Consider the following 143,604-nt stretch of genomic DNA (forward strand, 5'->3'; position numbering starts at 1 on the left):
CCAGGGAATGCATGATTAGCAAGCCATTGTGAGGTGCTGTGAGAATACATACTTTGTGAAATGCATACCTCAACATAGTTGCCAAAAAGCCCCAGATGATCATTTTTAAAGTGTTTTCAAATATTTATGGGTCTTTGGGGGACTTATAAAGACCATTCACTTTCCAGAAAACAGCCCAATGTAATCTGAAGAAAAAATTATTTTTCTGGCCACCCAGCTGCACCAACAAACTAGATGAGATATATTGATATTACTTGCATGGAGATAAGTCAAAGAATGGTTTTCTTGGTATGTGAGTCTTGCAGTTTTGTAGTGGAATATATCAAAATCCAAATTCGGTACTGGAAAGTTACATTTGTTTTGCAGTCCTGTGGTCACTGAGGTGACACAAACTGTTTCACAGCCTTCCTTGAAGCAGAGATAAATGACTTCAGTTTCTAAGTCTCTTGAGCCCCCTTAGCTTTCTCCAAATGAAGAAGTCAAACATCTATATATCTCAAATACAAGCAAAGCCTACTATGAATCAACAGTGTCTATTTCACAGAGAATACTTGCATTTGAAAATAGTAAATTACAATGTATACATAATGCTCTTCAGAATTGTTAGCGTGGGAATACACTTTCGTACTGGTTATGAAAATAACTACAATGACCCATTTTCTTTGGTTTCAACAGCTGCAAGTAAACACTACATTTCTGAGGCAGTCTGAAAGGAGAATAACAGTTATTTTATTGTTTGAAATGAAATTTAAAGAAGTTTTAAAGTGCTCAGAGCTGCAAATCTGGTAAACAGCTTTCTTGTCCATCACATGCAATAAAAAGTATATGCACTTGTAGATATGGCTGGAAAAACCCAACCAACATCAAAGTACTTAATTGGCCATCTGCCAGTTTTTTGAATGATATCACTGCAGTTTACTGTCCCATACTGATTTTCTCCATAGACCACCAAACATATTAAATTCCCATTTCCAGGATTTTGGTTTTGTCCTTCTTTGCAATAAGTTGTTGCAGTAATTTATACACAGATTTAACTCTTCAGTGGCATAGTATCAACTGAATTGGATTTAGTTTTGTAAACAAAGTAAAAAATAATTTCTTCTTGTCTCCTAGGAAAATAAGGGAGGGAGGTACTGTTCTGTTACCCAGTTCCAGTGGACCACATCAAGGTAAACTTTCCTGTGTCCAGATTATGTCCATGTAGTAGTCTGTCTTTATAGACTCAGTCATGCACTTCATAGTACTGAACTTAAGCACTAGGCACGTTTCACTATGACTATTTTGAAGGTTTTGGCTCTTTTTTTCACACACTTTATTCAGGTAAAAAACATTTTTGTCAGTAAATTTGAAATTATTGGTGCCCATCATTCTTTCTACAGTGCTTTATAACTGTATGGTGACTTAGTCTTGCTTCACAAATGGGGAACTGAGACAAAGAGAAACAAGACCAGGGAACGTGAGACAGAATTGTGCAAGCTAGTGCTGACCCAAGCGGGTTGGTCCTCCTCCTTCAGTGCTAGGTGGCACAAAACTGTCTGGCCCTGAACCAAGCCCATGGCACTACAGCTGTGTTGTCATGTGCTGGCGAGCTGTCGGGTCCCAGGGCTGGCACCAGCGCTGCTATCGCACACCACTCGGCCACCCTCCAGGGCGCGGTGTTGACAAGTACTGTGCAATTTGCTGTAAGTCCTGCAGGAAGTCTGTAGGAAAGTCAGTGACTGAGTCCAGCCCTCCTGAGTTCCTCTGACTGTGCACTAACAGCAGGATCATCCTTTCCTTCTGTCGTGGTTTAACCCCAGCCAGCAACTAAGCATCACGCAGCCGCTCACTCACTCCCCCCCCACCCAGTGGGATGGGGGAGAAAATCGGGAAAAGAAGTAAAACTTGTGGGTTGAGACAAGAACGGTTTAATAGAACAGAAAAGAAGAAACTAATATTGATAACGATAACACTAATAAAATGACAACAGCAATAATAAAAGGATTGGAATATACAAATGATGTGCAGTGCAATTGCTCATCACCCGCCGATTGACGCCCAGTTAGTCCCTGAGTGGCGATCCCCCCACCCTCCCTCCCCCCAGTTTATATACTAGACATGACGTCACATGGTATGGAATAACCCGCTGGCCAGTCTGGGTCAGGTGCCCTGGCTGTGTCCCCTCCCAACTTCTTGTGCCCCTCCAGCTTTCTTGCTGGCTGGGCATGAGAAGCTGAAAAATCCTTGACTTTAGACTAAACACTACTTAGCAACAACTGAAAACATCAGTGTTATCAACATTCTTCTCATACTGAACCCAAAACATAGCACTGTACCAGCTACTAGGAAGACAATTAACTCTATCCCAGCTGAAACCAGGACACCTTCCTTTTACACTGGGCTTAAACATCTCTTTGTCTTTAGTAATTTTTATTTCTATACTGAGATAAATACATTCTATCTGAATGATAGAAAATACATGTCATCGATTTTGCTGTCTGATCTGATTTCTGTTGACCTCTTTACATCAAAGGTCTATCCATGTTCATTTCTCTGAAAGCTCTTTTTGTTGCTTTAGCAAATTTATTACTTTTTCCACCTATGCTTTTAGAAAAATTGGAGCACCATGAGTGCATGTATGAAAAGTATTCCTTTGCTGAACTAAAGAATAAGCATTAAAATGAGCCCTGGTACGTAAGAAACTCATTCTGCATTTAGGGCAATATTACAGATAAAGTAACAGAGTCAAAGAAAAATTTCTAACACATAGGAGGCAATGCATGACCTGTCTCATTTTCAGCCTGATGTCAGATTCATAGTAAGCAATTCACTGATCAGTAAATATGGCATCTATGTTTACATTTGCTAAGGTTTGAATTGCACTCCCAACACTTCCCCATCACAAACACTGACAGGTCTAAAAGTAAACACTTGGGACGAGTACTTCAGTAGGACTTGTTTTGAGCTGTTCCTTGCTATACTGATAGTCTAGAGCTTCTTCATCGAAGTAAAAGGTTTTACTGAATTAGACTTGTTTATCACTAGTAAATAATCTCCTTGCTTTCAAGAGAATAAAAAAACAATACGTAGAAATTAAATGAAGGGATTAAGGTGCTTGCCTTGAAATGTGTGAAAAGTACAAAACCAGCTGTGATTTGAAAGCAGGGGGTGGAGGGGAAGCACGAGCAGCACTGGCCATGGTCACCCTGCATACAGGATGTATTTCTTCATTTTTACTCAATCACCTGTCTGTCTGTTTATTTCCAGCAAGATAAAGTAGCTATATGAAAAAAACACAAATGCAGAAATATAGCTGCTTTCTGTGGAAGGCAACTTTTCTAATCACTATGTCAGCAGAAATTATCAAATTATAGACTTTTACATAATTATATAGGTTTGGGGGGGGAGCATTTGGACAAAACTTACATCATCAGAAAATGTGAGATAACTGATTAAAATAAACATGATAGAGGTGTAGTCTGAACATTTTCAAACAAAATGATATTATATTTTGCAATATTTTTACTCAGACACTGCTATCCATTTTCCTCTTAGGAAAAAAAAAAAAAACCAAACCACAGAAAAAAGAGAAAAATGGGGTTTACATCTCAATTCAAGAAAAAGGAGAATCCATTGTTGTCTACATGCCGTCAGTTTATGTGGATCTTTTCTATCATTTTCATGCTGATAAGATATCATTTTAACCAGTTTTATTTAGGTTATATTCTGGATAATTTGACATAGAATTTGCACTGTAAAGAAAGGACATACCTTTTTTAAAAAGAGGCAAATGCATTAAAAGAATACAACAATTATGTCCTGCAGGTTTTTTCAGCCTAAAAGTTTTACATAAAGTTTCGAGTCTGCTTATTTTGGAGAGGTGGGGAAGGAGGAGCTGAAGTCCATCGGCTCCTAGGAGTTGCCTCAGTGTCAGTCTCCCAAAAGAAAGCAACAACATGGGGCTAATTTCTTTCATTACCCTACTAGTGCTTGCCTTGCACCAGTGCCAGATTTTAAGCAAGTGAGCAGGTCTTTGCAGGGACACAAAGGTGAATATCACAAAGCTTCCTCTGGACTTTTCTGCACAAATCCACACACAGTTACTCCTCTTGTTGTCTCCCTGAAAATCCCTTGTACGTGTGTTGTGCTTTCCTCCAGAGAATGCAGTAAGACGAATCTGTGCATAACCCATGTGCAGAAGCAAACTGCATCTCACACATGTGGTGCAGCTCACAGAAGTGCAGACCTTGCAGCTCTCAGTCCCCAGCATAACAGCAGTTTCCCTTTTTATTTGCGATCCAGACAGTAAGCACCTGAAGAAGGTGCTAACCCCAAACATGTTCCAGAACAAAGATCCCAGTCTCCGATAACGTGTGAAAAGCCTGTGTGTGCACAGAGTTGGGTGACGTTTAGCAGCAACACTAAGTTATTCACAGAAGTAGGTGCACGGTGAGGAAAAGAAATTTGCCATTGGGGAGGATGGGTACCAAGGGGATTGTATCACGTGGTTGCCAGTAATAGCAGGGGACAGAAGTCGATGACCAAGGAGGTCTCTTTCAACCTTGTATTCTCATGTAAGTGTCAAATGCAAATAGATTTTTAGCAAGTATTAGAGACTATTATATTTGATCTTACCTTGCCTGTCATGTCAGCGCTGTCAGGAAGTAAGTTGCTACTATTCTATGTATTGCATGGTGCTTCATAGGTCACATATCACAACTGACTGCCCAGCCTAAGGATTTATATAGGCACTCCAAAAATGAAAACTAGATTTTACTCTACTTCTCTTCAGAATCTCACACTAGGCTTGATCATAGTCAACAACTGGAAACTGTGCTGCAAAAAAAGAAATAACTCACTAACAGCAAACAGAAATAAATATTAACTGTACTTAAAATTCCAGGAACACATTGTAGCTGCATTCAAGACTGATTAAAAAGAGAAGGAACTTTGAAATTTTGCCAGATATTTTCCAGCATGAATGACTCCCTTTCTGTCTCACACACAGCACACCCTGAGAAGCTGTGTTGCATGCTGCAGCAATCTCCTATTTCAGCACGAAGAAACTGTCAGAGATAAGGGAAGAGATATGTAATATTATAACCATTATTTATTCTAGATTAATGAAAGGGAAAAATAGCCCTTTTAGTTGCAGCTTGCATGCAGAAAAACATTCATCTTGCAGAGCTCAGACTGTCTATTGTATTCACAATATATTAGCAGTTAGCTGATCTATCAGCTGAGATGAATTATTACATTGGCTTACAGTGATATCAGTTTTCATTATAGGGCAGTCATGCAAGTCCTTTCCTATTCTGTTTGCACATCCTTATTTCTTTGCTTTACCCTTCAGATCCTCTCTGGCCAGGAGATTGGTAGGCTGAATATGGTTTAACATCTGAAATGCATGAAGTAGAATAAGCAACTAATTAAGCAAAAGGTTTTCTGGGGGATTTGGTAATTTTGTACCACATCTTGTTGCTACAAGCATGTCTTCTTTTCATAGACTAAACTTCCTTCTCGTTAGACTAAAGAATGTTACAGCTGGGCAGAAAGGAGGGTTGTAGGGAGGGGTGTTAGTATTTGGTTGGTTGGTTGTTCTTTGTTTGTTGTTATTGTTGTTTTGGGGGGAGTTGTTTTGTTGTTGGGTTTTTTTTGTTGTTTGGTTGGGGTTTTTTATTACCTGTTACACAGCAGTGAGTCTACTGGCTAAATAAAGGAAGAAGTTCCAGAGAGAAATTTGCAACCCTGGGTTGATACAGTGCAGGATTTCAGGACAAAAGAGAATAGAGGTGGAGGAAGGAGGGAATGGCAGGCTATACTTTTACTGTCTAGTACAGATGGCTCAGAAAATGCCCTCAAGGACAGATTTGCTAGCCTTTGGCATTGCAAGCCTGCAAGTCTGTCTTTGGGCACAGTCTGAGCAAACCCACTGGATCCCACAGGACCCTCATGCCCAAGTTTACTCCAACATCTTAGCTGTCCTCCAGGATGTCCCTGGGGCTTATCTTTCTGCCTCCTAAGCTTCAGGCTTTGTGACAGGAAAGCATAGTAGGGAAGAGGGGTTCACCTATTTATGTAACAATATTTTCATGTTAAATTGGCAATACCATTTGACTGACAGCAGTAGCAGTCCCTCCCTGTTGTAGTATGGTCTCAACACATGGGCAACATCCGTATTCATGTTCGGTAATGCTGCCCTCTTAATAGATCTGGGCATCCCCCCAGCAGATTCCCTCAACTACCCAGGAGTTTCACGTGGCTACCAAGTACAACCCTAGAGTGCTCAGTATGATCAGGATGCTCTTCAGTGTGACAGAGAGAGCCCGAGTCTTTAAAAAGTAATTATGCATATATTTATACATATGAATACACATACATGTATGTGCACGTGTATTTTGCAAGAGGACCTTTAGCAGGTTTTTTCCTTATTTAAGGGATTTGTTCCCCCTCTCCACCCTCCCCCCACTGCCCTTAGAAATCACTGTCAGTCACCGATAGCTTGTATGCTTCAAGCTGTATTGTATGATTTTTGGGGCACGGTTTATTGTACCTTGCCTATGTTTGAAGAGGAAGCAGCAGGCACCACTTCAAGTCTAAATAATGACAATAATCATTTCCAGCAGACAATCTCTTCCTGGCTGGCTATAGTCTGACTCTTCAGCCAATGTAACTGGCAGCCCTGATATTTCCTCTGAGCTTGGCACAGAGTTAGGATGCTTGGTGGTGTTCTAGATGCCAATTTATCAATTTATTCCTTAAAGCAGTCTGATTTTGTTGCATGTGAAAATATATACTTATCTATTAAAGGAAATACAACCAGAATAAAACAGGAAATATTAAAACACAGCATGATGCAGTGAGATATGGTGTTTCTTAAACAGTAGCAGTAATCTTAATAAAATGCAGATGCAATCATGTTGAGGGAGCAGTGTGGTAATAAAAAGTGAAGAAAGGAGCAAGGTGCATAAAAAGAAGGGGGAGCCCTTGGGTGGAAGAATGTCTTTGAATTTAGCAAAGACATAATGTGGTGCCTGTTACAATTGTACAGCTTTGCTTTCAAAATGTAAAGTCAGTGGGTGGGCTGCTTTCATGCCTGGTATAACTCCACTGAAGTCAGTGGAATTATACCCATTCTAAATGTAACTCTGCACAATGAATATAACAAACTGTAGATGTCAATAAAGTTGGAGGGACATTATATTAAAAAAAAAAAAAAAAAGCACTCATGAGCATTTCCTTAAATGTATTTGAAATTCATGGCCCTTTTTGTTCATTTTCCAAGAACATTCACAGTGATCATATTTTGGTCATCGCAAACAAGTATCTAACAAATGCTTATTTTTTCAAGTTTTGTAGCTCTCCTGGAAATCTATTTGGTTTCTGTCTTATGGCCTAGAAAAATGTCAGTCTTCCTACTGGGCAGCTGAAACAATATTATGTGATACAAGAAATCAGTTCCTACACAACGCCAGCCTTTTATTCTCTCTTTGTACAGTATCTAGCACAATGAGAAATCTGCTACATGACATAGGAGTTGTGTCTGTTACAGATAATAATAATGAGAGCAAAATAGGAAGACGTATTCTTTAAATGCAAGCCATTTAAAGAATAATGCAATCATCAAGCACAGTCAACGTGGGTTCACAAAGGGAAAGTCCTGTTTAACTGATTTCATATCCTTCTATGATAAGGTCACCCACCTAGTGGATGAAGGGAAGGCAGTGGATGTAGTTTTTCTGGATTTTAGTAAGGCTTTTGATACTGACCCTCATAGCACCCTTCTGGACAAGCTGTTCAACTGTGGGATGAGCAGGTTCACGGTGCACTGGGTGAAGAACTGGCTGAACGGCAGGGCTCAAAGGGTTGTAGTGAATGGGGCTACATCTGGCTGGTGACCAATCACCGGTGGTGTTCCTCAGGTTTTAATTCTAGGGCTAGTTCTGTTCAATATATTTATCGATGATCTGGATGCATGAGTTGAATACACCATTAGCAAGTTTGCTGATGATACCAAACCGGGAAGTGCTGTTGACTCTCAAGGGACAAGAGGCCTTGTAGAGGGATCTACATAGATTGGAGCACTCAGCAATGATTAATGGGATGACATTTAACAAGTCAAACTGCCAGATTCTACACCTAGGATGGAGTAATGCCGGGCACAAGTATAAACTGGGAGAGGAGTGGAGGAAGAACAGCCCTGCAGAAAGGGATCTGGGGGTGCTGGTCGACAGCAGGCTCAACAGGAGTCAGCAGTGTGCCCTGGCAGCCAAGAGGGCAAACAGCATCCTGGGGTGCATCAAACCCAGTATAACCAGCTGATCAAAAGAGGTGATTATCCCACTGGATTCAGCATTGGTGCACCCTCACCTTGAGTACTATGTGCAGTTCTGGGCCCCACAATTTAAGAAGGATGTTAAGGTCCTTTCCTGCCATATGAGGAAAGGCTGAAAGAACTGGGTTTGTTCAGCCTTGAGAAAAGAAGGCTTAGGAGAGACCTTATCACCATGTTCCCATATTTAAAGGGTGGCTATAAAGAAGATGGACACTCCCTTTTTACAAGGAGTCACATGGTAAAGATGAGGGGTAATGGGTAGAAGTTACTCCTGGGGAGATTCCAATTGGACACAAGAGGAAAATTTTTCACGATGAGAACAATCATTGGAATAATCTCCCCAGGGAGGTGGTGGATGCTCCAACTTCGGACACTTTTAAGATTGGGCTGGACAGGGTGCTGGACCATCTTGTCTAGACAGTGCCTTTGCCAAGAAAGGTTGATCCTTGAGGTCCCCTCCAACCTGCCATTCTATGATTCTACAGTTCTGTGAATGCATCCAGAGGAGGCCAACAAAGCTGGTAAAAGGGCTGGAAGGAACGTCCTATGAGGAGGAGCTGAGGACTTTGGGTTTGACTAGTTTAGAGAAAAGGAGGCTGAGGGGTGACCTCTTTGCTCTCTACAGCTTCCTGAGGAGGGGGAGTGGAGAGGGAGGTGCTGAGCTCTTCACCCGGGTATCCAGTGATAGGATATGTGGGAATGGTTCAAAGCTGCATCAGGGGAGGTTTAGACTGGACATTAGGAAGCATTTCTTCACTGAGAGGGTCAAACACTGGACCAGGCTTCCTAGAGAAGTGGTTGACACCCCAAGCCTGTCAGTGTTTAAGAGGCATTTGGACAATGCCTCAATAACATGCTTTAACTTTTGGTCAGCCCTGAATTGGTCAGGCAGTTGGACTAGGTGATAATTGTAGGTCCCTTGCATCTGAAACAGTCTATACACGAGCACTATAAACATTTCCTAACTGTATTCAAAAACAGTGCTTATCAATAACTGAAATGAGTGTGCAATGTAGAATAATCCCTCAAAATTGTAAGAATCATTTGATAGCAGTGAGAAATGGAGGGAAAATATTTTGTATAGCATTTTACAGGTGAAAGCATGTCATTATTGCAACGAAAAAGAAAGAGATGTATTTCTTTATGTGTATCCTGTAGCATTAATTACTACTAAAAGAAAAAATGGGGGTACCACTCTTGAAGCTTGATCTCATAATCAGTTAAGACATTCTTCAAACATATATGTGCTTTTCATTTTCTTAAGTTGATTTTCGGCTCTGACTTTATGTATATTTTCATGGTCCTCTGTTTTTTAAATACTTTTCTGGTCTAATGGAGTTTTAGTAGCCCATTCACTATCTAGACTTAATATAGTTAGGCTTCAGGGTTGTCCAAAATTAGATCTTGGTTGTTCTGCTCAGGTCGTTGGCAATCCATTTTTGGCATCCAAACACTTCTAAAGGTCAGTATTGCTGGAATCTTATTACTTAGCTGTGCACCTTCTTCACCTGTTAGTGGAGATAATGATCAGGGATTTGTGAGGTAGTTATGGTACTACAGGAATGCATAAAAAATACATAAATAGATAAATACCAGTTTCCATCCCAAGATGCCCTGTGTCACCTGGGAGTTTGTCAAGGAGGACCTCCTGAAGTTCGCCAAGAAGAACAAAGTTCTGCACCAGGGAAGAAATAAACCCACCCATCAGCAAAGACTATGAAACACTTGGGTGAGTGACAAGTGACAGAAAGGAGCTGGGGTCATGCCTGATGCCAGCTAAACACAAGCCAACAGAGTGCTCTGACTGTGGGCAAGGCAAACAGTGACCTGGGCAACACCAGGAGGGGCAGGGCCAGCAGATCACGGGAGGGAAGCACCTGCCTTTGCTCAACGCTCGCGTGGCTGCACCTGGAATAATATCCAGTGTTAGATGCCCAAGTTCAAAAGTGACACTGAGAAACTGGACAGTGTCTAGCAAAGAGGTCTCAAAATGGTCAGGGGATAGCACACCTGACATATAAGTGGAGGCTGGCAGAGCCACGCTTCTTTAGTGTGGCAAAAAGAAGGCTTAAGGGGTGGTTGATAGCAGTCTGTGGCTTCTTTAAAGGCAGTTACAAAGATGACAGAGCCAAACTCTTTTTGATAGTGGCAGAAAATATAGCAAGAAGCAAAAAATACAAATTCTGGCTTGGGAGGCTCCAAACAGACATTAGGAAAATCCTCTTCACTGAGAGGGTGGTGTCACCATGGAACAGCTTACCCCGGGACCCTGTGAAATCTCCATCCTTGGAGATTTACAAGACTCGGCCAGACAAAGCCATGGATGACCTGATCTAGTACTGGCAATAGTCCTGCCTGGAGCAGGGTTTGGGACTAAATGACCTCCAGAGGTCCCTTCCAGCCAACACTATGATTCTATCATTTTAGTATCTTTTCAATTTGGTTTGGGGTTTTCTGTTTGTTTTTTCTTCTCTGGGCTCCTTTGGCTGACTTCAGGCCCTAATGAGTCCTCTTCCACACCCTGCTCTTAAAATTCTATGGCTTCACATTTTTGCAGTACTTTTGAACTCTCTGGAAAACTGACCACAGAATGAAACAAAATGTTTCCCTGGTCATTGACTCATCCTGTGTCTGTAAGAATTTCTCACAAATAACTACTGGACACAAATACAAACCAGAAGACCTAAATGACGAGCCTGAGTAGACACTATCTTCAGCTGTGCAGGGTTTTACATGTTCTATGTAAGCAACCAAAAATCTCAAGTAATGTTTTTTATTTTATTCTGGAAGAGGGACAGAAATGAGAGAGAAAGGGTGATAATGCAAACCAAACTCTCAAATGTCTTCCAAAGCTATTAAATTTAACACCCAATATATAATAAGGAAACAGTCAGATGGTTTACATACATATGGACATAAGAGATCTGAATCAGATTCTGGATGGGGCGTATGGGTTTGACTTTCTAGGGTCACAAGAAATAGGTATTTTGGTGGAATCCTGTAGTTGGCCCTTTTTTACATATGCAGGTCATGATGTATTATAGTTTTAGAAGAAACACAAGCACATGTACTTGTCTTTATTTAGCTTGTGTAAATGATATAAAATTAAGTCTTCCTCAAACACATCCATATGTGCAATTCATGTTTTACAGGATGTGTATTACTGTTATTCTCTTGAAATATTCCTAGGAGGAAATTTAGCACTCTGAATAACACTGCTGTTTTCATTTATTATGAAGCAAGAAGCTTTTCTTGAAAAGAAACTTCCTTTTAAATATAGATCCCTAATTGTCTGCGATGCTCCCAATGGAACTCACTTTTAATTACACTCCAGCCCCCTTAGCTTTAAGGACAGCACTGCTATAACCTAGCTCAATTTTATGAAAAGGTGAACAACCCAAGAGATGAGGATTCTCTTCAGGAAAACAAGAGCCTCTGTGGTCTCTCTTAATGTTCCTCCTTTTCCAACCATATCTTGTTTTACTGAGGATCTGTTGAATCTTCTTTGTTGCTCTTCTGATATTAACTGTCTTTGTTTTGGTTTTGCTTCCTCTTTAAATGAATAATGTGTTCAGGTATGTTTTTCATGCGCTCATCATTCTTTTTTTCACTGGGAATGGTTCAGCTTTTGTGCCTTTCTCTGTCCAATGAGCAGCCTTTTGGAACTGCTTAATCCAATGTAGGTCAGCCAGGCTTCGGCTTCTCTCATGTTTTTCAGACTGGATGTTACTGTCACATTTCTACAGACTAGAAGATTTAAAAATAGGCTCCCTATGCCTTCACGCTTCAGTCCCATAAAGGTGATGTCTTTTCCTCCGCTCCTACCAAAACCAAGGTGGTATAATGGAATTCAGTATCATGCAGTATCAGACATCTATATAAATAGTCAAATAATTTAAAAATACCAGTAACACTCAGATTTAAGATGAAGATAAGGTTCTATAATTAGGGGAAAGGATGCTTCTTATATTCAATACTTTCAATACGTTCATTTTAGCTTCCAATCCCAAACTCTCTGCTTCATTCAGCACAAGGTGCAACACAGAACAGGCTATCAAGGTCATATTTTAATGCTCTGATTTCCTCTGGGGCCTCAGATGAGTGGTTATATTCACCTATGCCATCTAGTAGTCTAGCCATTCTTCTGATTCATAAATTCTCACCAGTCAGACCTTTGCTCATGTAAAAGCTAGGAAAATCAACAGTGACAATTAGCATTAGGGGTAGCCATGACTCCTTCCTTGCTCTGGGCATGAGTTCATCACTGCTGGAAATTAAAAACTTTCTTTTTTCCATTTGCATATTTGCTTTTACTTGGTTTTCTCATAACAATGGCATTTCCAATTGTTCTCACATCTAAGTTTTAATACTGTAGTATATTGTCTTAAAATATAGTCACTAGGTCCAGGAAAATCTGGTCTGTGACTACTTAGCCTGCTGAGATTATTAGTGATGTAAAGGAATGATATCAAAACCCCTTGGCTTTTTGTATGCTACTGAGCATAACCATAGGAACTGACATTGGTCTATGAAATAAGAATTTGGATAATGCAAAAAAATAAGAATTTGGGTGATGTAAAAGATTTGCACTGATTGGGATCTGGCCTGGCAACAGAAAATCAGATTTACATGTCAACATGAAGAACATATACCTATATCTCTAGAAATCACTTCTCCATCTGATTTTCTTTGGCAATGGCAGGGAAACAAACTGTCTGCCTTGTTTGTTGTTGGAGGCGGCAGGAGTTTAAAGAACAGGGAGGGAAAGCAGAAAATGAAAAGGAATTGATACTTCGTTAACCCTTTGTCTATAATTCCTCTGAAAACAGGCAAAAATTTTTTATGCACTCACACCCTGAAATGGATAAAGTGCACAATTTTGTTATCTCAAAAAAAAAAAAAGGAAGGTCTGAAAATAGTCAACAGTGACAGAGATGCAATAAAATGCATTCAGAATGTGGCAAATGTTATTATCACTGTGTTATCAATCACTCACAAAAATATAATAAAAAACCCACACACCCGAAAATCAAACATTGACCTTACAATTACACATGGATCTGAATCAAAATAATCAATTTGAATGCTCCAGATCTTTGGGAAAGTTCAATGTGGATTTAAAGTTTGTGGTTTCCTGCTGTCTCTATAAAGAGACTCAGCCAAAGTTTTGGTTCCAGGCACTTTTGAACACTGTTTTAAATAAGTCTTTTAGGCATTTGTTGTATGGAATAAAGAAACAAACAATAAGAAAGCCATATTGTAGATTTAATTTAATTTTTAACTCCACTGGCTGTTCTGAAAGACTCCAAGCAGATATAGGTAGACTTAGTGACTCTTTTACATGTGTACAAGTGATATTTTGGTGCTTAGATTTGTTTGATAATTGGGAATCCTTTTAGCGGTGCCAAACTATCCAAAGAGGACTGAAAATTGAGTTGAATATTTAGTTACTCGAGGTGTCTGACTTTGAGACACCAGGTGAATGGCCAGACATAAAATGCCCCTCTTATAATATCAGCACTTTTTCCCCCCTTTTAAAAATATTTCTGTTCCTACCCTGTCTCCCTTCACCCCATGGCTCTAAAGGAAAGTTAGTAAGATTCTCTGACTGCTTTCACAGAGGATAAACGTGACTCCCTCAGAGTACAGTAAAAGCTGATAAAAGTTTTGTTGCCCCAGCTATGAGGAGCTCATGGCAGGCTGGATTAGGGTTGCTTTTACCAAAGGAAAAAGAGTGAAGAAAAAGCATGGTGATGAAACAGTATGCTGAGGCGAGCCCTGGCGAGCCAGTTTTGCTGCCCATTTAGCACTTAGTGAGACGAGAGGGTTAGTGAAATCACTACTGTTCATAGGAGGGACTACTGCCATCCCACACCATGGCTACTGCTACTTATGCTTAGCAGCATGTCTCTGGCAATAAAGGCTGGCCATTCTGCCACTCCCTGAAGCTTGTTGCCCTAGAAATTGCTTACTTTACTCTGCCTAAAGCCTGACCTTCCTGGTATGCCAAAAGCCTGCCAATACTGGATTTGCTGAAAGAGTGCTCTAAAGGCACAGGGAAATGTGTGCTCATATGACCAGTGGTGTTCCCAACACATGCATTTCTCCACTTGTCTGGGTGGAGCTGGGTAAGTCTGGCAACCTGATGATTTCCATCACCAGTAGCTTTGCTTTACTGGTAGCAAAAGCGCTTTGAACAAATCATTATGCTTCTATGTTGAAAGGCATTGACCCAACCTCCTGGCTCTTTAGAACTGTAGCTGGCAAAGGTTGTGCATGATTTCCTGCAAGACCCCTGTTGTGCTGAAACACTGACTAGCTGCATAATAATCTATGCAAATTATGAACTCAGCAGTGACCATTTTCCTTCTAAAGCTACTGCAAGAGCCTATAATTTCTCCTCTTTAGGCTTTTCTCATATTTACTGTAACATTATAATTTCATCTAATAACTGTGTAACCCTTTGGCAAACCTCACTCTTCTGCTTAATCTCTGGATTGATGTGCCCCTGTTTGACTCACTGTCCATCTCTCAAATGCATGTTTTGGAGTCTTTACCACGTTTTAGTTGAAGACGGGGCTGCTTAAAAGACAGATTCAAGATCCAAGTCCTCTTATGTCTCTTATGCTGCAATAGGAGATCTATCATTTTCAAAGTCTCTCAAAGAGCAGCTACAGTGTGCTACTTCAGTTTCTAGCTTTGAGGCTAGAAAGCTGGAGGTTCTTGCTGAACAGATCTCGGTAAAATCACCAGCAGACCTCAGTTAAAAAAAAAATTATTTACAAGCTCTGTTGTAGAGTCATCAAAATGCAATGCAAATGCAAAAGTGCCTGAATCTGCTTATTTTGGCATCTCAACCTGCAAATCAAATTGTCATATGAAAGTGATCTTTTTGGATCTCCTGTCTTCCAGATGACATCTTTGCCACGGACTCACAACATGCTCTAGCTCTGTGATACCTGAGCAGTACTCCGAATGCAGTTCCCTAAACTAGCAAAATTAATTGGAAACTTATTTCCTGCTAGAGGAATGTCCTGGCTGTGTCTAAGATTATATCCTAAGGGGCTGCCGATTTGTCATTTGGTGAGGAAGGTGGCAACATGGGGTTTTTTTTTTCAGTTGTCCCCAGACGGCTGTGCTGCTTATAGATTTTTGGGCTACCAGTGTTGATACAATCTGAAGAACTTCTCAACAGAAGCTCCAGATTGCAGCACCCCACCGTCATGGGCAGCCCACCAAGCTCATGACTGATTAATTGAAAGGGTACTTTGACCATGCTGCCTTTTCCCTCAGCAGAGCTCTTACACTGCAATACAGTACAGGAATGGAAAAGCATAAATTAGCAGAACCTTTCCTAGGCTTCTTGAGGGACAACTCTGGCCAACTAAGCCTGTTTCATAGCTGCTTTTCCACTTAATGGAAGGGAAAGATCTATCTGTCATCCTTTGCATTTGGGTTTTTTTTGAGTTTAGGGAAATATGGACACTCTGAAAGGCACTCGTCTCATAAAATGCAAGATGTCTATGTGTGAGCTAATCCCCTAGGCTTCCTTTGCTAGTCAACAGAGAGGAAGACATTTCCTCTCATCTTAAGGCAAATATCTATGGTGGATTATCTGAAGTGTACTTATTTCATTCCATTCAGTACATAGGGAACTTCAGATATCTACACTGCAGGTGTATATTAGGTGAGGTGAATCCTTCCTGCATGTCTAAGTAATGCTTTGAGATAGTACAGTGTTATTTTTCAAGACAACCTTCATGTCAATTACTATAGGATTCAATTGCTTCCAACCACATTCTTAAATCCTTTCTACTCCCTTTTTTATATTTCATACTGAAGCCACTTTTAAAGATCTGCCAGTCTCTTGGGGGAACACGTAACTTGTTGATGATGGACCAATAAATGTATATTCCATATTGGCAACACTAGAAGTCCATGAGCTTTGTGCTAAGAAGGAAAGCTATCACAGCATTCACCTTGTGGCAATTTAAAATGATTACCTGTAGGCTGACAATTATTGTGTCATTATTCCCTTGAAATAGAATGAACTCTTCCTAAAATCACAGGTAATCTGTTTTTAAGGATCTGCAAGTAACAAAAAGCTGACAAAGTGAAACTCCCTCCCCCATTCCCCAGATTCACCTTTGTTAAACCTTTGGATCTCTGTTACTCTCCTGATTATCTGGCTTATTTAAAAATGCCCTACTGTGTTATCTGTTTTTTCAGATATCAATAGGTGTGCTTGAGCATGCTTGGGGTTTAAATAGGTCTGAATAACAGAGAAATCAGTCTGACGTAAAAGCAAAAGGAGCTTACAGTTATGGTGGAAGCAATAACGATGGTACAACATCACACAATGGCTCCTGGAAGCAGACAAATGTCAAAACAGCATGAAAAAACTCTTCTTGTACACTATTAAGACTGCCCAGAATTTTTCCAGAATAACATACACAATCATTTTGATGAATTCAAAGCTAATATCCATGTCCCTCCCTTCACAAAGACAGCTAGTTTCAGACAGGAACTAATTGCGCTGTCTTGCTTAAAAATAGAGAAATCATCTTTTGTTTTAGCAGATATCCTCTACGGTATTTTGCTGTTCTAGCCTGAAAACATGCTGTGTATAAAATGGTTGCGTGAAAGGGTTAGCAATCCGAGACACAGTAGTGGACATTGTTGAGGATATAACAGCACATTTAGTTGCCTAAGAAAAGGATGTAGATGATGATACTTGGAGAGCTAGCACACCTCAGTGGAAACTGTGTGTACTACAATGAACAACATATTTTAACTAAATAAATTTGTTCCCAGTGTTGCCTTAACATAGCCTTGCATTTTACCTAGCATCTAAGATTTCGAGGTATTTGTTCCACTTTGGTTTTATTGTTGCTGTTTTTAAGCTCCCATGGTTTCCATAATTCTCCATTTTCATGATAAGTGGAATTTGGAAACAGATTTCTTTTTAATTGAATAGGAAGAGTCTTTTTAGGAGAATATCTAAAGCAAGAGCACTGGTCTTTCTGCACAAACTGCATCGTACTCAGCAATTTTTCAGAAGCAAACACTTTCCCTGGAATAGTGATAGTAGTTATTGATTTAATTTGTCAGAGCTGCCCAACCCCTAACACTCCAGATGAATTTGGCTGGAGCTGTGGAAGGCTACCACTTCTGTGACTCAGGCCTTGAGTTTATTGGAAACAGAAGTGAGCCCTGACAGTCTGCTTATACTGCTACTACAGACAGTGTGCTTTGCAGGGCTGCAAGCTCCATATTCTCCACTGCTGGTTCCAGGAATGATTTTTTTAATGAAATGGAGTGGAAAGGCACACACCAAATAACAACGTGAACCAGGAGAAAATCCCTTTCCTGACCAAAACCACTGTTGCTAGAAAAGTACATTGAACAGAGTATTGGCTTTAGGTGCTACCACCTTACACTGGGTTATAAAAAAAATGGGGGGGGGGAGAAGCACATCTGTACTGTGTTATGGATAGATGCTGTAAAAATAATAATGATGATAATAATAATAATGGTCTTCAGTATAAATGGACAGTTATCACTCTCTTCCAGTTTTCACAATGACTAGGGCAAAGAACCAACATGTAAAAAGAGAATATATATTTTTTTCCTCAGAGGTTCATGCATACAATAATTATATGGGTAGGGGCTTTGCTAGCAAATGTTTATCCCTTTATTTTTTTCATCTGACCACTTTCCTCTGCTGTGTGTCTGGTTTTCAGTTCAATTTCAGCCTTGGTTAAGAATGCTGTGCTATTACCTTCTCACAGTAATACGTTCTATGACGTCCTGAAGGACTGTGGCTTTGATTCACTTCCCAGTGAAATCCCACAGAAGTCTCCAGACTCCCCTTCCCAAAAATCCTAACATATGACTTAACCCAGTGTATACAGAGACTTAATGGGTCTAATGAATGAATTTTTAAATTGTCTCACCTTTAAAATTGTAATCTGCAGTTAAGGTATAAAAATTGATTGGCAGGGCATCTGAGTAAATCTTGGACTGCTGCTCCTGGACCTGTTCTGGAGAGAAACATGAGGCTGTGTGGCAGTGATGTTGGAGTACACATCTCATGGAGGTTCGGAAAAACCTTGATTCCTAAGTTACCTAAGTACTTTTGAAACTTCAAACTGTAGTTAGTCAATAGGGCACAATCACTGGTGTGAGGTTTTTTTATTGTTGCTTTTTTTCTGTGTTTTAAAGAAACTGTTTCATTATATAAGTCCTTTTCCTGACACACCCCACACCCCCAAGGACAATGAGACCTGGGACAGTAGGGAATCCAGACAGACAATGAGACTGGTAACAATATGGAATGATGTCTGAAACACAAATCATCTGCAGCACAATATGTAGAATCAAGACAAACGTCTTTGCTTCCTCTAAAGTTTCAAAACCTATTATTGAAAAACAGAACCAGTATCTTTCTCCCCTGTTTTCGATAGTACAAATCCCTGATATTTTTCCTTCCAATTTAATCACCTTTAAGACAATTCCAACTTTGAAACCATTAATATATTGCAACAGATAAGGTACACTGACTCATAAAAATGGCCACAGCAAGGCCAAATAGGTCTGCAGTTTCTTGTGCTGCTATAAATGAGGCCCAGAAATGCAGATACCTTTGACTGACACCTCTTCCTTGTTTTTTGAGACATCCATAAATGCCCACTTAGAGAAAAACTGAAGAATGTGAAAAGCATGAGTTTACTAAACATACTATATAAAATACATGTAGATTTCATTACTGATTCCCAAAACTCGGAATAAAACATGGCCAATTTCTTCCTGTCACCCAATTGTTCTCTTCTGCACAATGACTACTTGACTGTTTCATGTAGTAATAATTATTGACAAAGGGACAAAGCATGGAGCAGTCAGATTTTGCCCCACTGTTAGTTCCCATAATTTGGAGCTGTGCTGTCTTTGAAATAGTAAAAGATATCCATAATAGATGTGATTTCTAAGATCTTCTGTAGGAGTTCTTTTCAAAAGCTGTATTGTTTCCATGGATGCCGCCGTATAATCTAATTATTCCTGATGGGTTGCCTATTGTACCACAGGATTCTTCAAAGGAAAGGAAAACAGCAAGGTAGATCATTTGAGCAAAAATCTTTTATTTGTTTAGGACAATGTTTCACAAAAGCTCTATCTGGGAAGGAAAAGAAATCTCTTCTGAGCCTCCTTTCTTTCAGAACGCAAGTTGCTATAATCATATAAAGCGGCTCTGTGTACTGTATGTTTTATCCTTTCCTTTCATTGGATGATAGAAGACATTTCAGCCCCATGTTGGGGTGGGTTTTTTTCCCACTGAAAAATTAAATCATTTATATTGTAAGATCTACTGTAGACAACCAGGGTAAAGCAACCCCAAGCAGTCAGAGAATACATGCCAGGCACAACACCTGCAGCTTGTCAAAGGAATTATTCCACTCAACTCAGTTGGAATCTTTTTGTGGTAAGATATACAGTGGTGCAAAGGAGTTGATATTTACATCCACCTCATTAAAGTGAATCAGTTTCCTATTATCTCAAGTCCCAAGTTCCTAGACCATATGATGAATCTCACTTAGTCTGTGGTGTGTGCAACTGCACTGTTTTTGACCTTGGCCATTGTGCTAACCAGTCCCATTGCATGTGCTGTTTCTCAGGACACCTTTGCACCTGCATAACTAGGCTCCAGCCAGCTTTTCTCAGTGAAGGGCCTGAAACTGTACTTTATCATGTCAAATAACAATATCCTGAGCACACGTGCATGCTCTCATCTTGCTGTGAATACATTAATAAATGAATGTTTCTCTTACATGCACCATCTACCATGCTACCATATTGTAAGAAGGTGGTTGTATGGGAGACTAATGACTGGATAGAAAATTCCTCAGGCATATCAAGCAGGAAAAGGATGGAAGCTCAGAACTGTTTCTCACCATCATCCACTTCCCAGAGCTATTGCCATGGTACGAATATTTTGCACAGCTAGCTTCTGTGTTTTGAAGCTTTGCCATACTTTTATGTATTTGTGAAAAGATTTTCCACTATTTAAGCAGAGTCTTCAGTTTGTGTAGTCTACAAATCAGCCAAAGCTATATGGATTTTCCTTTACATTGCCTCTCAACAGCAATTACTATTTAGAAAAAATGACCTGTATTGCTCATGTATTATCATTATTCCTATATGAGTCAATGGTTCTGCCAAAGCACTACTCAACTTTGTTTCCTTATGTGACATCTATCCTTAACAGTTGATGATAGTTTGCATTGATAAAAGGTATTCATTCAGCCAGTAAACTTCCGCTTTTAGGTAGAGGCATCTCAGCTCTGTTTCCTCCAATGGTTGCCAACAGAGAAATCAGAGCTCTAGTTCTTAAAGCTGTTCAAGATCCAGAAGCAGCTGCAGCAGAGACAAACTAGCAGCCTGTGGCAGTCCCTAGGGAAGGACACTCTAAGCGACACAGAGCTGAACTCCTGGAGGAGGGAGGGAAACAACTGAAGAGTGGAACCAAAGCTGCATACCTCTTGGAAGAACTAATGGAAAACTTTGAAGTATGTGATCAGTGGAGCTGAAGGGAAAGGCAAGTTTTTTGTTCTACCCAGCCCCAAGAGAAGATGAAATTCTGTACCCTTTTCCCTCTTTCTTGATTTTCTACTATTTGTTCATATGAGATACAAGGTAACAGCATTATACTGCTTACATGTCTACTTTTAGTCTGGTTCCTCCCAAACAAACCACGTTCTTCATCCAAATTAGAGCTAAATTTTTTGGTGTAAGTTAAGTGGTTGGATTTTACTTTGGCTAGGGTTTTACTAATTGCAGAGGTGGAAACGTACTGATGTAGTGTAAAATGAGATTTGCATTTAGCCCTGACAGCAGTACAACCTGTGGGGCTGAGTGCCAGACTCCATCTCCTTTGACTGTTGTCTCTCCCTTGTTCATCATTCTTTCCTGTAGTTCAGCCAGTCTCACCTCATGTGAAGCCACATGAAAAGGAAGAGATGATGCCCCTCCAGTTAGTAGTTGTTAATCATGGAGGGATTTGATTCAGACGGTGGAGAACCAGGACAATAGAACAATGTACCCAAGGTGAATTTGTTTCCAGGCAAACGGGCTACCTTTTACAGCTAAGTCTTCTTCCAGCATAGGGATGTCTTATGTACATATTGAAGCAATGGAGACTGAAGGTAGCAAGTATCTCGACCAACATAGCCATAGATCTGAATCCAGTACAATAAGCATTGTACCTAAACATTATTTATCTGTATTGGAGCATCATTTTAGGTTAGTAAAGCTGAGGAGGTTACAAAGTAGTAATATGAAAAATATTGCAATATTAAATATTGTTTTCTGAGTACCAGGAAGTTTTATACACCTTTCAAGGAGGGACAAAATTATTACTTAATATCAAAGTCCAGAGTAGCTGAAATCTGAAAAGCCTCATTTTAGTAGAAGTACTTAAAAGGAACTGCAGACATCCTCTCAAGGCATGGCTTGCCCTGATAATCCAAGGTAGCAGGAAATGCGTTAAAAAAAAGATATGTTCTTGGGCTGATGCCATTGGAGAAGGCATGAGGTACTCAGAAAGCATGGAATACTTTCACAGCAAATACATATATTTTGGGGTGATACTGGATTTCGAATTTTCCAAATGGACAGTTTTCCTACAGCAGTATTTTTAGTTAAAACTTTAGTTTTTAAGTTTATGGGGTTTTTTTTTTCAGACAAGCACACTCATACATGGCTGTGCTGAAGAAGCACAGTATGATTGGGGAAAGACGCTTGGAAATGCTTTGTAAAGGTTGCTTAAAAATTTTGGAATGGCTTCACCATAGCATGTACAGTAAACAGAGAATAATCATGCTGTTGTGCGGTATAAGCATTTTAAAAAGACAGTAGTGGAGTATCCTGTAGACGATACTTGTGGCTATTTGGGCTGAGAGCAATACGACATTCTAAAATTTTTAATTTTATTAGGAACCTAAATATATTAGGTTTTGGTGATTTTTGTTTGTTTGTCTCCATGTAAAAAGAAATGTGTTCATTTGATGAATTTGCTTTTACTCAAATAACCTTGACTTCCCATTACTATTAAAGCTGTAAAGAATAAGATGATGGTCACTATTTCCCTACTGTCAATTGACACAGAAAACAGGACGCCTTGGATAAGGGCGATTTTTATCACACACCATTTGTGTGGCCTCTGACATAGCTTATGTCTTAATGGCATAGAATCATGGAGTTATTTAGGTTGGAAGGAACCTCTGCAGGACTTGAGGTCCAACCCCCTGTTCAAAGCAAGGTTAATGTCAAAGTTAAACCAGGTTGTTCTGAGCTTTCTTTGTCCAGCTGGGTTTTATATATCTCCACAGTTGGCAATTCCACAGCCTCCCTGAGTACCTGTACCAGTGTCTGACCCGCTGTCATTGTAAATAATTTTTTTCATTATACCTAACCTCAGTTTCCCATGCTTCAGGCAGTATCTGTTGTCCTTTTCTGGGCACCTCTGAGAACACTTTACTTATTAGGTATCTAGAGTGAGCAATTAGATCTCCCGCTTGGCCTTCTCTGAGTTGAACAAATACAGTTCTCTCAGCCTTTCCTCATACATCATTGCCGTGGTTTAACCCCAGCCAGCAACTAAGCACCACGCAGCCACTTGCTCCCTCCTCCCTCCTCCCAGTGGGAGGGGGGAGAATCGGAAAAAAAAGTAAAACTTGTGGGTTGAGATAAGAACAGTTTAATAACTAAAATAAAATATAATAATAACAATAATAATAATAAAATATAATAATAATAATAATAATAATAATAATAATAATAATAATTGTAATGCAAAGGAATATAACAAAAAGAGATAAATTAGACCCAAGAAAAACAAGCGATGCACAATGCAATTGCTCACCACCCACTGACCGATGCCCAAGCAGTGATCCACCCCTCCCACCCAACTCCCCCCAGTTTCTATACTGATCATGACGTTCTATGGTATGGAATATCCCTTTGGCTAGTTTGGGTCAGCTGTCCTAGCCATGCTCCCTTCCAGCTTCTTGTACACCTGCTTGCTGGCAGAGCATGGGAAACTGAACAATCCTTAACTTAGGATAAACACTACTTAGCAACAACTAAAACGTCAGTGTGTTATCAACATTATTCTCACACTAAAACCAAAACACACTGTACCTGCTACTAGGAAGAAAATTAACTCTATCCCAGCCCAAATCAGGACAATCATGTACAACCAAATATTTTTACGGAAATAGAGGAAAAAAATCATGACCGTTTGAAAAGTAAAGGAGGAGGAAAGAGAGGGAGCAGGAGGAAGATTTAGAGGAAAAAAGGTGACAGAAAGACTGATGATGTTGGTAGAAGATGAGAAAAGGTGCTGAGAGAATCCTGAAGCAGCAAAAAAAATGAGAGGAAAAGGAGGACATGAAACTGAAAATGTAATATGCAGAAGAGGTCTTAGAACTTGAAGAGTTGTAGAGGTGAGAAATGGGTAGGAAACAGAGTGGCAGCTCCTCTACTATTGTAGAAGAGGGCAAGGGTGTGTGCCTTCTGAAAAAGATGCTTCTGTATGTGAACTTAGAGCTGCACTTTTACCAAGAAAATCATTCCTGCCTTGGGAAGAGGGGGATGAAGAAAGGCTTTTGGGGGAGAGGTCTCTTAAGAGCTAAGCTGACATGACTGGTGCAAAACATGAATGAGCTCTGGAGCCTGCAAACCAGACAACTCCCTCATATTTCCTGTTTCACTTGGAAAGTGTACAGAAGGCTTTCTCTCTTCCTACAACTTTGTCTCTTTGCCATACTCTAGAAACTCTAGAAACCACCATGGCTACAGGACAACCAGCATTAAGTATCAGACTTGGCACCTTTGTTCCAAAGTGAGCACAAGAAAGCTTTAAAGAACCATAGTTTTCCCATCAACCTGAGCTGGGGCTTATTAAATTTGTAGGTAATACCAAACCAGGAGGGGCTGCAAATGTACTGGAAGACAGGGTTAGAATTCAAAGTGCTCTTGACATAATGGATAGGGTCAGAAAAAAGCAGGCTCCTAACTTTTCTAACCTTAAGACTGTTTTTCCATTCTCCACCCCTTCACAAATTTTATGATAGTTTGACTCTATTGACTAATGTAATTGTTCTTGGTATATACTAAAGTGGAAGTACAATCAGCACTACAATTTCTGAATTTTACAGCCTCTGTTTTTCATTCTTTATCCAGCTGAAAATTTATGTTTCTTATGAAAAAAATAGAATTTCAAGCTGAAGAATACAGAAGTTGAACTACAAAAGGTATTTTTGTGATCAAGTAATATAATATAGATTCTTCTGTATCTTTTTTAGAGGCACCGTTCTTCACATACCTTTGAGAGGAAAGGAAATACAGCTATTGTCAGAATTTGACCTTGAACAGTGATTCAAGCCCATTAGTTCTTAAGTTACGTTGCTCCATGCTGCTACTTCTATTCCTCAACAATACATGTAGGAATATTAAATACACTCTGCTGTTAGACAAATGCCATGGAAAAAGTTGGACTATTTTTTCAGCAGCAAATCTGACTCACCACTGAAAGAACTCCCCACCTTTCCATTTGGCTACTCTAGAGTTGCTATGTGGAACAATTTACTAACTATATTAACCTGTTATTTTAACTTTGACTATTAACTCTGAATGTTTTAATGAGGCAAAAGTGCTTATAGTCATGTAAGAAAATCAGTGTAGTTTTATAAAAGAGTATTCTTATGTCTCACTTTGCCTATCCATTATTTTTCTCCATTTTTTTTCACCCCTTCTCTATCTCCTTCATTCTTACAACAAGTCATTCACCATAGAACCGTTATCGCTGGGATTTCCAAGGAGTCATTTGATGTGTAAATGGTTGTCCCCACTGGTGTGGATGAACAGCAGTACCAACCATGAATATATTCATGGTTGCCATAATGTGGCCAAAATAATGATTAGCTAAGTTCTTAATTGTTTCCATTAGTTCAGTATGTTCAGCACTGTCTTAACCAGGAGAGCAAAGAAATGTTTGAGGGGAACCACTGAAAAGAAAATTGTATTACTCTTTGTGTAACTATTTGATCAAAAGATTGTTATGGCCGTCTCTGAAATTACTGCTGGATGAGTACTGAGAATGGTTTTTTTATGTTGGATACTGTCCAAACCTTTACCAGTGTTGACATAGTTTGTAAATTCTTGCTAATGATACAGTTACTTTGATAGTGTGCATCAAAGATTAACACAATCCTTTAGGCTCAACCAAGTATATAAAAATCATTAACAAATAATATATTGTTCTATGCCAAACCACTGATCACATGGTTCATGATGCAAATATATTTTCTTTGCTCATTCTTGTTCTTCCTTTAGTAGAGCCAATATTTGAAGCAGTCTTCCTTCATACAGATGGCTGGGATAAACCAACCCAATCCACTGATGTGCAGCGCTCAGTCAGCTGGATGGACGAGGAATACATGCTTCCTTTCTATGGTGGTTTGGGTTTTTTTATTTCCCATTTGGATTTCCTTCCATTCTGGGTTTTGTACCGATGTACAGTGTGGTGGGCTGGTCCCGGCCAGCAGCCAAACTCCCACTCTTCCCAAACTCTCCTTAGTGGGACAGAGGAGAAGATAGGAAGAACAGGAGCAAGAAAGCTGGTGGGTCAAGATGAAGACAGGAGGATTGCTCACCAGTTATTATCATGGGCCAGACAGACTCATCCTGGGGAATTCCCAATTAAATGCCAATTAATTGACAATTAAATATTTAATTGCCGATTCTGGTAGTGGGAAACAAAGACAATGAAAAGACCCATTTACACGCTGAGGGGAAAGGCCTTTTCTCCCCCTTCCCAGGCTGAACTCCACCCCCAGGCACCTCTCCTCCCTGCCTGTCACGGGCTGGGTTACACTCCGTCCTCCTGCAGGCAGTGACTGCGGCCAGTCTCCTCCCTCCTTACTCGGGGGCCTGGAGCACCTCCCCCTCTCCTCCCCCTCTCCCCTCTGTGCCCGCAGGGCCGTTTCTCACACTTTTCCCCTCACAGCCGGGCAGCGTTTTGCCCTTTCTCACGCAGGCTTTCCCCGCGGCTCCGCCGTGGTGGCTGCGGGGCTGAGCCGTGCCCGGCGGTGGGTCGGTCGGAGCCGGCTGGAACCGGCTGTGTCCGGCTCGGGGCAGCCCCGGCCTCTCCTCACAGAGGGCGCCCTGCAGCCCCCCCTGCCAGAGCATGGGCACCTGCACCCTGTACACACAGCAAGAATAAATCTGAACAAATTGAGTTTTCTGTGTCCACAAAAAACGAGCCTCGTCCACAGTGGTGAGAGAATCAACGGGTGAGAGCCGGCAAAAGGCGGCTTTTAAAGCAGAGCACCCTTGGCTACCAACCATGATACTCAGCTGTAAAATGGCTGACTGGGGCCTCTGTCATGAGCAATAGCAATGCTAACACCCACAGCATACATCCTCCACATGCTCGGACATCAAGGTACGCTCTTACTCCAGCTCTGGAGGTCAGAGACCTCCTGTTTTCTGGGCAATCACAAGGGAGATAAAGGAGAAGCCCAGGCCGAGAAGGCTAACAGTCCTCAATACCGAAGTTCAGGATCCCATAATCAGGCTTTCAGATACTTACTTGGATTTTAGGATTAATTTTAACAAAATGCAGGAGGAAAGAAAAAAATCACATGTTTAAAGATGGGAAGAGCAGGTTAAAGAATATTTTGATGAATTAAACATATTAAAGTTAGCAGAACCTAATGAAATTTACTCAAGTACTTTGGAAACTAGCCAAAACCATTTCTGAATCACCTTTAGAGATTTCCTAGAGGACCGGAGAAGCATAACCATGGCATATGAATTGAAATGCATGAAATGGTGGGACCTGGGGAATTACTGAGCATGCATCCTCTTTAGGATAGTTAGGGGAAAAAAAATGTGGTTATCTCTCAAACAGAGAGGATCTGTCAGAGGATGGCCCCTGTTCAATTTTGCATCAAGTCTTGGATGACAAAAGGGAAAGAACGCATAAAATCAGCAGGGCAGGAACTGCTATTTTAGAGAAAGTGAGAATTCAAAAGTTATCTCAAATCAAGATGAAATTCACTCAGAAGGACTGGGATGGAGACACCAAATACATACATACAAATGGAAAATAAGCATGTAGTGGAAGAGCACAAAGATTTGGAGATCACAGCTTCAGTGTGAGCTGGCCACACAATCCATTCCCTGAACACCTCATCCTAAGATATCCCTGTCAGTAGATCCTATGTCGAGTAAGAAGGTGGTGATGATCAGCATCTGTTTGTTACGACTAAGTATGAAGCACTGTTCTCAGTATAGCACATTAGATCCAATGTGGGCAAACTAGAGAAGATACCACAGCACAGCGAGAATGATGAATTATTTCATCATCACAATCCATGGGGAACAGTAGAAAATTGCGCTATGTATTCCTAGAAAAAGAACACAGGCGGAGGCTGTGCAAGTGACAGCGTGCAGGTGTGACCATAGTGTGTGACCATAACTTTCCATTACACAAAATTTTGGTGTAAACAATACTTCTTTCCAATGGGGAATAAATAGCGATCTTGCCTCCAATTAACAAGACTTTATTTAAACAGAATGAAAAAAATCCAAACTATCAAAACAGTTACAGAGATAAAAGCTCTAGAAACTTCCTTGTTACACAATTTTTATTTTTATTGTTTTTAAACCAGACTGTAAGAGATGGTCAGTGGCATTATAGTGGAGAATGACTCAGTTGGCCACGCTGCAGAAAATCCTGGTAAACTGTACACCACTACAGAGAACACAAGAGGCCAGACAAGGGATTCAGTCAAGCTGATGAAGCAAGTTTGGAGTAGATGCCTGTGTGTCAGATGAGATGCAGGACTCCTGCCACCTCAGCTTGCAATTACTGTGCCCAGGGGTTTGTGTCTTTTAGCTTCCAGAATTGCACAACCTAGAATTGAGATCACAGCTCCAGAAACAGTCATTCACAGCTTCTCCTTCAATTGGTTTATTAAACTGTATATATTTAAAAGGTTGCTGATTAGACAGTTCAATAGCATGTGGGAGTAATTCCAGAGAGCAAAAATATTGCTATTGTCTTCCTAAACAAAAAGGGCTGTTAATTCAATGACAATTAATAAATAGTTAGACTGTGGCATATTAACTACAAGAATTGCATGAATATGACAAAAAAAAACAGCACAGAAAAAAAAAAAAAATTGTCAGAGACAATTTTCACTTTTATTTTCTTTAATTATTAATTTAGTATTTTATTTTATTTTTAATTACCACAGTGTTTGAATTGTCACTTTATTTGCATAAATTATCAAATCTCAATAGATCACCAAAAATAACTCCGTTCAAACAACCCAGCATTGCTTTGCTCCAGAATCACAAGCGGACCCACAGCCAGGCAAAGCCTTACTCCCCAGCCAGCCAACTAGATCATCTTCCCTGGCTCGCCAGCCAGAGCCTGGTTCTCCAGCCAGCCAGAGCCCCTCAGCCCCAGCCGGCCAGCCAGAGACTCTTTCCCTGGCCAGCCAACCAGATCATCTTACCTGGTCAGCCAGCCAGAGCCTTTTTTGCCCAGCCGGCCATTCAGAGCCCCTTTCTCCAGCTAGCCAGCCAGAGACTCAGCCTTGGCCAGCCAGCCAGAGCAGCTCGCCCCAGCCAGCCAGCCAGAGCCTTTTTCTCCAGCCAGCCAGCACCTCTTTCCCCAGCCAGCCCGCCAGCCAGCCAGAGCCTGCTTCCCCAGCAGGCCGGCCAGAGCCCCCTTCCCTGGCCAGCCAACCAGATCATCTCACCTGGTCAGCCAGCCACAGCCACTCAGCCTCGGCCGGCCAGCCAGGTCATCTCACCTGGTCAGCCAGCCAGAGCAGCTCACCCTGGCCAGCCAGCTGGAACATCTACGCTGTCCAGCCAGCCAGAGCCTCTTTCTCCAGCCAGCCGGCCAGAGCAGTGTTTTGCATAGCACAGAATTATTGTGGGAAACCAGGTCACAAGCCCCACTAAAGTCTGTGTAGACAGCATCATTTGCTCTCACCTTCTCCAACAATTCATCTTATTTAGCACTGAAGCCAATCAGACTGGTCAAGCATCATTTAACCTTAATGAATTCATATTGACTATTCTTGCTGATCTCGTTCTCACTCATTTGCCCAGAAATAGCTTCCAAGATTTGTTTCATCATTTTCCCAGCAACTGAAGTGAGGCTGACATGTCTGTAGGCCCTCAAATCGTCCTTCTTTCATATTTATCTGTAGGTGTAATATGTATCATTCTTCTGGAATGCTGGTATGAGGAGGAAGTCCGCTCTCCTGAGCCCCAGGGTCTGTACTCTGCTGTTGCCTTCCCCATGCCCCTCAGGATCTTGAGCTCCCACTATGTCATGGTCTATACAGCCATGGTTTCCATTAAGATCCCTGACCAGTTCTTTGAGAAATTTTATCACCCCTTATCACCCCATCACAAGCCTCTAGTACTTGTGCTGCACAGGTACTTGGGTACCTTAGAGCTGCAAATAGCAAGCACTTCGCATTGCTATAACCTTTCTCTGAAGTTGCTGAGGCAGTATTTGCCAAAGCCTCTGCCATATTTCCCCTTCAGTTTTCTCATGCCATTGTTGTTGTTCTCATGGTGTTGCGCCTCTAAACCCCAACAGTGCTGTTATGGGAAGTTTTCATGGGAAGGAACAAATGTTTGTGGGGTGGGGGGACAGGACATGACAGCAGGGACAAAATCTCTCCTTCATTACCTTGTTTTGTACATCTCAGTTTATGCTGGCAAAAAGCAGCCACATTGTACAATACAGTAGGTAAGTTATTTGATGATTATTTAATCATTATTTATTTTTTCATTATTTTATCACTATTTAATTACTTGTTTTATCACTATTTAATTCCTTATTTAATTCATTATAAATCGTTAAGTGAATTACAATTTGTTTAAACAGAAATTTTTGTAAGTAAAAACTGCGTGCATGGGTCTTTCCCTAGCGAACGAAGAGGTTATTAAATGCCTAGCTAATGGACAATGCTGTACCTGGTAAAGTTTTTCCTGTTCTAAAAGAGACCAAGCTTGGCTCACAGAAGCACAGACATGGTTATGTGGTGCTTCTAAATGGGTTGATCATGTCCACCTCCCAGCAGGACTAGCTAACAAGGGTGCCATGCCATGTAGACAGCCGCATTCTTTCTGGAGCCAATTTGGCTTGATGCTAGCTCAGGGGTCTCAATTTCTGCTGTGCAGTATGGCTGCGCCATTGTCTGCCTCTATCCAACTACCCCTTCTGAAAGATATAGCCACTTCCAACATGATCCACCTCATGGGCTTCTCTTGCCTTACGCCTGAGAGAGCCTTTCCCCACTCCGTTTGGTTTCCTCCTGTGACTGCTGACTGAGGACTTTACTCTCTTACAAAATGGAGATCTGTTTAAAACACATACTCATGCGACCTTCTTGACTTCTGCTTAGATAAGCTAATGTCACATAGTGGTTTATTTTCTTTTATGTTCTTGGTGAGGGATAAAACTCTTAGTATCAACTGGTGCTACTCAAAGCAAATAACTCAAGTGGTGACAGTTTACACCAGCTGGTGATCCAAACCAGTTTTCTTACTGCCGTTCAGTAACTAGACCCTGTTAACTGCAATTGCCTATAATCCCTTGTTCACTGTTAAATTCACTCTTTGATCTTCTGTATTTCACATCTTTCTTGGATAATCACTTCTTCAGTCTGTTCACTCAGTTTTAATTCCCATGCAGATGAAACTCTTAGTCTGTGGTCTCCCTGATTTCTGTGTCATTTCTCTGCTCTTTGAACTACCCTGCCATATGCATATTACAGTCTAGATCGGTAAACAGGATCCTTGTTGCCAAATAGAGGTAAATCATTCTAGTAACTAATGCCTATTTTTTTTCAAGGTCATTAACCATTTAGGGTATCTCAATTTTCCAATACCCTACTTGAAGCTTCATTAGGTATTCCTATTTGTACCTCCCCTTGGCAAATCAGGCTACTTCATTTTTCTTTAACTGTCCACAAGAACTAGAAATGTCATTTTTGCAACATCCTCACCCTGCAATAACCAAAGTTTGCAGCTGGCCAGTTGACGACCATCAGAACTTGAAAAGAGCAACCAGCAAAGGTATATTTTTGAGATTTTGATCTGCTTCTCAGCTGGCTGAAGCAGCCCAGTGAGCTGCTCTGCCTTGCTGAGAGTGGCCTCTTCTGTCTTACAGATCTGTGCTGCTCAGTTGCCAGCCTCCAATCTCCAGCCCTAATCCTGATCCTGCCTCCTCCTTACTCAGCCCCAGACACCTGTTCCTCCAGTTCTGCTGCCATCCTCGGGCTCCTCATCCCTAGCTCCTGCTTCCTACAGTCCCACGCACAGCTCCTGCTCCCAGCCAGCCAGCCTCCGAGGGGTAAAAGTAGTGTCTTGCCCTTCAATTGCCTGGTTTCCTCAGGATCCTTTTGTGGCAGATCTTTGGCTCTGTACAACTGTCCTCTGATGTATGATCTTGGCTCACCTTCATTTCAGCATCTGACTCCTCCCTCCCCAGCCAGTTTTAACTGTTGGACTCAGCAGTGTGTGTGTCTCCCAGCAACAGCACACCTTGCAAGACTGGCCCCAAATCCTTTTTCAGTTTTGAACATCTGAGTTCGTACCTCTTCCTTATTTAGAATTGCTGTGTACTAACTTAGTAATTCAGAGATGACATTATTTTATCAACCCTATCTATGACCTAATTCGCAAAGGCAAGTTCTAGTATGTTGGGTTATTATATTTTTCTCAATCAATTTATTGAATTTTTTTAACAGATGGCTGTGGCAACATCAAACAGGAAAGCAACACAACCTTTCTATTTAGGATATTGCTACACATCCTTAAAAGACAAGACATGTATGTCTCATTATCCAAGAGCTTTCTTTGCAATTGTTCTAAATAATGGTCTGTCTTTCACAAAGGGCATTAGAGCTGCTTAATACCTCTGTACCTAGAGAAGCAAAACTGCAAGGCCCTAACAAAAGATAAAGGTGTGATAGATAAGCAGGAGACAGCAATCTAGGGTGCAGTCTGAAAGTAGACTATTGCAAGCTGCTGAGCGTATTTGTACATCTGACACCTACTGAAGATGCCCTTGGAAATGGCAAAGAATCACTGGTGAAGTTCAACCTATACGAATCACTACTATGGGTGCCTCATGTTGCCCACTGTGCTGCCAAGAACTTTGTCATGTCTCTAAAATCTCATCCAACATAGATATTTTATGCCATATTGTTGTTACAAGGCCTCCTGTATATACCATTACACACACACATACACAGACATACATTCAGGTGGGTCAGATGAGGCCATGAGGTGAATGAAGTAGCTAGAAATCTACGTGGCCACGTCTTACCCCCATTCCTCAAGTTACATGCTTGTGTCCTTGTTCCTTTATCAGATGGTGGAATGGCGTTGCAGTCTCTGTGTTAAATCACAGACAGGACATGCCACAACTGTTAAGGTATATTGGTGAAGATGTGGCCACAGCACATGGTTGCAGCCATTGAGAAAAATACATAGTCTTCAGTTACAACATGCTGTCACAGCTTTTCTCTGGTTTTGGGACCCATGGATCAGGGTGTAAGAAGAAAACCTTCCTGGTGTGCTGGCAACGTGCCAGTTGTTCTGTACTTAACAATACTGTCCTGTTGTACTGTCTGGTTGCAGGGAGAGTGGGAGGGGAAATAATAGAGTCCCTGGAAATTTTGTAAATCTGCATCCAGTGGGATTGACCTTCAGTGTGGAGTGTAAGGGAGGCAACTTATTATAAGGCTTATTAGACTTGTTTCAAATAGGGAAATGTCCATGTCCTTCAGGGGAGCAACCCACTGGGAAATAATATATTTCTTATGGCCTCTCAGGCACTGTGTAGCAGACCTCTGTCATCCCCCCTTGAAGCCACTGCTAAACTTTAATGTGTGTGGTCAGAAGCTGTCTTGTCATTGCTTTGGGGGATAATTGATTTGATTCTTCACTGCATCCTTTCCTCTGTGCAAAATGGGTGTAAAGTACTACTGGATGGAAGAGGGAGCAGTGAACAGCTATTTGAGTACACTTACATGCCCTGTGCCTGAGAGTGTCTTAAGCATGGAGAACAAAGGCCAATGAGCCAGATCTTGTCCATGTGTTAACACACTCAGCACTCCCACAGGAGTTCAATAATCCAGCTATCATGAAAACAGAATGAGTTGGGGATAGAAGAAAAATATACTAGATGAAGGTGTTACAGAACTCAGAGTAATTGGTGGTTGAAGGGAAACTGTTACCAGTTTTACTGGGAGAAATGTTATTTGATCAATGCTACCATCTTGGAGGGAGAGATGTGATAAGGGGATCAGAAACATAGTTTGGAAAAATATGCCTGCTTTCCTCCTGTTTCCAATAAGCACTGCCTGGTCTGTTTTTTATATCAATATCACACCTGCTATACTGAAGGGTCATAAATTTCTTCACATATGTTGTTCCAGCATTGAAATATATCCACCTTGAAAACACTTTGTCCAGGCTTCAGAATGTGACCAGGGAAAACATTTGGAGATACAACCTAACATGCAGAACACAGATCAGAGCTAGTTTATTCAAAGACAGATGGAAGTAATTCCTAAAAAAATAACAGAGTTCAGGAAGTGTTCAGTGTGAAGACTATAGTTGCCCTGAAAAAGCAGAGAGCATGCTGGATTAGACAGCAATAAAATGATTATTCTTTTACATTCTTCTAGCAGACAGAAGGTGGCAATTTCTTAGATATTTTTTGTGTTAGTTTGCTGAGATTTTCAAAAAAACTTTCCTGATATGCTTTTGGTAAAATTTTCATTTAAGAACATAAGGAGTTACCATATTGGATGAGATTTGTGATCCATCTGGTCTGGTAGCCTGTCTACAGTAGTAAATAGTACCATGTACATGTCAGAAGAATGTGCAAAAACCACACAGTTGACAGAGGTCATTTCATGTCTTCCCTAACAGTCAGGACACAGTAAATAGATTTTTAAACCTTTACAATACTTTGTCTGCATTAACTGTTGTAATTCTGGACATCTTTATTATTGCTGCAAATGGTCGGTCCTTTCACGTACTGCTAAATCCTTGGCCAGAATGGCTTCCAGCGTTGCTATGTTTCACAGCCCAACAATACTGGAAAAATTACTTTCTTTCTTAATTTTACATTCGTGGCCTATTTTCACTAACTGATGCTTATACCAGTGTCACATCCCAATTTCTCAGGACGATGACTCAGGTTTGCTGATTCCCAGGTCAGGATTAAGGTGAAACGACACCAGGGATCCTTTAACTCACAAAACTCAACTAAGGTTTGCTCACAACAAGAATTGGCATGAAACCATGTCACTAAACTGTTTAACGTGTGCTAACCACACATCACCAAACATATACTACCGGCCTTGCTTATTTGGGAATCAGTTCAGGGCAGACAATAAGGCAAGCCCTCCCATTGGGTCAGGAGGTTCAGAGCGCACCCCCTTGCTTTCTAGACTCCTTCTCAGAGACGAACCCAGGGGCAGCTGGATCCACTACTAGTCCCAGACTTGGTCAACAGTTTTATGTTTTAAAGGGGTGAGGTGTAGGGATTATGAAAAAGGAAAAGGGAGAGAGGAGGGAGTGGGGGAAGGGAAGGGAGAGATTTCACCGGTCCTGGGTCCAGCATTGGTTCAGTCGGCCGAGGAGTCCGGTTCCGGTGGGCTTGCGCACATGGGGCTTCATTTTTGCGTCCTTTTATCATCCTTGCCCCTCCTTCTGGTGGGCACTCGAACTCATTAGGCTAATTAGGTAGTCTTTGGGCCGTGGGCTTGGGAGTCGTTTGGGGAGTAACTTCCCCCTCCCTGCAGACGTGATCTTTGGCCATGCACGGTGAACTGCCCTGCTCAGCACATGAGAACAGGGAGCTGTGCACCCTTCGGCATAGCCTCCCCCTCCTGGCGCTGATGGGCTTCTCTTCACCTGGGGTTCCTAGCTAGGCAGGGTTCCTTGTTATGCAGAGTTAGTCGTTAAGCAGAACTTGCCCCACCGCAATGTTTCAGACATTAACTCCTTCAGTGTCTCACAACCAGTCAATGTCTCACTGCACCATTTCATGTCTTAGAACACAGGGACTCTCTATCTTCCTTTTCTACCCCAGGCATTGCTTCATGTTCATTTCTTGTGCTCATCCTCTTTTTACCTTTCTAGAGTAGAAGAGTCCAGTCCTTTCTGTCCCTTTTGGTATGAGACTTTACTCTGCCTCTGATAGTTATCATCCTCCTTTGAATTGACTCTAGCAGATTGCAGCAGGAGGTCCACTTGACACAAAATGCAGCATGGGGAAAAGACAGAAAAGACAGGAGCAGAGGGGTCACCTGAGAGTATGAGGCTTTGGTTTCCAGAAGGAGGTTGGGGAAGAGGAACAGGACATGAGGTCAACTCTGTCCTGCAGAAAGTGGAAGAAAGAAGTCATAGGTGAGCTGGACAACAGTCTCCAAGAGGGGCTACACAGGGTATCCTAACCCTGTCACCTGCCTTGGCTGGAAACACAGTGGTACCAACCCAAATGATTTCAGGAATGCATAACTTTTCCAGCAGTACTGACCAGTGACTGGAAGGAAAATATGAATATCACCCCAATAATGAGAGAGCCTGAAAACCAAGAGTGTGTATTTAAGGCCATTCAAAATGAGCAAGTTCTGAATCTTACTCTTGACTGTGCTTACTGCTATGTTTCTTGAGCTACCTTCTGACCAGAAGGGATTCATTCTTGGCTTCAGAACTCTTAAATAAATCCCATCGAGAGCAAAAAACCAAATCTTGAGATTTTACCAACTTCATTGCATTTCCACCAGCAGAGACAAACTCTTACAATAATCACTTTCAAACTGTTGTTATTACCACTGCTCAGCACTCAAGTACTGAAAGTAACTTAACAATGTCAGAGGGCTGTGCACAAAAGGTGCCATTGTGAAATCTGTTCTGAAGGCAAATTTGCATATCTCTCTCCATTTCTTAAACTGAAGAATGAGACTAAATTTTTAAAGAAAGACTCAATGTTTCCCTATGGGACTGTTTTTTTGGCGGGGAGATGCAAGAAACGTTTGTCACTTTTGTTTTCATAAAGAGTTTTCGCAAGTGTAACCAAAGGACTGTGTTAACATCAACTGAGCAAATCAATTACAAAGCACAGAAGAGAAATAATTCCATTTTTATGTGTATTTACTCATTCACAAGTAAAACAACACAAGTAAATGAAAATCCACAAAACATTCATTCAGAGGAAGGACTGTACAATGAGTAAAGGATACTGGAGACCAGAAAGACTGAGGAGGGTTATCTGTTGAACCCCTTCTTTTGACAGTGCAATCCTAAATTGTCATTATTTTTAATTACTGGTTTTAATGTATGCTAACTAATTCCAATACAACATAGGGAATGATACAGAAGATCTACTTCAGTTAGTTAGTGCATATTAACAGTACAGCTGATACGTCTACATTCAGGTTTTAGCATTAAACTGTGTTAAAAAATCCAGCTTAAATCCACCTTAGTTGTTGAGAGGCTACTGAGATGTAGAGTTTAGCAGGATCCAGGAAGGTTATTTACACGGATACAGATAAAATCCGTCATGAGGATTTATAGCATGGCTAGACAGTTGGGTTATAAAAGGTGTCAAACCTAAGGATTTCAAAACTTTTTGAAAAAGACATGTTTGCTTCTGAAACAAAATTAGAAGTTGAATAAAAATTTAGTTTACTTTTACTGTTGCAAAAATGTTTCAATTTAATAACTGAAAATCTTGTCTTCATTGATTCCTTATTTTCCTTCTATTTACTTCTCTACTATAGATTTTAGATGCAAGTTGAAATATTTTTTAAAGTGTAATAAATGGTGTGTTTGTAGTTGATCATTTACTTACGTAAAATTATAACTGAAGCTCAGTTTTATTATTGTTTTAATAACTGATAAAACCTGTTTTGCCATTACTCACTGATTGGTGTAATCAGTTATCTGCAATTTAGTTAGCACTTTAATGTAAGGCTCCTTTAAACAAAAGTGTGGAGAAACAATACTGAAATAATATCAAATGTAATGTGCTGGAGGACTATCACCAATGCTAGGTGTCTATGTCTTTAGTATTAGAAAGTAAGAAGAGTGGGAGCCTGTGTGTGTGAGAGAGAATGATGCCTAAAACACTGCACACACAATACATATTTACATGTGACATAGGAGACTTCATTTGAAAAATCATCTACAAGATTGTGAAGACAGGTTAGGAAACATCAGAATCAGAGCTACTACTGAAACCTTAATTTGGCACTTCAATACTAGGAAAGTTGCTTGCTATTCATTTGTGCAGTCACTGGGGGTTTTTTTGCTTGTTTTAGTACTTGGCCTTGTTCAGTTCACAGACTAGCTGGGACTGGCCAAATTCACTACTGTTTGAGATTTTGCTTCTTTATTACAGACTCTTTTCAAACTCTCTCCTAAAATAAAAAGAAATATTAATTTATGTCTGTTTTTTTTTCAATGACTAGTCCTTCCATCTGTTAGTGTTTGCAGTAATTTTGAATCTATTTTTACAATACCTCTCTGAGCTGACAGGCAGAGGGGGCTTATGTCCATTTTGCAGGTGGTGAGCTGAGTCACCAAGAGCTGAAAGTTTCCACTAATTTTGGGTGCCCCTAAGACTTTATTTTGTGGAGTATTTAACATTATGTAGCACATGTATCTGGAGTTCAGCTTTCACTGACTTTATCTGTACTGCTATGTGCTCTTTGTTTCTGCCAGTTAGATGTCGAGGTGTCAAACAGACAGACAAGAAAAACACAACTAGTGTGAAAACCTGAAAATACTAGACAAAAATAAATTTTCTGGTTTAAAATAGTTTTCTGTTCTGGCTCTGAAATTCCCTGTATGAAAATATTTCCACTCAAATGCCTGGGAACAAACTCACATAACAGGACATGCTGGGCAACTTGAATAATACGGAGAGTTTTCTGCCCTCGCCATAACATACATTCATTAATATCAGCATTCATGACAGGTTGCTGCAGTCAGGGGATGTTGCTGCAGTGTCAGGGATTTTGTTAGGTGGAAGGTACTGAATACAAAAGGTTAATTTTACTAATTAGTAGATGATAGATTAGGACCATGAATAGCTGCAGAGAACATCAATATGAACATTGAAGAATGTCCCTAGGGCCATTTAATCTAATTCAGGAGTCAGAGTAATAGCTGAAGTAAAGGAAAGCCTGGCACCAAAATGAAGCAAAAGTCAATGAAGTAGAGACAGTGGAGCTAAGGTCTGAGGGGTTGTTGTGGTCCAGAGATTTAGAGTGATTGAACCATAGACAGCAATAGATAATGGACTAAGGGATTTTAAAACATTAAACCAAAATATACCACAGGACAAATCTATGAGGAAATGCCACTAGATTTTGATGAAAAGCCCTTGCATAACTAGGTTATGTAGCATGTTGTATAGATTGTCTCTGGAGCACCATCCTGTCTGCCTTCAATCTGTGTTTTGTTCTACACTGATGGAGTCTAGTTGGATTTTGTTTTCATCAATCCAATTGGTATTGTGCCTTAATTTTGGCTTTCCTGCCATTGATCTTATTGCCTTTGCATCACACAGAACATCTTTTTTCAGGTTAAAGCCCAATGGCATAACAGTGAATGTGCCACTGCAGGGACTTTTAAGACTGGTAGAACCTCAGATTTGTCACTTCAGACAAAGGATCAAGAATACCTTCAACTGAGTTATTGTTTGGGGGGAGGTGGCTCTACTTAAATGAATTCATATTAATTTAAATGTTTTAAAATATTGATTCAAATAACCTAGTGTAAGGAGAGGGAAATTAAACTTTTTATTTTACCAAATTATTTAACTGGGGTTTATGTAAATGACATTTTTGTTCAAGAAAATGTTACTTTTCTGCCTATTTCAAGAAATAAATATTTTTTCAATATTGGCTATTTTTATAGGTTCCAGATGTAAGGCTATGATTTTTAATAAGCATTTTTTCTGTCCCCTTATTCCTCTCTTCTAGTTTAATGACCTTTCTTTCCCCCCATTAATTCTCCGCTTTTTCTATTTTCTCTGTACTTGGGGTTTTTTGAGCACAGAAGTTATGTAAAAATTCTGATAAGATAAATTAGGGGCCAATATTTTCTGTTCTTTAAGCATACTGTATTAGAATTTACTGCCATAGAAACTAATGACGAAAATCTCTAACATTGGTGAGGGCAATGTGTGAACTGGGGGAAAAAAACAACAACAAGAGTTCTAAAGAAATGGTCTATATGACCTTCAGAACTAAAACAGTCTTCCAGGTGCTCATAAAGTCTTGTCTATCTGCCAGTCAGTAATTCCTCATCTTTCCGTATCTTCTATAATTCCTCCTCTGTCCCATAATGAATCCATATGGAGCACAGAAGTTTTATCAAACCTATGCCTATGGAAAGACATAAGTGTTCTGATACAGCTTTTGATGACCAATAATGGACTTCTGTATTGCCATTTTCAATTGGAAGTACCTACCAGAGTGGTATTAAACATTGTTCACAACTTGAAGAAATAAAACTTCTGAGGAATAAATGTTCCAGTTGTTATGCGCATCTGATGAAAAAAAAAAAAATTCCCTTTTTTCAGTATTTTTTTTAACTAATGAATTAAATCGAATGCTACCTTCCTAGATAACCCAAGTATAGGTATACGTATACATGCATACGTATACATATACGATTTAGATACATAAATGCAGAGGGAAGAGTAATTACAGAGTTAAAGGTCTGAGAGTACAACTGACAATGCTCGGCAATACAACTCTGTACCTTTTAGGATGGACTTCTACCTTTATTACCGTTTCACTTGGGTTTGGAGAAACCCCTTCTCCATTTCTGGAGGGCTGTGCTATTTACTGGGGGTTTTTCTGTCAAACAACTGAATTCATATGAAAGTCAGTAAATGACGGGCTTTTGCTGCAAAAAGCCTAGCATTAGCTGTTCTGCTGAATGCCAGAGCAGTTCTGCCTTCAGTAAGACGGGAGCTGTTGGGAACTATGAGCACTGGCGCAACTCTCCCAAAAATGAAGTCAGCCTTCCACGTTTGCATCAAGGCTTGGCTGTTAACTAAGTTATGCAGAGCTGGCATTTATCGGCACGGTTGTCTTTTTTCTCGCCTATTAGTCAGTTGTAACTGAAGAAATATTCTTTAAAAGATGTCGATGAGTACGATTTCGTGTACGTTTTGCCCCTGTCGGACGAGCATCAATCAAGCTAACCCACGCCGGAGTGGGGACGCGCTAGCAGTCGCACCGCTCATGCTCTGACCCTGCTGGACCCAAAACGTTGAACCGGACCTCGGGGGCATCCCCCGGCGCACCTTCTCCTTGAGCAGCAGGTAGTTTTCCGGCGCTGCAACAAACGCCGAGTTGCAGAAGGGGCCCGAGGGGGCTGACGCTCGTTACCGCCTACTCCGTTTGAGAACACGTCCCGGCACTCCGCGCCGGCTCCCCCGCTGAGCAGCTGCCGCGGGGCGCGGCCGACGCCCGGAACGAACCCGCGGTGCGCGCCGGCCGCGCCCCGGCACGCCGCCGGGCAGCCTGCGTGCCGCCGCCCGACCCGCCGCTCCACCCGCCGCCGCCGCCGCCGCCGCCGGGCCGCCCGGCCGGCCGCCGCTCCGCCGCGCGGGGGGCGTTCTCGCCCCGGCCCGCCCTGGCGCCGCCCCTCGAGCCCCGCGCCCCGGGGGACTTTCCGTGCCGGCCCCGCCGCGGGGGCGGGTGCTGCCGGTGCGCTGGGCCGCGGCCCCGGGCGTGCTGCGGGAAAAGAGGGCAGCTCGCGGCAGTTCTCGTGGCTGCGGGCCTGCCTGCTGCTTACGTCAGGAAACCGCTCGCCCAGTCACGCTGTGCTTTACAGGTATTGCATTTCCCGCTGGCTGCTCCGGTGCGTGTCTAATTACACTCGGAACAGTTGAGCTAACTTGTATTTAGCTCTGAGGCTTGCGGCTTTTATTTCAAAGCTGGAAAGGCATTTGCGTGCTGAAAGCTTTCACTTTTCTTGAGGCCATTAACTGCTGCAATAACACCTCTACCTACAGACTTGCTTCTGCTTTTCCTGGAGAGTCCGACTTTAGCCCAGCCTGTTACCGGGGTGACGAGCGTACGCTGTAAAGGCAGGTTTTGGCTACGAGGTTGTAACTGCGCTGCCTGTGAGAAGGAGCGGGTTGCCCGCCTGTCTTGGGAACAGCAGGCGTCGTGTCCTCGGGCAGTTTCTCAGACTTTGTATCTCCATAAAGCTGCCTCAGTTTAAATTAAAAGTGACTCCAACTTCAGAGGGTAATTTCAGCTTGGGATCTGCAGTGTTCAAACTAGGTTGTTGAGCCAGACGTGTAAACTCCTCACGTAGGCATGATCACAAAAAATGTCTATGCAGTTGACCCTGATAATCACAGACAAATGATTTGTGGTATGCCTGCCTTTGGTGTAACTCTACCCTTACAGGTTTTGGCCTGACCATCTAAGCAAATTAGGGTTAAGTGATAGGGCTGTGTGCTTGTGTGTGTCTACATAGAAACACCTGTCTGTCTCTCCCACCCACTGTCCAATTCTGACCAAGTCAGGTAATAAGTCAGAGATGATGAAGTTTATCGGTGTAGGCATGTTTTGTGGAGATAGGTAGTCTAAGATAGAAGGAGGCTGTACTAGTTTACAGCTCAGGAAAAGCGTGCAGCTGCTGTCTCAGTACTCTCTTATTACACAACAGAGAACCCACACCTTGCAACATTAATGCATAGAAGACCAGGCTGCATTGGTCCTGCTGTGCTCATAAATATTCATTTTTCCTACCTTGCTACTCTGAGAGAACTCAAAGGCTTAAGAGCAGGAGAATCTCCTCAGAAGCAAGACCGCTGCATCTCTTCTGGTTACCTCCAGATTAGGAGCCAGTATCTGACTCCAGACACAACCTGAACTAAGCAAGGCAGGAGAGAGGTTAGCTCAAACAAAGGAGAAAGTAAACAAGATATTTCATATCTTGCCAATTTTCAAAGACTGCTATGTCTGAGCTTGGAAAAATGATAGAGCTCAGAGAGCTGGTCATTGGAAAAGGCTGGGACTCCCCTCACTCAGATGGATTGTATATTAAAAATGCTTAGTTCTCTCTATGGCTGTAAAGTGAATCTAGATTAGCTCTGATTATACATTTCAGCAATCTCCCTTCTCCTGTCCTAAGTGACATCTTGAAAGATTTAGAAAATTAAAGATTTAAGATTAAAGAAATTAAAGATTAAAGAAATTAACATTAAAGAAAATTAAATGTAAATAATATATTAAAATATGAAAAAAATAGAAGCTCTCAAAACACCAAATTGTTTTTCATCACTTGCTGTGTTTAGGCAAGACAGAGCTAGGCACGATGATAATTGTTTCAAGAGCTCTTAACTGATTGAAATTTCTTTTTCGAACACAATTTTGGTCCTTCTGAGCCCAGGTTTAAGCAAAAGTCATCAACACTTATCCTTTGAAAATTCAGGCCCCCAAGTCATGTGGCTTCCAGACCTTTCCAGAGTGAGGAATCAGCTCTGCCCTGCTGCAGGGCAGAGGGAAGATCCCTTTCTCCAGGTCCCAGGGAGAAGGCAGATCCCCATTCTCCAGGTCAGGGAATGATCTGTCATGTGTGGGTTCACTCTTTGCTCTTAAGGGGCACGCCAAGGTCTCTGAGGTGCTTTGGGCATTGTGGACTAATTCGTAGTGGACTAATTCCTAGTGAGTTTTTGTTATAGCAATTTTCACTCTGTGATTAGTAGGGTTTACAAGGTGTAACTTCCCAGTAGCCTTGTAATTTAAGACTTTGCTGTAGTAGAATATCCATACCTAGAGAGCAGCAGCTGCCAGCAGCAATGACAACTACAGAGCCTACCTTATACTAGCTTCAATTTGATGGCACCATTATCACTGCTGTCTGGTGCTGCAGAATGGCTTTTGTTTTTTAGTCAGATTTCATACAGAGATAAGGCTTGTGCAGCCACACTGTCATCACTGCCTTTTTAAACCCTTTAAGCCATAACATAGAAATGTCACAGATAGCATTGCATCTTAAAAATCTTGTGTCCCACAGGTTTCTTGGAGACTGGTGAGCAGATAGTGCTTTATTGCTCAGTGAAGTTCAGCTGTTACTCTTTCTGGTATACCTGTCAGACAGTTGAATGAGTAGCATGCCTAGACTTTGAGTCAGCCATAGCATATAATGTATCTTGCACAACCATCATGTAAAACAATTGGAATAGGAGTATTACAAGAGAGCTACAGAAGGCATGAGAGCTGAGATGAGTGTAGCAGGAGGCTTTAGGCAACACAGTGGGGAGGTAAGTGTCTTAGTTGACTTAGGAGAGCACAGGAGAAAATGGAGTACAGAGATGGTTTGGGGGGAAAAAGAGAACCTGGGAGTATTGCAGCATTGGCTGTATGGGACAAGAAGAGGAAATCAATATGCTACCATAGAAGATCCAGAAAACATAGGACAAAAAAATGGAAGAGGGCAGGCTCTCTATGTCTTGCTACTCACAGAACTACTATCTCATGCAGATCCCCCATAACAGAGTATCAGTGGGGCACTTATGAATACTGTGGAGATACCTGATCAAGTGCCAAAGAACAGACTATTAACTCCTGTAAAGAAAATCAGCCGAGTACATCTCGGATGAATGGGAGTGTCCTTGGATGCTAGGCATAGACAGTGCTCACTTGCATAAATGAAGTCTTAGTAGATATTTGGATGCTATGGATTTTATGCAAGTGATCTACTTCCTTTTTCATGTTATTTTTGCTTAGGCTGCCAGCTTTACTGTGACAGTCACTGCAGAAAGAATTGCTGTTCTGCTTGAGGAACATCAGAGTGCAAGGGCAGAGAACAAGGGTATCGGTGTCCTACAGACACCTTCTGGTAAGAACTGGTTTTTGGCTTCCACCTCATCAAGTGGCTCAGTGCCTGTGCGCTCTGACCACTAAATGCAGGCATAGGGGTGCCTTTGAAATGGAGCACAGGAGGAGAACGTGGGTCCTCATAGGGACTCCTGAAGAAGCACCTCTTCCCTGGGCTTTTGCAAGTGCTGGAGCATAAATACCAGAGTGGTATCTGATGGAGAAACAGGGCTAACTAGTCCATGCTGCTTCTGAGACCTGAAGTAATACAGTGACGTGACACCGCCCTGCGTCATGTAGACATACCAGCCTGTACGGGATTAAACTGGAGCTCTCTAACACATTGCCATATTCCACTGTGTGGACTTTGTTCTAAGAGATATACAGGAATTGTCCTTTAGCCTAATAAATTGTGTGGCAGCATGACCACTGCCTCTAACGTAGGGAATGCTCCAAAATTATTTGTAAACAGACTTTTAATTGGGAGGCACTGATACAGCCTTGATACTCCATGTATATAGCTTCTGGTCAAAGCAAGCTCAGGGTCTTACAGCTACAGGCAAAGAGGCCTGGGCTGGGATGCTCCTGCCAGGGGAGAGGGAGGCTGTGGCAGAGATGGGTGCTCCAGAGTTATGGTTCTGGCTGCTGGTGGAGGGAGGGGGGGATGCAGGGGATGGCGACTGCTGCTGCAGAGAGGGCCCTTTACCTCTGCTGCGGTCACACGCCTCTTCTTCCCCTGCAGTGGCAAGAGCAACCACGCTTTGATAATGTAGCCATTGGGCCATAATTCATGCGCTACGCCCATCTATCTGTTCCTTAGCAGCTCTCTACTTTGCTTCTGCCAAGAGCCGGCTCTGTTTCTCATAGATAGAATGACGTTGTTTACAAAGATTGTATTTAGCAAGGTTCCCGGCTTTAGGAAAGATTACAGAAAAAGAGAAGAAAAGCTGAGAGAAAGCAGGTAAAATCAGCAAGAGACACTGCCTGTCAATATATAATGCCTGTATCTCTGTTCAGCCTCAGTTATCCAGTCTGCCACATGTAGACAATTTCCGCTACTCCAGCTGTTCCTTTGCTTCCATGGGAGGATATCAAGGCCACAGGGCTTTGCACTCCTGTAGCCATGGCACAGCAGGATCAGGTAGGGGCAAATCCAGAAGTCTGTTGAACACTGTGGTTCTCCATTTAAGACTCTCTCTTTGAAATCCGTCGTTGTTGCAGGTTTTTTTTCTCTCTCCCAGATTAGCCTCATAAGTTCCCTTCCTTTCAGTCCAGCTGTTCCCTTACATGAAATGGAAAGGCAAAGTAAGACATTTAGTGGCAAAAGAGGCAAATCACAAACTGTGCTTGACAGCAGTTCTCAGGCATGGGTCAGTCTAGCCTGTCGATACCCATCTTCACCCGCTGGTCATCACCGTACCGCTCAAGCAGTATTGCTTGGCTTGTTCTGTTGATAATGTGCCAGTAAATCCCACATAGTTCATGAGTTCATAGGTGAGTAACAGAGGAGTAAGTTGGCACCTGAGGGCTTCCCATTTCATGCTAGTCACAGTCTTGGCAGGGGCCGGTCCTTTTAAGCTTCTGCTATGTGAGTGGTAGTAGTACAAGCACGGGTACCTACTGTTACTTTTTTGCCCATCTTGAACGCTGGTGCTGTTAATGGGGCACACATGAGCAGGTTTGTGGGGAAGGCAGAAGAGGACTTCATTTGCACAGTGGTTTTATATGCTCACAAAGTGCTATGAAATCCTCGGAGATAAAGCATTGCACTCCTCAGCCTGAACCGCCATAGTGCAGAAAGTTGTATTTCTTATGGTTTTCTGCCTAATGAATAAGACATAAGATGTGGCCATGTATTTTTTACTATTAATAACATGATTAAAGGCAAAGCAGGAGGTTTTGGGTCAGGGCTTGTAATAGTTTGTGATTTATTTTTTTTCCAAAGGTACTGTGACAAGCCTGGGACCGCCTAAGGACATGGCAGAGTTACTGCTCTGTTGTACACCAGGATATCCTAGGATTTCAAGTCAAACTTTGGGAGAGAATTAGGAATCCCAGCCGTATTGAAATGGTTGATGTAACTGTAGGCGGGAGTGTGGAAATCTAGCTTGTAATTGGGAAAGCCACCAGCGGAGGTCAGTGTCTCCCAGAGACAGACTCTCCGCTTCCCCACTGCAAAGCCGGCGCCTAGAGCAGGCGGGAGCTGCCCTGGTTAAGAGGTGCATGGGGCTCCCGTCTATCTGTTTCTCCCCATTTAATTGCACACCCGAGTGACCTGAGCAGCTGTGCTAACATACAGGCCTCTCCTGGCTGAGGTTCTGCCTCGGTTTACAACACGGTATTTCTTCCAACACTGTTTCCCAGCTTGAAGAACACCTGAAACTGGTACATAATTGATCTTCACAAATGAAGAGCGATTCTGTATCACAGTCACCAGACTGCATGTGCGTGTGCAGGTACTGAGCTCGAGGCCTCTTGTCCTGCAGGATGGGCCCCGTGTCATTTGGGAACACTTAGTAGATGCAGCCCTCAGAGAACCCGGGAGGAAGTGCTTTTCAGGTGGCAAAACATGGACGTCTGTGTAGAGTGAGTAATCTAAATGTTTTTGTTGTCTGAGGAGAGAAATAGACTCCTCCAAGGGATGGTTCATCTCACTGTGAGCACTGAGTGCCCGTGTTACTCTGTTAACCATAACGGGTACGCAGGGCGAACTGTTACTGAGATGCAGACCTCCCAAGTTTTTATGTGAAAGAAATCTCACCCATAGTTTCAGGAACTTGAGCATGAGCTGTTCAGCCTTGATATTCAGCCTTGTCACAACCAAAGTGCTTCTGGATCTGACCGGGAACCTGGTGTGACTTTAGGATCAAATGCAGATTTCAGGTGTCTCCAGAGTCAGGCAGCACATGCGTGTGGATGTTTCAGGTTAACTATCTGCCCCTCATCCTGTGTGAGTGCAATAAAGATAGACCCCTTTGCATGGTATTCTTTAAGCAAAGACAGTGTCTTTTAAGACTCTAACATAAGCCAGACCAATTTCAAAAAAGACGTAAGCAAGTCAGTGTTGTAACACTGAAACCAAGCCAGAAACCGAAATCTTTGGTTAGGAGGGAAAATCACATGTGGTTAAAACCTAACTATTTTTTTATCCAGTTTGCTAAATGCCTGCCAATAATTGTTCCATTTCTCGTGTATGTGTTTGTGTCTGGCATATCAGAAGTGCCAGGGACGGCTCCTGGGGGAGCTGGACTTTCGGTTTCACATGGACTTTTGAGCGAAAGGGAGAAAAGTTCACAGGAGAAACCTCTGCTTTTGTACGCACTAGAAGTGCAAGCTGACCCTTCAGAGATACACAGCAGCATACTAAGATCTGTAAAGGTATATATATAACTGTCAGGGCCCTGAGCCCATTCCCTGCCAGCCCCAGTGGGGTCTGGCTGTGCAGCTGAGGGTCAGCTTTGCCAGCGCAGCTGCGTTAGACACATGCAAACTCTCACAAGGACTTGCAGAGCCCAGAGAAGGTAGTGGATGACAGCAGCTGTATGAAACATCGCCAATAAGAGAAAGGCTGAAAGGATTGGGTTGTTTAGTCTGGAGAGGAGACGCGTGAGGAGAGCCACTGCCACAAAGGAGGAAATGAGTCTTTCCTTCTTCGTGGACTCAGTAATAGGCTTGAACAACAAGTGAAACTTGGGTACTAGAAAAAAGTTTCTCGTGGCAAGCAAGGACATGTGTTGGGATGCACTGCAGGGCTGTAAAAAGTCCAGTGCTCAAGCTTGAAAAACCAGGTTAGACAAATGTCTGATGGGAATGGTTGTGGCATACTAGATCCTCCCCTGGCCAGCAGGATGGCAAACAGACCCTCCCGCTCAAAGTCCTTCCCAGCCTGTTTCTATCATCCATTGATAAGTCATAAATCCTATGAGGTTCATACCTCAGATTCTATCAACAGGAAGAAACAGTGTTAATCAATCAAGTCTTGTCTTTTTTTGTCACCTTTTTTTTTTTTTTTTTTTGCTTAGGTGGGGTGTCTTCTAAGTTTTAAACTTTTTAAAGTATTTAGGTAGTTTATCTCCTACCCAAATTAGTGGAAATTCATCATCTGTCTGGGGATTAGTGGGAATTCATCATTACACGCAGCCAAGGTGTGTATTTCCACACTTGTTTCTAAAGGTTGTCTTTACCATAGTGTGCGCTAAGAACAAAACCACAATCTGCCTTTGTATCCTCACGACATACACACACATAGACCCCAAAGGAGACAAAGAGATTGGGAAATAATATGATGAAATAAAGTCTGTGTCATTCCTTTTTCTTCTGTAAAGGATGCCCACTTCTCTGTTCAATTTTCCTTGGCTACCTGTTGAGCAGACTTGCATGGTAGGAAAGTCGTAGAGCACAGACATAGTACATGCAACTGAAATGACATCCAGCACAGCTGCAGCATATGAGGATTGGGGTCATGGTTGCTCATTTTCTGACCACTTTTCTTGTTCTGTTCTGTAGAGAAGTTGGTTAGGCAGAGATTAGGTAGAATAATCCTTCTTATCCATATGCTTTAAAATCTTGGCCATCACAGACACAAGATCCTGGCACTGCTGTAATGAAAAGACTCTTCCAGCTCTCCCTCTCTATTCCTGCAATTGCTTACAGATCAGAAATAACATAGCTCCCTCTAGGTGGTCAAGATTTGATGCCTCCTTTCCATTACAAAATTCTTACCCTTACTTTATTACTCTAGAAATATGAGACTCACAGAGTGTTCTCTGTATCCTATTCGCAGACAGGGGACGACCATTAACAACGGGGAAAAAAACCCAAACACATTAATGTTGGGAAAAAGTGAGACTGGATGTTTAGTTGAAATCTACCAGGCAAACTGACATTCATCCTGGCACAGATACAGTAAAATGCCAGGCGCAGGGATGGGAAAGAGATTAGGGGGACCCTAGGTGGGAATGAGAGGATGAATCGCTTCCCTTGCAGGAAAAAGTCCAGAGTCATCTTCAATTGCCTTGAAACTGGTGATATGAGAATTCCTTCATCCCTCCCTCTCTAATCAAAAGAATGTTTAATAAGTCATTTTTGTATTAATTGGATTAATTGTCCTGGCCTCCTTGCAAAGTACTGTGAGCACCATCACTGCAAAATCGTAGGTAAGAAATAGCTATTCCTCATTTTTTTTTTAGGAAAAAAAATGGCTGTTCACTTAGTATCACACAAGGCAAAAAGCCAAACAGGCAGAAAGGTTCCTCATTTGTGGCTGGGCTTTTGGTTAGAGGTTACTAAGCAACACTAGCCTGATCTTAGCCCTACATTCCTCCTTGGAAAGCAGTGTCTGTTAACACTCAGGTCAAAACTGGGCTTATGTATACATTCAGCTGACATCAAAGGCATGCACGGCTGCAAAGAAAATCATGCTTTGGCTTCCTGGCTTACAAGACTTTAAACAATTACATTGCCCATATTTTGTTTGTGCTCATATTTGTGGCCTCTGATCACATGTACAGGAACAAGTAGATGGTGGAAAAAGGTAGGCAATTCCATGATTTTCAGGGAGAGGTTAACCCAAATACATACATGACTGAGCATTGTTTGGTTGGTGCAGCTATCACCCTGCCCAATATTGGCATGCATTTTGTTTCTGATTCAGAAAAGCAACAACTGTATTTCCCTCCATTTGTTGTTCTTCATTACCTGCTTCCTCCCATCCCATGCCCCGCAGCCTCCGCTCTTCTGTTACAGATGCCAGCCTTGCCTGTTCGTTCCTTAGGTTTATCTGTACATGAGCTTGGTCTTCCCAGTGACAGGGCCTCCTAGGATATGTCCTCATAGAAATACTAATGCAAGAACTACTTAGGTGAATTACACTGAAATAAAGTGAGACTTACTAGCTGTTCTTCCTAAACACTTTTTTTACAAGCAGTATTCCCTGTCACCTGAATGATGCTGCTCTCAGCCACAGTTGCTAACCTGCCCTGGGGCCTAGGCAAAAAACCTTAATAAGCCTTGTAATATACCTCTTCAGGATTTGGAAGAGCACTAAACAACTTCAGTGCAGACAGTCTTCTAGAGGCGTTCAGAAGGAAACACTTTCCCACAGTTCATTGGGATCACAGGGTAATTCATCTTAATGGAGTGAAAGAGCCACGGGATATATCCCCAGAAATCCCAGCAAGTGCTGACACAGTAACTCATGTAGCGCTTTGTGGAGTGGCTGCCCTCACCAATTACCTAAATTAACCCAGCAAAGACTGCTCACACAGAGAAAATCCTCCCTGACCTGATTTGTAAGGCCATTTAAATCATTCCTTAGGACCCACCTTTGCTAATATACATCTATAAAATGAATTGCTGAGACTAGGAGAAGGTATACTTTACCTATTTGTGATATCTTACAAATGTCGATGTGTTCATTATGACAGAAGTGGCTGGTAGTGACTTCTCTTTCATGTGTCAAGTGTGGGCTGTTAGTGACTTACATACTTTCAACTCAAAAAAATTTATAACCATTTTACAAAATTCTGTTGCCTTTGGTGTAACAGCCTTTTGCAATTTAACAAAGAGAAACCCCGTAGGCTAGAAAAGTGCCCCCTCACTGCTGATAAACTTGGATTAAATGCATAAGATTTAATCAACTCACTTAATTTCATAAAGTTCCATTCTGGTTTCGCTTCTGCGGCTTGTGTGCCAGAGAAGCACACTGTCAGTCTCCCAAATAATAAATGAATACAGAATATTCCAAGGTTGAACTCCTGCCACCACTGAAGCAGGAATGGCCAAATCTGCAGTAGAAATGTCTGCAAACTGCTGGAGGAGAAAAGCAGTGCCAGGGCAAACCCCTTTAAACAAACTCCCAGACTCACAGGACCCATTGCAGAGCAGCCTAGCTCTCTGGGTCAAGAGGTGGGAGAGAGGAAGAGAGTATTCAGCTGTCTGGGCAAAGAAATAGCAGGACTTTTCAACAAATCTGTTCTCTTCTTACATGGGAAATAAAGTTTATTTTCTTCTAATATCGTTCTCAGAGCAGCTATATTTGTCAACATCTTTTTGTTAATTTGCTTGTAATTCAACCTGAAGTATATATCCAACATGGAAAAATTGGGATTGGAAAAATCAGAGCTTGGATAGTGTATATTTGGTAAAGTTAGAAACAACCAAAACCAGGAATTTAGAGGGTAATTGTGAATAACCTTAACTAATGTTACCATGACTGCTTCTACCCATAATAGCATTCTTCTCTGGTAGTTTTTAGTACGCCTGGTTTTCATTTGCAAGTTTTAGACACTGAAATAATTAGTGAGGAAAAACTTTTAGAATGAATGTAGCTACACTTGCAGGTGAAAGTACACAAGGTTTTCTTTAGTCTTCTCTCTGCAAATAGCTATACTGGTATAAAACTTCTTTATACTAATTGTGAATTCAGATTGGAAATACGTGCTGTTTTAATTATGCTATAATTAAGTGTGCTAAATAGATATCGTACTAAATATACTGTAACTAGGAAGATTGCACTATTTTAATTACATTAACAGACTTAAAGATTTACATTTTTCTAGCACAAAAAAAGGATCAGCTTCATATATACATTCCATGATGTCAGCTGAGTAACTGTGGTCTCATTGCTGCAAATGCAAGGTACTGTCTTGCATTGAAAGCTACGCCAAGTCGTATCACTTCAGCTTTACCATGGACTAAAAGCATTCATGTGGATTGTTATCATGGCTCACTTGGTCCACAGTAACTTGTTAAGCCATGATAATTCAGTTATGAATTTGAGCTTAAGGGGAAATGTTTCGGAGTACTACAATAAAGGTGCTATAGCTGCGATAGTATAAGGATATGTTTTGCATTAACACAAGACCTAACAAAATAACACCCTCATCTAGACTAGGCCTGCAAGACCATATTAAACAGTGAGTACTAAATAACGGTCAAATAAATGAGGACTCTAAAGAGAATCATTACTGCTTAAGGATGCAGATGATGATCAGCCTGGAATTCTGGAATGCGGCAGTGTTCCTTGATGCCCATGTGAGTACCCCACTTTAATCCAGAGAAAGATGATTTTCTGTTGAGGAAAGTGCCCTCATTCAGGAATGCACTTCAGCACATACTTGAATTTCACTAAAAGCACTAGGATTCAAGTTTGAGATTAAAACTAAACATATGCCTACGTGTTTTCCTGCATGGGGACATTGATTTAGAGACTGAAAACCATGCAAGTTAACCTATTTTGAAAGCTATCAAGGTAGTGTTGAAGAAGAAAATAAAATTAAAACCTCAAAAACTAAGGAAGTATTTGGGTCATTATATTTCAAGCTGAAAGTGATAGCACAAAGACTCAATGACAATGAAATTATATAAATTAAACCAAAGATTTTTTTTTAAAGTGATGATACAGGTTTTTTTACTGTTTGTGGTGTTTATTGTGCTTTAACAGAACTGGATAAATCTGATAAGCTGTTTAATTTTGGATTGGAGGAGCTGATGGAAGTGGAGTTCTTCCAGTGCTCTGAAAAGCTTACTTTTCCTATTGAACCTCACATTTAAATTACCCTGACTACTCTAGATTGCGTAAGTAAATAGACATGTGAAAAGCAGCATCAGCTCCAAGAGTCTGCTTAGCGTTCTTGTTAGAGCTATGACGTACTAGGATGCGTTCACATGTAGGATGAACCCTTATAGTCAATTACACTCAATTTATTAGATTAGGTATGCCGAGGAATGGGATGATAACAGAGTCAGATGGTAGTGGGGGTTTACCATCTGTTATCTGCCTTTAGCAATGGACCAGTTCTCACTGTGGACAACAAAAAGGAGTAGTGAAAAAATAAATGGGACATATGCTTTTAAATTCCCAGCTGGGAATTTAATTCAGAATTCTCAATTTACAATTGCACCATGTTGTAAGCAAACTGAATATTTTCCAATATTTTACAGCTGAAAAGATTTGCTAGCAGGCTTTTATTAATTGCATTTAATAATATTCTGTAAGAAGCCTATGCAGAATGTGTCAAAAGCTATTCAGCCCACAATTTAAAGGTATAGATCCAGGTAATGCAATTGACAGCAGCAGAACCACGCGGAGTTCATTTTGGCTTTGCAACTATTCATGTGTATACACTGAGATTTTTGTATTAAAAAAATTTATCTGTGCATAAATACTAGCCCCCTGAAACAGAGCTGAGGAGAAGACATATGTGACATAAGATTCTCAAGCAGCAGAAGTTAGGCATCTAAATCTGAAACTAGGGTACTAAAACCCTCTATTCAGAAATCTCATTCAACTATTAGTTGACCAGGGAGACTGCTGCCACCGTGGGTTAGGTGTGGCTCCTCAAGAACCAAAATGCTTCTCTGCAACCACAGCACCTCATTCTTCAAAAAAGGTACAAGTTAGCCTGATGTCAAACCCAGCACAAAGCCTCATCTGCTTTCAGGAACCAGTGGAGAAATATCTCCACATAGTTCCCCAGTGGCCATCTGCCATTATGCTCTAATTCCACATTATGCAACTAGTAGCCTAGGATTTTCCGCAAAATTCAGTAAGAGCAACAGCTTTCTTGTAAAACTTGTTTTGCACTTCTGTAAGACAAATCTTAGCCTGAGGGTTATCAGCTATTTTGGTATGGCTTCTCTTTTGCTGAGCTGTTGCAAAGGAACAGGAGCTACCTGAAACAGAAGGGGAGGGGAAAAAACGACCCTGAGGTAGGTATTAGGGTATACTTTTGGAAGGCTGGAGACAGACTGAGATCCATGTCTTCATCAACAGTAGGACCAAAACCTGTGGTGCTTTCTCCTCAACCCTGCTTGCTGAGTGCCAGGCTGCAAAGTCACACCCCTGTCTTGAACACCTCCTCCTGCCTAGAGGCACAGGTTGGGCAGGAGGGAGGGCTGACTCACCGGCAGTCAGAGCCAACCACTCATAGAGAATGTGGCTGGGAATGAACTTAAGAAGGGGAAGGTATATAGACCACCAACACCATGGACTGTATCTTCTCTAAATTGCTTTCCAAGAGAAAAGAAAAAGTTACAAGTCTTTAACGAATGGGAGCAATAACGAAAGCTATTTTCCTTTTTTCATCAATCATATGTATGTGTGCATATGATGAAAATATGAATTCTTTTTGTGTTTTGTTGTTTGTTCTTTTTTTTAAATTAAATTTGGCTTCTCAAATCTCAGGTCTTTCTGCCTCTGTACTGCAACCAGCAAAGTTTGATTTATTTACAGAAACAATCAGTTCTGAGTAATTTCGTCAGAGCCTGTGAGACCTGTGACATAAGAAAATAAATACAGCATTGCTACCGCAGTGACTTACACTGCATCTGCTTTGGGAGACTGACTTCATAGGGTCAGTTGATTCCCTTATTCCTGCCTGTATATCATTTTGCTGGGGATAGGTATGGGGCAGGGGGAAGATGTTTGCAAAACAAACCTTGACCTTTTCAGCAGCAAACAAATGCTGCTGAAGTAAGCAAACAAATGGATTTATGGGAATTTTACAAGAGGAATTTTGGATTGGGAATGCATTTTCCATCTGATTTTCTACTGTCAGTGTTCCAAAAGCTTATAAACTAGATTCTCGAGCTCAGTCTACCTACTGATACCTCGTGTTTCCCAATTCCTGTTCCTGACCTCCATTTAAAAACCAGACATTTAAAAGTACACACTCTACAATTTTAATATTAACAGCTGAAGTAACACCATCTTTACCCTTCAAAACTATTCTTGCCAAAAAGAAAAATAAGAAACACTGTTTTAATCAACAAAAGAGATGGGTTCATCCAGAAAAAATGGATTTGAGTGGAAGTGTTTTGTAAATCTTTTTGATAAACTGAATGATACTAAAAGATTTTGCATTTCCCACGCTCTTGATAATCTCAAGCCCATCTGTAAGCAAAGATAAATTAATTCCTCAAAACTAGTCACAAGAGAATGAAATTCCTAGTAATATGTCCATCTTCAGGTGTGTGTGCATAAAGTATAAAATTAATATTATTTCACATCCATTTGTGCTTATTTTCTTCTTTTTTTTTGTGGTTTTGATCAAGTTATTCTAGTGTAATTTCAGAATAAAGATTTATTTGCTGTTATATCAGTGCCATGGGAAGTTCTCAAATTTCCAAAACCATCATTTCCTGCACTTGACATCACCAACATGTACACTGTGGCAGTTCTGTGAATTTGGTGTCTTTTTACCATAAAAAAGGACATAAGTTCAGGGACTTACTGAATGAAGTTTCCCATTTTTAGCTGTTTTTCTACAGAAACAATCCTTTTGTGATCATACTTCCAGTTTCTGTGTATCTCTACCTGTGGCTGCTCCCTGTTCCTTAGTAGCTCAGGACATGGTGGCCAGTTTAACTTCAGAGATACATATAGAGGTCTCAAAAATAATTCATGTGCTTTAAGTGTAACTATAACATATAAAGACTCCAGCAATTACCTTCTGAAACTGCTCTCTGAGCTCATACCTTACAATACACTTGAGTTTACCTGGGAAAGCTGAGAAGAAGCAGAGAGACAAAGAGCAGGACCCTCCTGCAGCAGGAAAAGCACCCCAGTCAGTCTTGCATATGACAAATACGCAGGAAATCAAGTTTCCCTGGTTCTGGTTCTCCCCTGGTTGAGTGGCCTGTAGGTGTACATGCTGCTTTTTTTATTTGCAGTAACACTGTCTAGAAACCAGTGCCTATCAAACAGGATTAAATACTGGACTATCTGGTCTGCCTTTGTTTGGCTGCCGTTTGGTGGCTACGGCCAGTGGTCACATTTCTAGGGCATAACTCAGTTATGGCACTTCATTTATATGTGATGCTGTCCTGAACTTCTCCAAGTGATACTTCGCTCTTGCACAAAGCTGAGTAGAAAAGCATTCATGAGCGGATCTAGTGTAAATACACTGGAGTAACCTAGCTGATAGTACATGGGGTTTACATCCTTGAACTTGCTCTGATTGTGGACTGAGAACAACAGAAAGTATTATATTGTGTGTGTTTATAGGCTGTTAAATCAATATGCTGCTGGAGGGGAATCTTCCATGTCATTTATAAATAATGGTGAGAGATGTGCTCTCGGCAGCAGTGGTGCACATGCAAAGGGCCTCCATTGACTTCTGCAGTGTTATACATTTTGCTGCACGATTAATTTAACTCACTCCCCTTTGTGAACCGTACACGCTGAGAATTACTGCTTTAACCAGAGACAGCTGTTGCTGCAATCCCAAATCAGTCCTTCTAAAGAATCAGTGGACTAAAATACATCTAAATGTTAATTGGGAAACAAAAGAAACGATGAAAATCAGGAGGACGTCATACTAACATCATGCAGCTTCTGAACCATAGGCATCTACAGCAGACTGTCCAGGAAGGTACGCTCTCTGCTGATACAAAATGTTTATTTGCACTCCTGGTGTTTCACAATACATCAGGTTTCAAATCTGTCACAGGCCTCCTTCCCTAGCTTTGTACTTTGGTGTTCAGCACTGAAAATGTCAAGTCCTGTGCTCCACACACATCTAACTTTCTGACCCTGAACTTTATTATTATAGCAAATTATGGCCTACAGCTGAACTCTCCTGAAAAGTCATCGTGGAGCTGATGCAAGAAATGAACCATGTCGAAAGCATGGGTGTGGGAACATACACGGCAATATTACTTCAGTAGTGAACAAAAGGAGGAAATATGGGAAATATGAGTGATCACAAATAGCCAAAAAATCCTAGTCAGAATAATGAGCAAATTAATGAAAAAAAAAAATCAAGACTTCTCAAATCCAAAAAAGTCTGGAACAATATATTCATGAATTACCCAGATGTTGTGGTGAATGGAGTAAAAGTATATTTCAACAGATGAACGATAGAGGTATTTAGCTGAAAGCTATCAGAGTAGTTAAGTCTTATGGAGCGGTTTTCCCAAGTAAGAGGTTTTCTAGGTGTGTCCATTTTTTTTCCCAATCGCATCAGTACCAGCTGCAATTGCCCAGATTTGCTTATCTCCTGATTCTACTTGAAAATACTCAGCCATCACCTGAATTACTAAATTGTTTTGTCTAATAAAGATTTCTAAGTAATTGGAAACTGATTGACAAAACTGTTAAAAAACATAGAGTTCCGCAAAGTGTCTTATTAAATCTTTCTGTGTCGATGAGTATATTGAATAAACTAAACTGAAAGTTAGACAACTTCAAGTTGTACTGTCAACTCAGTGAGATGCATTCCTTTCCTTTGCACCTGAAGTTCAGTTGTATGTTATTCCCAGTTTTCTGACATGGTACAGCAGCTACACTGGGCATGTCTAAATGTCAGTCAGTAAGTTCGTACATTTTCCTAAGAGAAGCCAAATTGTTAGCCTTCTGATGAGTGGGAATTATCCAGATCCTGGAACTCCTATACATGAGCTTTTGAACAAAGATGGTTTTAATTGCTGTGCAGCCAACCGGCTGTTTCAGCAATCTCTGCCCAAACACTAGCACTCATTTCCTCATAGCAAGACCTTTTGTAATTGAACCTATTTTGGCAGAATAGAGAGCAAGGTTCCTTGTTGATCTAGTGACCAAATAAACCACAACAAATGATGAGCTGTGAAACACCACCAGCAGCAATCTCTCCTCTGGCATTTTCTTCCAACATTAAAAGACTCTTTTGCAGCGTGAAGAAAACAAGCCTGTAAGATTATGTGTCATCTCATCACCTAGTCCCTTTGTAGTACTGCTTCAACGTGCAGAACCCGTAGACTGCAAGGTCTCCACGTGTTAAACAGCCATGCGTGTCTGGACAGGCAGAATCAAAAGGCCGCTCTGCCCAGGCGATGGCTGGAGACTTCAGGAGTCTCCGGCTGCAGCGGAAGGAGCCTACCTCCCAAACCTCTACGTGCAAAACATGTAGGAGCCCAGCCCAGGTGCCCACAGGTCAGAGACCCCACGTAGGAGGCCAGGCAGCATAGGCAATTGCAGGCAGGCAGCTTTTGCTCCCCGAACGCCAGCATTCGGTGTGGTCTGTAGCACCTACAGCCCAGAGAGGACGTACACAGCAGTCCAGAGGAGCAGCCAGCCTGCAGGACTGACAGCAGAAAGGCAGTGCTACCTCTCATGCTGCAACTTTTAAGCTGTGTTCCTGCTGTGCTCCTTCAACAGGTGCTGTGCTGGCCTCCCACCAGCAGCTGAGCATAAAGTTTTCTTCTCCTCCCCACCTCCGTTCCCATTCTTACCCATTAGCTATTAGACGCCCCACATTTTCCTCTAATCTGAAGACTGGCTTTCCAGTATTTACAAATATGCCCCACAAAGAGGTTAAATATTCCTTGCTTAATAAAATGTATTTAAGCAGAACTACTTGATCACTCAAGAGTACTCTCTATTAATAGACAACCCCAAGGATATTGACACTAACCAATAAAGGTCCCCATTCCTCCTGATCTGCTTTATGTTTTCTAATTTCTTCGTCACAGTTAGTGTCTTTGGCTGGCAGGACTATCGCCAGCAGCTCAGCAGAACTGCACTTGGCTGTTTTTCATCCCTGGTTCTGACTCATAAAGGTTGTCTGGGAAAGTTTGTAAACATGAGAAATCACCATTAAAAGTAAGGATCATACTATCAGCCTTACAAATCAAGGAAGTTCTTGCTGGGCTAGGATGAATAACAAAGGGCATAGAGGTATATTTAGAAAGTAAATGTGTACGTATGATGAGTTACATACATTTCACAAGCAGCAGAACTGAGAAGTTTGTGAAAGAACCAGTTCTCATAGGACTCCACCCAAAGAGCAAATAAGCAGCAACATATGATGAACCAGTTAAATGAAATGAAGGTATACACACCCAGCCTGGGTTACTTTCAGCATTTATATGGTAATACATAACCTAAATTGTTAAATGGGTTTATAGCACTGTGAAATACGAATCTAGCTAACAAGAGCATTTCAGGGTTTTTTTGAGACAGGAGTATTTTCTAACGCAGCAGTTTACCAGACACTGGGAGACATGGGTGCATGTATGCAATATATTTAAGCTTTATAGAGAAACACCCCATACAGTAGGAATGAAGTGTGAATTTATTTTTGTATTTTAATTCCTTAAGGCACCTCCTCCTCTGCCTCTTTCCTCATTTGTTTTCTTCCTGTACATTTTGATCGCCGATCTCTCTTTCCTTTTCCACGTTTTGCTTCTTTTTGCTCTTTCTTTCTGGTCTTCTGGGCAGTACCGCTAGAAAGAAAGAAAAAAAAAGGGGGGGGTGGGGGGGTGGAGAAAGAGCCAACCAGACCCTGGCCCCGTTCCTGTTATCTGGTGCTAATGATGCTGTAAAGCGCAAATGCCTCGAGTTCCTGTTGTTGCAAACAGCCCTGCTGCTGCCAGACAGCTGCGTGGAAGAGGCTGATAGGAGCAGCCCCTCTGATGCTTATTATAGCTGGCTCGCAAGAAAGGGTACCTGAGTGGTAAAGCCAATAAAACTGCTACCGACGACAGCGAGAGGCCAAAAAAGCGCTAGTAGAGACAAACCTTGAGTGACAGTCTGTAAACATGGTTATCATAGTTAATACGTGGTAAATAATGCATGGCAGGTACTCGCGTGTTTCCCTTAACAGCAGATGCAGGCTGCATTTGTTAACCCTCAAGTCACACCACTGCCCTCCTTCTTCTTAAGTATCTGAAGGAGGAACAGATAGCTGGATGTATGCTAATTGGATGCTGGGTTACCACTAATGGCGTTATTCTGGTCCGTTTTACTGTGGCACGTGTTGGGGTAGTTACTCAATGCGTTTTTAGCAGATTATTTTTATTTTTAGTCCATGTAGATTTATAAAAGCACATACAGCAGAGACAATTATTTCCTTTAAAATAAGCTAGTTCGTTAATTAATTGCTGAGGCAGGAATATCTTTGTTTTCCCTGATCGGAAATAAAAGTTCCCAGAAAGCCTCGTATCTCATTATCAGCACCAAAGGCAAATAGCAGCATTGTTATTCTATGGATTGCACCTTTTCAATGGCTGAATTGCCAGCCCGAGGCTGTGTCTGGATGTGCAGGGGCAGGGAGTGTGGGGGGGAAGGATTTGCTTGAAGTTCTTTGGTTTCAGGCTGTGCCGTTTGTTTTCCTAGAAGATGATAGCGCTTTGGCAGGCTGTTGCAGTTTTTGTCTGGTCAGCTTTATCTCTGTATATAGAGCCCCGTATAGCCACTGCACGTTGGGCTCTCAACGAGCTGGTTTTGTTTATGTGCAAAAAGGTCTGAGAAAAATCTGAGAAATTGCTTAATAACTTCACATGGTCAACATGCTGTTCCAGTGATATTTCTTGAATATTTTATTTTCATTCTGTTCTTCTCCACCAAGCTGTTAGTTAGGAGCCTTTTCGGTCTAATGTTTTTTGTTGTGGTTTCCCCCCCTTTTTTTTTATTTTTGTCTGAACCGTGCACAATGAAATGTGATAATGTGATTCAGAGTTCGTTTTGCTAATCATTCCTCCTTTGACCAAGAAGTGCTTTACGGAGGCCACGTCCAGCCTGGTGGTATCAGATTTCGGTGTTGAACCTGGTGGTATCAGATTTCGGTGTTGAAGTGCTACATTCCTGACTGCCCTGCATTCTGTTTGTGTTTGATTTTGCCTGGTAAAATAAATGGAATACTTAGAAAGACTAATCCCATTCAGAAAAAGAGAAACAAAGACCAGGGAAAAGAAATATATATATATATATATATATATATATAAAATCAGCTACTTCCCCCCCGCCATGCTTAATTCCATGTTTCCATCCATTGTATTAATTTTCATTCTTTTTTTGTTGCTGCCCTACAATCATTTTTTTCTACCTTTGATTTACTTCGGGTTTGATTCTACTTCTTGACTTCTGGTTTTAGCTGAAGAAAGCACTTCTCCAGATCTCTCAAATTCACAAAAAACATTTTTTTCGTATTAACAAAAAGTTACTTTGGAAGACAGCTGTAACTTTCACCTTTTGCTTCTTGCTGTAGTTCATGACAGAACTAGCTCATGCTAGCAACGCTGCTTGAGTCATTTCAGAATCTTAAAAGCACTCTGGATTTTTATATATAATTATTTATTTTTGTTTCTTTTATAATGTATAGCTAAGGCCTGCATTTTTAGATGTATCTTTTATTTTAAATGTTTCTTTTTCCCTGCCTTTGGTCTTGTCTGTCTTGTCTGGAAGGTAATTTTTGAATGTAGGCACTTGGGGGGAGGAAGAGCATTTGCATCACTGTTGCTTTTAGTCTGAATGCAGTTACACTGGCACTAAATAGTGTAATTAGAGTGCCACTATAAAGTGACAAAAATGCTGACTAATTCTTAGAAGAAAACAAAAAAATATTTGCTGTGAACTCCTAACATATATTGGAAAATCTGAAGGGCCTTTTTTGTAGACAGTGAATTCCTAATGTAAAGAAATGGGCACATTTTTTACAAAAAATCCTTTCTGCCCATGTAAATGATGATAGTAAGAACAAAAAAAAAAATCATTAGAGCATCCCTTTGTTTTGAAAGTTACATTTACAACTTAAGCAGCACCACAGTTTGATTCTTGTATCAGAGAATTGCTTTGTTTTGTTTTGCATGCAATGGAATGTTTGTGTGAGCTGGGTATTTCTTCTTGGACGGTTGGGCTTCTTTTATATTTTTAAAGGCTGTCTTTTTATTACCTTCTTGAACAATATCTTTTTCTCTGCTTCTGTATCTTATTTTTTCCTTAAATAGCCTCGGTCACTTTAGAGACACAATTAAGAACCTGAAGACCTTCAGAAAAGGAGCTCTGTAAATGAATTATTCTGAATATTATCATGTTTTTTTAAAAAAGGTTTGCATTTCTACGAATCCCTCCTGGTCTTTAAAAACTGAAGCTGGCATCTGTGTTGGCTTGAATTTAAATGGTCCCTGCAGGCTCTTTAACTCAAAGAGTTATTTTATTCATTTGGTTGTTTCTTATTTCTTCCCGTAGGGTAACTACAAACCTAGCTCTTACATTTGTTTACTTGCCTCACTTTGTTAAAAGATTATGTCTTCACCAGCGCTTACGGATTTATTAGTGCCTAAAATGCACTTAAATTGTTGAACTCGGTCCAGTTTGCCTTTATCACCCTATTTTACCTGAAGCATTTTTTGCTGTGATTGTTCCCCCATGTATCCCTAACCATAAGCTCTCTGAATGTAGAAACGTACCGAGTTAGCTGAGCAGAGGATGTAGGGAAGTGTCAAACATTATTTGTCTAGCTTTATTTGCTCCTATTAATATATCCTTCATTTGTATCGCCTGCAGTCAAGATTTTCAAATACAAGAGATTATAACTGGGTACCTTACCTCCACATCTATTAAAAAATGTCGCTGACACTTTCTTTAACAGGGACAAACCCGTCTCTCAGGCTCCGTCTCCTCTTCTCCTCTGTCGAGTCTCTCCCGTGCTCAGGTCAGTGTACTCTTCCTTTGCTGCACCTGACGGGTACGCTATGTTCCCCAGCCCAGCCCTTTTGAGAAGCTCCTCATTCCTCTACCCTCTTCCCTCTTGCTGTTTGCTTCTCCTGGCGGTCCTGCGGCTGCCTGTCCCCACAGTGGTGCTGAGGCAGATTTTTGAGTTGTTTTGTAACAGAATTGCCTGACAAGACGTGAGCTAAAGAAGAGCTAAGTCTTACGTGGTGCGGTGTAAGACCAGAGGGGCCGGGAGTGTTTGTTCAGCGTTACTGAGCTGCACCTTCCTCTGTCAAACGTCAATAGCCTAACCTCCAGAGAGTGAAGTCTGTCTCTGTTCTAAAGCATCTTCTTGAATCCTACGTCTGTAGTTGTAGTGGCCAGAGAGGGAGAATGGGTGGGATAACCATCACGGAACGTTGGAAATCCCGGGATGAGCCCTTGCCCAGAGTCAGCAGCGTTCCTCAGCCTGCCCTCTCCTGGGGGGTCCTTGGCTGGTGGCACAACTGCTACCTGGGCAGCTCTTTCCATCTGGGAAAGTGTCACAGGGTCATAGTGTGTTTCCAACGCATTTAAAACAAGTGTCAAAATCTCCTAATCCCTGTTTCCAACCTGATCAGCCTTTGATGTTTATAACATGGCTGTGTTCTGCTCAGCTCTAAGGTACTTGATCATTTTGTAACCATTAACAAATATAGGAGATAACAAATATAAGCAGTGGAAACATAAAGATCAGCATCTGGCTCAACCTTTTCCCTCTCTGGCAAGAAAGAATAGCATTTGAGGGGTTTTGTTTCGTTTGGTTTTTTAGTAAATATATATCTCATCTGCGCTGCTGAAGAAAAAAAATGAAAAAAAAAGAAGTTTAAATTTGTGCCAACATGGGCAGGTTTGAAGTATTTCTGGTGGAATGATTCTTGGACTAGGTCCTGAGAAAAATCTTTCTTCTGCATAAAGGTAGCAGTCCTTGTGCCAGCAACAGGTTGTTACTGGTGGCAGCGGAGATCCTGAAGGTTGGTGAGAGTAATTCTGTGCACTGGGAAATTCACACATATTGCTATATTCATAATAGGCCACCCAGTTCCCATTTATACATTAGCAAGGAGAGAGCAGAACATGACAGGGGCAAAGATACCTGCATACAAATTGGTGAGGGGAAGACTGTGCAGTCTTCACTTTAAATCCATGAAGCAAAATGTAAGCCCGTCAAAACACCAGGATTGTTTTGACTGTCTGAAGAGATACTAGCCACTTCTCAAGTGCTGTAAAAGATATACACCTACAGAGAAAGGCAATAGATTTTATCAGAAGAAAGTATAAGGCATCTGGAAAGGATCTCATGAGGCAGAGGTGGCACAAAGCCTTATCCTGTTTCTGAGGGCACCACGGGAGTCTTCATAGCCCAAGACACACTTGAGGCTCAGTTTATTCTCTGTCTTCAACTAGTGGCAAATTGTATCAGCATTTTAAGTAATTGTTGCAGAACTTCATGGTAAGGTTTTTAAATTACAAAGTGTTTGCTTTTTATGTTATGGCAAAGTCATGTAGATAAGCTGCTGCCATTGCTTTTCCACCAGTTTAGCAGATGCAATCTTGTTTTTTAAATTCTAGTATAAACACATCTTTCTTCCAGCCTCATCACTTTGACCATACCATGTCTACTTTTGTGTCTCTCCATTATTTCCTTTTTCCCACCATGTCAAAAATACTACTTGTTTGGGTCTTGTGTTGGTCGAGATCTACTCTACCTGTATTTTCTCACATCCCTGCAATCTGTTCACCTTCTTGGCCTCTGCTTTGTCAGGTGGCATCATCTTTTATTGCACATAATACCTTTCTGCTTTCTCTTTTGATCGTCAGTGGCATCAAAAGATACCCCCCCCCCAAAAAAAAAAAGTCCACTAAGTTAATTTATTCCACATCCTTGTTTAAAGCCTCTCTCTCCTAGGAAACATAAATAGTTTGCTAGTAGGTAGGCAGTTACGTGTTATTACTTGTATCATAACCATCTCCTTCTGTCTGTTTCATACTTACCTTAGAGGCACTTAGTATTTTTCCTCACTAGATGTCTTTTAACTTTTTGCATACACTGACTAAATTACAAGTCAAAAAAAAGGTCAGTTAATTTATGGTATTAAGTCTATTTGTAGGGAGAAGTGTACTCTCCATAGTTCTGGTCAAGACTATAAATACTTGGGTTTTGTTCTGATTTGTCTGCACTGCTAAAGGATAGTATGTATAAAAAACTTAGCTTCAGGCCAGCTAAAGCAAATTATAAACATTTGCTTAAAGAAAAAGGATAGTTTATGGAGTATCCTGCCCCACTTCCTCCACTAAGATATGCCCCGCCCCCCCCAGCCTCCAGCCACTGAAAGTTATTGCATGCAGCAAAAACAGGAACAAAAAGAAGGGCTGTTCTACTTCCTTCCCTTTCTCTGGTCACTTCATCCTGAAGCTGATGAGCTGAAAGCTCTTTGATTTGATGGATTTCCAAACAGTAAACTGGAGAAGCTGATGTGTGGATACACTTGCTGTTTTGCTGCTTCTGCTATTGGAGTAGTAATCTCCAACAGAGGGAAAAGAAAAACATTAGGAATTGTACCATCTTAAATGACTGAAAAAAAAAAAAATGCTAGGAGGCTACGGCTATAAGAAGAAGGGCCTATTATGAAATAAAGTCACGCTGTAAATCAATCATGTTTGACCTGGGATGAGGTTACAATACCAGGTCAATTATCATCTGAGTCATATTACTTTGTGGTAAAATTAAAGTGCTGTATTTCCACTGAGAATGTTATCTTGAAATAGCTGGGTTCATTATGACAGTTTAATTGCATGCCTGTAGGAGTGCTAAAAAGAAACACTAGCTTCAGAGAACAGAGTAGACACACTACTTAGGACACAGATCAACATTTTGTTATGCATACTTAGCATACTTAGTGAAACAGAGTCACTACTCGTAACTGGAGCTGTTAGCCACCACTGTAGCACAAACAGACAATAGTATACATAGTTTTGACAGTCTTTTAATAGCAGATTTAACTAAAATGACAATCAGTTTAGCTGATGTAGTAATCCCATGGTCATCCACATGGTCATCCTTGCCTTTTTGCAAAAACGATCGTCCTGCAACGATGCTATCAGGAGTGCATATGTTGATCCTCATATACATACTCATAACCAATCCTCATATGCATACTCATAACCAGTAGTGAGTGATTCAGGAACTGATTCAGCAAGGGGGTAAAGACTGATGCTGCCAACAGCAGGGCTGTGTTGGCAGCTGCCTACGCCGTCCCAAGCCGCTGCTTGAGGGCTGATAGGAAGCCACACCTTGTAAGGGGAAGCTCTGACCTCTCTGAGCTCGGTGGGAGCTGGGCCCTTCATTCCAGTGGTGCCAGGACTTCTCTTGCAGCCTGTACTTACGTGAAGTATCAATAGCTTTCATTGATACGTGCTATCTGAAGATAAGGTTTCACGAAACAGCTGAGCTGATCTAAAAGTTTGCTGCTGCTGAAAGAGGCAGGCCACAACCCTCATCTGTCCTGGGTTGATGCTTCTTTCCCTCCTCCTAAGTTGTGGGATTTGCCTGATCCCATCTCCCCAGCGGCTGCAAGGCAACGAACACTGCCCAAGCACAAAGGAGTAGCACAGAGCAGTGAGAGCATGGGGGAAGGGAAGGGCCAGGACTGCTGCTTTTGATGTCACTGCAGACCCAGCTTCAGCCTTTGCCACCCTGTACTGCAAACAGATCTCTGAACTTTCAGTGTGAGGTCATAAAATGTATTAAATTGTCCTATGAAATGGACATTATAGCACCTATAACATTTCTTGCACTTCAGTATTTCCTGTATGAAGGAGTAGGACAAAGGGTTTTGCCAAGTATAAGTTACCGATTTTAGTTTTTCATACTGTCCCTTTCAGACAAGCAAATATTTAATTACACAATTATTCAGATGAAACAACTGGGGAAGAGGCAGATGAAGCAAATTGCCCAGAGATTTCAACAAACAGCAAAACTAAGACTCTGGCTGTCCTGCCTCCCCACTCTCCTCTCCGTGTCATGCCATTTGACTTTGAACTCCTGAATACATTTTGCTCATCCTCCTGGAGTATCTCACTAATTGATGAAAGATTAAAATATAATTCAGGATGACATTCACCACTGAAATCTGCCTTAACAAGAGGCTGTAAGCTAAAACCATGGAGGAAAGGGAAATGCTTTCAGAAAAAACGAATTGCAGAATTTGAAAAATAGTTCAATTTCTTTGTAGAGGACTACCTTCAGAATGTCCCCAAATACACCACAATTCTGCAATAAGCACCACTTGCAATAAGCAGTGTCATTATTATAGTTTGCCATTAGGTTAACAGTGCTAGACTTCCAGTTAGCTACTGGAAGGGGCTACTTCTACTGGGCAAATACTTTTCACTGGCTCTCTGGGAGGCCATTTAAAACAGGTTTCATTGTAAATAATTACGCAAGACATTACAAAGGTTGTTATCAGTAAAAATATGTATTCCTTACGCTGTCAGCATTTTTTCCTGAGCTAATGTAATTACAAAGCACTATTGAAACCAACCCAACCTGTTTATACAGTAGGAAGGAAAATTACATAACCCTACCTAAACACTCCCCCCCCCCCCCCCCCAAAAAAACCCTTTACCAAGTGAAATTTTTACAGTGGTGTGATGTTAAATGATCCAGCAACTAGAAATGCATCCAAGTCAACCTGGAACACTAACTGGAACTCTCCCTTAAAACAGGACGCTGTTTAAATGCATTGGGCAGGGAAGACAAATCTCAACGAAGGACACCTGCATGTTTGAGTGGGCTTCTCTTCTGGTCAGCGAGCAACGTCCACTGCTATCTAGAGCAGCTATGTCATGTGCTCCCTTCCAGAAACTGGTAAAGTTATGCACTGAAAGTTGTTAGACCTTTATTTTTGCCTCCATGGGGGCAGGCTTCTCCAGAACTTCCAACTTGGACAATCAGAAACTTTAGTCTGGAAAAAAAATGTGGATTCCCTGGGCCAAAGTCCCTGCCATACCCAGTGGGTGCGGCTGCGATGAGGGAAGCAATGGAGGGCAAAGTGTGGTTTATGTTGCACTTGCCAATGTATCAGTCAGCTGGACCTACTCTGAGGGTGTGTGATCAGTATCCAAGGTTAGGGAAATGGAGGATGACATAATGGCAGTGGAAGAACCATGGGGCCAACAGTATGGCTATTTTACTCACAGTTTGCTATTTGGCAGTCACATCCATTCTTCTGCTTGTGCAGAACCCCCTTGATACACAGCATAATTTAGAGCAGGGACATCTATAAGTGACTCACAAGAGCAGTTTCAGCATTCTCAAGATCCTAGCCACTGCTAGACAAAATTTCAGGATTTTAGGGATTACCATAGTTAAATGTATCCTGGATACATGTCCACCAGAGAAAAAATGAAATTTAAGGAAGGGAGCCTGAAGAGGCAAAGTGGAGGGTTAAGCAGAAGAGGCAGGAGTGTATGGAAATGAGGAAAAGGAGGAGGAGGAGGAGGCAGCCATCTCAGAAGGAGCTAGGAAACCCTACTATGTAGTACTGCCAACCAAAGACTTATGAGTAAGTCCCTTCTCCACACACTCCCAAATACTGAGGCTGCATTAAAAAAAAAAAAAAAATCTTCTTGCAAAAAATAAAGTTAAGAGTATTTTTATTTGGGTTTTGTTTGTGATTTCCACAGTTGTTCCTCCCAGTCTATCAGCTGCAAACAAATTCTGATATTTGTTCATTTTTAATGGAAGTTCTGTTTTTCATGACACTAGAAGCTGATGCTTAAAAAACTAAGCAACACAAGGCTTCAAACAAATTGGATAAAATTGCCATTCTTCAGTGATCTCATGTATGGCGACGATAGGTATTCGATGGAAGTACTGTCAGAATCTTTCTAACTGTGGGCTCCAACATACAGATCCTCAGTGTTATTTAACTACTCTGTTGGAAACAACAGCAGTTAACACTGACATGCTTTTGAGGAGCTTGGCTTTAAGAACTGTTGCAGTTACCCTGAAACACCTGAACTCCTGCGACAAGCAGATTTTACAGCCCTGAGCTAACGAACTGGGCTTCCCTGGAGAAGAGGAATATCAAACACCTACGCAAGAAATATATCAGAAAGCAGCCAGCTGAGCACAGGGTGTCTCACACTGGTAAAGAGTGAAAGGTGGAGTGTGGGACAAGGAGTAAAGTGTAGGCATCTAAGCTACTGACTCTGTATAACTAGCTGACAGACTTGAAATGGCACCTACCTGCCTGTTCTTGAGATCTACAAACACCTCCCTGACATCAGCATCACAGATTGGTTTGCCAGTACCAGATGTAACACTTTGGTTTCCCATCCTGTACTTGCACTCCCTATCTCTTATTTTTGCCCTGTTGTTTTATTCTTCCCACTGTCTTCTGTGCTGACGCTCTGTTCTTCCATCCACTGTCAGCTTGTACCCAGACCTTCAGGCACGTGAGCTGGCAGGCCACAGACATTGGGAGTGATCTGGGCATGCCTGTGGGATCTGGTCTCACTGGCAGAATAAGCAAATGAATGTCAGATGAAATGACTATTACATGCAGTTGGCTCCTGTCTTAATGCACCTTCTTGGTTCTTCCACTGGCTAATGGTTGCATGACAACACAGTTGTTAAGGCAGTCACTAGAAGTACTGCATAGCAGGCTTATGCACTCCAGGTCACAGGCTGTCCCTTATACCACTTAACAGGTATGCCTCAAGCTTGGTATGAAAGGGTAATTTCCCCTGATTATGGAGGATCTTGCCTCAGGGGTTCCGGGATTTAATCTCAGGAAAGGGCTTTGAGCAGTTTGCTAGTGACTGGGCAACGTCAGCAGTGACAACCAGGAGAAACTTGGCTGCCTAGTAGGAAAGTGGCAGCTGAGTTCAGAAAATGTCACTGGCATCTTAAGTGATAGATGCAGGCACCAAAGAGGCTGGTAAGTGCTAAAGCACCATTTATAAATGCCTTGCACAAACAAAATAATCCAAAAGTTCATCATGCAGTCCAAGCCACCATCAGTTACTAGTTCTGCACTGCTAAAACTGACTTGAGTTAATTTGGGGATTAAGTATGAAATGCCATTGCCTCCGGCATATCTGTGATTATCTTCCCATTCAACTGTACTACCTGAAGGGTTGGAGAACCCCTTCCCGCTACTCTTAGCTCATGAATGCTCTTGGTTTTCAGATGCAGTTTCTCCTCTCTCTCCTTTGCAAGTGTGGATCCTGTTCCTAGTCTTGCCTGTTCGATTCTCACAAGACCATCCCTTTTTTTCTGGGCACTAGAAAAACAAATTACAAACATCCTCCTTCTATCCACAGATGTCAGCTTTTACACCTTTCCGCTTATTTATGGGTGGTTTCCATATTTTTCTTTGCCTTTCAGTTCTCTAATGATCACTTCCAGCCTGGCCATGCAAGAATCCAACCCCCCAGTGTTGAGCAACTCCAGTTGGAGAGTACAACCCAAAGGAAGCATAACCCATGCTCACCCTGTGAGGAAGCACATAACTGCTGTCTTTCTCTGGCTGTAGTTTTAAAGATCCATGTTAGGGGTACAACCCCTGGATGGATGCTGGACGTCGATGCCGAGTTCCTTCCACAAGGAGCCAGCTGTAGGAGTGGGAATGCAGCACTTCTTCACAAGTGTAGTTGTGCTTCAACACAACTGCCCTGTAATACAGCTAATTTCACTCTAAAAGCCAAAATTCGTGAGGCAGCTGAGAAGATCTAGTTATCGCTACAACCAACAAGCACGGGCCTGTTCTTCCAATCCTTTTCACAAGTTCACCTCCTCCTAGCTTGTGCTTGTGCTGCTTTGGTGGCACTAGCAATGGTCAGTAATCTATTCTGCAGGTAAACCAAGCTGATATAAAAGTGGAGGGGAGTAATTATTTGCTAGTCTGGTGAGCTGAATTAGCTCACTAAGTTGTGAGATGATTATCAAAGCTCTATGAAAGCTGGCACAAGGGAAAGTCTGGTGACTGCAAAGCTGAAAGTGAGGAGAGGAGACTAGGATTGTGCTTTCTATGAAATGCTGTTGCTGGGTCATACAGGCATCAGCAAATGTCACAGCTGAAATTCAATGCAAAGAGAGACAGAGAGAAAAGAGAGAGGAATGTGAATGTCACCTCTTTGGGAGACAGGAAATCTTCAGATCAGCTGCTAAAGCTGTAAATCACATCTATTTTTCCTCTTAAGGGAAGTTTTCTTCAATCAAGGCGTCACTGTGGTGAATATTAGCTCAGAAAAATAGTTTGCTACAGGGCAGATCTGTATTGTCAATTGTATTAATGTTCCAGCCAACAGACACTGCACTTTTATTGCCACGTGCATATACAATAAAAGTTTGAATACAAATAAACCTCCAATATATAACTAATAAAAGATGTGTAGCATTAATATTTTTATAAAGATGAATCACACAATGCACTCCTCTTCTGGACTTTAAACAAACCAAATTTATCTTACATTACATGGATTTTGCTTCCCTTTCACAGCATAAATATGTAGCTTTAAGTTTGTGTCAACTCTAACTGCCATCGGTAGGAGACTCGTGTTCCTTCTTTCTGCTGTTTCTGCATGTAAACAATGCAAACATTCAAGTAACCTCTGCGAGAAAATTATTCAAGGCAAATCACATTTCTAAACTTTAATATCACAGGGACACAACGGTGTAAATTGCTGCCCTCTTAAAACATCTTTGCCAAAAATTGTCTCTGCAAAAAGAGGAGCATAGCAAGGTGTGAATCTTATCCTGATAGCAACTGTTACTTGATTGAGGTGCTAAATGTGAAAGCCGTTATTTTAACTCTGAACAAGACAGTCTGTGAAAAAACATTAACCCGAATTAAAGATAATTAAACCTCAGCTATTGTTGGATAATTTCTTCCTTTACTTCTTATTTTCCCCACTAATGGATTGCATTTAGTTATCATTATAAAAAGGTAGCAAGCACTTGAAAGCTTGATTGGAAAGAGCCCAAGGTTGTTAAAGAAAAAGGCAGAACCTGGTCATCCGGTCACCCGACGGGTGCAGATCAGTGACTCCTCCAAGGCATCACTGGGGTGCTCACCCTGTGGGAGCTGAGCTGAGGAAGGGGGTGGTGATACTTTGCTGGACCTGTTGCAGTGGGGCAGCTGGAGGCCTGCACTCCCTGGCCTCAGGAATGGGACGCTGCTCTGGGCTCTGCCAGTTGGGAGGTAACGTGAGAGCCCCTGCTCAAAGCTTTATTATGAAATACTTAGCACTCTGTAACTTTGCCTTCTAAAATCCTTCGCTGTAATCTCCCCATGTTGATGAGACCTTAATGTAGACTATCTCTTGACTCTGGCAGCTATTTTCAGCATATCAGCCTGATTTGCCCTGGGCTAGTTTAACTAATGCTGATAGAAGGGCAGCTAGCGCCAAAAAAAGCTTAGCAGTATGAAAGTGCCTGCTCCTCACATGGGGGCATGGACACCAGTATAAGCAATGCTGAAAATTATTTTGGAAAAAATGGTTGCACAAGCTAAACCTTCCCCTTCTCACAGCTCTAGATGTGCTGCCACAGCAGCTTAAACTGATCTCAGTTGATTCACAGTCCTGCTCTTTCCCTGCCTGCCACCCAGCCCCCCCCTTTTTTTACACCAGCTGGCACTCAGGCAAATAAGCAGGAGAGCAGTTCAGGGAGTTCAGCTGGCTAAAAACAAAAGGTATTAATCTTTAGCCAGCCTGGGTTCCCAAACTATCTTATCAGCTAGTGTCCTGAGCTCCAGTGCCAGCACAAGTACACATGTAGGAATATTGGGTTTGGGTGGTGAGCAGGACTGTGGCACCTCCAATTTAAATGACCAACCTCCAGGTGGATTCGCACCTAACACTAGCAGCCTGCAACTGCTGAACAGAAATGGTCCCATCCTCCTACCCCATCTCCCCTCTCCCGGCAAAATACCCCTGTGTCCTCCCTTGTGCTGGCTCTGACCTGAATTATAGAGTAAACCGATGGAGTCTGCTGATCCAGAAGAAAATGTGTCCCAGAAAAAAATGCAATGACTCCCTCCTACAAGTAGAAATCCAGACCCAAAGTCCCAAGGGTACTACTTGCTCCTTCTCTTTATCTTTCTTCCCTATTTTTTTCTCTTGCCCTTCTTGAGACACGTTATTATCCATGTTAGGAACTGTACAGCCCTATGGGGAGTTTTCCCTCAAGAGCGGCAGTGGCTGACCATAGTACCTCCTCCAGTACAGGATAGAAACTGAAACACAAAATAACCCCGTTTTCCTTGTGTGGCATGGTCATGTCCTGCATGACCTGTGTATTGCAAGTATGGATGATTTTCATTTCTTCTGTAGGTCAAGCCTGCAAGTAACTGCACTTGATACTCTTCTGCCCTTCCCCTCAAAAAAAAAAAAAAACCAAAAACCAAACCAAAACCAAACAATAATGATTTCACTTTGTGGAAGGTCAGGCAGATAAGCAAGCATTTCCAAAGCAGGGAACACAAATTATTTACAACCTGAGTCTGAAATTCGTGGATAGTTTCCCTTCAAAAAGTAGAGGGAAGTTGTAGAATTATGCAAACCATTTTATTCGGGTTCTGAAAAGTTTCATTTTGGATACACCAGACAGTCCCACCACACCATTTTGTAAACTTATTGTAAAATTACTTCTGAATTTGTGCTTTTTGTGTAAAAAAATTTAAGATGATTGTGTTGATTTTGTTTGATTTCAAGCTATCCATAAATTTAAGCTGACACTGATGTAGGGGTTCTTATACTGAATTTTTTCTTAACTTTAAACACATGAAATGAATTTTTTATATTTAACATAAATCTTAAGATTCCTGAGCATGAGACAGCATTTTCCATAAAAGAAATGCTAAACAACTATCCATTTACAAAATGTGGGTCCCGACTGCCGGCCTCTGCTCCAGTGGATATCTCTTGTTGACTGGATTCTGCCTTCACCTTGGAGCCTTTTTTGGGCTTGATCCAAAATGTTGGCACTAGTAGAAATCTGTTCAAAAACTTTTGAACCCGACCTTTTCCTCTGTGAGTGGTCATTTTCAGAGTTATCTTTTTCCCTCATTGTGTTTAGTGTTCCAGGAAGTATAGGCCACTCAAAATCTACAGAATGTCACATCCTCTAATAAATCTGGTAGCTTTATGCCTTATTAACCTGACCAACATTTGCAGTGGGGAAGCATTGTTTTTTTTTTTTCTTTTTAAAAATAATTATTATTTAAACATTGTACTCTGATGTACTCTTAATTTTCAGGAGTGTGAACATGACTGTACCAGTGTTGCTTTTGATTTAAATGAGACCAGGAATAGGTCTGTCTCAGCTAGACAAAGTGTGGACCTCCTGTTTTCTAAATGCAGTACAGTATTTATTTTAATTACTAGCTAGGATTTATTTCACAGAAGGGTAACCATCTCCATTCTAATGACAAATCATTTTCTCTTTCTGTAATGACTGTGATTGCCTCATTATACTTCCCATGGTATATAATTTCTGTGTTGACGCAAGTGGATGTACAGCAAAAAACCTCACTCATCCAGTCAGGCTAGGATACTCGAGTCAGATTACCCTTTAAAGCACAAGTCTGCAGCACATATAAAACAACAGAAGAAACTAAAATCTTAATATCCCTACTTTGAGATTCTGGTTCCTTTAGCTTCATATTACATGAATGATATTTTCTTTCTTCATAGAAGGGAACGACAATTCTGTTCTGTCATTAAATAAAATGCTTGTAATCTCCTGATTTAAAATTCCATGCTTTACGTATAGTATCCAGCATCTTATTGGGTAGATTTGTTTTTAAAACGAATCTAACAGACACTGTGAATTGTCATGTCCTTACAAGATGTAAGCAGTACTTATCTGAACCTTTATGGAAAATGACAATGCATTTACCCTCCTTATCAAAAAACTAATTCAGAGCTAGCAAGTAAAACCTGCTGCTTTACTTAGAGTAACCAACCATTTTGAAAGATGTCAGTGCACGTTCATATATTTATAATTCCAGCAGAAATGGAGACGCTGCCGATTTCATCACTAGGAATCCTTCACTTAATGAAAGGCGTAACACCTCCTTTTTAGCTAACTGTTTGGGAAAATATCCTTATGAGTAGTCACCCATTTATCTAATGTCTTCAACAAGGGCAGAAAGAACTTTGCTTTTTAAACTCTCATCTCATACATACAGAGCATAATCATATACAAATCTATTTGAACTTTATTTATTATGGACATCAAGGAAAAATAACGAACAGTAATACGATCCCTTTCAAAACTTGTCTGGACTGCAAAATCTGGACTACATAGCTTTTGCATTTGTGTAAATATTTGGTTACGGAGGTGCTTTCTTAATACAGACAGAGCTGTGGACGTAACAAAGGAGATGGTGCCAATACAACTTCCCCCTTTACAAGAATAAACCACAGGGACCGAAACACATTTACGTCAGTTAACAGCTTTGCTACTGCAGTCTATAGCAAAACACGCATAGCAATAAATTCATAGAACGCACTCAACTATGGAGAATAAGCCTCGTCACGTCTGCTTTATCTTCGGATAAATGTAACTGATGGTTTTGCTGTACGTGGAGCACAACCCGTGTTTTTCTGGAACCGGCTGGGGCTGCCATTTTGGGTGTCGTGCAGCTGTGTCGCGCTATAGAAGAAAGTCTGATTGTACCCTTTCGCAGACGGTCTGATCTTCCTTTTGTCTTGCTCGTTTTCTTCAATTCCAGATCTTTCAGTCAGAAGACCTATGCTCTGTGTAAAGAAAGCACAAGACCTTACAACGGCGTTGCCATGGGGACTGACCAAGACCCGTCTTTTTGGTGCTCGCAGCAATGGCGAGGGCCAAAACTACCGACGGGAGCGGTGCCCGGCGTTCACGGCGGGGCCCGCCATCGCCCGCCCCGCGCTCTCAGCGCCCCGGCCGTCACTTCAGCCACCGCGGGCGGGCTTCTGGGCGCTTGGGCCAACGCGCCGCCCCGCGTCTCCTGCCGGGCGGCCCGCGCGGCGGGGCGGGCCCCGGCGCCGGTGAGCCCGGTCTGCGGGCGAGGCGCGGAGAGCCCCGGCCGGCCGGCCGGCGGGGGCTGCCCCTCGCCGAGGGGCGCGGGCACGTGTTGCCGCGCCGGGGGCGGCCGCCGGCCCCGAGGGGCTCCGCGCCGGCCCCGGGCGGCGGCAGGTGCCGCTGCCGGGGGCGGGCGCCGCCGAGCGGCCGGTGGGGGGGCGGGGGGCAGGCAGCGGGGCGGGTAGCGGCCGGAAGTGACGGGACGCACTGATTCACCTGCTGGGCGGTGCGCGCGGGGCGGGCGAGGTGCCCGCCGGGAGTCGCGGGGACGGAGCCGCCGGTGCCGGGTGTGCCCCGCTCGCGCCGCGCCATGGAGCCGCCGCTGCCGCTGCTGGCGGTGTCCCTCGTGCTGCTCTGCTCCGCAGGTGGGCGCCGGGCGCAGGTGGAGGGGAGGGGGCCGGGCCGGACCGGACCGGACCGGACCGGGGGGGGGGAGGTGGTGGCGGCGGCGGCGGCTCTGTCGGGTTGGGAGAAAGGGCGGCGGGGCGCTGCTGCCCTCCCGGCTTCTCCCCGGGTGACCGGGGGGCGCCTGCCCCGCCGCGCCTCCGCCTCGGCGTGCGTGTGTGTGAGGCGGGGAGGCGGCTGGGCGCGGAGCTTCGTCTCCGCCAGCCCCTCTCCCGGGCGGGCGTCGCCGCCCGGCCCCTGCCCGCCTGCGGCCGGGTGGCGAGCGGCGCCTGAGGCGCGGTGCCCGGGCGGGCGCTGGCGGCTGGGGCGCGCCGCGGGGCCGACCTGGGCTTTGTTCGCCGCCCGCCGGCGGGGCGGCCAGCGCCGCTGCCGCGGTTTGTCCGCTTTCCGCCCCCGCCCGCCTCCCTCCCGGGCAGCGCTCGGCGTGGCGGGGGGCGACCCGCCCCGCTGCGGGCTCCGGTGGCGTGCCTCTTTTCTCAGGCGGCGGCGGCGGCGGCGATGGCGGCGTCTGTGCGTGCCGGGCTTTCCGCGCGGCCCCCGGCGGCGGGATGGTGCCCGCCCGGTGCCGCTCCCGGCGTCTCGCCCCTGGATGCGCCCCGGCCCGGCGGGGCGGGCGGCCCGCGGCGGGGCAGGGACGACGGCCGGAGCGGCTTCCGCAGCGGGCGTGCGGCTGAGTAAGCGCCACGCGTGAAAACCGAAGTGGAAAGAGCGAAAAAATCAGATGCAAAACCCAAACCCCGACCCCGCACGAGGAATGCCTCTTTAGTATCTGGATCTAACTTGAAGACTGGTCTTGTTGTGACAGGGTGGAAAGGGGCGGGTGGCTTCGAGAGCCCTGGCAACCCAGTTGTCCCAGCCTCGATGGCCGTAATTGAACTCTGTGGAGAAGACATGAGAGAATTTGAGGGTGGGGGAAAGGAGCGGAATTAGATGGATCTAAACTCCTTTGTTTTTCTTGCCGAGAGAAAACGAAGGAGTAGATGTTCTCGAACAACAACAAACCCCCCATCCCCCCCAAACAAACAAACAAATCAGAAACAAACCAAACATGCCTGGGCTATGAAAAAGTAGGCAAATGTTTTTCATCTCAAACGTTATTAGGTGTTACTAGGTTCCTGTAATGAACTCACTTGGAGTGCCATGTAAACATTTCCTAAACTTATCTTTAAAAAAAAGTAAGTTTCCACTAGAGTTGACCCAAACTTATTTGAAACTACAAAAGATGACAACCTATGGAGGTTCAGGTTCACAGTAAAATGTGTATCAGTGGTGTCAGGAGGCCAGTTTTTGCTTCCTGTTGAAATGTTAATGCCTTTGTTGATGTCACTGCTGTTTTGGGAAATTACTCATGGGATCAAAACTCTCTCTCTAATGGAACGATGAGCTCTGATCTCCTGCATGAAAGGCTATCGTAGTTCTGCTTTAACTCTGTTTCTTTAAGCAGAGTTAGAAACAAGATAGATGCTGTGTAAGAACTATGGATTACTAGTATTTAGTTGGCAGGCTTAGTGATTAAGATTTATATTGAAACGCTTCATGTAACTAAAGTTTGTTGTGAGTAGAATTATTATGTGTACCGCAAATGAGCTGGGATACAAAAGGCTGTGATACTATAAAGCTAGGAATAATTAATGTATGAGAAAATGTAAAACCAGAACAAAATTTTACACTTTAGCTCTACTGAAGTATACCGGTGTCTTCAGACTTCACTGTGAAATTGGATGACTTCATAAAGAAAGTAATATATTTGTGTTTTGATTAGGAATAGCTTTTGGACGGTTATTTGGGTGACTGTACCCTGACACAGTCCTCTGAAGGAAATAATTTAATAATCTATGTATCATAGGAGTTGATACATCCTCTGAGCTTGCTTGTGGTTTTTCCGCATCAGATTGAGTTAGTATTTCTGGGTCTGTGTTCCAGATAGACATTACTTCCTTCACTGAGGGAATGGATGTAAGTTGCTGTTCTCCATGTGGACCAAACTTACAGGAAGCTAATTTTTGTGCAGTTGAGTGAAAGCTGTTGGCAGTGGAGAATTGTCTAGGTGCTGAAGTATTTACTTGGGTTTGTGGTGCTGGAATAATTTGTTGTGTTGTTTTAAGACTTGCACTATGTGCTATTTTCACAGCTCCACCCCCCCCACACACACCCCCCCCCCCCCGGAAGCCTCATTTTCCTTGTTTCGCTATCACTAAAAGTAGAGGATTCAAAATAACTGATTTTGTGTAAATAAGAAGGCTTATCTTGACTGTACAAAATACACCCTCAGCAGGCAATGGGGCTATAACATTGTGTTGAAATAGGAAAGTGTTTGGATTTAAGCTGTCCCTGAACCCTGCTCAGGGGTTTAATCCCTCTGTTAAGGTCAATTTCACAGTCATAAATAAATCGGGAACTTCTCTTTCCCATTCAGGAAGGGAAGACTTAGTCCTTGAGCATTTCAGGGTACTAGGGGAGAATGTTTCTTTTCTGTTTTATCTTTGTAATTACTAATGAATTAATTCTAGTGGCTGCCTTGGTATTACATGGCTGTGCAACTGATAAATAACTTGTGGCAGTTTCTCCTTGCATTGGTACTTTTGGAAGATGGCCACAAAACAAGTTGGTGTAGTGAAATTAAATCTGCTGTCTGCAGATTTGTGGTATGAATTTACATTTGCATGGCTATTTCTGCACTCGTAACAGCTCTTCTAATTGTACTAATTCTTCTCTGTCTAAAAAGGCACTCCAAGTCTGTGGTGAGGGAGAACTTGATGGCCATTTGAAGGGTACTGTTGGGATGTATTGTAGTTGCGCATGACCAGTCATTTTAAGTAGTTGGGGATTCCCAAAATGTGTAAATTCTGTTTAACTTAGCTGGCATCAACAAATCCTGGACTAGGGTAATAGAAATTATGTACCTCTTCAGATCTTGAAATATTTTATTCAGATAACTGATATTAAACTGTTTTCCAAAGGGCAATACAGAATTCTTGTTTGAAGAGGACAGCTCAGTCATGATGTTAAGTGCTGGCTGTTCATTTTGTTAGGTCTTACAGATGTGTAAACTGGTGTATGTGGGTTTTTTGATTAATTCTAAGCTTTCCAGAATGTGTGGTCATCTCAAGAGCTAATATAAAGAAAGTCTATTATTTCTCATTGTCCATGGCACCGAGCACATGTTTGCCTGTGCTGTGACTTCAGGGGGACTGTGTACGTACTGGTAACCTTCTCCTGGCTATACAGTGTTGGGGAAATCATCTCATTCCATTTGGAGCAAATTCAAGTTTGTGTAGGGTTTTAGGAGACTGAGGATAAATATAGGTGCCTAACTTGTGATCCTCATTTAACAAATAAGATAGTGACCTCTGGCTGTTAAACTTCTAAAAATGTGTAATGGCAGAACACAAATTTTCAATAAGTATGAAATGTTAACATAGCCAGGTTAGTATCTATCTTTGTATGGGTATAAAAAAGTGATTACATATGTGGTGATCCATTTACCCTTTAAAAGGTATGTTATACAAAATAGTAATGCTGTGCACCGAATGCTCAAATTGAGGATAAGGGTTTGAGTAGAGTTTTAAGGCAAACAACTAGGCAGGAATTTCTTTAGTCTGTAATGATATCTCTTATTGTTGCTCTTATGGCAGTGTTTTTTTTGTTGTTGTGTGGTTTTTTGTTTTTTTTTTTTTTTTCAATAGTAGTAGGAGGTACTTTTGTACTATACTGAAATTCTGCAATGTGTGATGCTTTATTAATAGAATATTGAGCTTTTAAATAAAAATAAAGTTCAGGTAAGCTTTGAGAAAAGTCTGTGGTTATTGCCCTTTCATTAAACTTGCAAAAGTATTTCCAATAATATGCATGCAGGGGCAGAACCTAATGCATATGTGGTAAGTCAGCATTTGGTGGCTAGTACACTTTGTCAAATATGTATAATAAGGAACTTAAGCCTGTTCATGTTTTCATGCATGCAACAGGATCTTAAATTAGGATAAATTTGACTACCACAGGAGTTAAATGATCATTCCTATCCCAGTCTCTTAATTGCTAATCCTGGTATGCTTCATCCATTGTGGAGTAATTGTAACAAGTTGCAGGGTTCAAGTTCTTAAGTGCCTGTTGATATGAAAAGTTACCTGAAGTTCAGGACTCCTTTCCTAGGTTTCCTGGATCTTAGTGTTTTGAGAAGTATGAAAAACTTTAACCAGAGATGACTTAGTCAACTAGTTACTGCTGTGACATCGACATTGAGATTTGAATTAGTAATTTTGTCTTAACTGATCTGTGTTTATTAGAAGGTATTTTATGCATTCAGAATGCCACTGCAGAGATTATTATAGCTGTCACTTTGGTCTCCTCTGACTGCACCCTGCCATACTGGCTTCCCCTGTGTTGCCTCAAAGTTCAGCTGCCTGCCTTTCTTCACTTCCAGTGCTTGTCACAGCCTCTTGCAAAGTCAAGTCCACTTAATATAGAGATGAAACTACCACTTCTAAATGGCTGGTTTAGCTTCTATTGCTGCTTTATAAAAAATACATTTTCATATGAGCACTTGTATGCTTTGCTACTGATTCCATTCATGCTTCAAGAAATTCCTTGTAAATGTCTTTGAATCTGCCTCAGTATTGGAGCGTTTTAAAACTCATTTGCCACAGTGCCCACAGAGATTTGTACAGACTAGGTAACTTGGTTTTGGGGCCGGTATTGTTTCATCATACTTCCTAACTAATTTAATCATTTGTTGATTGCATGCATTCATAAGCTCTTAATGTCAGGGATTCTCTTTTTGCTCTTGTTGCAACTTCTGGTTCATTTCGTGGAGCTTTTAGGTGCTGTGTGAAACATTATAAATATGGAGAAATTTCAACAAATTTTGTGGCTCACCAGCCTGTAAGAATGCCCCCACCACCTCCCATTACATCAATTTAGTTGCCCTTTTTTTTTTTCTTTCTTCCTTTTTAGGGAATTCCTCTTTTTACTAGTTTGCATCTTTCAGGGGATGGTTATAAGAAGAGCCACTTCAGCCTGTTGCCATGGAAGTAAGTGGCAGTGAAGCTATAGTTCTGTGGAAACCTGTTTCAGTAGCAGCTTGAACATCAGCAGCCCCTGCACCCTTGCTGGTCATTTCCTTTACTGCACAACTGCCTTGATTGTGTCAGTGGGTGGTGAATGGGTCTGAGCTGAGGCTGCTTAAAACTTTTGTTATTTTTTTTAACTGGTTAGATTGCATGATTTGAAACAAGAAAGAGTTTTGCTGACAACTTGTCCTGGTACAGGGCAGGAATGAGTGACAAGAAGGGTGGCAGAAGAGCATTAGAAGGAAAACCCGTTCTGCTTGATCAGTATTCTCTCATAGGAGAGAAATGGCTGTATAACCTTGGTTTGGGGGGAGCTTAGTTGGGGAGTCTGACTACATCACTACATCAGGCAATCGGTTGAATGGCTAGATGTTACCTCCAAGATTGTTTTTGCATCCCATTTCACGTTGTACTTGGCATTCATCTGGCTCCATGGCAAGACAGTTCAGGGAGTTTCAAAGTCAGAAAAATACTAAATTTTTGTAAGGTCAGTTTTCTGCCTTCCTTTTCCTGATCCAACTCAATGAGATCAAGTCTGAGTTATAACAAAAGGGAGTCAGCTGGAACCTCAAACCCACGTGAGTGGAGTATATTACTATTGATTCTTTTTTTTTTTTTTAATGTCACTTACTTTTTGGATCATATGTTCAAAACTTGTAATGTGATACAGAGGCAAGATTTGGAGCTTTGTTGGCTGTAGGCTGGAGCCATTCACCAGTTCTGTGATGTCCTTTAGCTACTGTTAAGAAGCATCTGAGGTACTTGATGGTCACAAGTTTTGCAGTTCCACTTGCTGCTACCTTTTTTTAATAGGTGATGTTTTTCATGCCCTATAGCTAAAACCTACGCTTAATATGTTGAAAGATGATTAATCAACAAGAAATATTTGGTGTGCATAGAAGGAAGAATGAGAATTTCATAAATTGACAACTCTTCTAACTTGGGCAGAGTAAGTTTGTATAGGGAATTAAAATTTCATACATTCACTGAGCCTGCTTTTTCAGTTCTTCCTTTTAGATGTAATAACAGCATAAGCTACAAGGAATGTTTCATCTCAGTTGTTTTAAGGCATGTAAAAATAATGTGTGTGCATATATATTTTAAAGCCTCCGTACATTTTTAAATGGCTAGTAAACTTTGTGGCTATTTAGGGTGGGTATCCTAATTCTTTGAGCTTATTCCTTTCTGGCTGTTTCTTACATGGTGGGGGGCAGAGAAGGAAGCAGAAGTGGGCAGACAGCCACTTGTTTCTGTCATTATGATGCTTCACCTTTTTATTTAAAAAAAACCACCAACAACCACCAGCAACACCAAAAGAGCCCAAGACCAAAAAACCCAACCCTGCACTACTGAATGAAATATTTTTCAATCTTAATGCAAAACTTGCATGTGCTAGGAAAAAGCATTGCTTGTTCAGTAGCTTGGAAGAGCCAAAACCCCTTTACTCAAGTGAAAATAATATGGCTGCTCAGTAACTCCCTGATGCATTGACTGACAGATGTGGCTAATGCATTCACACTGCAAAAGAGCTGCTTCATTCAGTTTCCTTTTAAATGCCATCAAAGTGGCAGGAAAAAAAAAATCGAATCGTGTCTTGATTGCTTAGTGACTGTATAAACCTTCAGTATCAGTTTATAACTGAAAAATAAGTGGTTTGCAGGGCTAAAAGCAAAAACAACCTGTGCAGTTGATGTAGACATGGTAGAGGAGAGGCAGGCTTTTGTGTAAGTTGTCAGGATTTGGGTTCTGGGTTTTTTTTGTCGTTTTTTTTTTTGTTGTTGTTTTTTTTGCTGTGGCTGAAAAAAGTCTTTGTAATGGTTGGCCCTCATTTCATTTTACGCTTCTTAACACTGTTCTAGATGGTTCCTTAATGGCTCTTAAGTGCAGTCTGAAGGTACAGTTTCACATTACACCTAGCTGCATTACAGATGTGATGCGGTTACCTCTGGTGTAACTTCATGTGTCCGTCAAGGTTGTTCCTACTTCCAGCGATGGTGTCAGGTTCCTTCTTCCCTCCTCATGTCAGAGCAGTGTCGCGCAGCTGCTGCGCGAGTCCCTTCAGCTGATACAAAAGAAAACTTGTTTTTTTGGAGTAGGTTGTTTTCCTATTGGGCAAGTTCACCAGTTCAAACCACTTCGTGGCTGTGCAGCGCTGCTCGCTCTGGGAGCTGGCAGCAGCGTGGCTGGTGTAGGTGTGAGGTGAAATTGCTGTCTGTGGGTGGGACTCCCTGGCAATGCAAGCATGCCCTTACCGAGGCTAGGGCAGCCTCACAACTTTTCTTGTTTCTGGCCTCCTGCTCCCACCACGTAGCTTGTGCTTGGGGGACCCACGTTTGGAGAACCCCACCAGGACAGAAAAAGCAAAACTTCTTGTGCAGTGACAGTTTTTAGCGGAGTCAACTCTTCATTCTGGCTTTCTGCCTTTTTGTATGAAGTGTTATACTGGCATGAAGGGAGGTGATGGGATCAAACTTGAGGACGAGAAGGCAGGACCTCCGCAAGTCCAAACTGTTCTAGTTGTCATTCCCTTAATACTGCAGGTTGAATTAGGTCATGCCGGATCATTTAAATGTGACCAAGTGTTAAAACTCAGAACTCTTGGTGATCTTCTGTAGATGTTGGGCTAAACATCGACAGTAGTCTGGTGCTTAAAATTAATCTTAATCCTAGTTTGCGTTACAATATCCCCTCCCCCTTTATGCTGCCCTCCTCCAAAAGCATATCCTTTCCTTCAGTAATGAGATACAAATGTTCCCTCTCTCAACTTGATAAGCGGGTCCCTCTCAAGTAAGGTCATCAACTGCTGCAGTTGCTAGGATACTCGGCTGGTGACTTGGGTTTAGCAACAAAAAAGCTTCAAGAATGTGCTGAACAAGTAAGGAGCACAAGGACAGTTGTAAAAGGAAAGGGATGTTGGATAGAATCTGAAAGCAAAGGGGATGTCAGGGAAAAAGTGAAAGTTATGGGGGGGGGGGGAATAAAAGATCAGTAACGCTTTAGCCAGTGATTTGTAGGTTTTCTTAGATGCATAACTATTCCAGCTGATCTCAGTGAATCACGACTGGGAATGAAATTAAGTTCATGCTATGTATTTTCAGGGTTGGGGTTATTTGTACTTCTGTTTATATGAGTCTTAGGAATTTTTTTATTAGATTCTAACTTAATTGTGCAGTACGTTTTGAACTGGGGCATGGGTATGCAACCCTACATGAATTAGAGGTAGTTATTCGTTTAATGCTGTCTGAGGACATCCAGACTGAAAGAGCATTTATTTTTTCTGTCTTTGAAGAAGTATGCTTAGCAGGTTTCCTGTTGTTTTAGATTTTTTGGTGGTTTTTTTTTTTTCCCCTGTGATTTGAGAGGATTTGTGGATTCAAGTGAACTCTGGTAGGTACTCATAACTTAACAGTTATTGTTGAATTGATGTATTTTGTCAGATTTTTCAGGGTAGACCAATGTAGGATTGCTTCAGCTTTGGCTTCTGTTCAAAGCAGAGCACCTTAAGGTGGTGTTTGTGGTATTCCTAAGGGGAATAGGTCTTTTTAAGCTGTTCTGCAGAAATTGTGAGCTTAGAGTGGCAAAACTTCCATTTTTGGAACTGGTCAGATTTCAGTGGTTGCTGAAGACCATGTTTCTTTTGTGAGTCTGGGGATCTGACAGTAGAAAGGAATATAAGACTTAGTAGTGGAGTCCTCTTTAATTGTGGAAGCAGATGAAAAAAGAAAAGTCAGAAATAGGCAGGGAGAAAGTAAATCCATGGTTTGAAGAAGTAATGTCTCACTGGTTACTTTAAGGGTAAGTACAACTGGGAGACTTTGCCCAGTAAATGTGCCTCAGAAGAGTGGTGCTTCCCCCCAGCCCTGTTGCTCAGAGGAAGTGAAGTTTGGAAATAAAAGCGCACTGTTTTGAGATCCAGCAGCAGCAGAGTTGACTGTCCAGGTGGTAGAACTTTGCCAGGCTTATTCTGACATGCAGGTTTTTTTCTGTATTTTGCTTTAAGTGCTCCTGCTGTTTCATCAGTCTTCTCTTTGTAGCTTATGGCAGAACCTTTCTCCATGCACATAAGTCTTTTAGTTGCATCACCTGTGGAAAAAGTGTCCTGGAAACTTAACCAGACCAGAGCTCTGGGAGTTTTGTCACTGAGCTTCATCATGCTATTGGTAAGGCAGCTGAGATGAAATGTGAAAGAGAGGGGTTTAAAATCCAGCCTCTACTAACACTAAGTTTCCATATAAAACTCAGGCTTCAGAATTTCTTCAGAAATTGCTTTGTGGATTTAGTTTCCTGAACTATTTTTATATTTAGTCTGGGACTAAATGGACTAGGAAGGAAGAGACAGTGCTTGGAGCAAGGACTAGGAGCCAAATGTCTTTTTTTCTAGGTGACTGCTTTTATTCCTGGGTTGTCTTTTACTTTCTCTGGCTCCATAAACTGCATCTTTTCTGCACAGTAGAAGGGCTTCACTAAGATCTGTGACTCTGATTAGCTTAGAGAGCACTATCCTGGCAGGTATGAAATGCAGGTGTGAACATCTTTTGTCTGAATGTTCAATCTCTCTCTTCAGGGATTAATCCGTGTTCTGCCTAGTGGATTTAGGCTAGTACAGAGGCAAGTTTTTATCCTCTCTCTAACCTTTTTGGATTGCGCCTTTTTGAGGTTTAAGTAGAGGGATATGTAGTATGTTAATGTGAATAGCTTTGGAAATGTTAGGTTTAGAAGTGCTTGATGCTTTTGCTAAGATGGTGTGTGGATATTTTACTACTTACTGTGAACTGTGCTTTTCTACGAAATTTGTATTGTAGCATTGTATGATTACCACAGAGTGTCAAGCATAGGAAAAATGTGGTCTGTGGAGCATGTTAAACATTAATTCTTTAATGCTTTTTGGTACTAGCAGGACAGTACTTTGTCAGAAAAAGCTTTGCAATTTGCCTTTATCAGTAGTGGATTATCCTAAAAATCTGAATTCTCTGCAGAGTTTTACAATTATTACATACTAAAACTGAACCTGCTCTTTGCATGCATATCCACTATAGATTCAGGTGCAGTAACGCTGTGCTGTTTTTTCTTTTCTTGTTTTATTCACTGCTGCATGATTATCTGGCTTTTGGTAGTTCATTGCCTGTTGCTTGCCTGTTCCTTTCCCTCATCTCTTGTTTATTCTTACCTCAGGTGAGGTTGCTGTGAAGGTTAAGTGTTCTTCGGTACCTAGGTGCCTGACTAAAGTAATAGGATGTGTATTTGAGCTAATAGGTATTTTCGATTCTGTCCTGAAACATTTGATGAGAGTATCTGTGTACTTTGGCTGTAAAAGACAATTTTAGAGTTTCATTCTCACCTCAAGAGTCCACAGATATGTTGAATATGCTTTCTAAAGGGAAGACAACTAATTTTTTTATACTATTAAACTTCTGCTTTTCTTCTGTATTGCCATTGTTCCTTCAATGTTTACTAAGTTAAAGAAGACTCTTTAGCGACCTTTCCATGTGTTGTTCCATGTCACGGGTCCCATGGAAAAACAGTGAACTTGAGAAAGTAAGTATGACGAGCTGGTTGAAAAACTGGAATTGACTCTCTTCCCTTCGCTCTCTGTCCCCCCAAGTTGCTCAGCCTGAATTCCTGATAGAACTTCTACAGAAACTGAAGTGGGGTTAACTCTGCCTTAATCTGTGTTAGACCTCATCAGGACCAGGGACACCATGTTTTCAGGATCTTTTGCGGTATGGTGATGCTTGCCAGAAGTTGTAGGGCTTATGACATGTGGAAAGTTAGATGCATCAGAGCTTCATAGCATTTGGGGTCCAAGTTCCTGAAAGCTATGAGTGTAATGGGGCCTTGCTCTTGCTGTGGGAGATGAGATACTGGAAACTGTGAGAACCCAAATCTGAAGCTAGGCTTTCTTGGCTTTTGGGGGGTCTTGCTGGTAAGGCTAGGATTCAGTTTGTGGTGCAGTCAGTCACAATAAACTGTGGCAAAAGAGCATAAGGAAACTCTGCAGCTTGTGGCCATCTTGGCTGTGCTGATGTGACTGAGCTCCTGGATGCTGTAAAAATCACCAAAATGAGTAATGCCTAATATTCTCTTCCCTTTATCTTTGCGAAGGCAACTTTTAATCTGGTTACTTCATTAGCAGCATCCTGCCTTGCAGAGGCTTGTTTTGGCATCACTTGAGGGATACTGAAGTTTTGTGTAGTGAGGAAGCAGGAGAAGATTGTGAGATAGTGGCTTCTTGTGGTGATTTCAGCCATGAAGGAGACTTATGTTTGTCTTGGATTGTGCCAGTAAACACTGGGAAGTCTCCCTTGGCTAGGCACTCCTCAGTGTGTACCTACCTTGGTGTGTATTCCTTACTTGCCAAGGGTGTAAATTTAAGTTGAGTCCGTCAGTTCTGCAGGGCCTTATTTCAGAAATGTGGTTTTGAAATAAGACGTAGAAATTCTGTCTGAGTGGAGGTGGGAAAGGGGAGAGTTGGGGAACTTTGCTTTATAATATCATTAGAGCTAGCTGAAAAAAGCAGGAGATGAACTGTGGATGAGAGGCATATTCAGAAGTAAAATGGGGATGGTGGGGAGGTGGTTCTTGAGACTGAAGTCTGTCAAGTGAAAAGATTTGATCACAGGTACGTCTATTACCTGTATTTGAAAGGAGTTTAAGCTGAATTTTCTCAAGTGAATTTTACAGCTCATATCTCAAAGCACTAACGTGCATTTCTGGCTGTCATTGTTACTTCTTAAGGCCTCATTTTGTGAAGAAAAGCATTTATGTACTTACAGCCATTCCTTGTTTACAAGGAGGTATTGGCAAACAGGATGGTTTTTGGAGAGCCTGCTAATAAAGTTGAGGTACTGTGCAAATGCAGATTGAGGATAGATCACGTATGGCTTTAAGTACAGCAACATCTCTGAACTCAACTCTTACCCCATATAGAAGCAGTCTGTGCTTCTTTGCAGTTGTGCTCCTTAGTGATTGCCGTTTCAGACTTCAGTTTGAACCTGGCAGCAGTCCTGCCTTCGTGGTACATCTCCCCTACTCCTGCCCCTCAGTGTACATTAGCTGCCATACTTCGCTGTTCTAGCTGTTTGTATTCCTCCCCTGTGTTACCCATTTAGGGAAGGACTGTGTCTATTGGGTTACCTAACACTTCTGTAATGTAGCGCTATCTGATGCCAGAAACATTCATGCCAAGTTTACATTTACACTTAAATTTGTGTAAGCCAGTAGTTCAGAATTTCAGTGTATCCTGAACTTTTTTCATTTAAAATAGGAAAATACTAAGTGCACAAGTAATTCATCTAATGAAAATTTTGCTTTCTGTTACTTGTTAGTGTATATCACAGCTCTGCTTGTATCTGTGTTGAAATGGAGAAAGGTTTGCTCCATTTTAATTTTTTGTCTGCTTTCTGTGTAGAAGATTCTTTTTATACTAGAAAACAGTTTCCATCAAATTCTATCAAACATTTCATTTCCCCTAGATTATTCTTAAAAATATTAATGTAGTTTGCTAAGCTGTGTTCCACTTGAGTGGTATTTGAAGGTATGTCCAGATATTCAAAAGGAAATACAGTTTCTCAAAAGATGGTATACTGGTTCGCACCCCTTCAGAAATCATGCAAAAAAACTTGTTCAGTCATGCCGATATAGTTTGCAATGCTCTTTAGGGTCAGTTTCCCAGAGAAAGAGTATTTTATTCCACATTAAGAAACTTAAATCTGAATGCTTAGAAACCAAAATGTGTGTTGAGCTCTTACCTTCTTCAGATATAAACTTTTATAAGGGATAATACTGATTATTCTGTATCAAAGTATGGTACTTGTCTCTTCTCACCCAGTCACAAAGGTTCATTCTTTTCTTTGGCCCAACTGAATATGACATGTGTTGTCCTTGCAAAATATTTGGAGAACAATATACATGCATTTGGACCAATTGCACTTCTACGTTGATTGTTTTCAGTAGTTTTTTGAGAATCTGTTGCATGCTTCTGAGTCTAAGCTTTGCAGTGATTTGTTTGCTGCAACTAAGAATTAGATACTTTAATGCTTCCCTAGCAGGGGCACCGCATGCCTGGGCAGTATTTCTGTATTCCCCCCGTGGTAGACTGTTCTCACTTCCTCCTTCATAGGCCAAGCTGCTGATTGATCTGCTTGTTTTCCCAAGTGTTGGGGTGTACTTTTTGTGTGGTTAGAAGCACTTGTCCTTAAATACCCGCCAACTTTCTTGAGCTCTTTTGCCTTTCACTGGCAACTGGGTCCCACAGAATTCTACCTACTGAATAAGTCAGCCTTCCCTTCTGAAGTGTAGGGTCTGTACTGGATGTGCCTTCCTCACTCCTCTCAGGATTTTAAACTCTGCTATTTCATTGTCACTACAGTCAAGGCTGCTGCTGATCCTATCCCCAGCATGTTCTTCCTTTTTTTGTTAAAAGCAATTCCAAGAAAGTGTCAAATGGGTTGACCCATTTAGCATCTCTTTTTCCTTGAAATATTCCAGAAGCCTCCTAGATTGTTTGTGTCCTGCTGTGTTGCCCTTCCAGTAGATGTCAGGGAGGCTAAAGCATCCCACAATAACCAGTCTCTGTGATTTTAGAGAATTTCTGGAATTGCTGCAACAGACTTCATCTGCTTTCTTACCCCGATGAGGTGATTTGTAACAAACTTGACTGGCCCGTACAGACCTCTCCTTTAATCCTGGCGCACAAGCTCTTAACCAGCCCTGTTGTCTGTCCTCTAGAACAGCTTCTTGTGTTCCAGCTGCTCCTTCAGGTAGAGGGCAATTCACCTGCTGTGCTTTCCTTCCTGGCTTTCTTAAAAAGCTTGTATGCATCCATGACAAAGCTCCAGTCGTGTGAGCTATCCCACATGTCTCGGTTACTCTGATGTCATAGTTCTGTGTACAGGTACTTGAGGTAGTTCCTCTTCCAACATGTTTTTATCCTTGCCAAGGCCTCTCTTCCTCCCACCAACCCGACCCATGTACTTAACATGTCTGAATCTCTACTCCCTCCCTTAACTGCAAATTTCCATCACTATTCCTTGATAGACCTCTCATTTAAAGTGCTTGTTACCAGTTTTGATAAGGATGTTCCTAACCCACTTTGTCAAGTGGATCCCATCTCTAACTTAGCAACCCTCATTTCTCAGGGCTATTTGTGGCCATCAAAATTAAAACACTGCCTGCAGTGCCAGTCCTGCGGTGACTTGTTAACTTGCAGGATGTGTCTTCACAAGCCTTTTCCCCTGTATACAAAAGAGCAAGGAGAACAAATGTCACCTGGGGTCCCATGTCCTTCTTTGCCCCTGGAGTTTTTTAGTCACTCTTGATTTGCTCCAGGTCTCCTTTGTTAATAGCCTGGGTGCCCGTGTGAGTAGGTAATATTAATAGTTGGGGGGGGGGGGGGGGGGGAGGCAATAGTGGTAATAATAATAAGGGGTAGTAGTTTAATAGTTAATAGTCCAAGGGTCGGAGGACTCTTGGCAATCTCTCTAACATGCTGACTCTGGCCAAACCTCCTTCACCAGCATATCTGGCAGCAGTTGTGTGTGTCTCCTCTGCAGAAGGGAATCTCCAACTAGTATTACCTGCCACTCCCTCATATTACTAATGCTTAGGTCAAACCCAGCAGCTCTGACACCTGTCTTAATTGAGATGCTTGCTGCTTCTGCCTGTCATTCTGATGTTGACAAAAAAAAAAAAGAGAATGTGGAAAATAGCTTTATATGCTTGTGTTCTTAGCATAAGAAAGAGACTGTGGAGCACTAGTATAATAAAAATGAGGTGTTGGGAGATGTGCAGTAAGAAAGGAATTGAGACTTATGAAAAACCTCTGAGACTTAGAAGGCTCAGATCAATGTTTGGCTCCCATATTAGCTAATGTGTGCTGCAAGCTTCACATGCAGTAATGATTGTTGAGAGCTGTCCTGAGGTTCATGTGCTTCATTTTCCATTGACATGTTTACGTGCAGTCAATGTGCATGAAAGTAGTACTCGCACTTCAATTTTTGTAACAATCTTCTGTGTGGGATAAATTTCCAGCAAGTCACTTTAGGCTGTTGGGTTCTGCTTTTATTTGGTTTATGGCTACTATGTTGTTTCATATGTTTTGGATCAGAGAAATGAGTGTAGGAGTAGAAGCTGAGACTGAACTATTTGCTATTTGTGGCTTTTAAAGCACTTTAAGCAAGCTGCCATGTCATAGGCAGGACTATTGGAGTCTAGTTTCTTAGGAGTGTGTCTCTGAAATGTAGTACTTCCAGCTTTTAACATAATTTTTCTTCCCTATTCCCAGTGTTCCTTTCTCAGTGTTCTGCCATTTGAATGAGAAACAGTTTGTATAATGTCCACTTTGAAATTATACTCACATGGAATTGTCTGGCAATGAAGAGGCAAGGGATAGTTGAAGAATCTAATGCTTCTTAGCTATGTCAGAACAAATGAATAACTTCAGGGACTTCTGGTTGCACTGGACTGTTATTTCTGCTTTTGTATTTGTTTGAAATTGTCAAAGAGATGAATAAGTAATGGTAGAAGAGGGAGAGAAATAAACCATTGATTGTACAAGTCCTGTTTGTTTAGAAAATTAGTCAAAAAAAATCAACACATGAATACTCATCTGTCCAGTTTGTTTTGGCCATGTTGTGTGTAAATCAGAGGTTTTATACTTTTTAGTAGTACAGGTGTGTCATAGCATCCCCAAAGTATGAATTCTGTTACCCACTACCCACTGTGAAGAGGCAGATGTCATTGTGTTCCTCTTACCCGAATTACTGAACACTTTGTGAAATTCTCAGCAGGTCCCCTCGTGGAGAGGGGAAAGCAAATGTGTGTTCTGTTGTCATCTGTTGTGGAACTTCAGATGGCAAAGTAGCTGTTACTGGAGATGCTGTCACAGAGCAGAAGTACTGTTTCAGTGATTAACTCTTACTTCAGAATGAAAGCTTTTAATTTCCTGGGTTATAGATTTGAGGCTTTTAAGGAAGTAACATCATAATGTATTTCATTATCATCCCATATTGACATCCCATCTCATTTCTTTAATATAGTAAAATGAAAATGCAGAAATGCAATTTGGAGATGAACTTGAGAATATTGTATTACAGTTCCCTAATGAGGCGGTGGGGGAGAGGGGAACAGAAGTGTATGGTAGTCACTAAAAAACAGATTAGGAATTTGTGTTCTTTGCTACTGTGCTGTATGGAAACATGAATGTACTCTGATACCACCCATTTCTAGAGATGATGGCTAGTAGTAATATTGCCTTTGTTTATGCAAAGCTGACCAAACTTAAGGATTACATTGTAATATATTTCACTAGTCAGATGACCTTCTTAAGAGGTTTAGAATGGCTAGTTTTACACTTGGAAGCCTGAAAGGATCCTTTAGAAGGGGATAGCATCTGTGGCAAGTCAACCAGTATTCATGGAGATCAGTATCATTTAGGAAATAGTATCAATTCAACCTAGTAGCAGAGAATTAATTGCTCAGCTATGTTTACTGTGGTCAAAAAAGAGGTGATACAACCTGTTAGAATTATCTTTAAAAAGATGTACATGGGTTGGTAAGAAACATTGCACCTAAATCTCTTTTGTACTTCAAATTGATGTTTCTTGGGTGTTTTTGTTTTTTTTTTTTTTTTTTTCTGGAATGAAGGTAATACCATGCAAAGTAATACCATGAAAGGTAGGAAGAGAAATAATCCTACCTAGTTTGTTACTGTATGTTTGTAATTAACAATTGTGAAGCTCTTTTCTTGCAGGCTATTGTCTGGAATTTAGTATGTCAGGTGCTTTCTCTTTCTGAATGATTTTATGTTTTTTTTAAATAGCTGTTAAAGATCTCTTTGTTTTGACATCAGGAAGAGAATCCAAAGACTTGATGCAGAGCAGAATTTTAGTAAGGTAGAAGGATAGCTGTTGCAGTCTGATCTACTGCAGAAATGCACTACAGCTTCTCTACTGTATGGAGAACTAGTTAGATAATAACTTGAGGTAGCACAGAAGTGCAAGTTAAGGCACAAATGCACCGTTTATAATAATTTTTCATTTTATTTCATCTGAGGCTATGATTCTACAGAAGCACCAAAACAATCTATCTTCTTCACACTGGCCACTCTTCTTGTGCCCTTGCATCTGTTGTGGCTGTGGTAACATCGGTGTGACTGTCTAGCTATGATGGGCAGCAACCTACGCACATTAAATGACTGTGAAAATCTGAGCATGGTACCCAGCAAGGTGGACAAAACAGTGGATGTACAAATGCCAAACCTGTTTCCATAACGAGCAAAGGGAGCTTTCCCCTTCCTGACTGTGATGCATGGGTCTATATGCTTGACGAGGGAAGCCTATGTTTGTTGTAAAATAGGGGGAATCTTGCTTCAGGCCTTTTGAGTAAGTCTGTTTGTGTCACTGCATAGAGCCTTTTTCAGGGCTGAATTGAGGAAAATTTGTGGTTTGGAAACGTGTTTTGCTTAGAGGCATGCAGATAAGGATTACATAGCCTTTTTTGAGGAGTAAGACAAGCAGAAAGGGCGAACGAATCTAAAAAATTCATTGAGATTTTTGGAAAGGATTCATTTGTCTACTCCTTGTAGATAGAAGAGCCCTTATACGTCAAGGCAGAATAACTTAACTTGATCTAACCCAGGACTTCACAACAATTCTGTCCATCTTAGCAGACTTCATCGCTGTTCCATGCTTTTGTTTTACAGTGAGGGAGTAGTGGTAAGGTGATTATCTAATACCTTGAAAAACCTGCTGCTGAAAATTTTTGGTTTAGCTTTGTATGGGACTTGAATTGTACAAAAAAATTGTATGGTTTGAAAGATGTAATGGCATGTTGGATATGATTCCAAATGAGCAGTACATGAATTTGCATTGTGTTCAGTGATGTACTTGTCACTGCTTAAGAGATCCTGTGCAAGTCTGACTAATGGCATGATTTCTGTACAGGAAAAGTATGTGATGGACTTAAATATATACTAATATATAATAGAACGCTTATGATGACAAATGCATGTGAAGTGTTTTTAAAACATGAATATATATTTTTATAGGTCTAACAAGAAGCCTAAGTATAACTTCAGTTGGGCATTCAACATTTGAAAAAGCACAAGGAGAGAAAGTTACGTTGCCATGTACTTTTGTACTCTCAGAAGAAGATGAAGGCCCACTAGATATTGAGTGGGTATTGATACCAGCAGATAATCAAAAGAAGGAACAAATAGTAAGTAGAGACTTTTTTTGGACAGTGTTAATTCAGTTGTTTGAGTAGGTCAATGTATGAACTCTGTTACTGACTTTTTAAACTTCCACCTTTTCAAGTTGGGATGCTTGTGATCTCAAATTACTTTGAAGCACCAGTCGTCTGAAATATCATGGAAGTTTTGGAATAGCAGATTAAGTATGAAATGTCAAGAAATTTCTCACTATAAACTTGTCTTTTAAAGAAGAACTCTCAAATTAAATACGTTTCAGTTCCAGAAAATGAACTATGCTTCTGTACCTGCATTATTTTCCTGATTGAAAACTGATTTATGAGGATTTAATTTTAAATATATTAATTCTTTTAGTTATTAACTCTTCCTTTTCTTTCAAAGCCTTGTCAATGAGATTACTCCTTTTAGTAGACAGGTTTTACAGGATGAAATTAGAGCAATTTTAAACATTTTTCTTTCAGTTAGAGGTCAGTGCTGACACATTGCTACTTGGGCAGGCGTTTGGTTGGAGTATTCGGTAGAGTACTGTGTGTGGTGGTATTTTGAAGATTGAGATATTTGGCTATGTCATACTTCTGGGATTATTTAAAACAGTAGAAAGAAACTGTCAAGAATCTGAAGATACCAAATTATTTTGAATGTTTACATGTGAAGTGGATTTCTGAATCATATTTCTTTTTTTAATAGATAATTATGTATGCTGTAGACAGGATTTATAATCATTATTATGCTGCTATGACTGGGCGGATGCAGTTTACTAATCCTGATCCCAGATCTGGTGATGGTTCGTTGGATATCCTGAATTTAAAGTCAGCAGACACTGGCACGTACCAGTGCAAAGTGAAGAAGGCTCCTGGAGTTCAAAGCCAAAAAATACAGTTGACTGTACTTGGTAAGATGATGCTTTTCTTGAATTTTCAGTGACATTTTTAATGTGTTTATCCTATCTTTGATGTCTAAAATTAAAACTTCTGTTGGGCAAAGTCATACTGAATCTATGATGATGCATCCATTATTGAGGCTTTGGGAGGGGTCGACATCATTCTGTTCTGGGGGATGAAGGGAATAATATTCAGAATAATGAGCAATTTTAAAAAGTTCTATGCCTGGCTTGTATTTCGTAGAAAATCTTTCCATGCATAGAAATGGTTTGTTACGCAAGCTTTGTCTTTAGCAAAATGGGCTGACCTACTAGAACACAACTAGTAAGCATTTTGATTGTGACTGTTATTAATTCAATGATACTTTGTTTATTAGTAAAGCCAGCAAGAACTAAATGTTCCATTGAAGGATCACAAGAGATTGGAAAAGACGTTATCTTGAAATGTGCATCACAAGAAGGATCCCCACTTTTGTCTTATGACTGGAGGAGAGTATCTGGCACACAGGAACTTCCTGCCACTTCCATGCTGAGTACTGTCAAACTTTTATTTATTACTCTGAAATATTTAAGGAAGATTGCATTGGTATTTTTGGCTTATCTTGACTTGTGAGCATCTCCTGCTTAATATAAGTATAGAGTAGTCAAGATACGTGTCACTTCTGCCCTCTCACTGAGTAACAGTGAGTAACTGACTTTGAAACAAGTTGGTTTTTATTTTTTTTTTTTATTCATATGGGAAATGTTTCAAGCTTTAAGTTGCGATTCTAACCATTAGGCTGCAGAATTATGCTTGCTCGTGCCTGAGTGTTGTGAGTTCTCTTGTTTGCTGGTGTTGGCTGCTTTTGTGCTCAAATGGACAGTAGGGAAGAGTCAGGACAGCGTCTAGACTAGTGGTTAGAGCTGTCTTCAGGGTAGTGGAGATAAAAGCTTGAATTTTATTAGAGATTGAACTGAGGTCTTTGGTTCCTGATCAAGTGACAGAACTTCTTGCTTAAAAAAGGGTACATGTCTTTAGAAGAAAAGTTGTCGAGTAACAGAGAAGGCTTACCCTCTTCTTACAAGAGCTGACATACAGGAAAGAGTTATGTATTCTGAATTTTGACGGATGGATTCCAAATTATTATAGTGGTGGTATTGGATTTTTATTGTGAGAACTTCATTGTAGAAGGTTAATTTATGAGTTTTGGCTTTGTAAAAGTTATTCTGAAATATGTTTTGGAAGAGTACTGCTCAGTACAGGTTCTTTTTGATCTTCTTTGTAGTTACGAAAACCTTAAACCGTGAGATGGTGGGTTTCCTTGCAGTTGAAGCAGTTTAAGAATCTGCTTACAAATAGACGTATTTTAAGTTGGGTTGTGTAGGACATACAGGACAAAGTGGTATCATGTGTCTAAGAGTAGCCAAAGTGGATGTCTAGGGTAGGGAGAATAAGTTGTGTGGTTGTTCCTCATAAGCGTCTCCTATCCTGTAATTTATGCCTCAGGAAATTCAGATGTGGCTTCAGTTTAATTGATTTAAAACAAACAAAAAATGACATCTGTGAACTTCTCCAGTTTCCTTTAAACTTTTCTAGTCTATTAGAATCTGTAGTATCTTTGAACACAGATCCCTCAAAATCAGCTACATATGAAGAACCTCATACTGTTCTTCATTTTGAACTTGCTTCCTGCTAGTGCTGTTTGATATCTTATTTCTTGTTTTGACAGTGAACAGTTGATCACTGATGTCCTTCTCTGTACCACTCAAGACCTTAAGCTTCTGTTGTTAGCCCCCTTCTTTCTCCACATCCCAAATTTTGTTTCATGGTAACAAAAAAATCAATTGACAATATCAGTGCTGGACAAGAATTAGTGAGGAAGTATGCAAAAGTGGCGTGTAACTTCATAAAACAAAGTTTGTTTTGGACTTGTGAATGGAGGTCTGGGGACACTGAACATGTTCTCAAGAATCTAGACACTACCTAACTTCTTCAGGAGGAAGAGCTAAGTATTTGTGTGGTGCTTTGTTCCTGTGATGTAGTCTCTTGGCAGTGCTGATGGCAAATCTATTGGCAATTAAAGCATGCAAGCCAATTGAAGGTCATATGGTAGAATCTCACAAAGGTAGCTGTCAATGGCATTGAAAGCCCTGGGGAAATACTCTTTGTTTTCATGGATTGTCTCCTACACTGTCAGCATAGCTAGATTTAATTGGTCACCCATTGGAGTGCAGTGTTCAGGTTAGATCCACCTCATGTTGAGCATGGGTTCTGCAGGCACCTGAGCTGGTTGTGCAGAATCGGTTTAGACAGAAAGAAGAGAAGGAGGTACTTCCGGGATGCAGTTAATCTTTTGTATTTTAGAGTTCTATGTTAGGGTGAGAGAATTGGCCATTCTAAGCATCTTTTCCTATCCATTGACAGAGCAATTAGACTGTAGGCTTAATATTAAAGTCAAATGCTGTGCAATAAAATTTAAGGTAACAAGGTAAAAGACTTTTACAAATAATAGTATTTTGCAGCATGATACACTTTTGTTTTTATTTGGATATTTTTAATATGGCATTTTTTAGTTAAGATTTCATCTATGTGCTGGATTAATAATTCTATAATACTGAATATGGAATTAAATTTTGGAAAATGGTAAACCTCTACCTTTTGTTGTTTGTAGATAAAAATACAGGGGAACTTCTCTTGAAAAATGCCTCTCAAGACTATTCTGGTACATACAATTGTGTTGCCTCAAACAGAGTTGGCACGGATGAATGTTCTGTTGAGCTGAATGTCACCCCTCGTAAGTGTTTGCTGTGTAATGGTCACATAGCACTTTGTGTATTAAAAGTGAAAAATCTTGTTTCTCTAAATTCCTAAAAGGTTAAAAAAAGCAACCCTGTTGTGTAACTGATGGTTGCCACTTCAAGTCTTTACTTCCCAAAATGTTACTTTTTATGCAGAAAGCTGTAACTCTTACTATTGTTTTAAATGCACGATTGAAGCATACCCTCTGTGATTCAGTGATATGCTATTAACCTGGATCATGTGGAAACATACTGTTTTTAATGTTCAGTTAAGAGAAAAAAGTTGGTCATAGAAACTTGACACTTAACAAACAGTATTGTTATTTATCTATTCTAGCTATAAATACAGCTGGTATAATTGCTGGAGCTATTATAGGAACTCTTCTGGGTCTTTGTGTACTGGGTTTTCTCATCTTCTGTTGCTGTAAGAAACATAGAGAGAAGAAATATGAGAAAGAAGTACATCATGATATCAGGTAATGACATATGTCTTGTTTCTGAGTGGTATTATTTGAAGATTAACTTTTAAATGTGTATTTCTGCAAGTAAGATACTTAACAGTTGAGATTTCTGTCTTAATCTGGAAAGCTTATTAACATACTAACAGCTTGTCAGAGAACTTTTTGTTTTGAATACGGTGTAGGTAGTCATGTCTAATTTCAGTAAAGATCTTAAAAGCAATGAATACTTGATTTTTTTTTTTTTTTTTAAACTTAATGTGTGAGCCTCTTCTGGCTACTGTGTCAGAATAGAAAGAAACAAACTGGAAGCTTGTTTTGTAAGCTCCCACATGGTAATGGTGACTGAACTCTTGTTCTGGAACTGTTTTTCTGTTTATTTCAGAGAAGATGTTCCGCCTCCAAAAAGTCGCAGTTCAACAGCCCGCAGCTACATAGGCAGCAATCGTTCTTCTCTGGGTTCAATGTCTCCCTCAAATATGGAAGGATATACCAAAACTCCATATAGCCAAGTCCCAAGTGAAGACTTTGAACGCACTCCTGGTCAAAACCCAACCTTTGCACCTTCAAAGGTAGCTGCACCTAATTTAAGTAGAATGGGAGCTGTTCCTGTGATGATTCCAGCACAAAGCAAAGATGGGTCCATAGTATAAAATATTATTAATTTAAATGCTGCTTTTTTTAAGTGTTCATTGTAAGTATTAGAGAAAACTACCATGTTTCATCCCTCATTTAAAAAATGGCATGCAATTTTCCTTGAAGAAGATGAACAAGTTTGAAAAGCCACCAATTCTTATTTTTAATTTTAAACTTTTTAGCATATGACAGTTGAACTATTTGCTGAAAGCATTGAAGTTCCTAAATAAATGTCGGACACTGAAGGTATTTGGACCTCTGGTAGGTTGTTGAAGAGACACTGTCAGCTAATGTGCAGTTCTGAATATGTAACAGTGAGACACAAGTGAGAAGTAACAAAAGCATTTCATATGTAGACCATGAAGTTTATCAGAGTTCCTGAAACTTTATCCTCAATTTTGGAATAACAGAAGTATTTGAACTTGGCCACTGTCTGATGTAGTTGCAGGGGGCTGAAATACTGAGGATGACTTTGAATTCTGTTCAAACTGAGTATTTATGCAGTTCTTTAACCTGGTAATGTTTGTCTGGAGCACCTCTTGAGCTCTTATTTCAGGGGCTACCAGTTATTTGATTGGTTCAATTAATTTATTGAATCTATTCTGAATTTAAAACTTCAGTGAGTGGAAATGTGACAGGAGATCTTGCAAACTCTTAGAAAGATGAATTTTTCTGTGATAACTAGTTCTAGTCATGTCAGATAACTTAATATGTTATCTGATGCAAGAGGTCCTATCACGTTGTTGGTAGTGGTATCTAAGCTTTAAAATCTATAGATCAAATGTTACTGTCACAGTAAGAATGAATACGTGTCTTTATACAGGTCTTAAGTTAATTGTACCTTGCATTTTCCAAAGCCTGTTTAGATTCTAAGGCAGTGCTCTTACTTTTTTTCCAAACTGATTACCTAAAAGCTCCATGGTGTTTTAATGAAAGCTGTTAAGTAACTGGTATTTGATATCTGTCTCTTGCTCTAACATCACTGTGGAAACATCTTTTCCCATACACATGGAAGCAGTAGTTAGCCTTTACTTAAGATGCTAATATCTTTATGTATGAATTTGCAAGGAGTTTAAAGCTAATTTCTCCTTGCCTCTTCAACAGCCCTAAATATTATGAACAGACATTTAGACTTTAAAGAGCAAGAGTTTCATGCAGCCAGAATCCGAGAGGAAATAGTTATCCAGAATTGTTGATACAAATCTTGTGTTTCAAGATTAAAAACTCTTCTTCCCAGTTTTGCAAACTTAAAGCATTACAGGAGGAACAGAACAATTCCTTATCTTACCTTCACATATACGTAAGGACTTCTGCTAGCTTCTGATGACTGATACTATATACCAGTGGAAGCTGGATTTAAATCTTAGTGCAGTTTGAATCTTTGTGGATTTTTTTTCTTCCTTCCTATTTTCTGCTTTCTTCTTCATCCTGTGCTGGGGGGTGGGAGCGGGGGAGTCCCTTCAGCTTATTCTAGCTATAGATGTTAAACTGCAAGGTATTTTGGAAAACTCTAAAGGCATATAGTATGTGGCACTGATGTTGATGAAGTAAATACCTGAACAGCCTGTTGAAAGATGTTAGGATTATTTGTATGTAGCAACAGTGTGAGAGAAAACATTTCCCCAAACTACTAGGTTTAGTGTCTGCTTTTTTGTAGCTGCTTATAGATCTGTGATAAATTCTTTGGCTTACTACTAAATGTTTGTCCTGTAGTTAGGTGCACAATTTTTGGCTGGCACTATTAACATAAGGAACATACCCTTCATACTGAATTTAGAAACTTGAATGGCTATTAGTATTCTAGACTTAGTTTTACACATTTGGGACTTTTTTAGATTGTAAACTGATACTGTTATAGATCAGGTTTTTTTATCTTTCATGTGTGCCTTGTCAATAAACTTTGCCTGATTGTAACTTCAGTTTTTATGAAATTTCTGGTGCCTAAACTTACTGTTTGAACAGGTGCTTAGATGATGGTACAGTTCTTAAAACATGACACTGTGATCTGATTTCTTGATTCTTATGTACTATTTATACCTCTTCATGCCTATTTTTGGATGTGACTTCAGTGTCTCTCTCTGTATTGTTCTGTATTTCAAAATGTCAGTTACTCCTTCAATTGCTAATTATGATCTAAATGTTTATGTTCCTGAAAACTGTTCAGTTGTTGTACCAATGAGATGGATGATTGACTTTTACTTGTGTGGTAAATAATAGGTTTAGTAACTGTGCCAAACATACGCTTATGAAGAGCAACAGATGAGGAGACATCTTCTTGCATCCACTTATTGTGATAGAAGAGACTTCTGAGATTTTAATCATACACTGATTGTTTACCTTGAAACTAAGGCCTTCCTTAATGAAAAGGGTATAGTTATTATAAATACAAGTTGAGTACAAAACTAAACTGAATCACAGACTGAGAGATAGCTATAAACCTAAGCAACCAGGCAACAAACCTACTGAATTTGGTTCTTGGCCATATGTGGACATATGTGAGATGAGATGTGGTTTTTGGTTTTTTGTTTGTTTGCTTTTGGTTTTGGGTTTTTTTTGGTTTGACCTGAGACCCTGTACTTACAGTCAGGTAAGCCCTAGGACACTCAAGAACAGAAACCTATCTCACTAAAGCATACAGAGCAGAGTTTACACATGCTTAATGCTCTGTCGGCTTGTACAAAATAATAAATGGACAGAACAGAAGGACAGTGTGATGTGCCCTCAGAGCCTAGCTGTTAGGCTTAGCAGCCTTGACAGTGTCTGTCTATTTATGTAATTGCATGGAAAATAAAAGAAATAGAATCTGACATAGTCCTTATCTGAAATAAAGAACCTCTGACTTGGGGTAAACTTTGCCTCAAGTTGCTATCATCATGCCTTTTTGAATGGATACAACACTACTATGAAAACATAATACTGCTATTATAAATTATTTCTTTTGTCAATAGATTGTTCACTTACACTGGATTATGATTCTCAAAAGCAGCTAGTATAGTTTAGCAATGATTTCTAGCTGTGTAGGTCGTGAACTGGTTAAACACGTGAGGTGTCCGATCTTACAGATAACTGCGAACAGAACTCTTTTAGGAAGTAATGGCAGCTGAAATATCAGTTAGAAGGTGGCATTTTTAATGTCTCATTTTATTAAGAAAAAAGGGGTGGGGTGGGGTGGTACCATTATGTAAATACTCTAAGTGAACTCAAGAAACCTAGTTAATGTCATGACTGTAAACTTGCCTGTTGAGGACTACTATATATAGGAGAAAACCCTCAATTTAGTATGGTGTGAATAAAGTGTTAGACTTGTAATACTGTAGAGGTTACGTAACACTTGTCCATACATTACAAACATTTTCATAAACTTTCTGAAATGCATATTTAAAGATACTTGTTTGAAACTTTCTTACCTAAAAATGAATACTTCTTCCAAAACTCTGTAGTGCACAGAAATGCCTTGTTGGAGGGATAAAACATGACTTTTGAAAGAAATGTACATGCATACATCTTTATCAACTGATAGTCGCATTCATGTTAGATGTATGCTTCCTGCTTAATAGTACAAGTAAGACTTCTTAATTGCAAGTTTTTCTGTAATGCTGAATATTGTATATTACTGGTTTCCATGATAAACTTTTGGTTTTGTTCTTAACAGTGTACTATTCTGGATCACTTTAGATCTTTGTTCCAGTCTAAAGACATAATACTATTTGTGTCACTTAAACCTTGTTTTATACACTTGATAGGTGCTTTATGGGACCCTTTGATTATTGGTCCTCTAGCATTGAGGCACAGCTCAACTGAAATTGGAGCAATAATATTTCCTGGGATCCAAAATGTTATGATGTTACATCACACTTCTCATGCACAAAGCATGGACTTGAATATTGATATGAATTTCAGTATGAGGTTTTATATTCACACTTTTGGGGGAGTGGTATTTTAAAATAGAAGTATTGTGAGTGAATTTGTAAAAACAAAATCCAAAATTTTAAAATGCTGTAGTTCCATGACAGACTTGTGTACTTTTTGAAATAAAACTGTTGGAGAAAACAGTAGTCTGTCTTTATTTTAAAGCAGCACTTGTGTATGGCTTCAGCTTTCTCTTTATGTAATTGGAAGTGAACTAATAAATATGGCTGTGTATACCACACTAGCATTAATCATTTTATTTCTTGCTCTTTCCCCCGATTAATTTATAAGGGAAGTAAAACTTCAGATATTTTAAAACATGCACTTATTTGTGGTTTCTAATGGTAGATACACAGATGTAGTGATCAACTTTAAAAACACACTGGAGCGATCTCAACAGTTACTCTGAAACATGAGACTGGAAAAGAACATTAGCTTAAATTTCCTCCCTCTTTATTTTAGGTAGAACCAAAAATTTCTGAAACTGATAAATTCTTGTCTTTTAAAATTCAAACAAGCAGGTTTACAGCACGCAAAGCATGTTTTATATTGTCAGTTAACATGCATCTTTGATTCAAAGGAAGTTGACTTGGGATATTCCCCACCTCTTGGCCTTGTAAACCAACTGGTTACTGTCCTTGTAATTTTACCTAAGATGAATGCAATTTCTCCAGTGTCGTCTTGGGCACATATTTAGTTTTAGGAAACGAAAAGTCTGGCATGGGCTCTGTTTGCATTAATGGCATGTATTATGTTTATATCATTGGAGGCCTATTAGCTTACATTTGTTCATAATGTATGCATATCTTCATAGGTAAATGTGTACCTGTGCCATACCAGATGTTTCAGTCACTTCTTTGTGCATATATAAAAACCCTGATACATGTGTGCACAAGCGTATGAAGTTAAATGGAGTACTGGTGGAAAAACCTTTAGGAACTTTTTCTATTTCAAATTAAGATTTGTGCTTAAATACAAAAGGAAACCTAATAAAAATGAAGGTTCAGATTTGTCTCTCTTTGAAGAGCTCTAAGAAACCTTTCTACACGCTTTTAACCTTAACCTCAATACTTAAGTTCAAGACTTCAGTCCTTTCCTAAGGTGACAGTTTTGTCACAGATGGCACTTGCATGCCTCAGCTGCCCCAGGTCTTTTATTTGGAGGTGAGGTGATTGTGAATCAGAGAAGCTGAGTACCTCCAGCTTGTCTGTGGGAATTCCAGCAAAGCAGCTAGTCCTTTCCCCAGTGTGTCCTGAAGGAATAGAGGGCACTTGTCATGTGGTAGTTGTACAAAACCTTTGTGGTCCTTATATATGTATTAGACAATGCCTTGGATGAAGTTTCTTGAAAGGTCTCTCTTGCTGTTGTTTTTGGTTTGGTGTTTGGTTTTGTTTTTTTTTTTTTTTCCTCTGAACATCTTTGACTGTGTACTTTGAGCTTACTATTTCAAATTTACTTCGTAGATGGAGAAGCTTGGGTTCTTTCAGGTTCTAGGATAATGCTGATAGGCAATTAATTGTTAGACTGTTTCAGAAAACAGTTAATGACAGTGACTTAGCCTTGCTTTCTTGTGTGTAAAATCCATAAAACGAGCTTGTGAAGAAAACAGCTGATCAAGGAGCAAAAGTGAGAGTAGAGTGAAAGAATGCTATGAATGTTGCGTACCTTTCCAAGTCTCAGCTTATTCTGAAATTATGTTTCACTTGTGGGGTGACTGTAGGTGATTGCTCACAATATGAAGACTTGCATCTTAACAGAAAAATGTGTGTACTTGAGCTACGATGATTCTGTTGCTTTTTTGACTTGCTGTAGGCTTTTTGCAGAATGGTACAGGCTCAGCTATCAGGAGAAGAATATGAACCTTTAATTTTATAAAATAACTGCCCTGGCAGAAAACTGGCCTGGAGGATTGCACTCTCCCTGCTTCTGACTTCCATTCAAAGTCAAGTTTCTGAAAACTGGGATCCTTTAAGGATCCTTTGATATCCCCCGCCATATATTTGTAGGTCAGTGTTAGTTTTGCCCTCATAAGCTGGAGTTTTGAAGACTTCAGCTTTCAGCTGTGGACTACTGGTGAAGTTGCTTTGAATACGCAAAGTCTATAGCATTTAGTGGCAGCAGCTGCTAGCTGGGTCCTCACTTTTAGTGCATTAGCACAGTCATTAAAATTTCCTTTGGTCAATGCTATCTGAAAAAACATACGAAGGACAATTCTACCATATTATTCAGGAAACATTAAGAAAGTTGTGCAACTCATACAGGAGCCTTGTATGATGCCAGGATTGCTAGATGGCAGGCGGGGAGTAGCTTTATAAAGAAGTTGAGAGTGTTGGTTACACAACTTGATTATGTAACAATTTTAAAACATGGCAATATTAGAAGAGACATTAACATCTGAAAGCACATCATTTTACCTTCAGTAATCTAATTTTTTCTTCGGGGAAAAACCTCGGGAGGCAGTATGTCTGCTGGGAAGCGGAGAAGGCTGTGTGATGCAATGACAGTTGTCCCACTTCTCAGGGCTGGATGCTGTGGTTCTGTGAGCTGCAGACAGGCAGGATGAAAGTTGAGTGCTGTACCTGAAGGGTGTTGTACTCTTTTCCCAGTGTATTTTTCCTAATTGCAAAATGGAGAGAGGAAAGCAGCGAGTCTGATCACTGTGGGGGAAGTTCTGTAGGAGGGATCCGAATTCTGGAAGCACAAATGAACTGCCCAACTTCTTGAAGCCTTTCCCTGCTCTGGTTTCCAACAGCATCTGATTTAGGTGTTTTCAGACAGTCTGCAAAACCTTCTTGCATTTTGAGTTGCTTATATAGCCAGCATATCTTCATTACTTAAATTGCAGAGTCCTGTACTCTTCCTTCCATGCATAATTTCTGCATATGATGTTTTTGGTTATATTATTACTAGTAATACTGTATAAAGAAACAGTCAGAAGAAACTGTAGACTAGAGTCTCCTGAACACCCCAGACAGGGCAAATGGTGACAGCACGGCTTCTTGGTGCTCTGGGCACAAACATCTCCAGGGGTGTGTGCTGTGGTCACTCAGGTTAGGTAGCAACTCATTCATAATGTGGTATCACGGAATACTAAAGCAGATGATAAAGAGCTATAAAAGTAATTTAGTACCTTTAGTATAATAGCTTCCAATTATGTCAGTTTTGCAAATTATGTTCTATGTGAATAGGAAACTTGGATTTGGATTGGCTAGTCAGTGCTGTACAAGTGAAGTAACGCCTTTTCATAGCTTATGATTTGGCCTGCTCCATGATTTGTAAGTGAAACTATTATCCCATACAGGAATCTGAATCTCCCGATTTCATATCACTTGACATGTTTTACTTGTGAAAGCGTGCAGCAGAGCATCCATTCTCGGTGTTTAAGGTCTCTAATTGCAACCAGGAGCAGCATCAGCTCACAGCATCTTGCTAGTCATCTGAACGGGTGATGTTTCTAAGACAATACTTGGTGAAATCAAAACATTTGTGCTGTGCCTTACTTAATTGTAGGAGATCAAGATAAAATTGTTACTTAAGATTTCCATTTACTAGTAGAATAGCTCATGCGGGAGGGATACTGATGCCCTTAGACCAGAAATAGAGACAACTGGTGGTAACACATAAAGCTGCTGAATTGCTTGTGACTGCTAAAGAAGATGACAACTCTGGGGCACAGCTGGTGGTTTGTGGAACATGTCAAAAAGCTTATGTTGTGGCTGCTAGCACCGAACTTCTTATCTGGATAAATAAAATGCCCTTCCATGTCACTTCTAATCCTGTAACTGTCAAGACCAGAAACAGTTCATCTCAGCTGTAAGAGCTGTAAAATACAAAATAAAGCTTGAATGACTTTATTTTAATATATTCTTCCCTGTTTCTTCTTAGTACACAAGAAAAATTACGACTTACGAAAAGGGCACAGCTTCAAATGAACTGTTTGGTCTTGCACTGGTTTCATCCTTGTATTCTGTAATTCAGTGTGAAATGGCTTAGGAATTGCAGTATCTTTTTCTCTTGCTTCAGACTTGAGTTATGGTTTGGGTGACCTCTTTAAGTAACCTATTTAATTTAATGACCTTGTATCCCTATTTAAGATGGGAAAACCCACTGTGTTTAAAACACAGAACTGAAAAAAAAAAAGAAAAAAAAAAAAGCCATGGTCTCCCATAACATCTTCAGCCCACTTGGAGAAAAAAAAAAAAAAACAACAAAAAAACCCAAAACATTTTATGGCTAAATATGAGTGCTTTGTATTGAAACAAAGTGATAAATTGTGTGTTTGGGAATACTGAATGTCCCCTTGCAGCTGATGCTCGGGCAGCCTGCATCCCTCCCTCTCCACAGCTAAATGGGACTGTACAGCTCTGCCGTCGTTTGTGGTGACTTGCTGAGAAATGTTACATTTTCCAACAGAAAGCAAAATAACCTTCTTAGGTGCAGGAAAGTTATTTTCTTACTGCTTATTCAGGAAAATAATTTAGGTAAGAAAACAGTTATTGTAATCCGCATCAGTTAAGGCATTTTGTTTTTCTGTGTAAGCTCTGACAAAAAGCTGTAACTGTACAGAGATCATTAAAAGGAAATGTACAGCTGAGGTATGAATGTAGTTTATGATAGGTTTTAACAGTTGCGGTGAGAAACGCTGTATTTATGTTACCTTTACACACACTATTGCTAGGCTGGAAGTACATACCTCTACATCCCTTTTATTTACCAAAAAAAAAAGCATAACTGAAGCCTGACTGACCAGTATGGACCAGAGCTGAGAGCTAATCATTAAAATGTCTGTTTTCCTCAGACTGAAGTTAAGGTCACCAATGATGTTTCTTCATTTGCAGCTCATTCAGGAAAAAAAAAATCCTTTGACACACCGTAATTGTATCTGTCAGTTTTCTTTTAGGAGCAAGACAATGAAAATTGTTGGTTTTGTACAGATAACGTACAGTTCTGATCATGCTAGATTTGCAAACTTGAAAAGGCATTGAAGTTCTAAACATCAATTACATGTTTTTAGAATCAAGCTTATGTTGCTACTTGAAGTATTTTTGGTGTATTATTTAAATGATATATGCATATCAATGTGATTTTTTTAATAGTGCATGAACTGGGTGGGCAGGCAGGAATCTCAGAAAACCCGCTAAAATCCTTTATTCCTGGATGAAGGAGCTGGAAGGAGCCTTGGAGTCTTTATGGTCAACAGCCTTTTTGTTGCCTGAATTAGCATAATTTCCCTGCCCCTGGTGTTACCTGGGCAAGCTAGGATTTTAATCAGCACTCTGAGTGGGGTATCCAGCTGACAGTGAAAATTGGGTCATTGTATTACACATGTGAATTTTATTCTGACAACATCCTGTGTTCTGCCAACCTTATTAACTAGTTAACTTGCTGCTGGCTGTATGGTTTGTATGTGGGGGGGAAATTGCTGAATGTGCAAGGAAGCTTAGGACATGCTTAATGCTTGACATGGCTAATAGAAGCTCACTCACCTGCAGTAATAACAATAATAAAAGAATCCCAAGGCAAGGGAGTCTGATTAACGAACTGGAGGGTTAGGGTTGATGTCCTCTGTCATGACTTAACCATATGTTGTTTGTTTTTTGTTGTTTTTTTTTTTTTTTTTTTTTTTAAGCGTTGACATCTCCTTATTCCTCAGCTTCCACATCTGTTAGAATGGAGATAGTTCTGTGGACTTTTAGGGACTTTTGGAACTCAAGTTTGCTATCGCACTGTCATTTTTTAAAAGTTATTCTTGACAAATCTTTTCAGTCTTCAGCAGCTGCCCATCTAGTGCTTATTTTAACTTCTTTCCTAATCACAGAAAATTTTCAAATATATGTATTTAAAGATGGTTCCATTGGTCAGAACATCTGTGGTTGTCTCTGTCTCCTGCTGTTCGCTGTTTTTTAATTCTGTCCTGACAACAGTCAGTCTTCCAGTACTTCTAGCGCTACCTGGCTACTTCAAGTTATAGTAAAAATGATAGTAGGGCAGATCTCATTAGGCAGCTTCTTGAGGGTCAAAGATCCCCCAAACCCCATTGCCAATGCAAGGGGAAACATGTTTCCTCTGGAGGCTTTGTCAGAGATCCCAGCTTGGATGCCTGCTCGGTATTGCCTCCAAAGGAGGCAGCTTCTCTCTCCTTCCACTCAACAGCGTGTAGGAGAATATTCACTTGGGCTGGGGTCTCTCATCACTCAGCTGGGTCACTTGGCACTCCCTCACCACCCTTTTCCCTGCTGCTCGCTTACTAGTGTGATGGAAAGTATTCTCAGGGTAAAGTAGTTCATCCCATTTATTTTGCAAATACAGAATCAAGGTGTCTTGAGTGCTCCTCTTCATCATTACTGATACTGGAAGTATCTAGCCATGTATACTTAAACTGCCAGGCTGAGATACGTAGAGACGTAAAGCTCCTTCTTGTCGTCACTGCATTGGCCCTGCCAGCAACAGATTACTCTTTGTGTTTGGCTCTTTATACAACTTTCCTCTGCCTACAGCTCCCCACTTACATTGGTGGCTGACCTTCCTCTTTCCATTACATGCCAGCTATTTATTTCTGATTGCTGGATGTATTTCACCACTGAAGCAGGATGGATTTTTAGACAGTTTTTCCCTTTTCTGAGTGTAGTATGTTGCTATTGAATATGCTTTTGTGGAAGGTCATTCCTTTTACTGATCTCTTTTGTCGTAGTTTTTGTTCCTAACCAGTTTCACTCATTTGTCTCTGGTTTAGGCATTAGACACTTTAAATACAACATGCATTGTACTTTAGACTGGCCCCTGTTTTTCCAGCTTAAATGTAATAAAGTTATGATTGCAAGTACCTGGGCAGCCAGCAGTTTCTCATTAATTGATATTTTTCCTTGCAAGATCCAAAAGAGTTACCGCACCTTGTTTATAAGTTACAACACCAGTGGGTGGTTAATTTTGGTGTTTCTTTTTTGCTTTGTCACAGCTGCATGAATAACCTCTAGCTGCATGCTAAGGTTCCCATGCTGGACTGCGTTTTTCTTTTTTTTTGTTTGTTTTGTTTTGTTTGTTTGTAGGGATTTACTTAGATGAGAAGGAAAGAAGAAAATCAAGACTGAAAGTATCAGGACAGTGCAGGCAAAGGAGAACAGATTATGTTGTATTTGTTCCCTTTTATCCTTCTAGCTCATTTAAGTAACTATTTTTTAACCCCTTTTGCTTTTCCAAACAACTGGGGGATCAAAAGCTCTCACCCCATCCCAGCTCGTCTCTGTGTGCCATATAGCAGATTTTTTTCTTCATAAGCAGGGTGTGTTAATTGTCTCTTGACTCATTCGTGAAAGGAAGCAAACAGGACATGCTTCATGGAGAGCCGTTGTTACGTGAGCCCCTACTCACGCACCTGCCTAATCCCTAAGAATAGCCAGATTTATAAACGGTTTGGCATGTAAGAGCTCTCTTTCTTCAGGCTTTTCCAATAGAATGGTATAGGAGGAACTGTGTGGGAAGCGGCTTAATCTTTATTTAGAAGGCATATGTTTATTAATTATTATCTAGTTACCAGTTTGAGAGTTATTAATGCAAGAGGTGGGAAATAGGAGTGTTGTGTTAGCTGTGGTGTGAAGACAGGAATACAGACAGAAAGGACGCTTCTTGCCTCAGTGTTCAGTCCCCATTAATATGCCTCTAATATTCCTTAAAAGAATAAGTATATAAACAGTAGCCAGAATGAAGTTGTAAAACAGATTCTCATGCTAGATAGTAGCTTTAAATAGAAAGAAGGCAAATGTGGTGATTCAATGCCAAGCAGTACTTTGTACTGATTTGAGTTATGCTTCCAAGCAAGGTTTTGTGAAGGTACTCAATTACTTTTACTGTCACGTGCAACTGGAAGATTTTAGTTGATGTGTAATTCTAATTGCAATGTGACAGTTTGCAAGGAAGAAAGTGAGATGTTACAGAGGTAGCCTGAGTCAGTTTTTTTAATTACTGGTCTTATGGAGAAACTATTGTGGCATTGAGGCATGTTTTAAAAATCTGTGAGGACTGGTATAATAATACAAAAGCTTGTAATAAGCTGAAATGGTAGAGTAAGAAAATGAGATGTTTCCAGTAAATGTAATATATCTATATACATGTGTGGATTATTAATTAGGAAGAGTTGTTTTCTGTTAGAATATCATGTTTGGAAAATTAATATTGGTGACTGTCAGCAGAATTTGAGTACAGGCAGCATGTAGATAGAAAAGGCAGTTTTGCAGCATGGAGTAGTAGCAAAAATGCTTAGTTAGTTACCATTTTTCTTACAGTATCAGTCTTGGAATATTAAGTCAAAGAATACAGAGCTGATAAAGAACTGTAACTGGAACAAAGAATTATTTTCTACTATGTTTGTGCAAAAAAGTATCCCCAGAAAAAGTCAACAAAAATAGTCAAGGAGCTAGAACTGACTTCCAAGGAAATGGTGAAAGAAGCAAATATCCAGATTGGGATGAGTCAGTGGATTCTTTGAGACAACTGAGCGTTTATAGCAGTAAACAACAAAAATGTGTGGTTCTTTGATAATTCAAGTTACTCATATGAAACTGAGGAGAGAGACATCTAAGCAGACTTTGACAGATACTTTAAAAATTGATGGCAGTAGGTATGCGCTGGGACATAAACAAGGATTTTCAGATAACCTAAGTGAAGGTACTGAAAATTTGCTATGAAGTTAAGTTTACAGTCATTTAAAGTCCACTGAAAAATGGAGTCAATTTGCTACACCACTGCACTGGTTTTCTGCAAGACACTGGTATAAACTCTAATCTGAATGGCCATAAATTGGGTGATGATTGGAATCATACATTTAATTGCTGTATATTACAGTATCTAGCCTCTTGTTAATATAGATTAATGATATTCTTTCTTTTTATAGTATGACATCGCACACAAGATTGGTGACATAACAGTGGTATAAACATGAAGAAACAGGCATCATTTTTTGCATGACTTTCAAGTGTGGTGAAACTGAAGTACATTATGAAATGAAGTGCTGTTTTTTTACTTGATCTCACTTTAGATTCAAGATTAAGTAGGCTGTATTCAGTTTTGTAAGTACCAAATTTTTTCTTTTACATATTTTTAATGCAAAGTTTACAAAGTGACTACCAACATTTTTCTTGCTAGTTGTATTTTGAAAAGCGTGCACAATCACTCCTCTCTGCCTTCCCCCCACCTCCCCGGAGGTTCAAAAAATTGTGAAGTTAACAAAATCAACTCAGGTAGTAGAAATATAGCCTTAAGCAGTGGGGCGTTGAAAGAGATTGTAGTCTGAAAGTAGTTTTGTTTTTTCCTAGCTTTCTGGTCTGCTGATTTGATAGGAAGTGTATCATCTATTCAATGCTGTAGTGATACCAATGAGGTCTTACAACTTGTGTGTGAAATGCGCTGTATTTTAAGATTGTGTATTTTATAACACTTAATAAAATGTACTTGAACGTTACAGTTAGCACATGCTTCAGGATAATCTGTTAATGCAGGTGTTGTGGTAATTCATGTCTGTACACTGCCTGATTCCTTCTGCTCCCCAGTTTACCCTGCAGGAGACCAGAGGGAAGAAGAGCACGGTCTTTAAACCAGGCTAGTTACAGGGTCCTTGTTGCCTCCTGCTGCGTGGAGACTTTGGGTATTGACTTCATAAAGAAAATACTAGTCTACCTAACCAGGTTGTAAGCATGAGATCACTGTAGACTGATCTTGTGGATGGGAGCTTAGTAATTCATTGTCAGAGCCTGGTACCCTGCTGGGACTCGGGCATTTCTGATAACTCGTCATCTGTCACAGTCCACATAATTCAGAGCACACTGAAGGACACCCCAGCATTTAGGAAGTAACAGGGAGCATATGCAAACTTAAACCCATCTTTGATTAACTATGTCTTTCTGTGCTCTTGAGAAATACTGGGTGTATGTGCATGTGCTGTTTTTTTACTACTGTAAATATGTAGATACTAATTTAAACCTTAATCTAGGGATATCTGTTATGCAGTGGTCTGAAGACAACCATATAATCCATTGGTGAAACTGGTGGTTATAATGCTGAAAAAATATGTTACTTACTAAATTATTCTTGCTTCTGTATTTGAGAGGAGTGCAGCTAATTGTAGAATAAACTCAACCTCGGATGCTTTTGACCAAAAGTTCCATATAATTGGTTTTGTCACTGCACATGAAAAAACAAGTAAAACCATCTAAGAAAATAGTAATATCTTCAAGAGAAAAATGAGAGGAGGGTTTCTAAATGTCACAGGTTTAAGTAGCCGATTAAAAAAAAAAAAAAAATCATTCAAAATCTAATTTAAGTTTAATAGTGTAATTACAGAAAATATACTTTGCCTTTAAGAAGCACTTGGTTTTATGCCAAAACATTACATTCCTCATTCTCTCCTTTGACTCCATGCTGCTTAAACTTGTCTGTGAGTGAATCTGGCAAGTAACTAATCAGGGTAAAATTCCATTGGCATCAGTATGAAAGTTGCCTGGTCAAGAAGCAGCAACTGCCTGTTTAGTGTATGTTCTGGTAGTGATTTACTTACCTTTACTTTACCTCTTTATTTTATTTACTACCTCTGGTAGTGATAACTTACCTTTTTTGCTACGGTGTGCTCCATGTAAGATGAATAAGTGTCTTCCTCCCCACCCCCAATGATCACCATCATCTAAGTGCTTAATTGCTGGTGCTTTAGGAAGGGAGGAGAAAGGTAGGAATTACTGTGCAAGCTTATGGTTTTGTTTAAAAACTGAGTTTTGTAAAAGAACTCTTTTTTTCACAGAAAAATCTGCAAAACTTGATGCACCAAAGTATGTTCTTGAAGGAATAAGTGAAATAAACTATTTTTTGTACTCAAATTCCTACCTAAATTAACTTTAATATATACATATTTTAAGTAAAAAAGTATGTAACAAATGTCATTGAAGTTAAATGTGTGTCCATTTTGCAAAGAAATTTGCATTTAGTTTTTGTTTGAGAAACTAGTAACTGCACAACTACTTTGTTATCTGTCTAATGAGTTGCTTGGCTAATCCACATGTTCTTACCAGATGTCCAGATACCAATACTGAGCCTTTTGAAAGGTACTGTGTGTTGAGTACTTAGTCCAGAACTCTATCCCGGTGAGGTCACCAAGTAAGTGTTGTTAACTTTATGTTTCTGTGGCATAAGGAGGGTACAAGTTTGAAAGCTTGTCTGATGCCACACAGAAGTTCTGAAGATTGAGTCTGACTCTCAATGTGCTTTCTGCCATCTTTCTCAGGCTTGGAAGGTACAATAATGAAGCCTGGAGGTTATGCCTGTATAGATGATCGTGACCAAGTGGCTGTTCAGGACTGATTGTAGATGTCCGGAGGCATTTTTACTTGGTTACAGGTGAATTTTTCAACCATTTCTCCTTTGTATCCAGTACACAGAATAGCTTGGTCATGAGTGGTCAGCGGGTGGAAAACACCCTGGCTCTTGTGCCAACACTGTTAAATGAGAAGAAGTAGTGCATTTCACATACTTTAACTTCTTGCCAGGGCTTGCTTTTCACAGGGAGGTTCAAGCGGGTGCTTGTTTGGTAACTGTGCTCTTGTCCGCACCCAAAAATACCTCATCCGATGTTTTATATGCAAGCTAACTGGCCCAGACCCGGAGAGTCAGACAAAGCCTAAATGTCGCCTATACTCGCTAGCCTGTATCTTTGCTGCAAAACAGACAAACTAACTTGCAGTGCTTTTCCACCATCCCAGCATAATACGTTGTTCTATCAAATGAAAATTGTTAGATCGAGGTGATACTTCACTCCATTTAGCTCAGACCGCTTCAGTTTCATTTCTCCAAAAGCCATTATAATTACAGATGTCTGAAGAGTAGCACTGTGCTCATCCATTTTCACGCTTACCGGCATCTTCTTTGTGGTTACCAAGCCTTGCAGTCATGTAGACTTTTAGGTTTGATGTAGGCTTTGGAAAACGTGGGTTGCAAGCTGTTACCGAGGTTGGTTACGTGGGTTCAGACTGCCTCGGTGGTGTCTCGCACGCTGTCTAGGGTTTAGGGCGAGCCAGGTAGTTCACCGGATGAACTTTCCCATGGTCTAGGGGCTGATTCAGATTCAAACTTTGCCCTACAGGCAATACGGCTGCAACAGGCTCAGAAATGGGAAGATCTATGCCAGTGCAAGGCAGTTTCACATTGCTACAGCTGTATCCATGCCTGAATTTATATCACTGTGAGTATTTGCATAAAACCAAGAAACCTCAAACCGTGACTAGCATATGCATTTTGAATGGCAGAGTTCAGCATGCTACAGAAAGAATTGGCCCAGCCTGTCTGGCTCTTTGCTTTTCTTTCCTGGCCTTGGGCTACCTCCTATCTTGTCAGCATAAGCATTGGTGCAGCTGCCATGAGCCACATCAGAGACATGGTATAGTTTAAAATTACTTACATATGGTATAGTGTAGTTTTAACTCGGGTATGTTCATCATTTCAGTTCAGCGGACGGCTGCACCAATATTTGTGCTGACAACAGGGAAAGGAGGCAGTGTGAAAGTGGAAACAAGGATCAAAGTACAAGAGAAAGGCGGACAACTGCTTTCAGCAGCACTGCTCAAAGGGCTCAAGGCCCTCGAGTGCCCTGCTCTGAGCAGGGGCTTGGACTAGGCCAACTCCAGAGGTGCTTTCCAACTTCAGCTCCTCTGTGATCCTGTGAAAGAGAGGCATGTACCCAAATACTCTCTGCATCAAAAAATGGTAAGCCTCAGCTGCCATGTGAAGTGGAAGGTGCTGGAAGGCTACAGACACCTCAGCTTTTGACACTGTTGTTTGCAGGCACCTCTAGCCTCCTATCCTGCTCAGAAACCCTTTAGGCTGAGTAGGGTGCACAGCTTGTGTTGTACTGTATGTGCATCCCGTTGGCTACCACACGTGTGAACCTTCACAAGTGTCCATAGGTATCCAGACCGTGTTCCCAGGGCATCCGGCTTCAGTTGGTGTTGGGAGAGAGCACGCTGGTAGTAGTTGCCACATTTCTTTTCATACTTAAAGGAGATGGTAGTTGATAATGCTGATGTTGTCTTCAGCTATGAGCTTGCAAAAAATGTATGCTGTTATTTTATGTGACTCTGAAGTAATTCCAAGTCTCTCCCTAAGGCATCTTGTGAAACATTCACGTGGACAAATCACCTTTGGCTTCAGTGGCCATGCAGCTGGGTCACTGGCTCTGCAATTCTCTTTGCAGGCTTCAGGTCTCCTGTGTTACTTACAAAATATAGATGGATCAAATGCAAATGAAAAGCAATAGCTTGCTTCAGTCTCATCTCCAGTAACTTGGAAGGTAAAGAGGGAAGCCGTTACTTAAAAAGAAACCCCAACATCTTTCACTACAATGTGATGCCAAGTTCAAAGATTGCTTGCTGAAATCTGCATACCCGAGGCCCAGCTCACTGGATTTTAACGTGACTGTTAACATAACGTAGCTACGACTTTAGTGTGGTTCATTCCAGTTCATTTGTATTCCTCATATGACTTTCATTGTTTACAGGAAAATGTGATGTTAAGAATCTCAAGTAACATTTTGTAATTGCTTGCTTATATAATATAATGCAGGCTGCATTAACATTCAGGAAGCAGCTAGACATGAGCAGGAGCCTGAGCTGATACTGAATATGCAAAAATGTTTACAATGTATGTACTGTGTTCTTTATAAGTAGCTCACCAGTTACAAAGTAAATGTCATTAATTACAATTATCACAACATAAGCCATGAAAGTCTTGGCTGACAAAAAAATAATAATGGAATTACTGCCTTCTGCATTAACACTGGGTCATGCTGCATTTTACCATCTCTGAGTGTCTAACTTGCCAATGTCTGTTCTCTCTGGCCTCATGATTGAGGCATCATTAAAGCAACAAGAATTTGCTGTCCTTACAGGAAAGTCACGTTCCCTTCACATATGTTTTTCTCAGCTTTGAAGCTTTTTCTATGCAGTCCTCTTACTAGAAAACAAATCTTTCCAAAGGCTCTGATAGTCCTACTCCTGACGTTAGCAGAAAAGAAGGTGGTAATTCTAATAAATCTTACATCATGCACTAACATGGAAACAAAGTGCATGCAAGCCTTGCAGGACTCCTGCAAGGAAGCTATATGTGCGTTGTTGAAACTGGGAAAGAGAGTACTAACACACTGAAGCCTGTCCTATGACAGACAGAAAAGTTTTGTACTTTCAAATCCAAATTTTGATATATTTTTTTATGATTTACATTGGGAACTAGACATTTCCATGATGGGAATGCTTAGAAGAAGCTAAGCTAGTTTCAAACCTTAGAGCAAAATGTTACTAGACTGACTGTCTTTAACAATAAGCATTGCCAGTCATCATCACTATGTATACAAAGTGTTGGTCCATAGCAATTGTACCCTGGATTAGCTGCGAGCATGCAATCCCAAACCACAGACCCCATGCCCTATAGTTAGCAGTGCTGGCTGCCATCCCGGGCAGTTTTAGTCCCAGAGGTGAGGGTGCGGCGGCTTGAGAACTTTTGGGCAGGGAAACCAGAGCTGAGGTGGTGGACTTCTTTTCTCTGCCCTTCTGCCCCTTCCTCAAATCAAAATCTCGGCCTTTTATAAGAAGCTTGAGTTTCCAGACAGTTCCTAGCCCTTGGTCTCTTGCCCTGGACTATGTGCTGCAGAAAGCTGGGGAGGTGCGGCGGTTACTTTCCTAGAACATAGCAGGTGTCTTACATTTTGCTCAAGTTTTTTGTTTTTGTTTTTTTTTTTTTTTTAATCTTCCTTGGCTTTTTTTCTTCTTTTCTTAAAGCAAGAGGAGTCTTTTGTCATCCCTCAATGTTGTATTTCAATGACCAGTGTTTGACCATCCAATGGTTGTTTATCTTATTGCACTGAAGCCCTAGAATGATAATGAGGATGTATTAAATTAGCTTGGGTAGGCTTTTGCTGGAGTAAATTTGGTGTGTGTGTGTACAATTTCTACTATGCCAGCAGAACTATCTGGAGGCAAAAAGGAGCTGGTGGGTAGGTAATATCTTCAGCTGCTCCATCTAGATACAGAAGAGGAGATGCTGTCGGGAGGAACCTGTGTAGAGCAAAGGTGTGGTAAGCAATGGGTCTGACTTGATGTCACGATACAAATTCTAATGACTGTTGTGCAGAATCTCTGCAGAGCTGCTATTGGCCTAGTTTATATGGTAGTAAGCAACAGAAATGCTAACATAAAAACCCTATTTGTAGTACGAAGAGCCACACGTACATTTCTACATAGCTGATCAGAAGAGAAAATTGTAATAATTTATTCTTTATTTATAAGAGTTTTGAGACATGTAAGAAAGAAACTTCTTAATTCTTTCAGTAAGGTTTTATCAGTTTATTTGGTGATGAATATGATTTTTTTTTAACATATGCTTGCAATGCTAGGCCCCTAATTTCTGAATCCCATTGACTCTTGTTTGCCAAGCAGCTCGTAGTCCGGGGCTCAATCACAACTGAGTGGCTTGATTGTGCCACTGGCAGATACTTAGATGCTCTGTGATCTGTCATAGTGGACACTTGGGCTCAGGGACTCGGAGGTCAGCCAAGCACCTCGTTCGAGAGCACAGCAGTTGCACTTACTGCACATAGGGGACTAAGGGAGCATGTATGCAACTAACACCCTGTCTTTCTGGTGCAATATGGCCCTTAGGGACAGCCTATATCCTTGGCTGCACGTACTCTTAAACCCACGCTACCAAGAGCGCCATCCGACCAAAGGTGCCTTTGTCAATGTCCTGAAGCACATCATTATTATTATTATGTGTGGAAAGAAGCAAAGCGGTCATCCACAAGGAATCAGTGTGGGATGGGAAGAGAGGTTGATGGCTTCTCCCATGCAGCCTGGGGTACGTGTATACTTCTAAGCAGAAGAGAAATGAGCTTGAGCACCGGATCTCTGATTGCCTGGGGTGGGCTCACTCCCTAGTGCTATTTTGGATGCTCCAGTTGGTGTCTCCAAGACAACTCTGCTATAAAAAGGAATCCAGGTGGACAAGCTGTGGTCCAGGGACTGCACCTTTGCCCTCTCTTAGCAGTATGCACATAAGCTTGGGACCTGGCAATCTCATCTTTCTTCAGGCTTGTTGAGTGTGAGCTTTTTGGGGTGCCAGGAGCAGCAGGAAGACATCAGGCAGGTGCGCTGGGCTCCTGTGCCACCCACAGCTGCGGGCCGCAGGGGACACTGGTGGCATGGGCCAGAGGGTTTTGAATGCTCTCTGGTGGCAGTCTCCTGTAAAAGTATGCTTATTCACCTTTCCCAGACTCCCTGGCTACCGCTGTGGTGGATGGAAAACTCATGTTTTGCTTTTTTTTCTTTCAGTAGCAGGAAAGTGGCTCGCACAGCCTGGAGCTCCAGGGGGCCAAAGGGAAAGTGTGGGCTTTCAGAGCCACTTTGGCTGACTCCTAGGACGAGCTCCACCCTTCCCTTTTGTTGGAGAGTAAGCCCAACTGCTATTTGACCTAAAATAATGCTATTTCTAATTCATAAAGTGCATTGTACACAAGTAAGTTGTTGTCCTATTATATTACACTAAAAAGCCATATTTTGGCATGTCAGTGGGTTGCCTGAAGCAAGAAAATCTGTGGAAGAAAATAAATGATATATTGTACACTGATATGGGTGGCGGCTTCTCTTCCATCGTGTCCTCTGAATGTACTGGCTTGGCACTGCGCTTTCATGCAGAAGAATAAGGATTAGGTTTGTCCTGCTGTGAGATGATTCATGTATGGGGAATGTGCATATTCAGAAAGAGTGAGATTTCAAGAGAGTACATCACTGAAGAGAGGCTTGTGATAAGAATCAATAATAAACCAATAGCTGGTCAGGGAAAAATGTATTTAATAAAAAGAATTTAAGCTAAAGTTGAAATCTTAAGCAGTTATGATTGCTTGTCTGACCATTTGCTGTTCTTCATTCTTTTTTAAAAACACATTTTTTAGATATACAGTTTATTCTTTGATTTTAGGTAATATATGCATATTTATGTATATTTATATTAGGTATTTTATTTTATATGTATGTGTATATGTTTTTATAATATGCACTCCCTGAGGTGGTTTTCCAATTTTATTGTATGATTTTGCTTTAGTACAATGTCAATACTTAGATAATACTAGTATAGGGCTGGATATTTAAAGTTAATATAACAGCAACTAAATGTCAAACTGTTATTTCCTTTATCTTAAAATGTCTAAGATATGAGCTAATATTTAGCAAAATAAAAGTTGTTTCCCAACTTTGATATTATTCATGCTTTCCCAGAGATGTTAACATAACCCTGTATAATTGGCATGAATTCTATCCAGCAATGAGCACTGTAGGAAATGCATTTTATGTTTGTTACTTGTTTTTAAGACACAGTGGAAGTTCATAGAATATAACAAGCCATGCATTTGAGTGTGGCTGATTTTCTTTCTGTACAATTAATTTATCCTGAAGGGAACAGGAACATCAAGCTTAACATATTTCTCAGTAGAAAGCCTTCTCTGAAAGATTTTCATTTGGATATAGGTGCCTAATTTCCAGATAGCATGTTATGTTAATCTTAAACAGACAGTTTCAGAAAATCTGCATTTGAACTCTCTCCTCTGGAAAAATAAAAAAAAAAATGAAAAAAAAAAAAAAAAGAGGAAAAAACCCCTGGCAGTACGCAAACAAAGCTAGAAACAGTTATTCTGCTCAGATTTCAGCTCTTGTCTTCATTGTAAGCAACCCAGGCATGACAACATGGTTCTGGTATACAAGCCCTGAAAAATAAGATTTACAAAGCAAAACTATAAATAAGGCTGCAGTTGTCTTTAGCTTGTCAGTTTGACTTCTGTCTAAGCAGATGAAAGGCAAGGGCTCATGCCACTGGAAGACTGCTTGGAAACCTACACGAAGCTTGTTTATGCCTCTCATTTTGGTGCCCACTGGCCAGGTAACCTCACCAGAGAGGCCCCTTCTTCCAGCCGCCGCAGATCCCTCAATCTGGTCATGAGTGCTGGGCCAATAAGAACTGGTATATAGTACCAAAGGAAAAACATGGCAAAAAAGCATTATCATCATCTTCGTTGCCAACTGCTGCATGGGAGAGCCTCCTAAGCCTCCGGGACCCTGTTGCTGCTCTCCCTGCTGCCCACTTTCCCTTTCACCTCTTTACGTTCCTGTCTCTCTCCTTTTTAATTTTTTTTTATTATTATTATTATTTTTAAATTTGATTGAGTAGAATTGAAAAACAAAGAAAGCCAAATCCAAACCATTGTTGCTCAGGCAACAAGATGTAGCTAAGAATGAAAACTGCAGCTTCATTAAAAGTGATGCAAAGGATGTACTGTGGTTGCCTGTGGAAATCTGTGTTGATCAAATTCTGAGATCTGACCTGGGTGCATTACAAAAGCATCAATTTCAGTCAGTTTCACTACAGAAGCAACAAAGCTTGCAATGGGAAGTTGATTTGCATTTGCTCATATGCCTTTGAACACTGCTGCTATTTGGAAGTTACTATAGGGACTATCCATTGACTCTACAATGTATTTTGGCAGACACAGAAGAGACAAATCTGGTTAATAGCCTTTTGCCAATATTCAGTTCTGCTGGATGTATCATACAGCCATCTAAGAAATCTGACAGGCTTAATAAAATTAGCCTCAAGCTAATTAGTAATGTCAATGTTTTTTAAATTACTGTTAGTATTGTTGCTGTACATCATCCAGAAACTCAAGTGGGGACCAGCACCCTGTGTATTCACTAGATATGGCAAAGTGTCATAGGCATGAATTAAAAACTTTCTGAAATCTGAAAATATTTCTGTCCTTTTATCTCCTCTGTACTCCTCTGTTCTCAGTTTGTAATCCTGATTTATCTTAAGGACTTAGTTACTGTTAATTCAATCTATGTAACTGAAGAGAAAAAATCACATGGCAAAACTTTCTTCCTTAATGATTTATTTTGATGTTATACATTCTTGATTACAAAATGGCACATACAAATATGAAGAAAGTGCTAGATTCTGCAGTCTTATTGTATCTCATGATATTTGATATTTTTTCCATTTTAGTCTCTAAATGCTGGAATTATTTAATGAAAGGGCAATTTATTGAGGGGAATATTTGATTAAGAATATGAAACAAGTATAAAAAGCAAAAAAACCCCACTATTTTATATGCAACCCCCCCACACACACATATTCAACACATACAATATTGGTACCCTTTATGTTGTAGTTATGGAATAGGAATGTAATAAGCCAGAAGCCTACTAATTTTCTTCTTTCAGATGCTAATTTGGTTAAAATGTTAAACGTGCTGTCGTGGTTTCAGCCCAGCCGGTAACAAAGGACCACGCAGCCGCTCGCTCACTCCTCCCGCCCCCCTCCGGTGGGATAGGGGGGAGACGGAGGAGAGAAAAAGAAAAAAAACTGGAACCTCGAGGGTTGGGATAAGGGCAGTTTACTGGGACAACACAAAAAAAAGAGAAGTTATAGCAACACCAACGGTACCAATAAAAGAGTATACAAAAGGAGTGATGCACAGTGCAACTGCTCACCACCCAGGACCCGACGCTCCGCCACTTCCCCCACCGAAAGTCGAGAGGGCTCCCCAGTTATATACTGGGCATGATGTCACATGGTATGGAATAGCTCCTTGGCTAGTTCAGGTCAGCTGCCCCGGCTATGCCCCCCCACCTCCCAGGTTCCTGTAAAAATTAACTCTATCCCAGCTGAACCCAGGACACATGCTTACTCTTATCACTAGCAAATAATGTGCAATTGCTATTCTTATGGTAGGGTTGAGTCTAAATGTTCCAGCCCAGACTGGCCTCGCTGCGTTACACGCTGCAGGTGAACAGTAAGAACCTACCACATAGAGCTTATAGTCTAAACAGTGAAGACAACCAAATGCTGAGAGATGAAGGGGTGGGCAGATGGTTGGCTTTATTTAACAGAGGAGGAACCGAGGCAGAGATTGGTTAAGTGAGATACCACAGATCAAGAAGGTGCTCTGCAACAGAAAGATGACCCCAAACCAGGTTTCCTGTCTCAAAGTCCAATGCATTCACCAGGTCAGCATTCTTTCAGCAACGGTTGGATTTAAGTGGAAATTAATTAGGCGTAGAAGGCAGACAGATAGGAAGGAGGATCCGATGATTACGTGGAGTCCGTGGAAGCCTGTAGCGACGAAGAAGGTTGAACCATACACGCTATCGGCGATTGAAAATGGCGCATCGTAGTACTCTATTGCCTGTAGTGCTGTGAAATAAAAACCGAGGAGGACAGCTGTAGGAGTAAAAGAAGAGAAAGTATACCTAGGCATTAGTTGAAATGACTGACAGAGCTGTGAGCCATTAGGCAAAAAGAGGAAATTGGAAGCTGGAGGGTAGGATTATGGAAAAGCTAAAAGCAAAGCTTTTAACCTATGAACTTCCCCTTCATATATATTTGAAGTATGACTGCCAAAATGGGATGTTTATTATAGGTTTATTTCCAGTAGGAGACTTTATAAAAATGTGTGGGTCTTATTTTTTTTCAGTTTTATTTCATCAGCTGTTGGAAAGATTGGGCTGTGTCTCGGTTTCTGGAGATCAAACTGCAGGCAGTGAAAAATAATCTGCCACTTTGGAATAATTTTCAGCAGCAGACATTTCCAGTGCAAATCAGAGTGCAAATCAGATGGTGAATCGGTGATCTCAGAAGAGGATTACTTTGGATTAGTTGTCCAGTGAAGCAGGCACTTTGTATAATGCAGCAGACAGCTCTGATATGAGCCAATTCATTGCTTGTTTTGTGGGTTTTTTTTAAAGAACATTATTTTATCAAATGGATTTTCATACACTAATTAACAGTAATTTGGCAGTGTTTGTGTCTAGAAGACAGATTATGTGACACACTACTAAGCAACTGGAGATTAATGGCCAGACTTTCAGGAAAGGGAGGAGGCGTGGTAGGAAGCAGCCTAAGCTGCGTTTTGGTTGACAGCAGTTGCGTGTAGGTTTAAATGCTGCTTTGAAGGTTCTGTCTTGATTGTCCATTGCAGCTCACAGCCTGATTTGTGAGACAGGGAGAAGACAACACTATCTGGCCAGGGTTTGGTCCTACTGGTTCTCTAGTTTGTCTTTCATATTTTAGTGATGCTTGAAGAAGAGCTTTATTACCATTTTACTGATAGTGTATGTTGCTAAACTAATCTGCCTTTCAGTTTAGTAGGATTGTCATGATATAAGTAACAAGGTGATTAGAAACACCATCTATCCATATATAAACAGCAATGTCCTGTTTCTATAGTTTACTGTTTTACTCTATCATGCCTGTAGCTGTGAGGTCATTATTTTACACAATAAATTGTTGTGCCACCTCCCTGTTGACCTGGGTTCTGGCCATTTATTAATAGAGATAAAACCATTACTGGTTGCATTTCCACCTCACAAATTTAGCTTGCTGGCTTAAGAAGCACCATGTGACCAGAACCAGTCTCTGGGGGGGCTGTAAAGGGATGGGAGGAAAAGTGAAGGACAAGAACTCACTTGGACGTCATGCACTGAATGGAGGGAAATTGTGCATATTCTGTGTATGAAGTAGTATCTGTTTCAGTATGCAAGGAAGGCAGTCTTTGAAGGAAAGCTCAAATTTTCTGGGTAGTATAAAATCCCTGGGGAAGAAGAGCAGAAGTAGCCAGCTGTTATTGTGACGATGGAAACGAACATGTGCTGAAGCTCTAGATTCAGGCGGCTTTACATTAAGGCAAGTCCAGATCCAGCAGCACTATCATCTCCTCTGTTTAGACAGTTACAGCTCCAGACCATAGTCCTGGCTGTACCCCCACCCCCGACACACTGGGGAAAGGTGTGAGCAAGCTAAAACTTCAGGATTCAGTAATGAAGAGTGAATTTGCACCATTGTTTCTGTGTTCAGAGCAGGCCTGAACAAGTGCTGGGAAGCTTGCTCCCTGCTCCAGGTAAAGGTCAGCCAGTTGCTTCTGATTCAATCCCAAACTCGTCATTCTGGCAGAGGCTTCCTGCCCCGTATCATCAGCTTGATCTCTCCTTTGGAATCTGCAGCAGGCTAGAAGCAAGCGAGGAGAAGATCACAATCTCTCTTGAAGCTTCTTTTGAAATGGGCGAAGGGGTTGTTTCCCTGGTGCCTACTGTCCTAGGTGAGACACCAGTTTCAGCAATGAACAAAGTAATACGAAAAGTGACAGGGAGACTTACACCTCTAGACTGCTGGGATGGAATGAGGTCAAGTTTGGCAAAATGCGTTACATCAGCTGGAGAAATCCTCCTTTCAAATAAGACTCTTGCTGGCCACCCTGTATATATACTCTACACTGCCTGTTCAAAACCTCCACCGAAAGCCTCTTTATCCACCAGGGCTGTGACAAAGATGTTCAGGTATGTTTCTGCAATAAGCAGTATAAATACATATTGGCTTTTATGTATATTTGTAATACAGCTCTGTATGTTCTCGTTCATCTGCAGTGTGCTGCTACTGGAACATACCAGTGATCTTCTGCCTTAAAGCAAACATCAGAATCTATCTTTTTAATACAAGAACTACTTCTTCAAAGACATGGAAATGCGGGCTTGCAAGAATTGATAGAAGGACTGTGATACAGGACCCAAGATCCTTGGTTGCTTTAGGAGTGTTGTAAACCCAGCTGTATTTAGAATACATTATTACTAAACATTAATGACCAACTTTAGAAGAATAACAGAAAAGACTTAATGAGTTTCCCTCTTGTGACAGATTGGCAACCTGTAGATGTGTACCTGACAGAGAAAGAGATGACACCAGATTCTTATAAAATATATTTGCTTGTTTTAAAATTCCTCCAAGACATGACAAAGTGCTAAAGGCACCTGAATCTTGGCATGTGCAATCATTTGTTATAATAATAAAAGTAAATAAATTTGCTTCTAAAATCTTCCTGTCCCTGCAAATCATTCCAAGATGCCTGGGTACCAGTATAACCAAGTACCTAAGCAAATGTTTCATTTGTACATATGAACAGTTTTATTGAAGTCACGTCTGAAGTTCTGCATGTGATTTTCCCAAACGTGTTAGTGCATTATACAGAAAGCAAAAATTAAATCTATGTATACATATGTATATGTACATATATACACATACAAATATATCTGTACAAAAGATACTGATGTATATAACAACCTACAAGCAATTAGGTGAACTTTTGAGCATTACCCAGTTGTATCTGACTCCAGCCTCTCCTAGCTTCCTTAGAGGTGTGCACCAAAAGGTACAAATAGGTCAGTGAAGTGAGAAGGCAATTCTGTGAAATCCATTGTTCACACAATATGACGAATGACAAACCTGTAGTGAATACAGATAAATACCTACTAAGGAGACAGCCATAATGCCTATTTGTGTGGCATCTGATTTTTTTCAGAGTTCAAACATAACTGGCCTGTAGTTGACAGACAAGTGAACAGTATATGCATGCAAAGGAACATCCCACTCTGTGGCTTAGCATTTGACTTGGAGACAAAAGCATCCCTTAGTATCATGTATTTTTGATCTTGTAGACTATGTTTTTGGTGTTTGCTTTTTTTTTTTTTTTTCCCTGTAGAACATATTCCCAAAAGGAAGATGCATAATGATATTATATGAAAGGATAGGAAGACATACTGTCTTACACTTTATTGCTAACTTCACTAACACTATCCTTCTTAAACATAAGTCTTCTGCTGATGTCAACTGAACTCAGAGGAATCACAGCAAATTATAAACTATGCCTATCTCTGTCTCTCTTCTTTCCTAAGGTGTTAACTTACCTGTAGTTATGTTTCCACATTGGAAGTGGCAAATGAATTAAGAGTGATAGCAACTCAGCAGTCAGTGATATGTGTAAAAATTGGGTTTGAATGTAAGCATGTTTTCTGCTCCAAGCTTTCTTTTGCGGCTGAAAATGCATATGTTAATGTGGTAAGAAATCATACTTGGAAGAATAAGTAAATCATTAAAACTCAGGGTAGTTTCTGTTTCCTGAGCTCCTGGATGTCTTTGGGCTTAATGATATGTATGAAGCAGTCATACATGGGAATTTTCTGACCTCACAGCTTTACATCTAGTTTCCAGTTCACCATCTATACGCTGTCATATCCCAAGGATATGGTGCTCTGTTCAAACAGGACAATGCCCTACGTTTTGTTTCCTGCAGTGCTGTCACTAGTACAGCTTGGGGTTAGCTAGGTAACGAAGTGACAGCACGTGGCTGTCCAATGTGCTTGAAAGGGGAGGAAAAGAAAACTGCAGTTACTGAAATCTACCACCAGAGAGAGCTTTTGTCTTGCTAACGTTAACGTTTGTCTTGCTGCACAAAGCGGTACTTCATCTCTCGTCTCGTAATGGAAGTTTTTATAAGTATTAAATTATTCCTCTTTAGGTATCAGGAAAGTAAAGACTCGAAATTCACAGTGCCGATAGGAAACATAAATGCTCTGTGCGTATGTGTGTGTACACATGAGTACAAGTCTTTTTAATTGCGCACTTGGTCCTGTGACCACTATCAGTACAGCTTAAAAAATGGTAAAACTGATGTCAGCTGGGGCAAAACTGGTACGAACTGAATGACTCATATCTACAAAGGTCCTGATCTGATACCGATTCCTTTGATTTTAGTTTGGTCTCCCAGTATGGTCAAGAGAGCAAGGAGCATTTTGTGAAGGGTGGAACTGCACTCAGAGTTGAACTGCCTGAGTGGGGACATACAACGCACATGAAATGTGCCATGAAATCTCAGATATAATCTTGCTCTGGGAATATAGCTTTTGGTTTCCACCACTGACATGTGACACAGTAGCAAAATATTTCTTAAATGTATGTGATCACATTTTCCTTCAGATTTGAAATACTCTTTTTGGTCACTCTGGAATTCTTAAGTAGAGAAGCAGCTTCCATGAAATGGACACAACTTTACAGAAGTTTTTGTTCCGCTTTTCATTTATCATCTGCTTGTAGAGCTTGGAATATATTTTGCCTGATGTCTCATATTGTTTGTGGCAAAGACACCAGCGGTGGCTCAGGAAGAACAGCAGGTGGGGCGAAGTTCTGGGAAGTGTCATGACATGGTTGCAGGCTTCCCAGCTTCTTTCCTGGGTGTTTGGTGCTGCAAAGCAGATACAGGGCAAAACAGACTGTAGCTGTGGTCCAGCATCTCCACTGACCTCATGGTTACAGGTGAAGCATCCCTCTCTCTGCCCTCCCCAGCTCCAATAACCCTTCTCTACTTTTATTGCAAGAGTGTATTTGCAGTTTTGAAGGTGAAGGATACCATCTTCATGTGAGCCTCCTGAGATATACGTGGAAATGGATGGAAACCATTGAAGCAATGATGTCCTTTGTTCTCATAGGAAGATGTGTGTCGACGCGGAAGTCACGGACACTGCACACAATCAATGTGATTAAGCAGATGCCACTTTATTGCCCAAATAGCTTGGTTTAAGTATACATTCTACTTCCTGCTCATGCGCAAGCCATCTGTTGATTGGTTAGCATGTGCTGTCCACGCGCCTAAAGCAATAGATTGATTGGATAAGGTCTTTTGATCACGCGAATGGTTCCCTCCGCCTGTGTCCTGTCTTGAATCCTGCTTTCAGTCACGTATACCCGACCTTGTTCTACTTTTTGTGTTTGTTTCATCAAACTTGTAGCAACAGTTGACCTTCGCTACATCCTTGAGGCCTGCTGCCTGCAGAGGCCTCTGGCTCACAGACGAATCAGTTCCATTGTGTCTGGATTGTTCACTATGTGTCCGTTGCTTTCCAGATATCCCACAAATCCCTCTTTTTGTTTTTGAGCAATCCAGACTTTGGTCATTGCGTTCTGTACCACCTTTCCTATACAATTGAGTATACAAGGGATAATTAGTAACAAAACTAATAATATTAGCAAGACAATTCCCAGCATTTTTAACAAATCTCTTATCCATCCCATAATTCCCCAATGGGTTAACAGTCTGTCTAACCATCCCAAGCCATCACTAACTTGTAGCTTTTGAACTTGATTTTTCATCGTTTGTATAGCTTTATGGATCGATTCAGAGTGATCAGATAAATTCATACAACACATTCCATCCAAATCTTCACAACCATGACCATGCGCTAACAACAAAAAATCAATAGCAGCTCGATTCTGCAACGTTGCATGCCGTACGCTATCAACATCGCTAAGCAAGCCATCTAGGGCTAGTGAGGTTAAATTACTCTGTTTGGCCAGCCAACAACCCAACTTTCGTAGATTCGTTAAAGCACTTGCAACTCCTACTCCTGGGGCTAAAAGGCTGGCTGCTGCAATTTCAGTAGGTGACCAAAATTCCACTTGATCATTGCATTCTGGTTCAAATGCATGGTAATGAACTTTGCGCTTTTGTCTTTCGTGCTTCCTTCTATGTTGCCAAATTTGGGTATTGTTGGGAAGTAATACAGTCAAACGACCCAAACTACACGGCCCACCTTGCAAATGAGACAGTATGCCAGGCCAGGCTCGGTCTCCACAAATCAAGAATATCCCTGGGGGTAATTGTATTGGTGTATTGCTAGATTTCAAACGTGTTGAACTGGTATAATTACACCAATAACTTGCAATGCGATACACCGGCAACGTTGCATTGACTATTTGTCCTTTTTTGTATGATTACTGCTATAATTAAACATCACACAATAATCCATTTTTACAGAACCTAAGAGTTCTAATTCTTGTGGTTCCACTACCGCCCCAGGTAACCATGGCATAATCTGATCCCAGTAGTTAACTCTGCCAGTGCCCTTGGTCATGAATGATGGTAATTGCGGTAGTTTTGGCGACGGCCATGCCTCATTGTCCAAAGGCACCCCCACCAAGCATGTAGAAAATGGGTTGTCGGGGTTAGCCATAGCCAAACACAGAGTTGATTGATGGGTAAGGTTGGCAATCGTGAGCCATATGTTTGTCTTGGGTAAAGAAGGAGTCCAAAGTGCTCCAGCACCTTGACAAAACATTGAAACAACAAACCACCACGTTAGCATCTTTAACCTAAAATAAAACAATGGCAGCAAACGACAGATTGAGCATGGTGATCATCCGACTTGCTTGGTTCCGAAGTGAAAATGGTGGTACATTATCAATCACCGCCCATTCAGGTCTCCGTTGAATGTCTCCCATCAGTTTCTGAACATGATACGTCCTGTGAGATAGAAGGATTCGTTAGAGGTGGTCATGGGAACGACGAAAGTCCTGTGCTGAAAGGTGGTGGAGGCGCAGGAACAGTTGATGATGCCGGTTCAGGCTTCACTGACGACTCCAAACGGGCTTCGACAGCCTCCAGTTTTTGTAGCATTTCTTTCAATTGCGTATCCCCCAGACCTGTCGCCCGTTCCTCTTTTTCCTCAATCGGGGATGGAGGAGTGGATGGCGGCAGCGGTGGATACAGGGATGAAGCAACTGGTTTAGGTGATGAAGAACGGGATGGAGAGACTGAGCTGTTTCCTGTCTCTTCTGCTGGTGGTGGAAATTCTGTCAGGTTGTTGCCTTTTTCCAAAGGCTGGTCCCCGGGCTTTGGATCTGCTACCGCAGACTTTCTGGCTGCACTAGCACCTGCGGAGACCTTATTCGCCCCAGATACATGGATTTGTGGTTGCTCAAAGAGCAAACGTGTCGAGGAGGGTATTTCCTTTGAATCTTCTGGTTTCAATGCAGCAAAAGCAGAGGCTGCTGCTGACCGTTCTGCTTTCATACTTTTTAAAGTGTCTATAATTAACCTCCACATCGTGGAGAATCTGCTCGCCTCTTTTGAACCTGAACTTATGTCTTGCCATAGTTCTTGCCCTATCTTTTCCCACGTAGGGATGTCGAAAACATCTCCAGAGGTAGAGAGTAAACCTTTTTCTCTCACCCATAGTAACAGAGCTTTCAGGGCAGACGAGTCATAACTTAATCCTCTCGTAGAGAACATATGTTGGAGGAGCTTAACCACTGCTGCCTCTTCTTTGGACAGAGTGGACCCCATCTCCTCCCCGGCCGCTCGCCTGGCCAGGGCGAGATTTCCACGATGCACAACGCTAGCGTTTTCCCGAGTGCCGGGGCAGCACTCACCTTCGGCCGGCTTCCGCACCCTCTCTCCGTTGGCTTCTGTCGAAGAATTCAACACCGATCTGAGGGTCCCTGTTCGGGCGCCACTTGTCGACGTGGAAGTCACGGACACTGCACACAATCAATGTGATTAAGCAGATGCCACTTTATTGCCCAAATAGCTTGGTTTAAGTATACATTCTACTTCCTGCTCATGCGCAAGCCATCTGTTGATTGGTTAGCATGTGCTGTCCACGCGCCTAAAGCAATAGATTGATTGGATAAGGTCTTTTGATCACGCGAATGGTTCCCTCCGCCTGTGTCCTGTCTTGAATCCTGCTTTCAGTCACGTATACCCGACCTTGTTCTACTTTTTGTGTTTGTTTCATCAAACTTGTAGCAACAGTTGACCTTCGCTACATCCTTGAGGCCTGCTGCCTGCAGAGGCCTCTGGCTCACAGATGAATCAGTTCCATTGTGTCTGGATTGTTCACTATGTGTCCGTTGCTTTCCAGATATCCCACAGTTGTGGTTCAGTTCTTTCACTTAACTGGCCCTCACTAGTCCTTCTCACATTAAAACTTCAGGGACTGATGGGGAACAGGCATGTTCAGGCCTGTAAAGAAACACTTCTCACTGTAGGTACAATAACTGCAACTGCCTCTGTACTGTTCCAGAAACCACCTGGTCCTAGGAATGCCTGACCTAGGAATTTCTTAGTGTCTTTTAAATACTCCTCATTGCAATGTGCCAGTGTACTCAACATTTATTTATTTATTTTTTTTATTTATTTATTTATTTTTTTTTTTTTGGTAGAGAAAGGTCAAACAGTGTATAAAATAGCCACCAAAGCAACATATATCCTCTAAGTAAGCCAAACACATGACAAAAGTCCACACAATCTAATTGTATGTACATATGGACATCCAAGAAGCCCTGAAGAAAAAGACCATGCTACAAGTCACGTGGATTATTCTGGCAGGTTGCATCAAGCCAACTTAATTATCAGTTGTCTTTAATGCTGTGTTCTGGGTTTTTATTTTGTGTGTGTGTGTGACTAAATAAATAACAACACTGACAGCCAACAAATTCTGTGAAGTCCTAAAAAAACCTAAGCTATTAATTTTGGCTTGGGATTCATATAAACAAAGCTTCAAACTTCAGTGGTTCCTCCTAGGAATGGGTGACTGTGCTCAAGTATTCTGCAACAGAAGCAGACACTAATTTGTTTTGCTTACTCGAAAAAAACATTGTGACAGTAGATGCATTCCAATGTAGTTTTCAAAAATTTATTTTAACAGAAATGGGCCTCCTAAATTTATTCCACCCTAATTTTCTCCCCAGAGTGAGCTCTTTATTCATGAGTGTTGTAATAGCCGCTTGCTGTGAATCCCGTGGTATTCCAGCCCTTGACATCAATGAGGACAGACACATTGCTGCACCACTTGCTTGTCCAGATATGTTGTCGTGGTTTAACCCCAGCCAGCAACTAAGCACCACACAGCCACTCACTCACTCCCCCCCCCCCCCCCCCCCCCCCGCAGTGGGATGGGGGAGAAAATCGAGGAAAGAAGTAAAACTCGTAGGTTAAGATAAGAACGGTTTAATAGAAGAGGAAAAGAAGAAACTAATAATGATAATGATAACACTAATAAAATGACAACAGCAATAATAAAAGGACTGGAATGTACAAATGATGCGCAGTGCAATTGCTCATCACCCGCTGATCGACACCCAGTTACTCCCCGAGCGGCGATTCCCCACCCCCACTTCCCAGTTCCTATACTAGATGGGACGTCCCATGGTATGGAATACCCCGTTGGCCAGTTTGGGTCAGCTGCCCTGGCTGTGTCCTGTGCCAACTTCTTGTGCCCCTCCAGCTTTCTCACTGGCTGGGCATGAGAAGCTGAAAAATCCTTGACATTAGTCTAAACACTACTTAGCAACAACTGAAAACATCAGCGTTATCAACATTCTTCACATACTGAGCTCAAAACATAGCACTGTACCAGCTACTAGGAAGACAATTAACTCTCTCCCAGTGGAAACCAGGACATATGTGATAAGGGCTGATCATATAAAAAACCCATCAGCTCCAAGTGAGGTTTTAGGGTTGTTACAGTTCAAGACTGTCCATTAGAGAAAAGGCGAGAAGTTGTCTTAAATAATACAGGATTTGACCCTGCCAGGTATTGAACACCTTTGATAATACATGAAATTCTCCTCTTAGCCACTTTCATCATTCAGAGTTAGTGATAATTAAAGGAATTGTTACTCCTGTCATCAATCTGTCTCTGCAGTCTTCTGCAGTCTTTCTGATAATTTCATGAAGGGTTCAGCATATAGGCAAAGCACAAGTCTTTCCTTTCATGCCACTGAGTTTGCAGCTAAGAAAGCTCATGCCCCAGTGGATCCCTTGCTAGGAAAACCTCCAGGATGCCCTTGGACTTGACAACACGCAGCTGAGTTCTGGAGACTTGGCCACACAGCTTGAGGCGTGCAGGTGCTGTCTTCTTCTGAGGACGTCTGGTTCTTTAACTGGGACGTAAGGGTGTGAAATAAAGCATTTATTTAACATCTTTGTCAATGACCTGGATGAGGGGATCAAGTGCCCCCTCAGTAAGTTTGCAGACAACACCAAGTTGGGTGGGATTGTTGATCTGCTTGAGGGTAGGAAGGTTCTACAGAGGCATCTGGACAGGCTGGATTGATGGGCTGAGGCCAATTGTGTGACGTTCAACAAGGCTAAGTGCTGGGTCCTGCACTTCGGTCACAACAATCCCATGCAATGCTACAGGCTTGGGGAGGAGTGGCTGGAAGGTTGCCCAGCAGAAAAGGACCTGGGGGTGCTGGTCAAGAGCTGGCTGAATATGAGCTGGCAGTGTGCCCATGTGGCCAAGAAGGCCAACAGCATCCTGGCTTGTATCAGAAATAGTGTGGCCAGCAGGAGCAGGGAGGTGATTGTTCCCCTGTACTCAGCACTGGTGAGGCCGCACCTCGAGTATTGTGTTCAGTTTTGGGCCCCTCACTACAAGAAAGACCTTGAGGTGCTGGAGCGTGTTCAGAGGAGGGCAACCAAGTTGGTGAGGGGCCTGAAGCACAAGTCTTATGAGGAGCGGCTGAGGGAACTGGGGCTGTTTAGCCTGGGGAAAAGGAGGCTGAGGGGAGACGTTATCGCTCTCTACAGCTACCTGAAAGGAGATTGTAGCTAGGTGGGTGTCAGCCTCTTCTCCCAGATAACAAATGATAGAACATGAGGAAATGGCCTCAGGTTGCACCAGGGGAGGTTTAGATGGGATATTAGGAAAAATTTATTCACTGAAAGGGCTATCAAACATTGGAGCAGGCTGCCCAGGGAAGTGGTTGAGTCACCATCCCTGGAGGTATTTAAAAGACATGCAGATGTGGTGTATAGACCTCCCTCTCTCTCTGTTGTCTCTCCAGTCTTTCATGTAAAAGGTGAGAGACTGGGTCCGCTGAAGTTCATTGTACGTTGAAGAAGTTCATACTCATGTAGATGTGGCACTTAGGGACATGGTTTAGTGGTGGACTTGGCAGTGTTAGGTTTACGGTTGGACTTGATGATCTTAGAGGTCTTTTCCAACCTGAATGATTCTATGATTTCAAAACTTCAGCAGACAGACTGTCTAGCTATGTCTGTGGATGCAGTTCAGCACTTTCACAATTGCTCTACAACCTATTCCTGTACACGAAGGGTAAGGTGTGATACCACAGCGAGGTATTGCCCAGGGCATAGACCTTCCCTCTGCCCAGCAGTGGCTGCTCCCTGGGCCAGCCATGTGATGCTGCCCTGTGAAGCAGCGTTGACTCAACCATTTGTCAGACTGTACTGTGAATCAGCTCAGGGAACTGATTTGTTTGAAAAATAAGCCAGCAAAACACAGTGCCATAGGGAGCTGTGCCTGCCCGCCTGCAAAAGCAGAGGAGGCTGCATGAGATAGGACCTGTGGAGAAACCTGGGAAGGCACAAAGCCAGTGAATGCACACAGACCTGCTGGTTAAAACATGCCTCGGTGGGAACAGCGTTATACCTCTCTGTCTTCCTTCATGCAGAGTGTGGGCTGGCAGCACGCACCTCCTCAGCCTGCCTCATGCCCCAGGCAGGCATGGAGCATCGGCTGACCAGCTGCACCAACATGCCCACTCACCCCTGTCACCTGCCCAAGCTTCCTCCACCCTGCCAGGGCTTGGGTGCTCCTCTGTGAGCCAGCAGGACCGCACCAAAGGCTGCAGCTGGTTTTCTGCCTCTTTAATGAGTGGCTCGCAGAAGGGGCTGTCAAAAGGCCAGGGCTGGCTCAGTGGCGGCAGGAGGGAGATGGGGTGCTCTGGTGCTGAAGGAGGGGAGATGGGGCAGCAGGGATGCCTTCACTTGGCTCAGCTGGCCAGGAAAGCACCGTGCCAGCACAAAGTAGCCCACTTCAAAAGCTGCTGCACCTGGAGGCTCTTGGTTTGCCAAGAAAAGCTTGGGTTTCGGTGGAGTTGCATCCTTGCTGGCTGAGGGCTTCTGGACCTGGGTGAGAAAGCATCTTCCATTTGACAGTGGGGAACAAAAGCCCTGAAAACAACAGCGACTCCAGTGCTCAGGACATCTTTTCAATTACGCTGTCAACCCCCAGTGTGCCAGATCTGTCTTGATAGTTTTCAACAATCCTTTCCCTGCAAATGACTCCTCCGTCCCTTCCAACTGTACCTTTGCAGAGTTTAAAAAGGGAAAGTGACACAGCAGACAAGCTGCTCTGCACTGCTTTCATAATGCCGGTGCCAGGCTGAGAGTTTGCACTGGATTTTTGAAGCAGGGGACTGAAGAATTACTTTTCTGCCTCTTCTATCAGTGTTTTAGCCCAGGGCTTCCAATTTCAGCGTGTTTCTTAGCTCAAGACGTAAGATGAGGTAAAAACTTGCTCCAAAGAGCAGCAGTTCAGAACGGAAGTGGCATACGGTCTTGTGATATAAAATAGCTGACTCATATCAGAGGGAAAATAATAGGAATATTTACAGCTAATTCCATGCAGCAGTTGTGGTGGAAGGAGGAGCAGGTTATCATCACATTCAAACTACAGAGCAACACAAGCAGATTTACCTCTCTAAGGTAACAAAAAAGGCCTCCTTTTATGGGCAACCAGGCACCATGCTTGCTTACTGATAACTTGTCCAGCAAGAGTGCCTTAAACTGTGGACAATGAAAGTAGCTGCCACTGGGTCTCTGGCAATTTTGAATTTACCAGAGCAAGTACTGTACTGCACAAAACATCTCCTGTTTGTGTTTTGGGCTCTACATTTTCTAAAAAAACCTGAAGAACCCTGCAGTCCATTTCAGAGGCCTTTGGAAGGATTAATCCTCCCAAAAGGCTGAGAAGTAGTGAATAGTGGCACTAGTACATAGCACACAGCTGTACATGCTCTCAGACATAAACAGATTAAGCTTTGCAGTTGAATTCAGTATTGCCACGTTTTGTAGTTGAAGAAACAAGCACAGATAGGTTACTGGTAATGGATTTGCATGGTCATCCCAAAAAATCCTGTAACACAGCTAGAAAGAGAGCCCATAGTTGAAGACAGCTTCGCAGCCTTGCTCTGACCAGCTTTGGCTCCAATGAGCCAAAGGATGATGAAAGGTAGTGCAACCATGACAGGAGGTGACAGTGTAAACCCTGAGTGTGTCCTCAGCCGCCTGGTAGAATGACAAAGGTCAGTAGTCACGAAGTGAGTGGCTTTATTACTTTGAAGGAGCTTTAGCCTGAGAGTCCAGTGCTGGGCTCCCTGGTACAAGAGATGAACTGGAGAGAGGCAAGTGAAGTGCCACTAAGGTGATTAAGGGACTGGAGCAGCTGTCCTACAAGGGGAGGCTGAGAGAGCTGGGACTGTCCAGCCTGGAGCAGAAAAGGCTCAATGGGATCTGATCCAGGTGTATAAATCACAGAATCATTTATGTTGGAAAAGACCATTAAGTTGGAAAAGATTATAGAGTCCAACTGTTAAGCTAACACTGTCAAGTCCACCACAATACCTGATGGGGGAGTAAAGAAGAGGGAGCCAGGCTCTTGTCAGTGGTGCCCAGTGACCGGACTATGGGAGGTGATGAGCACAAACTGAAATACAGGAAATTTCATTTAACGTAAGAAAAGACTTTTCTTCTGTAATGGTGTTTGACTTCTGGAAGAGGATGTCCAGAGAGGCTGTGGGGTCTCCATCCCTGGAGATATTCAAAACCCAGATGGACATGGTGGTGAGCAATCTGCTCTGGCTGACCAGGCGATCTCCTGAGGTGCCTCCCTGCCTCAGCCGGTCTGTGATGGGGGCGGGGCGGTACACGAGTGTGACAACGAGTGTGAGGGCTGCTCAGTGGCCTACAGTCAGTCCATGCTTCTCATTTCCAGGTTATAATTTAGTCCCTGTCTGGGGAGTGAGCCTTAAGCCTGGTTTGGGAATGAGGGCTCTGTCAAAGCACCATGAATTTGCCTTTCCTATGAGCGTAAACAAAGATATTAGCATGATAAGTGTTTCTGGATAGATCTGATCTTGCATCTGAATATGATGCAGGAAGGGAATATGTTTGTTTTTTTTCCTGTTTTAGTTCAAAATTTTGAAAAGTGTCTTAAAAACAGCAATAAGGCACTGTAGAAAACACAGCACGTGCAGCTAAGTTTGCAAAATGAAGTGTTCTGGTTTGCCATGCCAGAGTTAAAGTTAGCAGCGCAGTGTAGTTTGTCCTTTTGTGGTTAGTCATGATGAGACAGTCTGCTCAGACCATCGCATGTGGTTTTTTTCCATGCTTTCCTCCTCCTCCCCCTCATTCCCATGATAGACGTGACCCACTGAACAAGCAACCAGAGATGCTGTCTTTTAACCTTACTCAGCGTTTGACCGGTCTATGTGCTCATATGTACTGAGAGACAATGATGTGGACTACTCGGGGGCCTGGAGTGTGCCAGCAGGCTCTGTTCACCCTGACAAGCTTCCAACCCCTTTTTGGGGTAGTTCCCATCTGCAGTCCCCCCAGGCCCGAATCCAACGCCCACCATGCTAGGCTGCTCAGGGGAAGGGTTTTGCCAGCGTGTGCCTTGGCGCTCGGTGCCCCCGCAGCACTGGACTGTGGCCCGGGGAAGCTGGACCTATCTGCTGGGTCCTCAGGAGAGCTGGTGCCAAGGGCTCCCACTCATACTGGTGGGTGGTGGTCTGCAAGTGCTTCAGGGGTGGAAGTACAATGAGCTGACGACAGTTTTGGGGGGCTTTACCAGAGCGGCAAGAAGCAGCTGCTGGTCCCAGCCCACCTGCAGCACCATCAGGTCCTTGCAGCAGCCTCAGCTTTGCAGGGCAACTGCTCACCTCAGCTGGTCTCTGACTCACTTTCTTTCAACATCAGCCAGGTTAATTTTGACTTTATTTAACACCATGAATTATGGTCGTTGTTGCTTCTGCTGCGGGATGGCTATGAATGGGATGGGAACAGACATCCCTCACCTGCCCCATTGGTGGCCAAAGGCCTGCGTGGGCAGAAGGTCCCTTCGCCTCACCAGACCCAGTGCTGAACTGGCAGGACATGGAGCTGACCTACTGTCGTGGTTTAACCCCAGCCAGCAACTAAGCAACACGCAGCCGCTCACTCACTCCCCCCCCCCCTCAGTGGGATCGGGGAGAAAATTGGGAAAAAGAAGCAAAACCCACGGGTTGAGATAAGAACAGTTTAATAGAACAGAAAAGAAGAAACAAATAATGATAATGATAACACTAATAAAATGACAACAGCAATAATGAAAGGATTGGAATGTACAAATGATGCGCAGTGCAATTGCTCATCACCCGCCCACCGACACCCAGCTAGTCCCCGAGCGGCGATTCCCCGCCCCCACTCCCCCCAGTTCCTATACTGGATGGGACGTCCCATGGTATGGAATACCCTGTTGGCCAGTTTGGGTCAGGTGCCCTGGCTGTGTCCTGTGCCAACTTCTTGTGCCCCTCCAGCTTTCTCGCTGGCTGGGCATGAGAAGCTGAAAAATCCTTGACATTAGTCTAAACACTACTAGCAACAACTGAAAACATCAGTGTTATCAACATTCTTCACATACTGAACTCAAAACATAGCACCGTACCAGCTACTAGGAAGACAGTTAACTCTATCCCAGCTGAAACTAGGACACCTACACAGCCACTTAAACCCCAAATCACACCTTGCCTGGGTTGAGGCTGCCAGGACTCAGCCTGGCACGGACAGCCCTGCCAGCCACGCTCAGAGCCGTAACCTCACGGCAGCGGTCACAGCACAAGGGTTTTCTCAGAGGTGCGTACGGTGGTCAGCTCTGGGCGCACACTCATGGGGGCAGGAGAAGGTGTCCTTCCAGCAAAGGCTTGGTGCCAGGGATTGTTCCGTGTCCTCATGCCAATGCACAAATGCACAGGAGCTCATCAGAGCTACGGCTACTGGCATTTGGTGGTAAGAGAGGACAGCCTCTGAAGCAGACACCTCACGTTGAGGAGCGTACGCCAACAGGGTGATGTTTAGCAGCCAAACTAGCAACTGAGGTAGCATGCTACGATCAGGTGAGTCTGAAAACTGAAATGCTAAGAAACGCTATTTTCCCCGCTTATATCAGCTACGTAAAATGTACATATATTTTTCAAGGGATAATATGCAGCTACAAACAAGTTTTTAAAAAAGATTAGTCTTGCCCCCGTCACACCTTAAAAAAGGTTTGTGATCAGCAAATGAACTGAAATGTTCACAAAGCCCTATAGAAAACAGCACTGTGTGCTGAAGAATTGATGCACTGAAGTCGAAGGTTAACATAAATGATATAAATTATTATTAAGCTGTGTGCTTTTAGCAGGGTGAAAATCTGCAGTTCCCATTTAGCTATGCAGTGTCTAGGATCTGCCTCTCAGATAACAACATGAAGAATATCAAAGCTAAATTGGCAAAGCCTTGAGCTGACCTTCAACGTGAAGTAACACATCTCCACGGTGACTTCCTTAGCAGTGCCTGCTCATGTCTTGTGGAAGACGACGCTGAACCAGTCACCCCACTGTCGCTACTGGAACTGTTTTAAAGCACCTTGGCCAGATGAAACAACAAATATACTTGAGACTGAGATTCACAGACATACAGGTGTTTTATTTACGCATAAGGGCTAACTGTTACTGAGTATAAATTATCTGCTTTTAGAAGAATATTTTTGTCACGTGATTTTTCCTGTGTGGAAATCCTGGTCTGCTAAATGATGTGCAGTGTAAGAAAATGAGTACAAAACTAGAGCTAGCAAGGACATTACATTAACCACGATGCAGCACTGAATACTAAAATGTTGAATCTAAACATTAGGCACTTAATTTTGACCAATGCAGTTAATTAACAGATTTGTTGTGATTGAATAGGACAGAGCAGAAATAAGGAAACGGATGAAAGCATCTGGGTACTGGTTTTATTTTTCTGGCACTGAAGGATACCATTGCATTACTGGCAGCAATAGCAGGTCAGCTTTTCCCATTGGATCAATGTCTTTGACTCGTATGCCAAAACTCAAACCCTTCTCTAAGAAGTGCTGCGTTGTTTTAACAAGTACAAAAATAAGTGGACACCAACAACCTTGGCCATTTGTCACACTGAAAGAAAACAAGTGCAATTGTTCGCAAGCAACAGGGCGGGTTTGTGTAGTGTCTCTGTGGCTGAGCCGAAGCGTTTCAGCCAGCTCTGCCGCAGTGCATCACAGCGCCCGGGCTCTGAGCATTGTCGGGTCACTCTCACCCAGCAGAAAAACATGCCCTCGGTTCGGGCTGTTCTTCTTCGCCCCCAGCCCTCTCCCTGGCAGGCCCAAGGACAGGCAGCGGGCGCCGAGACAGCACAACGACAATGCCACCATCAGTCCCTCTCTGCTGGGTGGAGAGGCTGGAGGGAGCCAGTTCTGTGCCTGCTGCTCCCAAACCCGGCTCCTGGGGTGCAGGTGGAGCTATCTCAAGCGAGGCAGAGTTACAGCTTAATTTGGGAAAGACTGGACTTCCTCCCACTCCTCCTCATCTCACTTATCTCAGGGTCAAGTGTTAGTGGAGCCAAGTACAAAGGTAGCTGATGCTGACAGGGTCACGCTGAAGGCCAGCCTATGCCTCTTGGGGATGTATGCTGACTGCCTCCTCTGAGGTTATGATCACCTGTAGTGAGAAATCTTATTAACATCTTTTTTTAAAAAGCTAAGCAAAAGAAAAAAAGCCTTCCCTTTTCCCTCCCTTTCCTCTGCCTGTCAATATATAGCACCACAGTGCCTTCAAAAATGAAGCTCCTTTCCTTCCCAAGAGTTGATTATGCAGAGAAAATCCAATTTTTGAGAAATGAGCAGTTTGGATGGAACTGTTGTAAGGAAATGCTTTGTAAGTACATACAGTAATAAAAGTAAATGCTCATTTGCTGCTAGGAAAAAATGTATGGGATGATTTCAGGCTAATGGAGACCAGTTTGACCTGCCTGCTGGTTAGTGGTGTAGGTGAGTGCATCTTTCCCATGGCTTGATTCAGCATTTTTTAAAGCTTTTCCTTTTTTTCCTTTTTTTACTTCCCCCCCCCCCCCCAATAGCTATGATTCTACAAAGGGATGATTTTTTTTAAAGCATGTTTTTGAAGAGAGAAGGAATTTCTACAATTTCTTTTTTGGGTGGGGGGGAGAGAAGGAAGAGAAATAGCAGGAGCCACAGCAAAGAGGGCTATTACTTGGCTGTTGGTGTGCTCCAACCAATCTGCCTGGAAAGAGAAGTACGTAAGAAATGCCCTGCTGTCTCAGAGCAGCAGCCCATTTAGCCCAGTAGTGTGACTCCAGCAGCAGCAAGAGGAGAGGCTGTTGACGGGAGCCTGGATGACCCGCCACTAACCCAGCATCCGCAGCTGCAGTACTAACGGGTGCCAGCAGGCCCAGCCCTGCACACTGCCTTTTGCTGCACGTTGCTGGATGCAGTTAATTATCAAGATTATTACAAATTGTCTTATTGTTTGGGTGATGGAGCTTTTGGACAAAGAATACGGTCCAGCTTGTTCTGAATGGTAGCTGCATCAGTGTTACGGAGGATGCTGTTGCTTACCAAACTCTTTGAAGCCTATAGCGTGCTGAGAGAGGAGAAATATTGCGTGTTCCAAAGTTAATTGCAAATTCTCACTGCATTATTCCTTCACCTGTCTCCACATAGAAGGACCGTCTATCTGTAAATAAAGTCACCTGTACAAAAGCCTTGTTCAAGGTTAACCACACAAAGAACTTAAAGTGATAGCACTTCAAACAGACCTCTACTTAGACAGGAGCACAACTGTTTTTCAAAAGTGCAGCCTACATAAACATCTATGCAGGACCACTTTTTAAAACCATCTTGGGAAAGAAGTCCCTTATTGTTTATTTCAATGCACAGCTCTAAACAGAATAATCTGCAGTCTATGATCTTTTCATTTTGAAGTCTGGCTGCCTTGCATTTTGAATTCTAATTAATATATCTACTGGAAGCCACAAACTGCTACCTCTCCTCCCCCAACGCCCTTAAAACTGACTTCCCACAGTATTTTTTAACTTCAGCAGATTAGCAAAAATCATTGAAAAGGTGAAAACTGTGAAACCATTTTTCGATAATTTCATCTTTCTTTAGGCGGATTAAAGAAGTGTTATCATTTAAAGCTGGCATTTGGCTTCACAGAGTACTTCTTATTTTTTCTGCTATATCAGGAAGAAAAAATATTTTAAAGAGGAATTACTGGAACTGTTCTGCTCAGGAACCTGTACCAAACTGGTGTTATTAAAAAAAAAAGAAGTTAGGCTACCCTTGGTTAATAAATCCAATCTTTAGCTATGTTTCTTCACTTACGGGATTACAGTGAACATACACTGTTATATATACTTTATATGTATGTGCTATATACAGAGGTATTGTGAATCCTTTCCAGAAGTCAATGAATGAAGGCTGCTGCGTGCTTGAGTGACCACAAAACCAACACACTGACTCATACGCATTCAATATACATAGAAAAGCACAAAAAATGCTTAGATGCTTTCAAATAAGAGGTAGAAAAAATTCTTGGCCAGGTTCTTATTTTAGATATATACGAATGTAATTCATCAATTTTATGAATATAGCCACACAGACCGCGCAACTTAGACTTGCAAAGGCTACCTCTATCCAATCACCTATTTTTGCTTAGTCTCTCAGCATTGCAATCTACTTTTGAAATAAGGATGAAAATGATGATGAAGATCCTGAGGTTGTTGTAATAGAGGTTCACATGAGTTGCCCCAGGACCAGCCTTGGTAGGCCTTTTATTACTGCTGAGGATTTTACTCAGAGGCATCTTGTTCTAGTGTCAATATACTACCTTAGGAAATAAGGTT

At 41.5% G+C, this 143,604-nt stretch overlaps 1 protein-coding gene and 3 long non-coding RNA genes across 6 annotated transcripts; 3 read left to right on the forward strand and 1 right to left on the reverse strand.

Annotated features, from left to right (window-relative positions):
* The first annotated feature begins 41,169 nt into the window (after positions 1–41,169).
* LOC115344173 lies at positions 41,170–71,576 on the forward strand. Of its 2 annotated transcripts, none has more exons than XR_005932904.1 (3): positions 41,170–41,290; positions 44,203–44,314; positions 70,140–71,576. It is a non-coding gene; the product is annotated as an uncharacterized LOC115344173 (long non-coding RNA). The 2 variants fall into 2 exon arrangements; XR_003924469.2 differs by lacking the exon at positions 44,203–44,314 and adding an exon at positions 62,643–62,705.
* A 3,382-nt stretch (positions 71,577–74,958) lies between these two features.
* LOC115343800 lies at positions 74,959–76,017 on the reverse strand. The gene is made up of 2 exons (XR_003924283.2): positions 75,703–76,017; positions 74,959–75,517 (listed from the first exon to the last, which is right to left on the reverse strand). It is a non-coding gene; the product is annotated as an uncharacterized LOC115343800 (long non-coding RNA).
* A 49-nt stretch (positions 76,018–76,066) lies between these two features.
* Positions 76,067–112,617, forward strand: CXADR (CXADR Ig-like cell adhesion molecule). 2 transcript variants are annotated; one of them, XM_030020274.2, is made up of 8 exons: positions 76,067–76,189; positions 94,341–94,510; positions 95,190–95,394; positions 95,760–95,915; positions 98,034–98,156; positions 98,498–98,636; positions 99,004–99,190; positions 112,051–112,617. In XM_030020274.2, the coding sequence occupies exons 1-8, from the start codon at positions 76,135–76,137 to the stop codon at positions 112,090–112,092; spliced, it is 1,077 nt and encodes a 358-aa protein (XP_029876134.1). In that variant the 5' UTR covers positions 76,067–76,134; the 3' UTR covers positions 112,093–112,617. The 2 variants fall into 2 exon arrangements, with proteins under 2 accessions (XP_029876134.1, XP_029876133.1); XM_030020273.2 differs by lacking the exon at positions 112,051–112,617 and having other exon boundaries at positions 99,004–103,304.
* A 15,835-nt stretch (positions 112,618–128,452) lies between these two features.
* On the forward strand, positions 128,453–132,201 carry LOC115344077. The gene is made up of 3 exons (XR_003924405.1): positions 128,453–128,548; positions 130,368–130,372; positions 131,764–132,201. It is a non-coding gene; the product is annotated as an uncharacterized LOC115344077 (long non-coding RNA).
* Positions 132,202–143,604: the final 11,403 nt, after the last annotated feature.

The sequence above is a fragment of the Aquila chrysaetos genome, chromosome 7, assembly GCF_900496995.4.
Source record: "Aquila chrysaetos chrysaetos chromosome 7, bAquChr1.4, whole genome shotgun sequence".
In the NCBI taxonomy this organism is placed as follows: domain Eukaryota; kingdom Metazoa; phylum Chordata; class Aves; order Accipitriformes; family Accipitridae; genus Aquila; species Aquila chrysaetos.

Coding starts and splice junctions, on each gene's coding strand:
- CXADR (XM_030020273.2), top strand. CDS start 76,135: ATGGAGCCGCCGCTGCCGCTGCTGGCGGTGTCCCTCGTGCTGCTCTGC. Junction 98,157..98,497: donor TGAGCTGAATGTCACCCCTC/GTAAGTGTTTGC, acceptor TATCTATTCTAG/CTATAAATACAGCTGGTATA. Junction 98,637..99,003: donor GAAGTACATCATGATATCAG/GTAATGACATAT, acceptor TGTTTATTTCAG/AGAAGATGTTCCGCCTCCAA.